This window comes from Schistocerca cancellata, chromosome 6, assembly GCF_023864275.1.
Source record: "Schistocerca cancellata isolate TAMUIC-IGC-003103 chromosome 6, iqSchCanc2.1, whole genome shotgun sequence".
NCBI lineage: Eukaryota > Metazoa > Arthropoda > Insecta > Orthoptera > Acrididae > Schistocerca > Schistocerca cancellata.
Window position 1 is genome coordinate 489,549,421 of NC_064631.1, and position 144,179 is coordinate 489,693,599.

The window sequence follows — 144,179 nt, forward strand, 5'->3', positions numbered from 1 at the left end:
CAAACCAGTCTCACGACTGAAGACCACAACAACAAACAACAACACGGTTAACTTCTCAAAAATAGTGAATCACGTATTTCTTTATTTCTGACAGAGAAACCAGATACCAAGTTTCGTAGGTCTAGCTTCTAATTGCCTTATTAGGCATTTTTTTAAAACCCTACATCCCCTATTTCACCCCCTTGAAATGGGAATTTCAAAACATTTTTTCTCACACGACGCCTTAAGTATAAGACCTACACCCTCTCCAAATGTTAAGTTTCTATCGGTAGTGGTTCGGGCTGTGCGATGATGAGACAGCCACTGGGTCAGGACACATACAGAGATTGAGAAGTGTTCCTCTTCGATCTCCTTCCGCTATAGTCCATTCTTCCTGAAGGTGAATGGAACAATGCATTGGTGATTGTATGTAGACCATTCTGAGGCTGTATTCCTGAGCCAATGGAACCCATCAGCCCAGTCGCCTGTGCGTGAGTTTAGCTGTCAGGGAAACTCCAGTACTTTGTGATCCACGTGTACTCTCGTTTAGCGTCCATAGAGAAAGTAACGAAACTTCTGGGTGCCACAGATGACTTTCATTGGTTCCATTTCCCACTCGAAATAACTCTGCTCGTGCGTTGTTGACTGGAATTGCTTTACGGATTATTTGTCCATTTTGGTCATATTCCTGAAATAACGAGACGTGAAGACCTTCCAATACACTTGGTTTGCGACAGGATTGATACTACGAGTAATGCGGGCTATAAACTGCGAAACTACTGATCTGCTACGTCATCCCAAGTAGATTGGGTACTCTTCGCTGTCAGTGTGCAGAGTATTGCGGTTGCCAGGTTTTCTATGTAAATGAATTGCTTATACAGGGTGCTCTAAAACTTCCCTTACAAACTTGTAAGACTTGCAGAGAGGAATGAGTAGATAAAATTTTCAACTGAAATCCTGTGTGGAAACGTACCTTCCTCGTGCTACAACCATTTGAAAACATGTTGGTAACTCGGCCACTTTAAAAAGTAGTTTATTGTATGTGACCCATTGCTTCACTTGGTTTACAATTCCACTCATTAATAACAAAGAAACAGATAGTAAACTTAATCAGGTATTACAGACACTGTTGTTTACAGTGCAGCCTCTTATAAATCGGGTGTGCTTCGTTTCTTTGGAGCACCACAGTCATGCCTGCTAATGTTGCAGATACCCCTTCCTGGAAGCCATTGCATAATTTTATTGGAGAGAGTATGCAATGGAGACGGACTTGTGGACAACGATCTTGTTGAAGGCGACGAGCATCTGTTCCATTGCCTTGAGTTTCACCATACAGAAGAATCATGTCAGTGTATTCTGCAAACATGTGCTTCACCATGTTGTTGTGTCTGTGAGCATGTCTCGAACTAAGTCAGAGAAATAGGATAGTGTCTAATGACATCAGCCGATCCAACCCCACTCCCATCATCATGGCTACCTTGTTGCGTATCTACCTAACGATTGTAACATGAAAAAGGGTACATTTCCGGACATGGGTCCTGGTTCAATATGTTGTCTACTCAGTCCCCTCTACAAGGCCTAGTCCGTAAGGTTAATTTTAGAGCATGCCGTATACGTTTGCAACAGCAAAAAACCCCTGACGTTACTTATGTGCGTGCAGAGCAGAAAATTCCACTATGGCATCTAGTTCTGGGTTGAGCGTTATTCCCTCTGCAGAAATAACATGGCTAAGGAAGTGGACCTCCTTAGCCCTGACACAAGGTTTATCGATATCTGCTGTGTCTTCGAGCTGTCTCAGTTTGTCTAAAAACCCATGAAGTTCCCCTGATTAGAATGTCACCCACGTAACATGATTGTTTCGTTCAGTCTGACGTTCAATATTATGCTTCAGCCTCAAATAAATGCTGCTGATGAGATATTAAGACCGAATGGTAGTCTTTCAAACTGGAAATAACTACAAACCTGCTGAAAACAATGAAGGTAATGTACTGACGACATTTAGGCTCCAATTCTATTTGCCAGAAACTGACCTGAGATCGTTCGGAGAAAAGACCGATACTCACTGAAATATTTATGAAAGATGCTCTAGCTTTCCTTGTCCTACATTTCCGCAACAGTTTTTGTGTTAATTTGTCTGGAGTCAAAGACTGCCCTGATACTGCCATCACTTTTGTGTACTACACATAGTGGACTATCGCATGTAGATGTGGCTTTCTCAATTACACCATCATGTATCATCTTATGACGCTCCAGAAAATACCTTCTTTACGTAAAACAGTAGAATTGTGTATGGCAGGGCACGGAAAGGCTTGTGAAGTTTTACATTAAACCAGTAATGGAAGTCCCTAATACAGAAAGGTTTAGAAAAGAATACTCAGGTGTTGCACTGCAGTACTCCCTCCAATTCCGCCTTCTCAGTCTCTGTGATCCCAAAATGCCAGGCTCATTTCATGTCTATTCCTGATGAATTTCTAAAAGTGCCACATTGTACCCGTCTATTGTATCTTTTTGTCCTTAACTTCGGGTGTTGTACGAGAGAATCTTTAACTGTGCTCTCGATGTACAATTTAACACAGCTCGCAGTTGTCACTCTGTAGCTTGTTCCTCAAACTGAATACTGATATCATCCTTCTAATCTAGTGTGATCTGTCTGCTTCCAATGGTGATTATTACTCTTTCCACTCACAAAGTCAATTCCTATAAGTATACTTATGGCTAATTTACGTACTACGAAGACGTGTGCTTCTAGCATGTGCCTTGGGACCTAAATTCCAGTCTGGTTTGCCTACTAATTTCAGTACACTTTCCTAAAACTGCGCCTCGTATTTTGTTTTTGGGAATCTTTAATGTGGGCGTGTTCATATTTTTCTTAGCATGTGTTACATAATTCTTCGGAGAGAGCCGACAGCTGAATGCCGATATTTAAAATTGCCGCCACTTTGATCACACGCACCAAAATTTGTGTGATCGGGTACAAGTCATGGTTGCTCTTTCTTGCAGTTTCCTCTACTAATATTTCTGAAATATCATGGCAGTCCAATATTTTCAGGTGATTGCAGCGGCATAGATTCGGTGGTTACGGGGCGATGCGGTGGTGGTCCGACACCAGCTCCTCCCCCCCCCCCCCCCCCACCCCGCAACACACACACCAACTTGGCCCTTGGCGTCACAAAAAACTTCGTGTATGTGCGTGTGTGTGTGTTTATGTGTGTGGGTGTGAACAGTTCTGTGATATGCTTTCACATAACCTTGTTATTTCTGGACGAAATTTATGTCACAGCTGCTGATTATCAACGTGCATTTTCGCAAAGCAGCGTCATTTTATTGGAGAGGGACAACATTCCCCATGTTACGATCCTCCTCAACATGAGGACAAAATTCTCCTTCCTGCTTTCTGCATGCACATTCCATTCAGGTCAACTTCACGCTGACAACTTATACCGACTATCCTCGATGCCAATGGAGCGGAACTATGGCGTCTGGCTTCACTAAAATTTGAAATAAAAGAAACATGGCTTAAACAACATAGTAGTATACGAAACACGTGAACGCTTTAAATGCTTTAGACTTTAGAATGCCCCAGAACTTCATTCATAATGGTATCACAACAGTTAAGCTGTAGGTGTCCACAAGGGTAGCCAAGAGGGTCACCTGATCTCTTTGGAATCTGGAGTACAGGACCGTTATTCATATATTGAGAAGACAACCGTCAATTCCCTGGAGCATAACAAGTGTTTTGTTCCACCTATTCACTTTAGTTCTTATGGCATGACATGTGTTGAAACTAACCAACTCCTTCAGACAAAAAATTGAAGTTTTAGAGTATTACCCCTCCCACCCTCCACCCCTGGAAAAAATTCTGTGCACCCTGATGAGTACGCCTAATACATAAATTGGATATATTTCCAATGACGTAACACTACCTAGTTTGTGTGGCGTAGGAGCACTGACCAATTACCAAGTGTGCGTTAGTTTACATGAGGATTGAACGACGAGAAGGTTATGTGGAAGTTTTAAAACGTTTTCACTCTTATAACAGCGGAGTTGCAGTACTCAGATTGTGTTGTCTGTTTCAAGTTAAATTTTTCCTAAAATAAATTATAGTCTTTCTGTTTCTAATGGCCTTTTAAATGCATTAGAAATGTGAGTAATGGTCCAGAAGACAGACCTTAGGGAAAAAAGACTGTAAGAGTGGAAATGTGACTTTGTATGTACCGAAATGAATGTATGGTAAATGGACGGAAAATATTTCAGTACTCGCTGAATTACATGCTCAGTGAGGGAGGGGGGGGGGCACGAAGCCAGCCAATCGTTTGATATACCTATGTATATGATTTTGCTTTTTGTTAAGGCCTGATGATCCCTTCCCTAATATGGCACATCTACAAATTATTCCTCAAAACACACAGTTTTTAGAGCATTTTCAAACTATGTACGCCTGAAAAACACAAAAAATGGAGAAAGGAACTGTTGAATAAGGTGACATCACGTAAACCATGCGGACCTCTTTCTTCTGCCATTAGACTAGATTACATTAATTATTCATTCCATAGACTCATAAAAGATGGAATCCTCCAGGGTGTGGAACATGTCAGATAAACACTTACAAAAATGTAATTGGAAAAACTTGGGTTTCATTAATTTTAATGATCCTTAGTCAATAAACAATAAAATTATGTACATGAATTAAATTTAATCTTCTAATATTTACAGGTTTAATACTTGCATCTGGTTTCATTAAATCCATCATTCAGACATTTGCTACTTTCTTGGCTATTACAACCAAGTATTGTCAAAAATTAAAGTAAATTATTCACTTCAGTGATCCTCAGTTAAGAACAGTCAGATTATGTGCAAGATTTAAAAATAAACTTCGACTATTTACAGACTTAAGAGTTACATCTGCTTTCCATACATCCATCATTCACACAGTAGGTAGTTACTTGGCTGTTACAACCAAGTATTGTCAAAAATTAAAGTATAATATAGTTTCATTAAAATGGTCTACTGCACTTGTTGAGAAACTCATGGATGGAATAGAAGGAGTTGACCACCAAAAATTCTTTTAAATTATGTTTAAATTTTGCCTTGTCTGAAACTAAACTCTTAATGGTTGCTGGTAACTTATTGAAAATATGCGTTGCTGAATACTGGAATCCGTTCTGGGCAAGAGTAAGTCATTTTAAATCTTAATGTATATTGTCCTTATTCCTAGTATTGATACTGTATACTAAGGAGTTATTTGGAAAAAGAGATGTATTATTTACAACAAACTTCATTAAGAAGTAAGTATACTGAGAAGCTGTGGATATTGTGCACAATTCTTTAAATAGGTTTCGACATCATGTTCTTGGATCCACACTACTCATTACTCTTATTATACGCTTCTGTACTCTAAAGATTTTTTCTCTGTTTGTGGAGTTACCCCAAAATATGATACCATATGACATAATGGAGTGAAAATAAGCAGAATATGCAAGTTTTTTTTATGTTTATATGTCCTTTGTCTGACATCGTTCGCATTGCAAACACAGACTTGTTTAGGCACTTTAGCAGTTTTTTAGTATGTTGCTCCCAACTGAATTTATTATCAAGTTATAATCCCAAGAATTATACACTCTCATCTTCTCCTATTCCCATGTCATCATATTTTATACACACACCAGAAGGAAATCTCGTGGAAGTTCTGAACTGCATGTAGTGGGTCTTTTCAACCTTTAATGACAGAGAATTGGCTATGAACCACTTATTAATGTCAGTAAAAATTTGATTAGCTGCCCTTTCTAAATCTATAGTTGATTTACTATTTATTGCAATGTTTGTATCATCTGCAAATAAGACAAACTTGGCATCTGGTAATGTAACAGATGACAGGTCATTAATATACACAAGAAACAGTAGTGGATCTAGTATGGAACCTTGGGGAACACCACATTTAATTTCTTCCGATTCAGTTGATGTCTGATTGCCTACTGCTGAAGTGTTACATAATGACATCCTTTGTTTTCTATTAGTAAGATATGACTGAAACCACTTTGTAGCACTACCAATTACGCCATAATATTTTAATTTACTAAAAGAATGCACAGTTTCAAGGTGAAGTTAATTTTTGCTCCAAGAAAAGAAATAGGTCCTGTGAGAAGTTCTTGTTGAGAAACATTGTTTCGAGTCATCTTGAAACTGTTTACTGTTTTATAAACAGTCATCCTGCATTGGTACGGCATGGCTGTGTGCACAGTGCGGCTGCCTCGAGTCGACTGAACATGTTGTTGCCTCACTAGCGTCAAGGGCTCCCGGTGGCCCCCTCCAGGGGTCCCTCGTGATAAAAGCGCCAGCGTGCCTTATCAGTCCCGATTGCGCAACCGGATGCTGAGTTTTCCAGCAACACGGGCCTAGTAATACTAGGGCCCGTGTCGTGCTGCTGCCTCGCTCAGTGGCTAAGTCCCCTTCAAGGTCACGCGCTTTATACAGCGGCATGCAATGTATGCACACAGCCTTTGACAGGTCACAGAATATTCCAGTTGCCTCTAATTTGTTGTCCAATGAATTAAGGACATTTTCGCTATAAGTGTAAATAGCTTTCTCAATATTAGAACCCTTAAGAAAGCCAAACTGTGACTTTGACAATATGTTATTTTCTCTAAGGTGCTTACGTAGACGCTTGAACATAACCTTTTCAAAGAGTTTTGAAAAAGCTGGCAAAAGTGAGATCGGTCAGTAATTTGACGGCATTTCTTTGTCCCCTTTCTTGTGGAGAGGTATAACTTTAGCATATTTAAGCCAGTCCAGGAATGTTCCTGTGACAAGTGATTGATTACAAAAATAACTTAAGATATGACTAAGCTCACATGAACACTCTTTTATTAACTTTGTTGATATGTTATCATAACCACTAGAATGCTTTGATTTCAAGGACTTTATGATGGATTCTATTTCTTTGGGTGAAGTAAGTGTTAATTCCATTTTACTGGGAATGCTTATGTGCACTGGTCTCAGATATTCCATTGCATTATTTACTGTACCTGACAACAGCATGCTATCAGTAACAGAGACAAAATACTTGTTTAAATGGTTTGCAACACAACATGCGTTTGTTACCAGGTTTTGATTTATTTTTAGAGCCATTTGTTCCTCCTCATTTCAGGTCCTACCTGTCTCTGATTAACTATATCCCACATTGTTTTTATTTTATTGCTGGATGTATTTATCTTCTTCTCATAATGCAGGCATTTAGATGTCTGGACAACTGTCTTCAAAATTTTTGCAGTAATTTTTGTAGTGAGCTATAATGCTAGTATCAAAGGTATCCCTACGTACCAGATAGAGTTTCCTTTCTGTCTCACATGATATCTTTATCCCTTGTATGATCCATGGTTTCTTATTAGTCTTCTGCTTAATTTGAGGGAAAACAATTTTCAAATAAGGTGCTAACTTTATTAATGAATGTTTTGTATTTTCCATTTGTGTCTTGGATGCTGTAAACATCCATCCAATTAATTTCTTTGAGCAATCTTCTAAATTTCTCAGTTTTTGACTGTCTTATTGGCCTTCTGTACTTAGTTCTGGTAGATGTTTTACCCTGACAATTTTCAAAAATTTAATGTTAGGTGTTGCATGTCATCGTCAGATAGCCCATTTATTACTGGTGGCTTAGTTGCCTAGAATTGTCTATAAATATATTATCAATAACAGTCTTAGAACATTTGCTTACCCTAGTTGGGAAATTTACAGTAGAAATTAAATCGAATGACAATGTAACCGATTTCAGTAACTGTTCACGGACAGTGTTTTTCAGGACATCTATATTAAAATCACCAGCAACCATTAGATCTTTGTTTTTTAATTTTAGATGAGATAGTACATCTTCAAGACCGTTCATAAACAGGTTTAAATTTCCTGAAGGTGCTCTGTATATCGCTACTAATATAAATCCAGTGGAATATTGCATGGTGGTGATGGAGGGTAGGGGGGGGGGGGGGGATCTTCCGCAGTGCTGACAACAATTGCAGCTCGCACTACGATCTGATCACTTAGTGAGATGGAAATTACACAAGGAATTAACAAGGTTTCATCAAAGCGCATTACATCATGTGGTACTTATTTGTAACCGTGAATATGAAATGAAATTAATTTAATGCCACAGCTCAAGGTCAACGACTTCACCAAGTAACGGCTTGAGCAATACCACTTGTGTCAGATGGTATATATTGAAAAACACGGTGGTAAGCGTCACGAAAGCTCCCGAATCCTGTTGACGATTTCTGAGAAGTACTATGGGACATTGCCTGAAGAAAAGTTGGACAAGGTGTATAGTAGGGTCACGTTGTGCGAATGCAGTGGCCCCTAGCGAACCAAGCTAGAAACTGCAGGGTTGCGTGATGCAAACATTTTCTTATGACGCGGGTTAATTGCTTCGATCGCGCTACATGGGTGTGAATGAAAAGGGAATGGTAACTATGTCCACAGTCCACTGCTTTGACTTGGAGAAGAAAGATATAAATTAACACTAACGCTGTTCAATTTACCCGATGCAGATAATCAATCAATGAAAAAATAATCTTCTGAGTACCAAACTAATACCTTCAAAATTAATAACAACCCCAACTTTCATAAGGAATAAAAATTGAGGTTATGTGCTTATTTTCAATGGGTCTATCTTCCGTAGTACTACCAAAATCAGTCTGTGGAACTTCAAATATTTCGTCCTGTGCAATTTCTCACTTTTGAGATAACGCGCTAGAAAACACATTCTAAAAAAAATCACCTTCCTTAGACTACTTTCATTCTTTTACAATTAGTCCAGTCAACAAAGACAAAAATTGTCGACTGGAGAAAAACATCGTGTAGCTGCAAATTTTTATACAGTAGTAGGAGGCAGTGTCATGAAAAACGTACTAAACTCGTGATCGATGGGGTGTGAGCATGGAGGTGTTTAAACGTCATTTCGTCTTTGGTTTCTCTTCAATATTTCGAAAACTCACCTTCTAACGAAACGTTTAGCCTTAAAAATTTACAAGAAATTCTTTTCCTACAAAGACGGTGCTATTCATTTTTTCTGTCTAGGTTTAATAGTTTCTGTGTTGCAAGGGATGGAAAAATGGAAATTATTAAATATTGCGTTTTACTGGTATAGCGTTAATGTTTATTATTAAACAAAGTGGGTTAAGAACAAATATTAAATATCTGTAGCACATCTAATTGCAGTAGAACTTTATGCAGGGATAAATTCTTTTCTGAGGATGTAACTTGGCGGAAAGTTTGGGGTAGAGGTTAGGAGTGTTAGGGGAGGTCGGTCTATTGCTAGAGTTTATGCACTTCCCTCTTTCGTAGGTCAGCAAAATAAAGAACGAGCAGGTGATCCCCCATTCCCTCTAACGAAATACACTACAAAAGGCAGCTGAAGTGTGTTTCACGTAGTTATACCGACCCTCCCCCAGCTCGCCTTATGAATTACTGGCGACACAGTGCACAGACAGTGCGCGTTTATCTTTCAGAAATAGTGTTAACACTGCATTGAATACACATATGGGTTGCTAACAATACAAAAGCAAGAAAAGCATATGGAGAGATTTTACGTAAATCTGTGCACACTGTTCTGGGAAAGGCGATTTTTTTCACCACTCGAACTGTTTGCTTTTCAGTTTAAGGACAGACTATATGTCCAGCATTTACGGTTCAGTTCTCTTATGTAAGCGAACAAAATACCTTCACTGATCTCGTATTTATATCATGTAGTTACTTCCAGTTAAAGGAGTATTTATTTACATTTGTTAAGTGGACTTTTATGTAAAATACATTACCACAAACAGTGTCTGAGAGGCACTTAAACTAAAAGTGTGATTTTGTCAGTGACATATGTAGTGTTAGTGGGAAAGGGAGAATTAATGAATGTTACTGCACTTCCATCGTCAGCAGATATGTTACTGGTAGACGACATAAATCTCTTCCATTCAGGAATTGATGACACTTGCGGAGTGATTTGCACTGAGTGGAACCACTTATCACAAGTCCACAGTATACCTATCAAGTTGGTTGTCAATAAGTATCGTGGAATAGTAATACAGACGTTTAAATTTAGAGCAGTAAGCTGCTGTAATGCATTGTAGCCTTTCCTTTGTGGAAAATGAGCACCCTGAGCATCTTTGCACGCTGCGGAAGAATCAGTATAACATCCTGTAGTTTACTTTTTGTGACCTAGTGTGTTGGAGAAAATGGCGAATTGCTCCCACTTACTTTAGCAGACCTATGAACAAGGGAAATGTATGACCAAAACCCGACGACCTTCCTTCTCTCCCGCTTCTAGCCTCCACCCAACCTTTCTACCCTGCCACACCACCAAAACACAATTTATTCCTTAATACGGCTCTTCTGCACTTAGACTTGGAACAAAAATTTAATATTTGGTCTTAACCCATGTTATATAACAAGGTACATTAAATTCACATCATTAAAATAGTATTTCTAATAATCTGCCATTTTCCATCCCCTGCAAAATGTTAGTCCTAGAGAAAAAAATGAATATAAAATTTTTGGAGGAGATTTAATGTAGGCTAAATTTGTACCTTTTCGCTAGATGTCACGGTTGTAGAGATATTCAAGAGAAACCAAAAAAAGTTACTTTTAATCACCACCCCTCTCCCTGCCACGCCACCACACGTTCTCACCGGTCAGGACTTTTAGTATACTATTCATTACACTCCCACTACCACTGTATAAAATTTTGAGACTACGCAGTTTTTCAACTAATTTTCCTTCGTTGACTGGACTAGTTATTTGAGCCCTACATTGTCTCAATAATTCAACACTGAACCTATCACATGTTTATTGCCGGTTTTAGAAACTATCATGGGCCCAACAGTTCAAAAACGACCTTGGCCAGGTTCAGTTAAATCATTTTTCGAGATAAAGTAGCAAAGCTGGAATCAGTCTTATGTAGTCAGTTCAGAAGATAGGTATGAATATATGGATGGCCGGTTGCGGGTTTGATCTGTCGTCCTCCCGAATGCGAGTCCAGTGTGCTAATCACTGCACCACCTCGCTCGATAGTACAGTGCTTTCATTTGTATCAGAATCTTCGTTAGATGTAGCTTGTGTTCCAAACCTGAACGTTGAAACAGTTTATGACATTTCAGCTGGCGGTGTTTTGGGATACTGATCTGAATACACATGTTGTACTTGAACGAAACTGAAGAAAAAAATTATCTACGCCCCTCGATGACTGCAACCGATTTCAGTTTCTAGTTTGTCTGCAGTACCGCTCGCTTCGCACTCTAGTGGAACTTACCCCTCCTCCCTCCCATTTGGATAGACCTCCATGATATGACCTCCGGATATGTCTCATTTTGGGAAGTCTTGTTAATCTGAAAACACGATCCATTACTTCACTGAGTCTCATTCTAGTTTCGCCCATAATCTACCTGGTTACGGAATAGCGGAGTGTTATGTTGTGGCCAACTCCCGTTACCTTGCCGGTTGTTTGACTGCTTAAATCTGCCCTGGTTCTTGTAATTTTGCGGGTGTTCAGAGTTTGCCTCACGTTGTTGTCTTTTGTTCTACACCGAGCAAAAGGTTTGCCTCGTCCAAAATTCCTCCGAATCCCTCGATGTCGCCCGACAACCGCCTATCAATACTTGTTGATATGGCACGAGCAGCTTTGTGAAGCACATGCGGATGATCTGGCTCTCGTTCCTCGGTATGTCGAGATACTGATTCTTCGTCGTATGGTCGAAAAACTTTATCGAGCTTTTAAATACAGAAAACTGCGTACCAAGAACGCCTGTTTAAACTCGTCATACGTTGTGCATGATGTAGACTGTTCCCATTTTCTTTGTAGCGCTGGAACTTTCTGTGAGCTAACGTCCGCTGTGAAACGCCAATTCAGTATCACGCCTGTTCCGTTCAATCATGGCACTTCGTTCCTTTGCCTCGCACAGATGACTGTTCCCTTGTCATACTAAATCGACATGGCGATGTGACACGCTAATGTCCATGATGTGCGCGTCCCATCTTCCTCATCGATTCTAGTTGTAGTAGTGGTACGATTCCCGATTGGAACTAATTTCTGGTGTCGGTTCAGTATCCTGTTGGCACAGCGAAACAGGACTAGCTCTTGGTGAATCAGGTTCTGGCATCTGTTGGGTTTCTGCACGCGGAACATTGCTATTGTCATGTACCGCTGGCATTTTATGTACTTCGTCTTGTGGACCCCCACGTTGTCTAAAGGTCACGCTATCATGACACCGTGACCACTCATGTCCGTTTCCTTTACGTTTGACACCGATTCCACAGAGGAGTCTTTTCTCTCAAAGAGTTGCAGGATTCTCTAAGCTTTTCTCTACTTCCCTGTATTTCGCGTCTTGATCTTCAGCCGTCGGGTGTACTGCATGTTGTTATTTCTCTTCTTCCAGGTTCTTTATTCAGTTTCGAATTCTCTACAGCACCCTTTTTTCAGCTTTGGCTCGTTTCCTCGTATGCTTCTTGTGCAGTTCACTTAGCACCCCTCGCAATAATTTTCGTATCCTTCGTCTGTTCCCTCACCTCCAAGATTTCCCTTTTTAACTCAGTATGGAGTACCATCATTTGGTTTTCCATCTGTATAATTTTATTTACAGTTTCTTTTCTGACCTTCTTTATCTTTCTGATTTGTTTCTGTGTTTATTTTCCACCTATATCAAGATTTTTCATTTGTGCCTGTAATCATTTCACATTTGCTACTCCTTCTTTCTTCATCCCTTTTCAGTAACCGAAAATGCACAATACGTTATCACTTGTCTTCCTACCCAGGGTTTCTCTGTCTTCCACTAAACTGAAGGGTGAGAGTCTCCCCTTTGGTGATCCTGCCTGTTCTCGATTAAATATTCGCGTCAGTATTTTTCTATGACGCCACCACATCCTGACGTAGACCACGGTGGCCTGCTAAAATTTCTCCTAACTAATTTCGGATCTTCGGACTCGTCTATCGGGTAGTTCCTGAACCGCACTACTGCTCTGATGTGTCTGCGTAGCTGTTCTTTGTCATCTGAGCGGTATCCCACTTCATTATCATAAACCAGATTGGCCGGCCGTGATGTCCGATCGGTTCTAGGCGCTACAGTCTGGAACCGCGTGACCGCTATGGTCACAGCTTACAATTCTGCCTCGGGCGTGGATGTGTGTGATGTCCTTAGGTTAGTTAGGTTTAAGTAGTTCAAAGTTCTAGGGGACTGATGACCTCAGAAGTTAAATCCCATAGTGCTCAGAGCCATTTGAACCAAACCGGATTGTCTGTATATTACAACACGTATTCTGGAGCTGGCTGTTCAGCCGGAATGAAACTATCTGCACCATCCAAAATAATATATTTTTGTACGCCACGTTTTTTGCGCCATTTTGTTGTTTTTTCCTAATTTACTCTGTTGACTAGCACTTTCCTTCCCCATACAAACATATAATGGAAATAAACATAAAGCTTATGAATTACTGCTCACTATCTGGACTTTTAATATGTCTGGTAATATCTATTTGGTACCGACACCTTACAGCAACCTAACTTTATTGTCATCTTGAGCTGCATGAAATTCTGTGCTAATAAAACAATAACGCAACACCTAACGCAAACAACAATAAGAACAACGTCAGAAAAAGTAATGTCTGGGTTCAGAACCCACCAAAACAAACACAAAAAAACTTCTGCAGAAAAAGATAAAATTAGCAGGCAACAGAACATATATAAGTAATGCTACCGCGTGAATTTACAATCACCAATTTCAACTGTAGCAAAACTAGTTGTAGAGCCACATAACTGAAATGAGATTTTACTGCTGCTTTAGTGGCCAGCAATGTACGCGCTGAAGGGGTAAGTCCACAAGTACTTATAAAAGCTCCGATTTTGTGAACTATCGTGGCAGGATGGCCATTATTTATGTGTGGTTGCCTGAAGTTGTCCCTCTGCAAAGGAATTCTCACGGCTAGAATGATTGAAAGTGTCCAGGCAGGGTTAAACTTGCACTTCACTCTGCACTTGTGCAGAGCCCAGGTACTGGGACAGACAGCAGGCCGTGTCCACATAGATCGACTCACCCTAAGGCTCGTACCAGAGAGCAGCATTGGGATGATGTGGAGAGCTGTGTGCCAACGCCTATGGTGGATGGGGTTTTGCTGGCCTCAGGGGCAGTGTGTCTGTTGTGTGCACTGCGTGCTGAGGGAGATGCTGGTTGCTGGGACGCTTCACCACCACCAGGACAGGGGGGCGCGGTTGATATTAAGCTTATGTATGCAGTAGCGATAATTAACTTTATACTTGGTTTAAATACCTCCTCCCATTTTACTCACCGTCATAAGTTCTGCAAATGATAATTTAAATCTTGCGTGTGTTATTTCTTCAAAACTCACGTAGCCTTCACCCACTAGCCAGATTCAACGCAAGTCTGCTCCTTTATTTATTGCTAATGGAACTTCTTTTCACATTTAACTTCCCGCAATGGAAAATATTTGTAATTTCATGGGTTTGCATACCGCTTTTTTGACCTGACAGCAATCAATGAGGGTAAGATTCATGTACCTTTTAATAGGTATGGATGTTTTTTACCTCATACCGTAAGTTATAACTATCTGAAGCAGGTCTGAGATGTTTGAATTTTCTTTTTAACTGTGGGAAACCAAGGCCTTCGTGGTAAATATGTGTATGAGATTTTAAAATTGGAAAGAGATTTCGTTAATTGCGGTTAGTGATTCCTTCATTCCTGTTTGCTCTGTAATAGGCAAAACCATGTATTAGATGTGATGAACATGTCTGAATTCAGTTGAAAGTGTGTTGTGAACGAAGTTTGTCACATCCAAACAATGCACACCTATTTTCTTCATATTTGCTAACATATAATCTGCTACACACTTGCTCATCATGTGCCGCCTTTGTCTGCAGTTTTGATTACTTTTTTTAATTATTTTTCACATTTTTTAATCAAACAGATTTTCTGTCTGAATACTATACTATGACGTCTAGAAATTTTACTCAACATGCCCATTACAAGTTTTGGTAGCCTTATGATTAGGACCAAGTTAGTTCATTGCACTCTCACTGGCTACAAAGATTAGAACAGAATCACTGTATTTGTCATTTCTCTCTAAGGGTAATGGGACCGAGGTCACAGGCGAGTCCTAATTTTGTCCGAACTTGACAGGCATTATAAAGTACCTATTACGTGATTAGATGCAGCGTAACAGGGCAGATGGTAGCATTGTCTACAGTACAGTCAGAAAACACCTGTGTGTGTACTTATATTTAAATACAATATTAATTGCATTATGTTTACATATTCATAATGGTCAGATGCGTACTAATTTATTATCAAATGTTGCATTTGCATTCATTAGTCTTATTAGGGCAAACCATAAATTATCACCCCTCCCCCTACGACATATTCGTTGAAGTACTATGCTAAGCTGGCAAGCACACAAAAACTAAGCAGTCTGAATTATTACCACCTATTGGAAAAATGTAATTAATTTTATTTTTTGGACCTACACATGATATAACGCACAATGCACCCTTAAATTAAACATTCCCATTTATAAATTTTTCTAAGATGCTTGTCAAGTATTACTATGGTTTCTCCGTATTAAAAATACATACAAAGTGCTGCATTTCAATCTGAGGTTGTGTTATTGATGGAGCAAACTGGTATTATCTGTAGTTTTTACAAGTTTTTCAGTGATGTTTTACCTTAGCAAACGCCGTTTTGGTAGAATGAAGATAAGGCACGCTATTCCAATTAGGAAACGTGATCTATATTCTTTACAGGCCTATAAATACGAACTTTTGAAGAAAGCTGCAACATTAATTGTCTGGAACTATGGTGCCAAATTTCTCTAAAAGTTTCCCGACAGAATTTGCCATAATCGACTACTAAATAATGCAAAATCTAATAAAAATACGTGATCTCTAAGGACAAGCATTGTCAAAAAACAAATGAACTGATAACACGCCGTTTTATTAAGGAAAGAAGTATATTGACGACGTTTATATCGCTGTGTAACACATGAAGGGTGTATTTTTGTAATACACAAGAAGAACTTCTGCAATGTTTACGTTTTACGCAACACAACGATATATGGTGGTGGAACAAGATAGAAATGATTCAATTCGAAAGATAATGCCAGAAAAAGAAAGCTGAGGTGTTCTATATTTTTGCCACCAAAATAAAATTCTTTATCATAATAAATAACGATTTCGAGTACAAACGTAAACACACACACAGACGGTACTTATCGTAATACCAGGGTATAATTACAGATCTCTGATCACTAACGGAAATTCAAAAGTTGCACTGAACTTCCATTGCGTTATTTGTTAGCTTTGAGGATACAACACACCTGCCACTTTTTTGTGTCGTCAGTCCTCCGATTGGTTTGATGCGGCCTGCTACGAAGTCTTCTCCTGTGTCAACCCTTTCTTCTCCGAGTAGCACTTGAAAGCTATGTCCTCAACTATTTCCTGGATGTATTCAAATGGTTCAAATGGCTCTGAGCACTATGCGACTTAACTGCTGAGGTCATCAGTCGCCTTGAACTTAGAACTAATTAAACCTAACTAACCTAAGGACATCACACACATCCATGCCCGAGGCAGGATTCGAACCTGCGACCGTAGCGGCTCCAGACTATAGCGCCTAGAACCGCACAGCCACTCCGGCCGGCGGATGTATTCAAAGCTCTGTCTTATTCTACAGTGTTTACCCTTTGCAGTTCCATCTAGTGTCACGGAACCTAATCTGTAGTGTCTTGACAAATGTCCTACGTATCCTGTCATCCCTCCTTGTCAGTGTTTTCTATATATTCTCCTATCACGTCATCACACAAGTCTTCCCCCATGATAGAGGCCTTCAATGTACTTTTTCCACCTATCTGCTCTCTCCTCTATATTTAACAGTAGAATTCTCATCGCATTCTTAATTTAACCACCTTTGCTTTTAATTTCGTCGACGGTTGTTTTTACTTTCCTATACGCTGGCTCTATTGTTATAAAACTGTTGTCTACGAGAAGGATTTCTATGGTTTCAAAGTCATCCAAACAATACTACAAATTATAGTAGCTGAATGCCAGGATAAATACTTTATTTATCTGTACAAAAAGGTTTGGCATTTTCTGCTGATAATGCCAATCAGTACAGTAACCTTCATGCAATGGCATTAAGTTTGTCTTGCAGTACAAAACCTTTATCGTATTCTGCTCATACGTCTAACATACACTGTCACACAGTGAACACTACGTAACACTTTGATGAAACGGCGTACTGGATAATAATAAGTGATTTTCATATAGTTCAGATACAGGCGTTCTTTGCTTTCACATTCACCTAAATCTTACAGAGACTCCATGTTAGCCTACTAGCTTTATCTTGCAATATAGTATCAGCTACTCGAATTGCCTCCCATGTTACAATGAATCTATAAAAAGTTGCCCCCACATTACAGCAAAAGTGTACCAAGCTACCCTTCATATTACAGCAAAACCGTAACAATTTGCTCCATGTTACACTGACTTACCTTTTAACCATTTTCCATTGTAACTCTTTTAGATGTTACTGGGTGGGGTAGTGATGTTCAGCTGATATGATTACTCTTCTTACCAAACACACGCACTTTTCTTGACTCAGCGAAATATGACATACAACAAAATTGCCTCTGTGCATGATCACAGATGGCATTAAGTCTAAATATGATGTTGACTAAGCAGGTAGAGACTTGTTCCAGCGCCGCCCGGCCCAACCCCTCCCCCCATTCCCACTGCAACAAGTTGTCCCATGTTAAACGAAAACTGTAACAAGTTGCCCTCCATGTTACAGCACAATTGTAAAAAATTTGCTCCATGTTACTATGAAACCAGAATAAGTTGCCCTCGGTGTTACAGTAGAACTTTAACAAAATGATAATGAGGATTAGTTCACATAGCGACTGCCATTATCCTGTTCATAATGACTACCGTTACTCTGGGTACATGATGACACTGCATGCACCGTAATCTGGCACTGAATGTCGGCTACTGGATGTCAGAGAGAATTCTATCAGGAGCTGACATTTTATGTGCTTTTTCCTGTCAGCAAGCTGCTAGTACTTCTGAATAGCTCTGAGTAGTGCTGACTGCTCCCAACTACTTCTGACTAATGCCAAGAAGTCACAGTGCCAAGTTACAGCAAGTGCTGAACTTGATATAGTGTATGCCATAACTTGACAGTGGGTGTCAGTTACTGGACTTAAAGTAGTATTGTAACACTAGTAGCTGACAGTGTGTAAGTGCAGTGGGTGTCAGCTACTGAGGATGTCAGCTACTGAGAATGTTAGCAACAGGGGATGTGAGCTACTGTGTATGTCAGCTCTAGGGGGTGTTAGTCACTGGGGTGTCAGCTACATCACACAAAACTGCAGCAACTTGCCCCAGACTGTAACACCTTGCCTCAAAAGTTTAACAAGTTGCCCTGAAATTGTAAGAACTTACCCTGGAACTATAACAAATTGCCCCATAAACTGTAACAACATGCCCCCAAAATGTACCAACTTGTCCTGAAACTATAGCAGGTCACCCCCAAATTTAATCATCATTTGCCTAGCCAACAGTAAGCGGAGGTTAATGATGGTAAGTTGTTGCAGTTTCAGGGCAAGTTGTTATACTCGTACTTTTGGTTGAAGTTATTATGGTATTAGTGCAAGTTGTTGCAGTTTTGTATGAAGTTGTTACAGTTGTGGTGCAAGTGTTGGCATATTTTTGTGGTATGTTACTAAATTTTAGAGGCAAATTATTACAGTTTCATGGAATAAGATTACAGTTTGTAAGGTAATTTGTTACAGTTTGTGGCCAAGCTGTTACAATTTTGTGAAGTAGTCGATACTCCTGAATTTAACACCCCCCTCCCCCATAGGCAGTTGACACTTCCAGTAGGTGATGCCCCAGAAGCTTACACCAACTGCACATTGTTACTGTCAGCTACTGGTGTTACAACACCATTTAAAGATTCAGGCAGGTGATTTCAAGCTGTTGCACGTACATTGAAAAGATTGACACTTGCTGTAATAACGCTACAACTTGTTGGGATTAGTTGGAGCTAGTCAGAAATGGTTAGAACTATTCGGAACTATTAGGAACTAGCCTTCAGGTTATGGAACAAACGCTGTCAAGTTCCGGCATCCAGTAGCTGATACTCAGTATCAGGTTGAGGCACATACACTGACACCATGCACTTAGAGTAATAGTAATTACCAGGATCATGACAACGGAAGTCTCCATGTGAACTCACACTCATCATCCTAACAGTATGTAACATCTAGCTGTAATATGAGGTACCGCTTGTACAGTTTTGCTCTAATTCAGAGGGCAACTTATTATACACTCCTGGAAATGGAAAAAGGAACACATTGACACCGGTGTGTCAGACCCACCATACTTGCTCCGGACACTGCGAGAGGGCTGTACAAGCAATGATCACACCCACGGCACAGCGGACACACCAGGAACCGCGGTGTTGGCCGTCGAATGGCGCTAGCTGCGCAGCATTTGTGCACCGCCGCCGTCAGTGTCAGCCAGTTTGCCGTGGCATACGGAGCTCCATCGCAGTCTTTAACACTGGTAGCATGCCGCGACAGCGTGGACGTGAACCGTATGTGCAGTTGACGGACTTTGAGCGAGGGCGTATAGTGGGCATGCGGGAGGCCGGGTGGACGTACCGCCGAATTGCTCAACACGTGGGGCGTGAGGTCTCCACAGTACATCGATGTTGTCGCCAGTGGTCGGCGGAAGGTGCACGTGCCCGTCGACCTGGGACCGGACCGCAGCGACGCACGGATGCACGCCAAGACCGTAGGATCCTACGCAGTGCCGTAGGGGACCGCACCGCCGCTTCCCAGCAAATTAGGGACACTGTTGCTCCTGGGGTATCGGCGAGGACCATTCGCAACCGTCTCCATGAAGCTGGGCTACGGTCCCGCACACCGTTAGGCCGTCTTCCGCTCACGCCCCAACATCGTGCAGCCCGCCTCCAGTGGTGTCGCGACAGGCGTGAATGGAGGGACGAATGGAGACGTGTCGTCTTCAGCGATGAGAGTCGCTTCTGCCTTGGTGCCAATGACGGTCGTATGCGTGTTTGGCGCCGTGCAGGTGAGCGCCACAATCAGGACTGCATACGACCGAGGCACACAGGGCCAACGACCGGCATCATGGTGTGGGGAGCGATCTCCTACACTGGCCGTACACCACTGGTGATCGTCGAGGGGACACTGAATAGTGCACGGTACATCCAAACCGTCATCGAACCCATCGTTCTACCATTCCTAGACCGGCAAGGGAACTTGCTGTTCCAACAGGACAATGCACGTCCGCATGTATCCCGTGCCACCCAACGTGCTCTAGAAGGTGTAAGTCAACTACCCTGGCCAGCAAGATCTCCGAATCTGTCCCCCATTGAGCATGTTTGGGACTGGATGATGCGTCGTCTCACGCGGTCTGCACGTCCAGCACGAACGCTGGTCCAACTGTGGCGCCAGGTGGAAATGGCATGGCAATCCGTTCCACAGGACTACATCCAGCATCTCTACGATCGTCTCAATGGGAGAATAGCAGCCTGCATTGTGCGAAAGGTGGATATACACTGTACTAGTGCCGACATTGTGCATGCTCTGTTGCCTGTGTCTATGTGCCTGTGGTTCTGTCAGTGTGATCATGTGATGTATCTGACCCCAGGAATGTGTCAATAAAGTTTCCCCTTCCTGGGACAATGAATTCACGGTGTTCTTATTTCAATTTCCAGGAGTGTAGTTTTGGCAGCTTTTAAAGTTTTGTGGCGATGTGGAGTGCAACTTGTTACATTTTTGCTGTAACATGGCCCAACACATTACAGTGGGGAATGTGGCAGAACAGGTTTGAACTGGCTCAGTTGACATCACGATTAGACTTGCTAATGTTTGCAAATGCTCATGATTGCAATCTGCAAACCTGTCACATTTGGTCGAGTAGACATAAATGCACATGCAGGCTAATGACAATCATGATGCCAAATGTCCATCATTGCTCACCCCCCTCCTCCCCCCCCCGGTCTCCCAATAGTGTTTATAGGAAAACACTTACCATAGGGTAACTTGTTATGGTTTTACTATAACTTGGAGGGTAACCTATACTTCTGCTATAACATGAGGGGGCAACTTGTTCCAGCTTTACTGCAACATTGAGGGCAAACTCAACAGCTGATATCCCCCAGAAGCTAACATCTCTGGTAACTGACACTCCAGCAGCTGACACACACTGCAAATACACACTGCTAGGTATTGGTGTTACTGTAAACTTCTCAGATCCAATTACTGAAACCCACAGTCAAGGTATGCCACATACACTAACACCTTCTGGCTTTAGAGTACCATTTCAGTTCTGAATGCTTATCTATTTGTATCAACTATTACTGCCTTATCTTCTTAGCATTGCTTGCATTAGACGACAAACAGTTGGTACTGGAAGATAAAATTAATACCCCAGCATGGAGCTGCTTCAGTGGTTTTGGATGACTTTAAAACCATATCTACTCTTGTTTCTTACCTCTATGAATGAGTATTACTGCTGTTATGCATGGTATTTTATCGTTAATGTGTTCTCCACAGTATGACAACACATCTTAGCATTATTAGCTGAAGATAGCAGAAATTTTGTACACCAAGGTAAAGTAAGTACAATAGCATGCGGGTTACAGTAATGATTGGTCTTATCAGCAAAATAGGTAAAATGACAAATTTAATACCCTAGAGTGGTGTTGCTATAATTTCTGGGTGACTGAAATTACAACAACCCTTTTTTATTGCCTATATGAACACGTGTTACTACTGTTGTCTGATATGCTATTTCATCAAAGTGTCCTTGTATTTCCACTGTGTGACAGCAGATGACAAAAATGTTTTGTACTGCAACTAGAATACCCAAGGAGGGGTTACTACTATGCTTGATGCTTGGCTGACTTTGATTTAGTTTCAGAGTTTTTGAGTAATTTACATCTGGAAATAACATTGTAGACTTTCGTAATTCTCGTATACAAGTGCACTTCAAGATGTAAGCTATATCAGAAGAAGTACTCGTGTACGTTTTGCCATCCTATAGAACCAATTTTTATGTATTTTGATAAATTTAATGTTTTAATAAGAGATACAAAGATCGAACTATTTATTTTAGTCTCCTCGTATAATTTATTTCAGTAGTGCTGATAAGCGAGCTGTATGTATTTTAATAAGTAACAAAAACAATATAGACGTCAAAAATTAAATTTGAAGTTCCATTCTGCTTGCAAAATGTGGTATAACAGTCGCAGTTTGGTTGTCAACAGGTGTTGCTTAACCTATAAGTACGTATTAACAGTAGTGCCAATGTGCGAACTATGAGTATTTTCTAAAATATTATAAAACAATTAATTGGTGACAGTAGAACAACATGTGTTTTGTACTAGATATCTGATATGTTCTGAGAAATAATTCAATTTCATTTTGGTACCAAGTTTGAATTTCCGTACATGAATATAGATCTGTAATTAAAGGTCTCTCTCTCTCTCTCTCTCTCTCTCCCTCTGTGTGTGTGTGTGTGTGTGTGTGTGTCTATGTGTGCTTGGTAAAGATTGTATTTTCGAGATATAGTCCTTTCATCTCTGTTTTCTTTTGACAAGCTTCACCATGTGGGAATAGAAGAAAGGAGTTATCATTATGTCATAAACTTGAAGATGATATCCGCCATCTTACATTGCCCAAACATTCACCACATTTATGTCTCAATGGTTCACAGCAGTAGTACTTCCCCGTGAAGTCACTCTGAAATTCGCATGCTCAGTCTCCAACGGTGGGGATGTCTACCGACTTTCGCGGCCGTATCCTTATTAAATGGCATATAGTGCTTCGACTGTGTGGAGACGTAGTCGTTTTATCAAAAGTGCCAGCATGCGACGTATACAGATGTAATCTGACCGATCGTAACTTAAGTTTAAAGGAATCATATTTCACTCTTCAGTAGAGCCGTTCAGGCAATTTTTTTTTTTTTTTTGTATATATGAATTATCTTTGCGCTGAACAAGCTTAAAATGGTATCTTTTTTTTTTACCTTTTAATTACTATTATTGGTCACACACTGAGAAATACTTTCGTAACTAAGGTTTCAAAGTCAGAAGATGTATTGACTACAGTGAGACTAATGCACTGACACGCTAATAATATTAAGAACTCTATTTTGATGTACATACTGATATACCTTGGACGGTTTTAGTCCAGGTTTTCCGAGTCCAGTGAACCCAAATGGCGGGGGGGGGGGGGGAGGGATAAGTTAATCCGGGAAGTATGCACAGCAACTTCCGAGATAATACAGTCACTGAAGTCATTTAAAGTACTAGATTCAACTGTAATTTTATCATGTCTAAAACAACATTGAAACTAAACATTTGCATCTTGAGAGTAGTAAATCTACGTGGATTACGTGGACTGATAAATAAATATACAATAGATAAACTAATTTTCTTTCTCAGCCCAAGGGGCACTGTAACATCCACGAGATAAGTTTTAGCTACAGTGCGACGAGAGGAAATTATGCCTCTAACAGTTATAAACATTATCTATTCGACATATGAAAAAACAGTGAAAATGATTATTTATATAATATTTTATGATGTAATTGGACATATCGATGTGTATCATACAAAGACAATGATAATTGTAAATTCCTTTTATGATCTGCGTCTGTCTTCTTTTGTTTTTACCTTTTGTTGGTTGGCTTTTGTAGGTTCAGGACGCAAGACGCATATCAAACTGAGGTCTGTTAAGAAATTGTAATTATTTGTTAATTATTACTTGAGAATAGAGTTCATTATTATTATAAATATTATTTCTTTCCGCTGCAAGGAGCGCAGCCATTGATGACAGCGATTTATATCGCGTATTTTTGTCTATGTTTTCCTTAGAAAAAAATCAAATGTTTGCTTGATGAAGTCTAAATAGTGCACAATGCGAAAGTAAAGTTTAATAAGCATTTTCAATACTTATCCTATTTGCTCTAACAATAGAAAGTCTCTATCAATTGTCTGCCGCCATCTTAACAATTATCTCAGCGGCCAATTCAAATTACGCAACTCTGCAAACATAAATGCCGAAGGTAATAAAAATGTGTAAAAATAAATGTGCACCGGTGGTCCCGAACTCATTTTAATGTAAATAATTCGAATTAGATTGGCTCTTTAAAAACAGTGCTCATAGCACGATCGTTATAACAAACTTTTCTAGCTGATGTATGGAGCCGAAATTAATTACGCACGAGTTGCGAAGAATATTGTTTCAGGTAACATACGTCAGTGTTGTGCGCGGCTGATATTCGGTGGTTTTAATGATCATTTTGCTGAAGGTAACTGTTTCCATCATAATCAATAGTTGTATAGAATCTGTTGTGTGATTTAGTGACACACAGCTTACAAACAACTCTTTAACACGACGTTAACTTGGAGTTCTTTAGCAAACTTGACCAAACCTTTAGCCGGGAGAAAAATTATTAAGTAATTACTCAATGTAATAAAATGAGATTGTCATTTTCATTTACAAATTAATAAAATACTAAACCACCAAATAACACAGCAAACGCCACACTGCGTCCACCAGTTCCTGCGAAATACGTTTCACTGTTCTGATTGCTGTCAGTAGTTTTCCACAGTACTTAACAGAAAATCTATATGCAAATGACACTTTTGAAGTAATGAGGTCTGGTACACTTGCACATAAGTTCACATTACAATGACTGAACAGCAAAATTTAAAATTTTACACTGTCACATAAACATGAAACAATATAAAACTTTCAGAATCTGCTACATTATCTTGACCATGAGATCATTACTGACCTGTCCAGATAACAGTACATTTCCATTTTTATTACAGATACATATATTTATATATTTCAATTTTTTATTTTTTGTATTGGGATAGTTATTTACCATGTTTTTGGGACAGATGTCCATGTTCGGTTTATCTAACCGGAATGTTGCTCATAAGATGATTTTAAATGACTTCGTATTGAAACCGTGTATGTAAATCAGAACACATTCAGATTTCGCTTAACTAGTGGTGAAAGCATTTTTTTTTCACAGTCACACAGCTCACACACCACCAACACTCGCTACGTGTGTGGGACTACATGACTCAATCTCATGAAAATATTTTTGTTATATCCATTCTTACACACGAACAAATATATTATTTAAGCATTTTAATCGTTTCTATCCTACGTATAGAAAAGTAAGGTTCCTCACATTTAATGCAATAACACTCAAGTATTTATCAAGTTATTGATCCCTTTTAGAGTAAAATACATTTGTTATTGGGATTCTCTACTCCTTATCCAAATAATTCAAGAACGTTATAGTATAATACTTGACATAAAAGCTTATTAACTAAAACATACATAATATTATCACATTATTACTGCTAATTATTTTACTATAAACATTATATTTACAGTTATGGGATAGTGCACTTGCACTTCTGATTGGTCCTTTGTATATTCACTTCGTTTTTCTTAGTCCAGGTGACCGAGTAAGATGCTCTGCAATAGGTCTTGTGCGGATGTTCTTTCATATTACTCTGGTAATCTTTTATGATTCCAGGGTGTTCAATGAATAATTCGAGGTATCCGGATAATAATTCTGTTAACTGTCTAGCCTCTGAAGCATTAATGCAAGTTACCTCTGTACTCTGTCTTCTATTGTTGTGACGATGTCACTCATGTTGCTGGGTGCATCGTTATTTCGATTTTTGCTGACAGAAAAATTCATTTTTCTCATCAGCGGAAGGTTCACACTGAAGTCCCAATGCAGCATTAATGTTATGGGTCGCTGTTGGTACTTAAGTGCACATGTCCCACGGGCGAGATCAATTACAGTTTCCCTTTCCCGAAGGAACTCAAGACCCAGAAGCACCGGTACTGACAAGTTATCCATTAGTAGGAACGTGCATAATAAGCGATCATTTCCCAAGGAAACTTCCACCTGTGTCTGGTATTTTATACTCTGTGCCTTTTTTCCCAATGCCCCTATAACCTACAATTTGCAACCGGCAAAATCGGCAATCTTCTTATCTCCGATACCTTCTTGAAAAACTGCGTGTTCATGAAAGATACATTTGCACCTGTGTCAAGCAGAATAGTAGTTGCTACACCATTTACAGCTCCGGTGACACTTGCTTGGATAGTTTCCCTTTGTGGCTTCTCAGAGACAGTAGGTTCCTGATATAGCTCATCTTCGATCCTGTTGCCATCCTGATACCGTTTCATGTTTATTTCTTGTTCCGTCGACCTATTGCCTTCATTGTTGGCCTCGGTCACCTGGCGAAGGGTAACAGGGACCGAAATTAGTTTGTTGGCTTCTGAGTGTTTTGTTTTGCCTCCGAAGGTACCTCCACTATTCTAACATTTTGTGAGTTTTCAGTCGGAGGAGGCCTGCTTGGATCCCACCACGGTGAACATTGATTGCTTGGTATAGGTATAGCTTGTACATAATTTACTGGCTGACCTGATTTGATAGAATTTCGCTGCGGCAGCCAATGCCTTGGCCCTAGCTGTTGCCAATATTCACTGTCACCCCGCATATTTTTAGGCTTGTCTTTATATGGACTGTTTGACCTGTCATCATTTCGTCTCTATCGGTTGCTATCGTTATTGTATGGGTTTTCATTGTGGTACTGCCTCTGATTACCATTTGGTTGTTGGTGTTCTTCGGCCTTTTGATAATTATTGTTATTATTATTAGGATAACCAAACTTTTGGTTGTATGGGTTCCTACTACTATTATTATTATTATTGTATTCTTCGTTACTATATGCTTTCCTTTTATTTTTCTTTGAACTACCTTCGCCCCTATTTCCATTATTTCCATTTCATGAATTTTTTCTATTAGGACTGTTGGTATTGCTGACCAAGGCAGAATTTTTTCTGGCGTCTTCTTACACTAGATCCAGAGAATCAATTACAGACAGAAGTTCTTTCAGATCGGTGTCAGAAACATGAAATAATTTTTCTCTAATATGGGTAATCTAGCTTTTAACACTCGCAATAAGTCTTTGGTGGTTACTGGCTCATCCCAGTACTGGGTCATGTTAATATATTTTCAAAGTACTTTCTTACGGATCCTGACTTCGGATTATACATTTCTGCATTGTAAACAACTTTACGGAGTCGCTCTTGAGTAGACGCTGACCAGAATTGATCAAGGAACGCCTTCTCAAAGTCGTGGAAAGTCTTACAAGTTTCTGCTGCATTTAATGCCCAGAGGGATGCATCACCAGAAATATGTGAAACCACAAACTGTATTTTCTGTTCTTCCGACCATGATTTTGGAAGAACACTTTTGAAGTTTCGGAGGAAAACTACTGGATGTATGTTTTTCTTGCTTTCTTCGTTAAATATTTGAAACTGTCTAAGCTTTCAAGGCTTTGTTCATGCATCAAAGTAGTTAAGTGCATGAAATTGCTATCATTCGCAGGTGGTGTGGTTACTTCATTACAAGTACATTCTATTTCACTATTATTGTTCCTTGGTGTCACATATTGCTCTGGTAATATCGGTTGATTACCAAAATTTGGTCTTCCTTGTGGTGCCTTAAAATTCGCCGTTAGATTATTTGCGATCTTTTGCCTGTCAGTACCAGTGTTGTCATTACTGCATACTGTCAGATTTTCAAAGTTTTGATTTTCAGAGCTCAGCACCCTGGCTACTTCTGTTCGGACTTGCTTTCGGATTTCCGAGGGAATGTCCTCCTGCATTGTTTCCACAGCGGTAGCCAAAGCTTTGAATAGAATCTCTAGTCTACCAACTTCACTTTGAAAACAATTGACCTGAACTGGAATGTTTGTTAACGGTTCAATAGTGGTTTTTACTGCCTCAATCTCCTGCTTAAAATGGGTAGTAATAGCATTATCACGATCGACCAACACTTGATTTATACTACGGACAATTTCTTTATCTCTTTCCAGAAAAATATTGTTTATATTTTTCATAAATTTCATTTCCTTTTCTTGGTCCCTGAGCTCTTGTTGTTGTTTTTCGATAAGCTTTTCCTGCCTAGGTTTTTCCTTTTCCTGCTGACGTTGTCTTTCACGCTCCTGCTTTTTAAGCTACCATGGTTTTTCACACTCCTGTTCTTTAATAGTAAACTTTTCAAATAATACTGTTAGCATATCGTGTATGGACATAGCTTGAGCATTGCTAACTTCTGACCTTAGCCCAGAATAAATATTGTCATTAATTCCAAACTGGTTGAATGCAGGAGTGTCAGTTTGTTTTGGTAACTCCTCAGTTTTACTATCACTCGGGACTACGGTTACTAAATTATCATTCAGAATTAAATTTTCTAATAATTCGACAGAAATATGGGTAGATTGTTCTACCTGAGACTCTGATGTCATCTCTGCATCAGTATGCTCATTCGGTTTAATCTGTTTCTTTTGTTTAACCATTATATCACCAATACAGCATAGCAAATATATAAAACACTGACAAGCACCAATTGACACAAAATAATCTTATAACTAACACATATACACAAATAACACTTAAAAATATTATTTTCGCAGCCATAATATTCAATTATTACTACTTACAGCTGCAGGTACTGATTTCATGTTTAAATTGCTCACACAGTGATTGTTGATCGTTTGCTGTTGTGAAACAAGTACATTTACAGTGATTAATAGTTTGTTTTGGTACCTCATACTTGTAATATATCACAATTTCAATTATTAAATGAATAAATGTGCATTGGTGGCCCCACGTTGGGCGTCAGTGTGGCGTTCGCTGTGTTATTCGGTGTTTTGGTATTTTATTAATTTATAAATGAAAATTATAATCTTATTTTATTACAAATAGTAATTACTAAATAATTTTTCTCTCGGCTAAAGATTTGGTCAAGTTGCTAAAGAACTCCAAGTTAACGTCGTGTTAAAGTGTAGTTTGTAAGCTGTGTGTCACTAAATCACACAACAGTTGTGTAAGTGTCACTAAATCACAGTTCATACAACAGATTCTAGACAACTATTGATTATGATGGAAACAGTTATCTTCGGCAACTGATCATTAAAACCACCGAATATCAGCCGCGCAAAACACTGACGTATGTTACCTGATACAATATTCTTCGCAACTCGTGCTTAATTAATTTAGGCTCCATACATCAGCTAGAAAAGTTTGTTATAACGATCTGCTATGAGCACTGTTTTTAAAGAGCCAATCTGATTCGAATTATTTTCATTAAAATGAGTTCGGGACCACCGGTGCACATTTATTTTTACACATTTTTATTACCTTCGGCATTTATGTCTGCAGAGTTGCGTAATTTGAATATGCCGCTGAGATAATTGTAAAGATGACGGCCAACAGTTGATAGAGACTTTCTATTTTTAGAGCAAATAGGATAAGTATTGAAAATGCTTATTAAACTCTACTTTCGCATTGTGCACTATTTACACTTCATCAAGCAAACATTTGATTTTTTTTTTCTAAGGAAAACACAGACAAAAAACGCGATACAAATCGCTATCATAAATGGCTAGGCTGCTTGCAACGGAAAGAAATAATTAACACCGATAATGCTTACTGAGAGAGGAATTAAAGTTACAAATAATTATTCACTCATATTTATAATAATAATGAACTCTATTCTCAAGTAATAATTAACAAATAATTACAATTTCTTAACAGACCTCAGTTTGATATGCGTCTTGCGTCCTGGACCTACAAAAGCCAACCAACAAAAAGTAAAAACAAAAGAAGACAGACGCAGATCATAAAAGGAATTTACAATTATCATTGTCTTTGTATGATACACATCGATATGTCCAATTACATCATAAAATATTATATAAATAATTAATATTTATCATCGTTTTCACTGTTTTTTCATATGTCTAATAGATAATGTTTATAACTGTTAGAGGCATAATTTCCTCTCGTCGCACTGTACCTATAATTTATCTCGTGGATGTTACAGTGTCTATGTGTGCTTGGTAAATATTGTATTTTCGAGATATAGTCCTTTCATTTCTGTTTTTTTTCCCTGTATTTTCTTTTGACAAGCTTCACCATGGAGGTAAAAGAAGATAGGAATTATGTCATAAACCTGAAGACGATATTCGCCATCTTACATAGGCCAAGCATTCACCACATTTATGTCTCCATAGTTCGCAGCAGTAGTACTTCCCCGTGAAATCACTCTGAAATTCGCATGCCCAGTCTCCAACGGTGGGGATGTCAACCGACTTTCGCGGCCGTATCCTAAATGGCATATAGTGCTTTGACTGTGTGGAGACGTAGTCGTTTTATCAAAAGTGCCAGCATGCGACGTATACAGGTGTAATCTGTCCGATCGTAACTAAAGTTTAAAGGAATCATATTTCACCCTTCAGTGGAGCCGTTCAGGATATATATATATATATATATATATATATATATATATATATATATATATATATATATATGAACAAGATTAAAATGGTATCTTTTTTCACGTATTAGTTACTATTATTGGTCACACACTGAGAAACACTTTCGTAACTAAGGTTTCAAAGTCAGAAGATGTATTAACTACAGTGAGACTAATGCACTGACACGCTAATAATATTAAGAACTCTATTTTAATGTGCATACTGATATACCTCTACGCAAATCTGTTTCTTGCACATCTCAATAATCAATCACCTGGTTGATACGCACACGATAGCATGCCTCGATTGCTTCTTTCCTCATAACACGCATTTATAGGCTAACAAAGCCCCCTTAGGAAGGTCTTTATGCAAACGGGAAAATTAAAAATATTGTGCATACAAGTTGAAAGCTGGAAATGTAACGAAGAAGAAGCAGTATCAGTAAGCAAACATGCATTAGTTTCGGAGTTCCAGCTTCATTTGCTATGGATACAAATATAGTAAAAGTGTTATAAAATGGGTTACGAAAGCATCCTTTTCACATCACATCCTTCTCTTCTTGGTTAGTATAAATATATCAACAACAAACAAGTTATATCAACGAGGCCACATATTGTGTCGTATTGCTAGAGCAAATACGCATCTACATCTACATCTACATCTATACTCCGCGAGCCACCTTACGGTGTGTGGCGGAGGGTACTTATTGTACCACTATCTGATCCCCCCTTCCCTGTTCCATTCACGAATTGTGCGTGGGAAGAACGACTGCTTGTAATTTCTCGGATCTTTTCGTTGTGATCATTACGCGAGATATATGTGGGCGGTAGTAATATGTTGCCCATCTCTTCCCGGAATGTGCTCTCTCGTAATTTCGATAATAAACCTCTCCGTATTGCGTAACGCCTTTCTTGAAGTGTCCGCCACTGGAGCTTGTTCAGCATCTCCGTAACGCTCTCGCGCTGACTAAATGTCCCCATGACGAATCGCGCTGCTTTTCGCTGGATCATGTCTATCTCTTCTATTAATCCAACCTGGTAAGGGTCCCATACTGATGAGCAATACTCAAGAATCGGACGAACAAGCGTTTTGTAAGCTACTTCTTTCGTCGATGAGTCACATTTTCTTAGAATTCTTCCTATGAATCTCAACCTGGCGCCTGCTTTTCCCACTATTTGTTTTATGTGATCATTCCACTTCAGATCGCTCCGGATAGTAACTCCTAAGTATTTTACGGTCGTTACCGCTTCCAATGATTTACCACCTATGGCATAATCGTACTGGAATGGATTTCTGCCCCTATGTATGCGCATTATATTACATTTATCTACGTTTAGGGAAAGCTGCCAGCTGTCGCACCATGCATTAATCCTCTGCAGGTCTTCCTGGAGTACGTACGAGTCTTCTGATGTTGCTACTTTCTTGTAGACAACCGTGTCATCTGCAAATAGCCTCACGGAGCTATCGATGTTGTCAACTAAGTCATTTATGTATATTGTAAACAATAAAGGTCCTATCACGCTTCCTTGCGGTACTCCCGAAATTACCTCTACATCTGCAGATTTTGAACCGTTAAGAATGACATGTTGTGTTCTTTCTTCTAGGAAATCCTGAATCCAATCACAAACCTGGTCCGATATTCCGTAAGCTCGTATTTTTTTCACTAAACGTAAGTGCGGAACCGTATCAAATGCCTTCCTGAAGTCCAGGAATACGGCATCAATCTGCTCGCCAGTGTCTACGGCACTGTGAATTTCTTGGGCAAATAGGGCGAGCTGAGTTTCACATGATCTCTGTTTGCGGAATCCATGTTGGTTATGATGAAGGAGATTTGTATTATCTAAGAACGTCATAATACGAGAACACAAAACATGTTCCATTATTCTACAACAGATTGACGTAAGCGAAATAGGCCTATAATTATTCGCATCTGATTTATGACCCTTCTTGAAAATGGGAACGACCTGCGCTTTCTTCCAGTCGCTAGGTACTTTACGTTCTTCCAGCGATCTACGATAAATTGCTGATAGAAAGGGGGCAAGTTCTTTAGCATAATCACTGTAGAATCTTAAGGGTATCTCGTCTGGTCCGGATGCTTTTCCGCTACTAAGTGATAGCAGTTGTTTTTCAATTCCGATATCGTTTATTTCAATATTTTCCATTTTGGCGTCCGTGCGACGGCTGAAGTCAGGGACCGTGTTACGATTTTCCGCAGTGAAACAGTTTCGGAACACTGAATTCAGTATTTCTGCCTTTCTTCGGTCGTCCTCTGTTTCGGTGCCATCGTGGTCAACGAGTGACTGAATAGGGGATTTAGATCCGCTTACCGATTTTACATATGACCAAAACTTTTTAGGGTTCTTGTTTAGATTGTTTGCCAATGTTTTATGTTCGAATTCGTTGAATGCTTCTCTCATTGCTCTCTTTACGCTCTTTTTCGCTTCGTTCAGCTTTTCCTTATCAGCTATGATTCGACTACTCTTAAACCTATGATGAAGCTTTCTTTGTTTCCGTAGTACCTTTCGTACATGATTGTTATACCACGGTGGATCTTTCCCCTCGCTTTGGACCTTAGTCGGTACGAACTTATCTAAGGCGTACTGGACGATGTTTCTGAATTTTTTCCATTTTTGTTCCACATCCTCTTCCTCAGAAATGAACGTTTGATGGTGGTCACTCAGATATTCTGCGATTTGTGCCCTATCACTCTTGTTAAGCAAATATATTTTCCTTCCTTTCTTGGCATTTCTTATTACACTTGTAGTCATTGATGCAACCACTGACTTATGATCACTGATACCCTCTTCTACATTCACGGAGTCGAAAAGTTCCGGTCTATTTGTTGCTATGAGGTCTAAAACGTTAGCTTCACGAGTTGGTTCTCTAACTATCTGCTCGAAGTAATTCTCGGACAAGGCAGTCAGGATAATGTCACAAGAGTCTCTGTCCCTGGCTCCAGTTCTGATTGTGTGACTATCCCATTCTATACCTGGTAGATTGAAGTCTCCCCCTATTACAATAGTATGATCACGAAACTTCTTCACGACGTTCTGCAGGTTCTCTCTGAGGCGCTCAACTACTACGGTTGCTGATGCAGGTGGTCTATAGAAGCATCCGACTATCATATCTGACCCACCTTTGATACTTAGCTTAACCCAGATTATTTCACATTCGCATTCGCTAATAACTTCACTGGATATTATTGAATTCTTTACTGCTATAAATACTCCTCCACCATTGGCGTTTATCCTATCCTTGCGGTATATATTCCATTCTGTGTCTAGGATTTCGTTACTGTTCACTTCCGGTTTTAACCAACTTTCCGTTCCTAATACTATATGCGCACTATTTCCTTCAATAAGAGATACTAATTCAGGAACCTTGCCCTGGATACTCCCGCAGTTTACCAATATTACGTTAACTTTTCCTGTTTTTGGTCTCTGAGGACGGACGTTCTTTATCAACGATGATAATGTCCTCTCTGGTAAGCCGTCAGGTATTTTATCGTTTCGACAGAGACATCTAAGAACAGAAAAAGTTCGAAATTGTCTTCCTGACACCATGTATTAATCTAAGCACCGTAATTTTTAGTATTTAAAACACCTGTTGCGCACACACGACAGAAATAAAGAACAACAAGCAATCGTAAGCAACAGTCTGCTAATGTTTTGAGGTATATATCACTAAGGGTATGACAGATAATGCGTACAGGAAAATTAAATAGACATTTGGAAAAAAGAGAACCACTTGTATGAATATCAAGAGCTCAGATGGAAACCCAATTCTAAGCAAAGAAGGGAAAGCAGAAAGTTGGAAGGAGTATATAGAGGAAGATGAAATGGGAGATATTATGCTGGGTGAAGAGTTTGACAGAGCACTGCAAGACCTAAGTCGAAACAAGGCCCCAGGAGTAAACAACACTCCATTAGAACTACTGACAAACCTCTACCATCTGGTGAGCAAGATGTATGAGACAGGCGAAATACCCTCAGATTTCAAGAAGAATATAATAATTCCAATCCCAATGAAAGCAGGTGCTGACAGACGTGAAAATTACAGAACTTTTCGGTTTAATAAGTCACAGCTGCAAAATACTAACACGAATTCTTTACAGACGAATTGAGAAACTGGTAGAAGCCAACCTCGGGGAAGATCAGTTTGGATTCCGTAGAAATATTGGAACACGTGAGGCAATACTGACCCTACGACTTATCTTAGAAGATATATGAAGGAAAGGCAAACCTACTTTTCTAGCATTTGTAGACTTAGAGAAAGCTTTAGACAATGGAATACTCTCTTACAAATGCTGAAGGTGGCAGGGGTAAAATACAGGAAGCGAAATGCTATTTACAATCTGTGCAGAAACCAGATGGCAGCTATAAGAGTCGAGAGACATGAAAGGGAAGCAGTGGTTGGGAGGGGAGTGAGACAGGGCTGTAGCCTATCCCCGATGTTATTCAATCTGCTTACTGAGGAAGCAGTAAAGGAAACGAAAGAGAAATTCGGAGTAGGAAAAAACTTTGAGATTCACCGACAACATTGCATTTCTGTCAGAGACAGCAAAGGGCTTGGAAGAGCAGCTGAACGGAATAGACAGTGTCTTGAAAGGAGGATATAAGATGAACAGCAACAAAAGCAAAACGAGGATAATGGAATATAGTCGAATTAAATCGGGTGATGCTGCAGGAATTAGATTAGGAAATGAGACGCTTAAAGTAGTGAGTTAGTTTTGCTATTTGAGGAGTGAAATAACTAATGATGGTCGAAATAGAGAGTATATAAAATGTAGACTGGCAATGGCAAGGAAAGCGTTTCTGAAGAAGAGAAATTTGTTAACATCTAGTGTAGATTTAAGTGTCAGGAAGTCGTTTCTGAAAGTATTTGTATGGATAGTAGCCATTCGTGGAAGTGATATATGGACTATAAATAGTTTGGACAAGAAGAGAATAGAAGCTTTCGAAATGTGGTGCTACAAGAAGAATGCTCAAGATTAGGTGGGTAGATCACATAACTAATGAGGAGGTATTGAATAGAATTGGGGAGAAGAGAAATTTGTGACACAACTTGACAATAAGAAGGGATCGGTTCGTAGGACATGTTTTGAGGCTTAAAGGGATCACCAATTTAGTATTTGAGGGCAGCGTATAGGATAAAAATGGTAGAGGGAGACCAAGCAGATTCAGAAGGATGTAAGTTGCAGTAGGTACTGGGAGATTAAGAAGCTTGCACAGGATGGAGTAGCATGGAGTGCTGCATCAAACCCGTCTCCGGATTGAAGACCACAACAACAACAACAAAATATGAGGGCAGGTGGCATTACGTCACAAACTTGAAACCAATGTCCGCCATCTTAACTAGCCCAAAACATTAGTTTCACCGCATTCATACCCCAATAGAAGACCGTGGCGACACTTCCCCGGGAGGTCACTCTGACTGTGTCATATTCCTAGAGCAAATGCGCATTGAAGAACAGAAGAACGTTCGAAATTGCCTACATGACTGTATGTTATTTATGTAAGCTCTATAATTTTTAGTATTTAAAACACTTATTGCCCGCAGAATACAGAAATAATGAACAAGCAGCAGTCCTAAACAGTAGTCTCCTAATGTTTTGAACTTCTGAAAGTGACGCTCACACTGGCTGCAGAACAACGTACAGTATAAGTCTGCGGCGCCACATCCATTCTTTTTTTGTTCCCCCATGAACATTCCCCTTCTTTTTTTGTCTCTGTCTTGTTTCATCACCGTATTTTGTCGTGTTGTGTAGCACGTAAACATTTCAGAGGTTCCTCTCCTGCATTATACAGTTTAAATACTACGTGGCAATATACCGCGTGATCAAAAAGTCAGTATAAATTTGAAAACTTAATAAACCACGGAATAATGTAGATAGAGAGGTAAAAATTGACACACATACTAGGAATGTCATGGGGTTTTATTAGAACAAAAAAAAAAAAAAAACAAAGTTCACAAAATGTCCGCGAGATTGCGCTGGACAGCAAAACGTCAGTGACAGCGCATGACAATCGTGTTGCAGATTCGCATCGCCCCCAGCCTGGCTGATAAACACCTTTTGGAACGTACGATGTTTATGCAGGATGGCGCTCCACCCCGTATTGCTAGGCGCGAGCAAGGTCTCTTGCGCGCGTCGTTTGGTGATGATCGTGTGCTCAGCCGCCACTTTCGTCATGCTTGGCCTCCCAGGTCCCCATACCTCAGTCAGTGCGATTATTGGCTTTGGGGTACCTGAAGTCGCAAGTGTATCGTGGTCGACCGACATCTCCAGGGATGCTGATAGACAAAATCCGACGCCAGTGCCTCACCATAAATCCGGACATGCTTTACAGTGCTGTTCACAACATTATTCCTCGACTACAGCTATTGTTGAGGAATGATGGCGCATATATTAAGCATTTCCTGTAAAGAAAATCATCTTTGCTTTGTCTTATTTTGTTATATTAATTACTGCTATTCTGATCAGATGAACGGCCATCTGTCGGACATTTTTTGAACTTTTGTATTTTTTTTGGTTGTAATAAAACCCCATGTCATTCCAAGCATGTGTGTCAATTTGTACCTCTTTATCTACATTATTCCGTGATTTATTCAGTTTTCAAATTTATACTGACTTTTTGATCACCCGGTATATTTGAAGTCCTGAATAAAGACATTCGTGGCTGTCGATTTGCTTCACTTGAAGGGTGCATGTCTGGGTACAATCATGGTTTTATAGGCAACCGCAAACATTTTTCCATGAACGGGTCGACTGGCTTGTCTCACAGTGGGATAAATGTATTAAAATTCACGTGGATTACATTTGAAGTAATAAACAGTTTACTTACTTTTTTCCATTTGTCTCGTTTTCAGTTTACTGCCCCTTGCACATAACCTTTTGTTGGCCCCTAGTTCAAATGCAAGTAAGAAGCAATATTAGCCTGCATACTATGTGGCCCGGATGGAGGATAACAGATGGCCTCGGAAGCTCCTGGATTTCACACCTACAGAAAAGAGACCGCCAGGGAGACCCAAGAAGCGTTGGAGGGATGGACTCCATGAAGATTTAAACCAAGTGTCAATAGATGTGGACGAATGGCGGATAGCAGCAATGGACAGAATACAGTGGAGGAGGAAACTTGTAGATGCGTGCGGTCCACTGGGCCTGATCACGTAGTAGTAGTAGTAGTAGTAGCAGTAGTAGTATACAATGTCAATCGTATATTTATAGTGGCGACATGGTACCTTCCTCTCCGCTAAAATTCTATTTGCTAATATAAAACGTCTCTGAAAAACTTGTACAAGCGGCAGGTGAAGATAGTTCATTCTATGAACCATAAACAACACAACATTGAACTGAAACGTCAACACCCTTTACTTAGGTTAGATGTTGGAATACAACTGTAACGCTTCACAACCATCAGACAATAATTTACATGTAAAGTGTGTAATTTGAGTATTCATTGTGCCTTACATCAAGTGTAGGCCCAAAGTACTGAATTAATTACACTCTTCTAGTAACTGATGCTAACTGAGGCTGCCTATTCTTTTGTGAGCTTACCTGGTGGCATAGTCTTTTAGCCAGCATGCGTTTTCTGCGTTATATGCTTTGTCAGGTAAGGCTTTAGTACATTGCCTCCTTCGGGCGTAACAGAAAAATACCAACTGTATTTGGCATGCTTATTGTAACTATTTAGATACGAATGTAGCACTGGAGCACTTCATGAGATTCAGAATCATGTTTTAGGCAGCAATTTGGTGGATTTAGACGTTGCATTTTTTGTACTCTTATGTATTCTGCAATGACTGTAGACAGTGAATTTATATTTTCACTCTTGACCAACGATATACAGCAATTTAGACATGGAAAAATATTTAGTTTGAGGGTTTTTTGTGCCTTGTAAGGAAGAGAAATCAAAGTTTGCACTTTCACTAGTGCTGCTTAACCTGTAGGTTCATGGAATATACATTGTGTGTGTCTGTTCATAAGTGCCCCTGACATATACTGCAATACATAATTTTTTGGTTAAATACTAATGAGAATGATGCAAATAAATCAGGTTGTATGAGTGCTTTTGAATAAGCTAGGATGTACTATGTACAAACACAAAGAGAGAACAGTAAGAATGGAAGATCAAGAAGGTAGTGTTCTGTTTAAAAGGAATGTAAGACAAATGTGTAGTATTTCGCCCTTACTGTTCAGTTTATACTGCAAAGAGGCAATGACGTAAATAAAACAAGGATTGGAGAGAACATTTAAATCCAGACTGAAAAAATGTCATGGGACACAACGCTGTACGACATTTCGGAAAGAAAAAATGCAGCTTCCGGGGTCGATTTTTATACAACTGTGTCCGTTTTAGAAGCTGCCAGTCTTTCACCATATTCAGTAACTCTCCACAGAAAAGTTATCGATTACATTTTGTCTCTTTTCGACCTACGATTGAAATGCATATTAGATAATTACATTTATGCCCACTATTTAACCGTGAAAGGTGTTATTAAAAGTCACTGAAATACAGCAGTAAATATCGAAACGGACAGACAGAAAATGCTGACATCCAAGCGCTCATATGCAGATAAACAGAATGGGCATCTGTTTAAAAACTGCAAAGAGGCTAAGAGTTTTCGTTGGTATCACATGGTAATGTGGTGAGTAATTCTGCTACGAAAAGCTGCAGCGAAATCACAGGAACCTCGATTCACTCCAGTTCGCTCGAGTGCCCTCTCATCAGTGCTATCCTACCGTAAAAATTTAACATTAACGTGGCTGCGCTGCCAACTATGCGACAAAAAAGTTTAATAATGAGGCTTTTTATTAAGCGCATCACGAATCACTCTCAGTGGAATCTGTGGAATGCTTAAACAGCAGATGAATTTGTACACTAGGTATGCGTACAGGTTATTGTGTGTGTATGTGTGTGAATGAGCGAAAGAGAGGGAGATGTGCCCCTCAACTTTATATTTAGCTTACAGTTACGATTTAAAAACTGGACTTAACAGAAAAAAGGATTTAGTGTTGTTGGTTTTATTTCAGCTAGCCTATAATATAGCGAAATTCCTTTTATACTTTTTCGAAATGAGGTTATCCGTAGTTCTGTCGACCGTGGTATGTCCCAATAATTATATATTTTACGTAGCTGTATAGTTCACTGTCGGTTACTTAAAATATAAAGGCGTTGTGGGGTGGTAATTTTTTTTTTTTTTTTTTTTTTTTTTTTTTGTCATCAGTCTACTGACTGGTTTGATGCGGCCCGCCACGAATTCCTTTCCTGTGCTAACCTCTTCATCTCAGAGTAGCACTTGAAACCTACGTCATCAATTATTTGCTTGACGTATTCCAATCTCTGTCTTCCTCTACAGTTTTTGCCCTCTACAGCTCCCTCTAGTACCATGGAAGACATTCCCTCATGTCTTAACAGATGTCCTATCATCCTGTCCCTTCTCCTTATCAGTGCTTTCCACATATTCCTTTCCTCTCCGATTCTGCGTAGAACCTCCTCATTCCTTACCTTATCAGTCTACCTAATTTTCAACATTCGTCTATAGCACCACATCTCAAATGGTTCGATTCTCTTCTGTTCCGGTTTTCCCACAGTCCATGTTTCACTACCATACAATGCTGTACTCAAGACGTACATCCTCAGAAATTTCTTCCTCAAATTAAGGCCGGTATTTGATATTAGTAGACTTCTCTTGGCCAGAAATGCCTTTTTTGCCATAGCGAGTCTGCTTTTGATGTCCTCCTTGCTCCGTCCGTCATTGGTTATTTTACTGCCTAGATAGCAGAATTCCTTAACTTCATTGACTTCGTGACCATCAATCCTGATGTTAAGTTTCTCGCTGTTCTCATTTCTACTACTTCTCATTACCTTCGTCTTTCTCCGATTTACTCTCAAACCATACTGTGTACTCATTAGACTGTTCATTCCGTTCAGCAGATCATTTAATTTTTCTTCACTTTCACTCAGGATAGCAATGTCATCAGCGAATCGTATCATTGATATCCTTTCACCTTGTATTTTAATTGCACTCCTGAACCTTTCTTTTATTTCCATCATTGCTTCCTCGATGTACAGATTGAAGAGTAGGGGCGAAAGGCTACAGCCTTGTCTTACACCCTTCTTAATACGAGCACTTCGTTCTTGATCGTCCACTCTTATTATTCCCTCTTGGTTGTTGTACATATTGTATATGACCCGTCTCTCCCTATAGCTTACCCCTGCTTTTTTCAGAATCTAGAACAGCTTGCACCATTTTATATTGTCGAACGCTTTTTCCAGGTCGACAAATCCTATGAAAGTGTCTTGATTTTTCTTTAGCCTTGCTTCCATTATTAGCCGTAACGTCAGAACTGCCTCTCTCGTCCCTCTACTTTTCCTAAAGCCAGACTGATCAGCACCTAGCGCATTCTCAATTTTCTTTTCCATTCTTCTGTATATTATTCTTGTAAGCAGCTTCGATCCATGAGCTGTTAAGCTGATTGTGCGATAATTCTCGCACTTGTCAGCTCTTGCCGTCTTCGGAATTGTGTGGATGATGCTTTTCCGAAAGTCAGATGGTATATCGCCAGACTCATATATTCTACACACCAACGTGAATAGTCGTCTTGTTGCCACTTCCCCCAATGATTTTAGAAATTCTGATGGAATGTTATCTATCCCTTCTGTTTATTTGACCATAAGTCCTCCAAAGCTCTTTTAAATTCCGATTCTAATACTGGATCCCCTATCACTTCTAAATCGACTCCTGTTTCTTCTTCTATCACATCAGACAAATCTTCACCCTCATAGAGGCTTTCAATGTATTCTTTCCACCTATCTGCTCTCTCCTCTGCATTTAACAGTGGAATTCCCGTTGCTCTCTTAAAGTTACCACCGTTGGTTTTAATGTTACCAAAGGTTGTTTTGACTTTCCTGTATGCTGAGTCTGTTCTTCCGACAATCATATCTTTTTAGATGTCTTCACATTTTTCCTGTTTTTTAAGACGATAGTCTTAGCTTCCCAGCACTTCCTATTTATTTCATTCCTGGCAGATTAATACTGTGTGCCCGACCGAGACTCGAACTCCTTTCTTTCAGGAGTGCTAGTTCTGCAAGGTTCGCAGGAGAGCTTCTGTAAAGTTTGGAAGGTAGGATACGAGATACTGGCAGAAGTAAAGCTATGAGTACCGTGCATGAGTCGTGCTTCGGTAGCTCAGTTGGTAGAGCACTTGCCTGCGAAAGGCAAAGGTCCCGAGTTCGAGTCTCGGTCGGGCACACAGTTTTAATCTGCCAGGAAGTTTCATATCAGCGCACACTCCGCTGCAGAGTGAAAATCTCATTCTGGAAACATCCCCCAGGCTGTGGCTAAGCCATTGAAACGTCCCCTTTGAACAATTGTACACGACTGTGATTAACCTGACACACAATATTATTTAGCGCAACGCAATCTGACTTTCAAAAATCCCTACAAAAGAATGGCCCTGACTAACATTAAACTATACCTTTCACAAATAACTTACCTCACAAAAATCTTCATTACTCGAACTACTGCAATACAGCGAGCGCCACTATTGCCAGCTAAATAAAAGATTCAAACTACAGAAGGCACTAACTACTGATAGGGATAGTTAGCAAATGAAAGATATTAATAGAGAACAAACAATGTATTTACCTTAATAGTCATAATATATATAGCAGTTCATGACAAATTACAAAACTCCGCCATCTCTCTCCCCACATCCACCACTGCTGGCGGCTCACCTCCAACTGTGCAACGCTACGCGCTGTTCACATACAGCTGCCGCTGCCTAACACTACAATGGCAGACAACAATGCAAACTAGCCACATACTGCACACAGCACAGCCAGTGATTTTCATACAGAGCGCTACGTGGCATTACCAATATAAAAATCTAAACAGCCTACTTACATAGCCCCCATGCTCCCCACAAAAAATTTTACAAATTTTTTTGGGCAGTGGCCAATAATGATTTGAAAAAATTTTTCATAATTACAATAACAAAGATATCAAATGCACACACTTATTTATACAATGTTGGTCAAAAGCTAAAATTTTCTCACAGTCCATAAAGACAGTCCTGATCATTCATCATAATAGTAATTACAGTTTTTTTCACAAAGTCTCATTAGTAAAAGAAATTGCACACAAAAGTAGTGGATTTCCGCGCAGTCTTGAAGAAGTAGTGTTGTCCTTCCAACGGAAAGACAGTGCTGACTCCTGACATGCTGACAGGTAATGGGCCACAACAGAGCAAACCCACAGCAGAGTCATTCGACGTTTTTGAAGAAGATTGGTAGGTAGGTCATCACAGAGTAGACCCACTGTAGTCCTGGTAGAGAGTATGGTATTGGCGGGCCACCAGAGGCGCAGAACCACTGCAGTCCTTGTAGATCTAATGGTATTGGTGAGTCATCAAAGGTGTAGACCCACTGTAGTCCTTGTAGAGATGGCTAGCAGCCATCCGTTGCGACTGTGCAGGTGCACAATCACCATTGAAAGTCTTGCGGATAATAGAGCAAGTCCATAACCACCACTGGTGCACTCACAAAGTTTTTTTGGAATTGTCCTTAGAATCAGCAATGCTGTTATCCAGTCCCTTGCTGAATTATTAACACACGTGCAAACACTAACAGTCCCTACTTCTCACATATTGTCCATATATTATGACCAACAGAAAAGTGTGCAGTGAAATGTAACTTACAAGTTACTTAATTTGATGAACTGGTGTCAAACAAAACTCCGCCATCTCTCTCCCCACATCCACCACTGCTGGTGGCTCACCTCCAACTGTGCAACGCTACGCGCTGTTCACATACAGCTGCCGCTGCCTAACACTACAATGGCAGACAACAATGCAAACTAGCCACATACTGCACACAGCACAGCCAGTGATTTTCATACAGAGCGCTACGTGGCATTACCAATATAAAAATCTAAACAGCCTAATTACACCATGTCTCCGCTATATCCTTTACTTTCAGGAATGCTTGTTCTGCAAGGTTCGCAGGAGAGCTTCTGTAAAGTTTGGAAGGTAGGAGACGAGATACTGGCAGAAGTAAAGCTGTGAGTACCGGGCGTGAGTCGTGCTGCGGTAGCTCAGTTGGTACGCCGGCACGGTAGCTCAGCGTGTTCGGTCAGAGGGTTAGCTGCCCCCTGTAATAAAAAAAAACTGAGTTAATCGATCAACAACGAACTTAAATGGATGTCTTACGACGTCCGCCCTGAGCAAATGCAACGAACGAAACCGAACAAAATGAGATTTAAAAAAAAAAAAAAAGTTGGTAGAGCACTTGCCCGCCAAAGGCAAAGGTCCCGAGTTCGAATCTCGGTCGGGCACACAGTTTTAATCTGCCAGGAAGTTTCATATCAGCGCACACTCCGCTGCAGAGTGAAAATCTCATTCTGGAAACATCCCCCAGGCTGTGGCTAAGCCATGTCTCCGCTATATCCTTTCTTTCAGGAGTGCTTGTTCTGCAAGGTTCGCAGGAGAGCTTCTATAAAGTTTGGAAAGTAGGAGACGAGATACTGGCAGAAGTAAAGCTGTGAGAACCGTGTGTGAGTCGTGCTTCGGTAGCTCAGTTGGCAGAGCACTTGCCCGCGAAAGGCAAAGGTCCCGAGTTCGAGTCTCGGTCGGGCACACAGTTTTAATCTGCCAGGAAGTTTCGATTTCTAAAGTTGTTCGGGGTACTGGTAACGAAACGGTTATTCACGTTCGTGTGTGGAATCCGTGAGATTTTCGGAAAAATATCATCCTCACAATCCTGAATACATCAAGACCGGATAAGTGTAAAAACCATCGCACAATAAATTGAAGGCCTCATGCATCCACGTTGCTGGCGCGAACAGAAGATAAAGACCCTGCAGAGGCAGTTCAGACGCTGCGATTTATACTGGATGGAAGATTTAAGGAAACATCGAGACACGTTCATTGAATTTCTGTGTGGTAAATGGTAGGTGGTAGATCGTTCAGTTATAAGTATTCACATATCACCTGAATTTAGTAACGAAAGTAATCAGCCTAGCACATCTGGTTGTGTTCCAAGATGCTACTCCAGGCGGGTCTAAAATGAATGTGCGCAACGGAAAATAATAAATACTAAAATGATGATTTGGCCCTGTCTGACTACCCCCTGAAGCAGATCTTAGGATCTCTTCATTTTCCTTTTATATATAAATTACAATCTAAACATAAATTTATGATGAAGGCAACTAATACTACTAAATGATAAACGTTCTTGTTCAGTATATATTTATTATAGATTAAAATCAACCCTTTAAGTACAATTGTCTATATTTCCTAACTAAAATTATTAATTAACTGCCCAACTCTGCCCCCCTTATTATGAGTGCGGGATCTATTATCAATAACGCGAAATTGTTGACATCATCTACATACCAAACACTAGAAGACACTACTTTCAAAGATAATCTACAGTGGTGTGGAACCTCAGTTGAAATATACTAACGTGATCACAGCTGTTTAGCTTTATAGCCCTAATACGCCCAAGCAATTTGCGATATCACCGTATGTACTGCGTCCGGTGCGTCGAAGTGATGGTTCTCGTACTCGTCTGCGACGATGGAAGAGATCCATCCACAAACACCAACACTTCCCCGCCTTTTGGAGGACGACCAAGGTCCTGATGTTCAGGAACCCGGGGAAAGACCACTCTCTCCCACAAAATTAACGACCCATCAGTCTGATGAGCGCGCTCAGCAAGATCGTTGAGAAGGTAATTCTAAAACTACTCACTAGGCACTGCATCACAAACGACACCCTGAGACCGGGGCAATTCGGTTTCAGGAATCACCACTCAACAACACAACAACTCCTCCGCGTCGTTGAATACATAACACACGGATACAACACAAACAAAGCAACTGGGGCGGTGTTCCTGGACATCGAAAAGGCTTTCGACCGTCTATGGCACAACGGCCTTATACGCAAACTCAGTGACGCAGGGTTCCCCGACGGGCTCGTACGTCCCATACACTCATTATCTCATGGTTCAACACCGACGTGCAGGGCAAACGATCGACACGACATGGTATCCAGGCAGGAGCACCCCAAGGAAGCATCCTAGGGCCCTTACTGTTTAACCTCTACATTAACGATCTTACAGCTACACAAAACACGACGGTGGCAATCTAAGCGGATGACACTGCCATCATTGCACAAGATTGGAAGCCGTCTAACATTAACTCACGACTACAGACTGCACTCAGAGCGGCAGAGCCTCTGCTGGTGAAATGGCGTGTTAGAGTAAACGTCGACAAGTGCGAAGCCGTTCTGTTTATTAGAAGACCGAAACTACTACGCATACCTCAGCACTGCAACCCAATAACACTACATGCATGCCCAATACGTTTCCGCGAGGAGGTCAAATACCTCGGTGTCTGGCTGGACCGGAAACTACTCTGGGGGCACCACATTCAACACGTGACCTTGCTTTGGCAAATGCGAGGCTCAAACAACTCTGCCCTATGCTTGATAGGCGTAGCACACTGAATAGGAGGGTGTCTAGGTCCATGTACATGACACTTGTTCGACCCCTGATGACATTCGCAGCCCCTGTCTGGGGCTACGCTGCGCCCATACGCCTGCGCCGTTTGCAGCTCATAAGGAACAAAGTACTCAGAATCATCAGCAACGCTACGCGCTAAACACGCACCGTGGACCTTCACGGGGCATATCGGCTATATACCGTCTTGCAAGTATTCCAAAAACTCTCTACACGACTGTACAATAACACGAGACATCCGCGTAAGCCGTTTATCCTTTCTCTGGCTAACTACGACCGCAACCATAGATGGAAACAAAGACACTATTGGCAAGGAACTAAACATCTATTGCCCATAGCACGCTAACATGACAATACTGGCGATCCCTTGCAACACAGCTACTACTGGTAACCCCAGATGCTCGACCCTCCGAAAAACAGGCAATCGCAGGGAAACCGTACAGTACACAGCACGCAAACCAGCCACACACACACCCTACACTGTGAGCTGACCTATGACCGATCGCCCACTGATGTAAGGCGACCTTGAACTGTCAGAGGGACGCAGCAACTGCAGCAAGCCCCACAACGAGCTTTCGCAATGACGAAGGTAATGATGCCCGGTACGTCGCACTAACATAACCACACCTTGCACGCTCTGTCGCAACTAGGAAGCCGCTACTGCCCTGACTACCCGTCCCACTGTCGCAGAGGTTTTTTTCCCTTGGCGCTTGCCTTGGCACTTTTTTTCCTCTGCCCTTACAGCCACTACCCTTCGATCGCTTTCGTCCACTTTCCATCTCCTGATGGACCATGTTAATGAGTAATCTTACCCAGAGGCATGGATAACATCACAGCCAGCATCCTGTGACTCCTGATTCAAAAACTAACATGTTATACGGAGGTGACAGTAGAACTTTTGGTTTGGTCACCACGTTGGTGTGGGCGTGGAGGGGCCCCATCCTATGGGTCCATCCACAAATAAACTCTTTCAAACACTAGGACGGCAGAAGGCCATCCCCTGACTAATATACTCTAATGGTCTTCTCCTCTCTGTGTTCTACAGATGAGAAACGCAAACTCCCAGCCACGAGGACGGAGTTCAGATAACGTCTCAACGTAAGTATAGGCAGAAGAAGTGCTTTCAATTACTGAACGCTGCGTACTCGACGACGACGTCCAACCCGGAGGTGAAGTCCAGAATCGTATAGGCTCGCAACAGTAAAGTGCCTAACCTTTGTAACTGTAAACTCTTCTAAGAGTAAAGATAGCAAGTTCGTCTATACTAACAAAGCTGCTAGCGAGCGACCGTCACACACGGGCGCTCACGACAGAAGACCTCATCTCTCTACCACTGGCTTCCCAGCAAGGCTCACCTCCCCACCCTTGTAATTCCGAAAACGAATCCTATTCCCTAAACCAAGGTATATTCTCCCTCTCTACAGATTCTTCCGAACGCCGACCAACCATATTTTAGTCTTTTGTCGTCCAGCGCAGAAAGTTTGCGAGGAAAAACCTATATTTGTACAATGGTACGCTTCTGAGTAAAAATCCTTGGAAATAACCCAACCTGCGTGGTTTCCGAGGTGCCGCTTCTTTGTTCCTCTCACCTGAGTCCAAGATTTGCAGAGTTCGGAGGTATTAACTGGTTATCCTTCCGACCCTACTACAATAACGACCGGCCGCCCCTGTATTGTGTCTTCGTGCTCAGGTGTCCAGACTGACCGTCTTGACACCTCCTGTGTGGAACTGGACCACCACACCTGTGTGGGCCTTCCACCCAGGGCTTGAATTATGCCTGCCATTTCATATCCACTGTCGTTCCAACCTCTACTAGCATAGGCAATCATTCATTACGCCATTCTGATAATAAAAACACTCCATCACCTTTCATGCAATAAGCATTAACAGTTATTTACAAGGCGTACGTGACAATGTCAGTATCCTTTATATGTTCATATATACGATGTACAACCCATCACATGATACCTAATTGTGGTTGTAGGTCAAAGTATGTGGACGAGTGCTTGTAAGGTGCGGAACTATAGCCACCCTACAGGGTTTGACAGCTGATCATTTCCAACAGAACCTGAATCGTAACTGTTTAACATCAATTGATCTCGTAGCGTCATTAAGGCATACTTATGTACGCTGTCATTTCGTGGAACTGAAATTATAAATAAATTAACGATTGGTTCACATCAGTTAATGTTATGTAACGTCTTGCACGGCATAATCAAAAAATGGTGGCAGAGTTGTTACCACACGAGCTACTGTCTTCCACTAGGTTTTGAGTTGTTACTGTAAAACAAGAAAGAACATCCTGTCGACGACAGGGTCATTAGGGACAGTATTGAAACAAAGATGGGTATGGAAATCCATCACGTCCATTCTAGCAGGAATTATCACGGAATTTTGCTTCACTGATCTAAGGAAATTAAGTATTTGAAAGCTTTTTGTCTCATATCCGAATGAGCTACGGTCTTAAGGAATAAAAGGAAAAAAAACCTGGTCCAAGCGAGACGATGGTCCGTCCTTATGATATAAATTTTGACGAGACGTTACTCTATCTAGTCTTAGATCGAAACCAGCATGGCGGTCAGCTGAGCATTGTATGAACGAAACACACTGTATACAGGAAGTATGGAAGAATTCCAGAAAAGTGACACTTTTGGCACATTGGAAACTAATTTATCTCTGCAATTTCAAGCAACGCTCTACCTGAGAAAATGTCATAGGCTGAGTGTGAAGTTTATTTTTGCTTCTACACTTACTTGAGAGGTCCATTGGCCGCACATGCACAGGGCTTCCTGTGATGCTGGATGATAGTATCAGGTTAGGCGATTCCTTTCTGGAGAATCTACCGCAGTCCGACGCTTTGAGCGGACTAATAATACTCCAATACTTATAGCTGCAAATTAACATTTTGTGAAGATATTATTGAGATTCTACTTTCTATTTTCAAGCAGAGTGTCAATATGTGTTACTATATTTCTATCTTTAAAGTATAATGACAATACTGTTGTGGGTGATTTTGGGTTAGGGACAAGACAGATATTGTTGCCAATTTATACCACATCTTAAGGGGCTTTCAGAAAAATAATTCAAATGAGAATTAAATAGGCTGTCAGGTGTAATGAATAAGCCACTCAGAAATAGGCTTGTCGGGAAACATGAAGGTGCAAAAATAAAATCGATCTAATGCGAATAGGTTTTTATACAGCTGGCATATAAACTTCGATAGATGTTGAAAAATTTCTAAACAAGCGTATACAATCATTAGAGGCATTTCACTTTCCCACTCCAAAGACGGGTCCCACGGAAAGAAAAGAAAAGAAAAACGAAAATGAAATGAATGTTAATATATACAAAGAAAACTAAATTAATTAATTAGAGAGGGTCGCACAAATGACTCGCGACAGGCGAGTGCAGTTTTACGTTCACCCCAAAGAAATTTCCAACAGGTCCACTAATCCTGTCTACCATAAGAAACAAATCTACAACCGTAGCATCCTGTTCCCACGCTTTAACAAAAAATCTGAAGGGCAAAAAAATTTCTGAAAGAAAGGCGTGTCCGATGCGATAAACAGAGGTTCTGATGAACGTCAAAAAGAGTACATAACGCATTTATAATGTGTTGAGACAAACTGTTGTAAAGGTTTCACATACTGATGCGGAAATCTGTAAGGATTTGGGGTCGACAGCTGAGGAAGAACACAAGCAGAGATCCATTAAACTGGTCGTAACAGAGATATTTCATTTGCTTCACTAAACGAAGTGAAGCTAATGTTATGATATAAGGAAAAAATCGTGAAACGTTCATCGTCTTAGAGAAATAAGCAGAAATTTCTCGCTAGTTAGGGATCACGTCAGCATAACTATCTCTTCATTCTCGTTTCCAGAATGAGTTCTTTTCTTCTCTCAACGGACCATTTGACGCCAGCTGGTTTTAGTTTTCTGAAAATCTTTGAATTTATTGACTTCTTGTCTGAATTTGACTATGCTGAATAGTCTCCTGTTCAGTGTGCATATCTTTTAAGTCCTTGCCTCACCATACATTTTCTTTACCTGTTTTATTGATTTGGAAAAATGTGTGGATGTTCTTTATTGATCTGTCTTCCTTCTTTCTCTCTATATGTCCATTCGGTGTAACATTCTCTTCCTGGTCTAATCTGTTATTTTATGACAGCATAAACATGTTTAATAATTTCGACTCAAAATTCAAGTGTTTTCTTTTTTCTTGATTGGATCTAATATTTTTCACAAGTCTTTTATCTTTCTTTTCCGAATTTTCTAATGCCGCTTTTCACACAGATTAAAGTAGTGTTTCGACCTGTAGATGATTTTTGGTTTAAGAAATATAATGCATTGCCTTAATTTAACAACTTTGGGAAAACACATTTTGCTTTTCAGATGCCTCACTTTGAGATATGTTCTTTTCATTTTTCAGTTCCTTTCCAATTTTTATGTCAATATTTGCACCCAAATACTGCGTGGTTTTAATTAAAGTGAAGCCAGTGTTGGTTGTAAACTTCGTATATACTGCAGTGCATTAATACGGGACGAATTTACGCTGGAAAAAATTAGTTCCATTGTAGGCCTCAGGTGCTCTGAAAGACGTATAGAAATGTCTGTGTATGTAATGTATTTGGAACGGGACATGCGCAGAAAAGATCAAACAAATGAGGAATGGATAATCTTGATGTTATTAATAACCGCCGTTTGCACAATATGTTCAATATGAGCAATGGAGAAATCGAGAGATGTTGTGTCGCACCAGATTTACACCTGGTGGCCACAACTGGAAATAATTTTTTTCAGTGCAACTCATTCCGCATTGACACATTAGATTATCTACCAAGTATTGCTGCCGTACGATAATTAGAGCCCGCAATGGACCTCTGTGAGTAGCTGCAATATAATTACACGGAAGCGCCAAAGAAAGTAGTATAGGTATGCATATTCAATTACAGAGATGTGTAAACAGGCAGAATACGGCGCTGCTGTCGGCAACGCCTATATAAGACAAGAAGTGTCTGACGTAGTTGTTAGATCGGTTACTGCTGCCACAATGGCAGGTCATCAAGTTTTAAGTGAGTTGGAACGTGCTGATATAGTCAGCGCACGAACGATGGACACAGTATATCCGAGGAATCTGGTAAAGCATCAAATCCCCGACATCGCTGCGGCCAGAAAAAGACCCTACAAAAAAAAATGGCTCTGAGGACTATGGGACTTAACATCTGTGGTCATCACTCCCCTAGAACTTAGAACTACTTAAACCTAACTAACCTAAGGACATCACACACATCCATGCCCGAGGCAGGATTCGAACCTGCGACCGTAGCAGTCGGGCGGTTCCGGACTGCGCGCCTAGAACCGCTAGACCACCGTGGCAGGCAAAGACCCTACAAGAACGGGATAAACGACGACTGACGAGAATCGTTAAACGTGACGGAAACGACACCCTTCGGCAAATTGATGCAGATTTCAGTGCTGTGCCATCAACGAGTGTCAGTGTGCGAGCCATTCAACGAAACATCATCGATATGGGCTTTCCGAGTCGAACGCCCACTCGTGTACCCTTGACGACTGCAGAATACAAAGCTTTGCGCCTCACCTGGGCCCGTGAACACCGACAATGGACTATTGATGACTTAAAATATGTTGCCTGGTCGGACGAGTTTCGTTTCAAACTTTATCGAGTGGATGGTCGTGTACGGGTATGGCAACAACCCCATTAATCTATGGACCCTACATGTCAGCAGGGGCTGTTCAAGCTTGTGGAGGCTCTGCTATGGTGTGGGGCGCGTGCAATTGGAGTGATGTGTGACCCCTGATACGTCTAGATACGATTCTGACGGTAACAGATACGACTGTCAGGTGACACGTACGTAACCATCCTGTCTGATCACCTGCATCCATTCATGTCCATTGTGCATTCCGACGGACTTGGACAGTCACAGCAGGATAATGTGACACCCAAAACGTTCACAATTGCTACACAGCGGCTACAGAAACACTCTTCTGAGTTTAAACACTTCAGCTGGCCACAGAACTCTCCAGACATGAACATTATTGAGCATATCTGTGATGCCTCGCAACTTGCTGTTTGGAAGAATCTCCACCCTCTCTACTCTTATGGATTTATGGACAGCCCTGCAAGTTTCATGGTGTCAATTCCCTCCAGCACTACTTCAGACATTAGTCGAGTCCATGCCACGTCGTGTTGTGGCACTTCTGCGTGCTCGCGGGGGCCCTACAATATATTAGGCAGGTGTACCAGTTTCTTTGGCTCTTCAGTGTATAACGACGCGGTATTTAAAGTAGCGTGTTTATTTGATATAGTCATATTTAGTTTTTAAAATTCTTGATGAGTTACTTTCATTGGTGACGTAATCAGTCGGTTCGAAAGATATTTGCAGACTGTCTTTCTAACTATTTCCCTTAGACGTTGTCGTCTTTGTTTTGAATTTTTTATGACAGACATAAAACTCTGTCACAGATAATTACGAATGTGTATTTCCACACAGAACTAAGTACTTTTAACAGGAATACTGATGTAATGGGAAGTCTTACGATAGGTGATGACAAAATGAAAGTTGTTTGCAGCCGGAAAGACGTCAGCAGCAAGGTGCGGATTTTTTTTATGCGTTCAGGTCAAAGTAGGGTCTTCTCTCTAGTTCAAGTAACTTCTTTACCAAGTTTACAAATAAAAACATTTCAGACAGAACTGATGGTAACGCACAATGACGTTTCAGTGATAATTTCTGCCATATATAAAAACGCTCATGCCACCAACTTGCAAGACGTGGTAAGCCAGGCTCGATGGATTAATGATCGTTGGTTTGCTACAGTGGCCAGCCAGATCATGGTTTTTAGGCGGTTTTCCACGCTCGTTTAGGTAAGTGGTTGGGTAATCCAAATGTACGCGTGTACACGGTAACATAGGAAAGTTTACCACGATTAACAGGCGAATAGTTTTTCTATATAAAAATTCGTTTTTATTCCTACTGTACGACCTGTTGTCCCGCGAGAAACGCCGGAATTCCGCAGTTATTCCTATAACGCCAAGTCACCGCCTCCTTCCATGCCTTCCTTTGCAACCCTATCACCTCCGTTTAGATTTGTACCGAGCTCTGCAGACAGTAAATGACGAAACGGGATTCCACTACTGTTACTTGAACCAGAAAGGAGTCCTCTTAGTCTATCGTAATGGAAAATTTAATCACAACTCTAAATGAGCGAAGGATTAAGTTCGTCATTTATGTCGTACTCCATCAAGCTGGATTCTGCAGCAAAAACGTCAGCTGTAATTAAATTTCTTTTATCAGCGTCACATGGATATCAAATGTCTTACAGCAGCGTTCATTTACTAGAAAATGTGAATTATTTCTCCTTCAGCTACGTCGCGTCAATAGAGATTGCTTTATTAAAATTGTGAATAAACAGCTTGAGAATGTACACACAAGTCTATTTCCGCGACCGTTTAGTTGTTTTCAGTAGATCTAATACTATTCTATTTTCACATCGCCACGTTTCAATACAAGTGTACTGTTACGTGTCTTATTTTTTACCCATAATAGGTTATTTTTTTCTCATCTGATTAATTTTTAAAGAATTCTTTAGGACGTAGTAAATATTAGCTACTAACTTAACCTTGCCCCTAACTCAAAGCTGTTCATGCCATTAGCTATAACTACATTTTAACGAGAGAGACAAGGCAAAATATATTACCAAATTAGAAGAATATATAAAATTAGACTAAAATAATTCTTAATATAATATTTATTTTCAGCCCTAATCAAGTGATTAACGATATTACTCCTGTAAACTTATACAGAAAATTAAGAAAAATGCATTAAAGGCTTAGTTGTGAGCTTACAAAGCAGCTCTGGAATACAGCGTAACAATTGTATGTGGAACTTGATCTATGTGTGTACCTGTCAGTAATTTTTTAGTAAATAATGTCCACTTTGCTAAATCATTCTTTTACTAGACGCACCCGTACGACACATAATGGTTCTTAGTCTTGCATCTTCTACAATGTCCACGTCACTCGTTGCCATTCTTGCACATCTCTACATTTTGTGAGAGACTGTTATGGTTAACATTGTTACAGAGACAACTATGAATTGCAGCACAAATTTGAGCGCAGGACGATGACAGAATGACACAGTGCTTGATGATTACAAAGCACAGCACAGCAAAAGAGCATAATGAGATGTAAGTTATCCAACCAAAAAAGGTTGGTGAACCACTACGTACCCTGGAAGTGAAAGCTGACACCGTTCTGTAGCGGGGAGTTACGCTGCTCCCCCACATCATGTTCAATATATCAGTGATAGTCTTGAGCTTTTAGCGGTGTTTATTGGAATACAGTCTACGAAAATCTGAAGGGAGCAGTGGTAAAATACAGGCAGCGAAAGATTATTTATGAGTTGTACTGAAAGTTAAGCTGTAAGAGGGAAGGAGACGATGAGAAGGTAATGAGACGGAGTTGTGGCATACTACCGATGTTATTCAATTTGTACACTGAGAAAGCAATGAAGGAAATCAGCGAAATTTGGAAAGGAATTTCATGTTCACATAGAAGAAATAACAACTTCGAAGTTTTCCAGTGACTGCAATTCTGTCAAAGACAGTAAAAGTCTTGGGAGAAAAACTGAACGGAATGGTTAGTGTCTTAAAAAGTCCCATCTATAAAAAAACCAGGGTAATGTCTGCCTGCTTAGCTCAATAGCTGGCACGGTAGTTCAGCGTGTTCGGTCAGAGGGTTAGCTGTCCTCTGTAATAAAAAAAAAAACTGAGTTAATCGATCAACAACGAACTTAAACGGATGTCTTACGACATCCGCCCCCAGCACATGCAACGAACAAGAGCGAACAAAATAGCTGGCACGGTAGCTCAGCGTGTTATGTCAGAGAGCCGATTGTCCTCTGTAATAAAACAACTGAGTGGAAGGATCATCAAAGGAACTTGAACGGATGTTATTGTGACGTCTGCAACGGTCAAACACAACGATAAAAAAAAAGTAACGTGCTTGCCTCCCATGAAGCGGGCCCGGGTTCGATTCCCGGCCGAACTGCAAATTTTGTTTGCTCGTGGACTGGGTATTGTGTTGTCCTCATCATCATTTTGTCCTCATGACCGGCACACGAGCCGCCCATTGTGGCGTCGACTGAAATAAGACTCGCATTCGGCGGCCGATCACCCCGTCCCAGCGGATGGGGCCTCCCGGCCAGCAATGTCATACGATCATTTCTTTTTTTTTCTTTGGCAGGGTAGTGAAATGCAGTTCGTTTAAATCAGGCAAAGCGGACGGAATTACGTTAGAAAATAAGACACAAAAAGTTGTTAATAAGTTTTGCTATTTGGGAAGCAACGTAACTGATGATAGGCAAAATGAAATGATTGTAAAATGAAGACTGGCAATAGTAAGAAAAGTGTTTCTGAAAAAGTGTTATTGGGTAACATTTGGTCCAGTTTTAAGTGATGAATAGTTTTGCTACGATACGTACTGAAAAATTTCTCTTGAGCTTCAGGCCGCGTCAAATGGTTTAAAATCTAAGAACGTTCGACTGAGTACTCCTCGACCATTGTAAGTGATGCCGGCTGCCGTTCTTGTTCATTTTCGCTACTGTGAAACACACCACTGCTACTGATCAAGTTCTTAATGTATGGATTTTAGAATTCTTGTTTGCTGAACATATTTTTCTTGGTTTGGTCCATACTAGTGGTGTACAAATACCCCTTGCAGCCTGCTTGTCCCTAGTTCCTCTGCAACCATTCATGCAGGCCAGCCTGCCGCAATGTAAACACAAGAGTGCGCGTGTACTGAGGCATAGTGGGTAATGCGGCCGACTTGGGCTCCCGCAAGCCCGGGCTACCTGGGTTCCCGCAGGCCTGCCAAGCTTCACGGGACCCGCTCAGCTTGCTGCGCCTGACAACAGGTTGCGCAGTCAAGTTACCGTGACTAGAGTAGCCAGGTAGTTAGCCCGCAGTTCATTTATCGCAACGCTGGGGACAGCACAATGAATAGGTCGCACTTTAGTGAGATTGAAAAAAATTGACAACTGGCGAAGACATGCTGGTAACGAAACAGAGAGCCGGCCGGAGTGGCCGTGGGGTTCTAGGCGCTACAGTCCGGAACCGAGCGACCGCTACGGTCGCAGGTTCGAATCGTGCCTCGGGCATGGCTGTGTGTGATGTCCTTAGGTTAGTTAGGTTTAATTAGTTCTAAGTTCTAGGCGACTGATGACCTCAGAAGTTAAGTCGCATAGTGCTCAGAGCCATTTGAACCATTTGAACGAAACAGAGCTGAAGTGCCGCATGGGAAACGTTTTCGTGTGTTTATGAGGCCGCAAACGATGTCAAAATCTTTTTTAAGGTACTCTATTCCATGCACTGTCCGAAATATTATGTAGACAGTGATATTCCTCTTGATGGTCAAGTGTGCAAAATTTCTTCAAGATCCGAATAAACCTGTAGGTTGGTGGAGAAGTGTGTAAGTAAAGTACCCTCCGCCATGCACCATTCAGAATTTTAAGCAGACAGCCCCCTTCATCATGCTTTCAATATCAAGTGTGAGAAATTTCATCAAGATAGGAATAAAAACGTACAATTTGTCGAATTCCGTTAGGTAAAGTAACCTCTGGCATGCACCCTACGAAATTTTATGTAGACTGTGACCTACCTCTTGGTTTCAAGGTATAGTGTGCAAAATTTCGTCAAGATTGTATGCAATACAAACACACGGACACAATGAAAACGCACTTTCAGTTTTTCTCAAATTTTCCAATTTTTCGGTCGATTTTCCAAAATTTTATTTCATAAAAACCTTGTCCTGAGAATTACGAATACAAAAAAAAAAAATAGCCGCATTGGTCCAGGCGTTCTCGAGTTTTACGTTTATCAACACATTTGGCTATTCATTTTTATTTATATAGATAATAAGCCCGAAATATGCTCGTAAAGGAAGAATGTACAAATAAAACCCAATATTTTTTGACCTGAAATTAATATATATAATTATATAATGTTGGGGTTTGTCTTTTGGTGCTCAGGTAAAATAAAAACTTTTAATTAACGTTCATAATACGACAATGACGCGCGCAGACTAAACGGCTGCGTAGCGCAGCTCAGCAGTAATATGGGCAGGCAAGCAAGTTTCCCGCAGCCTGCCCGGGTTGGGTTCTGCTTGGCTTGGCTGGGAGTGGAGCAGCCTGCCCGTTCTGTTGATAACGCGCGGCGGCCTGCCCGCCTGGCCACTGGGCAAGCATGGGCGGGTTAAAAGCGGAACATGTACACCACTGGTCCATACCACTTCCTCCAACAGTATGGGAAACAATGAGTTTGCTGTAGAAGACACATGTTTGAAAGTATCAAAATGAGCAAGTGCTCACAGTTCTTAAGGTATGCATTCTACACTCGACGTCAGCTACGTATTTTTTCTTGTTTTGATGTCATCCCTGAGAGTTTGACAGTAGTGTTCTGGCACCCTATGCAAAGGCGCTACCGCCTGTGACGTCACTGATACCCAGTCCATCGCCATATTAACTAAACTTTTGGTTTCAAGTCCTCCGCAACCACTTCAACCTCCTGATGGCCAGATCTGAGCATGTGCATCTATACCTACAACTGTATCTTCCTGTATGTGTATGCACAGGGCATGTGACCTATAATTTAAAAAGTGTCATGATGAGCTCTCTATTGATAAGAGATTCCGGACTAGTCCCTCACTCCGATCTCTGGGTCGAGACTGCCAACAGGGAGGTGATCGGAAGAAAAAGATTGAATGACCAACGCAAAGGTAACGTTCTACGAGGCAGGAAGTGGAATGTATAATGGTAATAGGATTCGGTATGAATGGGTAGCTAGGGCAGAGAGTGGGTTACTATGAGCTGTTCAGTGATAGGGTAGTTCTTATCGGAATCGGCAGCAAACCACTGCCGACAACAGATATGCATGCTGACGTTGCTGTTGGAGATGTAGGAAAGTTTTACCTCCATTCTTTTTGAAGGAATAAACCGCTATTTGACTGTATATCGCTGTATTTATCTTCTGCACTATCTAGATTTCGGCTTTTATGCCATTATCGAGTATAGTGCAAGACGTTATTAGAATTAACGCATCATATCCGAGAAAGTGAATCTAACGCAGAGTAACAACACTTGTTTTTGAACTAACTTTACTAGATATGACATGCTAATGGTCTAAGAGCCATTAGTGTTGTAAGCGATTATGACACAAAGCCGAAATATAGATAGTGTAGAAGATAAATACAACAATATAGTCAAATGGTGGTTTATTCATTCAAAAACAATATTGCGTGCCTGGCTCAGCACCATCGAAAACGTTTTACCTCAGTGGTGTCCATTGTTCTCTTAAGTAAACAAACCCACCAGTGGTCTTAGCCTGATTTAATGACCCTTATCTAAACAAACTGCTCGTTTGCACAAATGTTTTCTTTATTTAGGACATAATGAATGCGAAATAACTATTGTGATAAATACGTTAATGTATAGGTAAAATGTCAGCTGAGTGGGGAACTTGGGTTCATGTTTACCCAGGTGTTTGTCTAATACTTCTATAGTCTGATTTAAAGTAATTGTCACTTTACTTTTGCGCTGCGTAGTTGCGGCGTTGTCACGTCAAGCACTGGCTGGAGGCAGCCGCCTCAGCGCATCGCTACCCGCGGCGATAGAAAATCGTTTTAAAGCCTGTATCTTCTACAAAAAGTAAATAAAAAATTTCAAACCCACATATTACTGAAAAACAATGGTGTCACAGCAAAATATTTTTTTTCATTCATTGCCAAAATAGTGCACTCGCCAAAGAATCCTTAGAAGTTTTCGTAGTGCATTATGTTTCCTGTATATAAATTTCTGAAAACAGCGTTTTTAAGCAACCCTATCAGTACTGAACTCGAAACAAGTATGATGTTTAAAATCTCTATCTCCTATAAATATTATGTAAACATTTTGAAATTCACCTACAGTATCGGTCTCAGTGGTATCTATAAGCATATCAAATATCTTTTCTTAATTTTAATTAGGGCCATTGTTACATTAACTATTGAAGTGTGAGAAATTTTCGCGTCCGGAAAAGTTTTCTTCTTTAGATTGCAAATCTCGAAAACTATTACACACATTGCTGAAATACAAAATGAAATAGAATTACAATTCAGTCTAAGTTACTGTAAGGAGATGACGAGAGGTGACCAAACAGTATTTCTTAGTCTCACAACAAGACTAAGAATTAATCGAAATAAATTCACAAATACAATATTTAATGGCAGTAAGTACACTACACACTAATCAGACAATGCGAAAACACCGCTTAATTCAGAGTCGAGTCAGTGGAACTATCCGTGCCGCTGCTCGTATTGACAGATATAATCAAGTCTTCGACACTTTGTTGTAAGATACCTTCATTGTTCCATGCGTCCTGTATCACTCCTTTCACGTGATGCACTACCTTCTGCCAGTCTTCCGATGTCAGTATTTCAACTGCCTCTTTCAAAAGGCGTTCCACTTCGGTTAATGTGAATTTCTTATTTTCTGCAGCAATATGCCCTTTAACCTGAGCCCAAATCAGCTTATTGCGTTGAAGTGGCAATGGTAAGGAGGAAATCTGAGCACTTTATGCCCGTATTTTTTTGCTACTTCATCCACAATGTAAATCGGGTTCTTTGGCTTGTGTTGCGATACAAGTTCTAGTAATTCTGCCCTTGTCAAATTACTGTTGAACTGTACCTTATGTTTCTGTAACCAGCTAACAATGTCGTTTTTCCGCGTTGCCTTTGTGGGTGCTTTATCTTGTATTACTGAGTGATAAGGAGCGTTATCCATAACAATGATAGAGTTTTTTGTTAAGTTCTGGAGCATACAGTCTTCAAACCATTTCACAAAAGTATTGTGGTTCATCTCTTCGTGGTAGTTGGAGGTCTTATTTGAACTGAATAGCAGCAGACAATTTGGAATGAAACCTTTTGAATTTCCGGCATGTGCTACAATTATCCTTTTTCCTCTGCCGATCGGAGCTGCCATACTACCGCTGATGGTACCGTCTGTCCAGCCTTTTTTTAAACTGTGTCCTGCATCCACTCACGTTTCATCAAGCCAAACGATATCATCAAAATTTGTCCCCACTAACTCTTTAAGTAAGCGGCACCGCCAGGCTGCATTATCTTGGCGTTCCATAAGTAACTTTCTGCCAAAGATGGATTTATAGCGGAATCCTAACATTTTCACGACTCTTAACAAAGTCGAATTACTACCCCGAAACAGGTCAGCCACTGTGAGGGTAGCATGTAGTTTTTTGAGTGCTGGATACTCCTTCGTCGAATAAAATGCATATATTTGACGACGAATGGTATCTTCAAGTTTTGGGACCCTCTTCTCTAGTCGCCTCTTTTTCCCAGGTGTCTCCAATTTAGATGTTTTACTTGAGCCTTCTTTCGTGAAATTCTCCTTACAGATTCTTATTACTGATCGTTCGCTAACTTGCAGAGCAGCTGCAGTTCGCCCCTCCATCTTATCCAAAGGAACGACAGGCCCTCCTGCATCCCTCTCTCTCTCTCAAAATACTCCCTTAAGGAACACACGTATTCACGCGCCTGACTGTGCATAACGACGCCATGTCCGCCACTTTTTGGAGGTTTCCGAGGAGCGTGCGCCTCGGCCTCCCTCTCTGGCGACTGCTTTCATCAGACACGCGAAGCTACACGCGAAGCTACAAGTCACTCGAATCTCTCACCCGCACGTCTACAACGGCTCACTGAGGACTGGCTGGCTGGCACAGTGCCTTGGTCAGCGAAGTGGCAACGCAGTGGCAGCCGACAGCGCCGGCTACCATTGGTTTATTGGTGACGGGAGCCCTGCAGCCCGTTGCCTGTCAAGTGACAACTACTTTAAATCAGACTATAGTGTTATGTGATAACTGTCATTTTAACGACTGTAATTTATGGCCCAAAAAATGGTGTCTTCCTCACTGTGGTCCTATTGGTCCTTTCCTCTCCAACCTCCGTCACTATGTTCCTACTGGTCGTTCCCCCAGCACTTGCCCCACCGCTCCTTAGTGTCCTAACCATCCCGAAACTGACATTCGTAATCTGCACCTTTACCAGACGATGTAGAAGAACTGTTGTTCTATGATCGTGAATTACCATTATTACCTACGTCTGCACCACTATTCTTGCTGTTATAGTGTTTCTGTTCACTCTTACGTACAGTCAAAGTGTGAGCGATATCAGACCTGTAGGTGTTTGCATGTCCTCCTGTCACGAGTTTAATAGTGTTTGAAAATCCTCAGTTTAGCGGCAAGAATGTTGTGCTTTAATCGTACAAGTGGTGACAGTTACGTGAGAATTTCTCAAACGTAACTTGTCTATTCAGTGATCAAACTGCATCCCTTGTGTTACTGGGTTGTGACACAGCGTGTGTCGGTGACTGTTGGAAAGCTATTAAAATCATCAATGATGAGGATATATTAGAGTACACAGATTTATAGGAAGCGACATTCAGAATGATGGAGTGTGCCAGTTCAGCAATTCAGTGGTCTGTAAATGGCCATGTGGGCTGATGAGATTATATTTACAGATTGTCTGGCAACGTTCGGTATGCTCATTCAAAACTGGCTAATGAGAACACTTCTGGGAATGTATTTACAAAAAACTTTGGTATGTATTGTGAGGCTGTGTGGAGCATGTATGGTAAGTCACTACTACCTGATGTCGATATAGAAATACGTGCATACTTGCAAATTTTTATCTTCCCATAATATTATCCGCAATGAAAATGGAAAATAAATGAGTTGTAAAAATATTATTTGTTCTTTATTTCTAGTAAAGAGTCAGAGATATTGTACCTCGCTCATCAGTGTGTGTATCTGCGTTAAGAAAAACGAGAAAGCCTCGATTACCAGCTGACCCTAGCTGTATAATGGCTATGCAGTTTTACGTGCATTGAAATTACCAACTATATAACGGGTGTTTCTGCCATGTTGTTCAAGAGCATTATTGTCGAGGGGAGATATGAGGGAGTGTTCGTTGGTAAGACAGCAGAAAAGACAGCTACCTTGGCTGTGTTTGTCTCCACGTAGCTAAGGTAGCTGTGCATTTGATGGTGAACTGTGGTTAAAGAGTCGAAAGTCACAGATATAGCGAACACAGGCATTCATAAGAAAATTCCAGGCGCCATGAGCTTTCCTGAGAAAGGCACTGCGGCGTAACATAGCTGTAACCAATAATAGGAAGTAGATGTTTGTACACATTTTCTTCAGGTCAAGAGAAAGAGTCGAAAGTCACAGATATAGCGAACACAGGCATTCATAAGAAAATTCCAGGCGCCATGAGCTTTCCTGAGAAAGGCACTGCGGCGTAACATAGCTGTAACCAATAATTGGAAGTAGATGTTTGTACACATTTTCTTCAGGTCAAGAGGGTGGAGCGTTTCATATTTTTGTAGGTCAGGGAGATATGCTAATGCTTTCTTGCACATTGCAATTACACACATAGTCTAGTTTAAATTACCTTCTGTTATTACTCCCATACACTTTGCTTAAGTGGAGTAGTTGATATTTGTCCCTTTTAGGGTTAAAAGTGGTAGTGATTCCCGATATTTTGGGTTAATGAGCCTGGAATGACCAACCAGTACCGCTCGGGTATTGGGTTGATTGAGCTATAACTCTATATATCTTGCGCCGGTTTTGAAGGTGCATGCAGCCGTCTTCACGTTTTTTGGTTTTTCAGTTTGATGAAAGTGGAGATCATCAGCTTACATATGGTATTTGGGGTAGGAAAAAACTGATTACACATTATTTACGTGCAATGTAAAGAGTCTATGACCAAATGCCGAACCCACGGGGACGCCTGCCTACCTACCTGCCTCTATAGTGACAGGGAGCATATTTGTCGTAAATTAATTATATGGTCGTATGTCGATTCGAGACTCCAAAGAGCGGTTTGGAAGCAGGCAAATCAGCCTACCTTAGAGTGTTTGTAGAGAACGCATATCAGACACTTTCTGTTAAGGGACTTGATCTCCACCAACATTCATTCCACTTGTTTATCTCCACTATTGTTGGATGTGTATAGCACAGAATATTATAAATCAGATTATAAACTCCCTCTCGTGGGTTACATTTGTCGTGTCTTAAAAAGATGTAGCTGTCTAGAATTTGAGAGAATATTTCCTTTGAGCCAGGTCTCTGATAGAAATACTGCAAAGAAATACGCCTTGTGAGGTCGCCTCAGCAGCAGGAATTTTCCGAAGACACTCTGAACAACTAAGGCCCGGTATGCTGAAGTGCTTAAACTGTTTGGATGACGTTTGGGTGATAGATGCTACTAGGGAAAAGCACTTACGAAACTTACAAACACCATTTCAGTGTCTGCTGGAGAACGAGCTCCATTGTAACCCTTTATGCAGTAGCGGTCATTCTCTCGCATAAGAATGCTGACGGTACAGAGCAACCAACTGCTTTTGTGTCCATGACGCTCGCAGGTACAGCAAAACTATTCACAAACGGAGAAGGAGGCGTTGGCCATTGTATATGATGGTAAACATTCCACCATATTCTAGATGGGAGTAAGTTCCAGTAACTTACAGACCACAAACCCCTCGCCTCTCATTTTGGGCCACCTTCCAGCCAAAACGGTACTGCGTTTGCAACGTTAGGCTCTGTTGTTGACCAATTACCATTGTGACATTTCGTTTTAGACCCACTGCTCCGTATGCAGACACTAGTGCATTTGAACGCCTCCCCATTAGCCCTGATGTTGCATTTGACTTCATGGATGCAATGTATTTTGCCCTAGATGAGCATAAGCACCGCACCACGCAAGATTTTTACGTCACCACTCATGGAATAGCGATGGCTACTAGTAAGGTCCCCCTACTGCATAGATTCATATTGACAGTACAGAGTGGTTGGGCAGAGAGTCTCCCGAAAGGATCAACCCAGTGCAGCGAAATTAATTGGCTCTAGTACATCAGCTTGATGTTGTCCAGGGAGTAGTGTTGTTGTCTACCGACGATGCTGAATGACACGTCGTTATTCCACCTCCGCTCCGTGGTCTCATACCACTGGGGGATTTTGACGATGAAAGCCTTAGTCAGCTCCATGTTTACTGGTCAGTTATAGAGGGTGCAACAGAGCATGCAGTGCATACTTGGCAGGCTTACGCTCTCAGCTAAGCCTCCTGAGCAGAAGGTTTTTGCTTTTGGCCCCAGCCTAAACACTCTCGGGATTGAGTGCACATAGACTGTGCGACCCTTATCAAGTGTGATGTGCTTACTGGGGATGAATGTGCTCTCTGATTTCCCCTATGCAGTACAAGACTTTACTACGAGCACATACAGAACAGTAAGAGCACTTGCTATCATTTTCACCACAGAGGGACCTCCCTACAACTTAGTATCTGACATGGACCACAGTTTGTTTCACCATAACTTGAGGTTCTCTGCCAACGCAGTGGAATACAGCACCTGATCAGCATCTTTTCCACCCGGCCTCGAAATATGTAGTGGAGAGGTTGGTCAGAACTTCAAGGTACAAATAAGGAAGGCCCTGGCGTCGATGATCACTGGCGAAGCTTGTTACATACCGGTCCACCCCAGTCAACCAACGAAGCCCAGCTAGTGTGCTTCATGCGTGCAGGCTGCCCATGCTCCTGGTCCTACTGCATCAGGCCCTGCAGACCCCAAGCACACGTTCCATACCTCACTACAAGCAAGGTCCATGGTATGGCTCACACATTCAGCCAGAAGCTGGGTTGGGTATTGGGCGTTGCTCTCGGCCATAAAAACGCCAAATCTCTCTCGTCGTAGCAGGACAGGAGCACTTGATCATTCGCTGCCACCAAGTGTGGCTGCGACATTCGCAACGTCACTTCTAGTTCCTCAAACAAGCACTGGGAACTTCCGACCTCACCATTCTCAGCGACGACGCTTTCTGACCGTCCCCGCCGACTCCCAGTGCTCCTATTACCGCACCGTGGACGCACCCACAGCGCCATTAGGAGCCGAGTTCACGCCATCATTACCAGCGGTGGAGAACAAACCAATGCAGGACTGGCAACACATGGCGGTTGAGTTACTTTCTACAGCACTGCAATACCCGAAAGTCTCAATGTCTAGCAGCAGTCACAGTCTCAAGTAGACCAGAGAGTGGGTTAAAATGACGTTACGCGGATGGAAACTCCAGAAATTGAGTTGGATTTGATATCACTGACAGGGACACCCTCACAACCCACCCTATTGCCTCAGTAGGCGAAATAAAGGTCTTGTGATTTTCAGACCTAGGCGCCTGTTAAAGGGAGGAGAGTTTTAATATCGTTTGATTCAGATAACGGTACTGGGATGAACGCACCAGTGTTGGCCGTCCATACATTTGATTTCACGGCTGCACCGCGAGCGGCTCGGACATCACGTTATTGGGCAAGACACTCTGGGAGCATAGACTAGGAGACAAAACAGCGCGCGATCCTTGGCCAGTAGAGTTTATGTTCATATCTGAACCTTTCTGGCACCCGATGTTACTATTGCACATAGAGTGACAAGCTTGTGCCAGCTCATTCTCTTGGTTTGTGATTCAGGTTTCAGGCTACCGATGATTCTTTTGGGTTTGCCTTTGTTTTTCCTCTCGGTCTGCATTTTCAGTTCAGTGTCCGATTTGCTGTCGTCCACCTTGTTCTTTTCGGCTATTTACCGTTTTCTCTGAAATCGCCATGAAACACTCCCCACCTGGGTAGTGCGTTACTACGACTACGATGAAAGGATCATTGTGGATCTCGCGAAGGCCATTATGCTCAGCTTTTATCACGTACGATGCTGGCAGTTTGAGTGAGAATAGGTCTATTGAAACGTCCCCTTAGAACAATTTATACAAGACTGTGCTTAAACTGACACACAATATTTTTTAGATTTCAGAAATCCCTACAAAGGAATGGCCCTAACTAACATTAACCTGTACCTTTCACAAATCACTTACCTCACCAAAAATCTTCGTTACTCGAACTACTGCAATACAGCGAGCGCCACTACTGCCAGCTAAATAAAAGATTCAAACTACGGAAGTCACTAACTACTGATAGGGATAGTTAGCAAATGAAAGATTTTAATAGAGAACAAACAATGTATTTACCTTAATAGTCATAATATATATATATATCAGTTCATAATATCCAGTATAACAAATTTCAAAACTCCGCCATCTCTCTCCCCACATCCACCACTGCTGGCGGCTCACCTCCAACTGCGCAACGCTACGCGCTGTTCACATCCAGCTGCCCAACGCTACAATGGCTGACAACAATGCAAACTGGACACAGACTGCACACAGCACAGCCAGTGATTTTCATACCTAGAGCGCTACGTGGCAGCGGCGTTACCAATATAAGAATCTAAACAGCCTACTTACACGATGGTTAGTTTTTCGACGGATTTCTTCTGCCGTTTCATTGGGAATTTTTGCGAACTGCTTGTTCCGCTTCACTTGCTATATTAGCGAAAGAGATACTCCGTGGCAATGGGTTAAAATAAATCACTTCTTAATTTCCAACGTGGCATGCTATTCGATGTTTCTCGCTGTCGTGTTGATAACGGTGTCTTCCGTAATACGTTCTGCCTATGCTGTTGTTGAACCCGGCTCAATTTCCTTTGCTACACCATCATGGTTTTCTTATGTGACGTCTGCAGTGTCTATATGCTGGCTCATGACGGCAAAATGATAAATGGTCTTCTCTTCACGGCAGCGTGGTTGTAATAGTAGAGAGGTTAATAAATTAGCCTTCCGAATGAGCAGCTTCCATAGGCGTTTAATGCTGTGCCACGTTTCCTCCCTGTAGAGATACGTAATATGCGAATGCATGGTTTCGCAGCGATATACATTGATAAAATTATCTCGAGCTTCCAGGTATTCCAAGTGGTTTCAATTCCATGAGCTTTCGACACAGTATCTTCGGCTATTGTCAAGTGTTGATTTCCGTGTGGTTGCTATTGCCTTATTTTATAAAGGCATTACCTCCTGCGAAGTCACTGGTTCCCAGTATAGCGCCAAGCAAGGTAATGGTTTGGTTGCAAGACTGCTGCGTCCGCTTCAACCTAACGATGGCCTTATTTAGAAGAATCTTTGTAACGAAATGTAACGCTATGCAAGGAAGGAAGGACATGGCTAAGAACCCATGTGATGAATTCACTAGAAAAGGTGCTCATATTGCAAAAGGGTGTGAATGGAAGCCTTCCTTCACCTTTTCGGAAGAACAATCCTTGCTTTCCCTTGAAGTGATTCGGGGAAACCAGGGGAAAACGAAATTTGGATGGCCATACTGGTTTTAATCTGATCAGTCCTGTATTGACTCCTGGATTGGCACTTCACATGTCTTTTAGTAATTGGCTGCCAGTGTGATTGCAGCAAACAAAACGAGTATGCAACTGAATTCATGCGGTACTATTTCTCAGTCGTAACCCTTCTTCAACAGTGTAACAATTACCGAGCAGTTCGACACCAGGTTGGCCTTGACGGTTGCAACACTAGTTACTCTCAAGGAGACAGTGCAGCCATCACATACCATTATTTGAGAGAGATAAGTGCTTCACAGAGAGGTCTTTAGAGATCATTTCTTCCCTCCCCCGCCCCCCCCCCCCTGCGTTGTATCAACACTGAATGGAAATAATAGGGTAGGTGGCGCCATCTCTGCTTGCGGATTCGAGTCCAGTCACGGTTGCCACCTTTATAGTATTTCTTCTTTCTGTTTGATGACACTAGCGATTAATACCAAAAATGAGTTCAAATGTTCAAATGTGTGTGAAATCTTATGGGAGTTAACTGCTAAGATCATCAGTCCCTAAGCTTACACACTACTTAACCTAAATTATCCTAAGGACAAACACACACACCCATGCCCGAGGGAGGACTCGAACCTCCGCCGGAACCAGACACACAATCCAGAAATGAGTCTTACCTCTTATTTTGGCTTCAGAAGAATGAAAAAAGAAATTGGGTATCTCTTAAACGACGATCGTTTTGGCTTTAGGAAACGTGAAGACACTAGGGAAACTTGATAATCGAAGTAAAACTCACCAAAAATGAAGACACATTCATTGAGTTTGTTAACTCAAGAAAAGGATTAGAGAATATAAAGTGATGCAAGACGTTGAAATCGTGACAAAAACAGGAGTAAGATAAAGGGACAGACAGGTAAAATAAAATATGTTCAAGAAGTTGGCTTAAGACAAGTTGTAAATAAAAAAGAAACAACAATATCTGTGAAAGAAAGGTTACAGAGTGGTATTAAAACTCGTGGTCAAAAGATATCAGTAGTAAGATCCGCTGATGACATTACTATCCTCAGTGAAAGTGAAGAAGAGGTACGGTTTATGCTGAGCGGAATGTACAGAATAGTGAGCACAAAATATGGATTGAGAGTAAGCTGAAGAAAGACAGAAGTAATGAATAGTAGCAGAAATGGTATTGAAAACAAATTTGACATTAAAATTGGAAGTAGACGAACTTAAAACCCTCTGCTCCCTATGAAGTCAAATAACAAATGATGAGCAAGACAAGGACGATATAAAAAGCAGATTAGCCCAGGGAAGGAGGGTATTCATGCTCAAAAGAAGTCTACTGGTATCAAGGAACGTTTGTTTCGAGTGTATAATAGTATGGCAATGAATCATAGACTGTGAGGAAGCCGGAAAAGGAGAGAATGGAAGTGTTAGACGTGTGGTATTGAAGGACGATGCTGCAGAATGAGCAAAGAAATGAACACATGGAAAACACCGTAAAGAAGAAGAAGGAGAGTGACAGGTCTTGGATTAAGACATCACAGAGAAAATTTTGTGGTGCTATAGGGAACTGTACAGGGTAAAAGTATTGGAAGAAAACAGAGTGCAATACGTCCAACAAATAGTTGAGGATGTACGGTGGAAACGCCACTGATAACTGCGAAAAAAAGTAAGTTCTTTAGTTTCGTTAAATATTCTAGACCTGTGTTTATGCACTTAGAATCTAGAATTAGTAAACCTGAAATGGAAAATTTTGCCATGAAATAACAGAGTCTAGAGGATTCAGTATCTCCTAGAGATTGTAGAGACGTTGTAGTGTATCTAGTCACATTTCTAACCGGAGACAGAGAGAGAGAGAGAGAGAGAGAGAGAGAGAGATAGACAGGATAGAGATTGCAGGTAGCATACTTTTTGGATGTTTTATCTAAGTGAGACGTCACTCTGAAAGCATTTTATGTTGAGGTGGAAGCAAATAGGCGCGACCTGGTCGCGTAGGCAAGCAGGAGAGCTCACTCCCCGGAAGGAAAGAGGAAGCAGCCGCATAGGTCGTGCCTCCTTTGAAGAGACACAGCATGCCGCCAGTCACTTAAGTCACAATAGCATTTCCCGTGAGGCAACCAGCAGAGACTCCTTTAAACTCGAATGTGGGAGGATGAGGTACGTCGTTTTGAGCAAGTCCTGGATAGGACGCCTCTTTTATGCGTAAAACGTAGAAAACAGGCTTTCTTCGAAACACACAGTTCCCGGAGGTAAGATTGGAACGTGGAGTGAGAATCCCCTGTCAGGCCACCGTTGTCAGTGTTAATCACCACCACGGACCAGACACTGAAAAACCCCAATGTTTAACAATGTAAGAGCTGCCAGGACTGGCTAACGTAAATAAATTAGCAGTTAGAGGGAGGAACACGACTGTGTTATCGGGGAGACACCTCACTAGTGACAGAGAGAGAGGGAGTGTGTGTGTGTGTGTGTGTGTGTGTGTGTGTGTGAGAGAGAGAGAGAGAGAGAGAGAGAGCAGGACGCTGTTTTCCACCATCAAATATTAAGGAAGGCTTGACTGGCTAACCACCTGAATTCAGTCAGAGAAGGGAGCAGCTTCTTGTAAGACATCTTGTTACTGGTCGGCGCTTGGAATATCTATAACTCAGTCAACTAAAATGATTAACGAACAATATGCGAGAAGTCGAGTTCAAAAATGGTTCAAATGGCTCTGAGCACTATGGGACTTAACATCTGTGGTCATCAGTCCCCTAGAACTTAGAACTACTTAAACCTAACGAACCTAAGGACATCACACACATCCATGCCCGAGGCAGGATTCGAACCTGCGACCGTAGCAGTCGCGCGGTTCCGGACTGAGCGCCTAGAACAGCTAGACCACCGCGGCCGGCAGAAGTCGAGTCTTCCTTCTCAGCGGCAGATGGAACAAAATCCCCTCAGCTTTATCTTCATCGCCTGACGCCTTTGCCAACATTCAGTGCGACCCGGCAGCCGAATAGATAAGCGCCTCTTGAAGGCCTCTTAGAAATATTTCGGACTGGGATGCATTTAGCGGCAAACACGCACTAGCGGAAAACCTACTACTAATTTTGTAGCAACTTCAGCTTCTACCTGCAAATTAACATTTTGAGACCCAGAAATGACAGTCAGGTGGTTTGTAGGAACAGTCAAATCATTTCATTAGTTTTCAAACATTATTCTGAAGACTTGCTTGCAGATTTTTACAATCAATATGCTTTCAACTCTGTCCGTTGATGCAAACACATATCCTTCCATAGCAATATCTACCTTTTAACCTTAAAATTTCAGCATCGCGGTATGTCTTATGAATATTATTCTCTTATACTGTGGCAGAATTATTAGAAAAAGATCCCCAACTCTTCATCCAGATGTGCCAAGGTAATAGTTTGCTATTGGCGATGTTTGTCAGATGAATTTGTTGTAATTCTTGTTTAATTTCAAAGATAGCAAGTTCTCTAATCATCATTTTAAGGGTCTATGATTTGCTGATGTCAGATTGCAGGGGCAATTATATAAAACATACACACATACTCTCCTTCTGCCCCTATAGATAGCTAAGTAAAATTTGACTGCAGGATTATAGATGCTGAAGTGAGCTCGTAATTAGGAGCAAAAGAACTCAGGACGAAAAAAATACACGGAGACCCAGGGGGAATGGTTAATATTCAGGGATCTGACAGCAACGACCATTAGAATTTAAAAAGTCTTGTAAACATCGGTTCTCAGCTGCATACCTATAAAGGATGTTCATCTCTGCTGTTGTGAAACAAATCCCCTCTACTGAACAAGTGCTCATTGCTCTCAAGATTTGGACTTTAGAGTATTAAACAATTTTTTTCTTTTTTTTCCTCCATACTACCTCCTACAAAAATATGGAAAGGAAATAGCTTACAGTAGAAGTGGTTCATTCCATAGTATCGAAGTCGAAGAAGTGCTCATAGTTTGTAATGTATGCCTTGTAGATCCCATTTTTACGAGACTATTTTGCTTCAGATGGTCGTTCCCGTCATACGCGTGAATACTGATAATTCCTTCTGGGACACCCTGTATAAATGTTACTGTAAATCACAAAACAAACATATCAATTTATGTCAGACCCGGGGAAGGTGTAATATGATAGCATACTGTACTGCTATAACACTCCATTACATCAAAAGAAAGATTCATTGTGTCTACGGAGAACTGAATGCTTTATAAGGAAAGACTGCGGAGATTGGTTCTTGCACTCTGGATTGAAACGTCGCGTCCTGCCAAAGCAGAACAGAAACGACAGGTCAGGTGACGCCCGTGCCGCCCCTTCTGGCCCCGCCTTATATCGAAATTCCATCTTTGAAGCAACCGCCGTCGCCCCACGCAGCGCGCAGCATTCTATATAGGCTGCGGCACATGCCTGACAAAGTGAGCATCGCTTCCGGGAAGTGTTCGCCACGGTTGTGTGCAGTTTCCTGTCTCCGCGTTCGATAGTGATAGGAAGACCTACCGAAATATGAAGTCTTTTTGGCGTCACACTCACGGTGCACTGTGTTTTAACGTCCTTTGATTTGTATGCTGATAGAAGGGACGCCTTTGGTCTACCGAGAGACTTACTCGCCATTTTAAGCATGACGAAACAATGGCACTACAATGGTTGACATTTTGTGTCGTGCCAGGACCCTTGCCCAGTTTAACTAGACGGAGATTTTAATGTGTTTTTAGTCTTTATTTACTTGAAACACTGTTTATAGTGAATATTCACATTCATAGCTACGCTCATCATCTGTTTGGTATCGATTCGTTTTGAAATTGCGTACACACGTTATCACAAAATGATTAACTGTGGAAATGAATTTAATCTGAAAAGCACTTGGACTTCTTTTACAAAATTCTGCAGGTCCTATTCCGGAAATGCTAAGAAATCGAAGATAGAGCAAACTTTCTCTCAACAATGACTCAGTTAGAATTACGAATCGGTTCCGTTAATGAATGATGTCTACATTTACATTTATTCAAAAACATCATTGAATTTACGTGGAGCGTAACTTTAAATCAGTAACATGACACACATTTAAACCAACTCTATTATTACTTCGATGATAATAATCACCTACTCAAAGAATGACACCCGAGACAATACAAAAGTTTGATCAGCTTCACAGTGAGAGTCATAGAGAGCCCAACATGGATAACATTAACCAGTTTATAAACCAAAAGCAATTTTCGTGGTGTAATTGCTTTGCTATTCTGTTGTCTCTTTAGGTATATTACGTTGATTACTATCGTATGATACTTATATCATAAAATACGTGTTAGATATGAAAAATGGACGCTACACAAAGGATTTCGGGGTGACTGTCATTGTTGAGAGACATTTTGCCCTCTTTTCGATTCACAGTGCCTACGGACTCATAGTTGGTCATTCTAACTGTGCAACGATTCAGTTTTTAGTCAGCACATACGTACAATGGAGATCACAGTGGATTGGTAGCATTGGGGAGATTTAGAAGAAAAATTGTATGTCCTGAGCTTGGCCACAAATTTCAATTAAATGTGAACAAAAAATATTAAATCACGTAATTATATACCTCAGAATCTGTGAAGAACTTATGTAAAATAAAATACAAGCAGAAATGTGGCACAGTACACCACAAAGAAGGAAGACAGGCTAGTGTGGGTGAACACTGATCGTTCCATAAAATATCTCTTTCTTGTCACTCCTGAACAGTGAAAGAAAGCAGACTTTAAGTTTTCTCTGCACCGGTTTTTGCAAAATATGAAGGCCCACAGCTTATTCCAGAATATTCAACGGTCACATACAATTTTTCATTAAGAAAAAATAATGCATTTTAATGTTCAGTATGTCGTATAACTAAATACATTTTACAAAATAAATTTCAAATACATTTTCCAGTCGACGAAAAGTAAATGTTATTTATATTTCTAATATCATTTAGTCCTGTTCTCTAGATGCAGCCCGCCGTGGTGGCCGAGCGGTTCTAGGCGTTACAGTCTGGAACCGCGCGACCGCTACGGTCGCAGGTTCGAATCCTGCCTCGGGCATGGATGTGTGTGATGTCCTTAGGTTAGTTAGGTTTAAGTAGTTCTAAGTTCTAGGGACTGATGACCTCAGCAGTCAAGTCCCATAGTGCTCAGAGCCATTTGAATCATTTAGATGCAACACAAACTATGCAATAAGCAGACAACATCGTTAGCAGTGCACTGAGTCAATAGGTGCTCTTTGCACCAAATAAATATTTTGTAGATATTTACATTTACCATAAATCCCCCTCCCCTCCCATGAAACACGGACCTTGCCGTTGGTGGGGAGGCTTGCGTGACTCAGCGATACAGATGGCCGTACCGTAGGTGTAACCACAACAGAGGGGTATCTGTTGAGAGGCCAGACTAACGTGTGGTTCCTGAAGAGGGGCAGCAGCCTTTTCAGTAGTTGCAGGGGCGGCAACAGTCTGGATGATTGACTGATCTGGCCTTGTAACACTAACCAAAACGACCTTGCTGTGCTGGTACTGCGAACGGCTGAAAGCAAGGAACCGCGTGACCGCTACGGTCGCAGGTTCGAATCCTGCCTCGGGCATGGATGTGTGTGATGTCCTTAGGTTAGTTAGGTTTAAGTAGTTCTAAGTTCTAGGGGACTGATGACCTCAGTAGTTAAGTCCCATAGTGCTCAGAGCCATTTGAACCATTTTGAAAGCAATGGGAAACTACAGCCTTAATTTTTCCCAAGTGCATGCAGCCTTACTGTATGGTTAAATGATGATGGCGTCCTCTTGAGTAAAATATTCTGGAGGTAAAATAGTCCCCCATTCGGATCTGCGGGCGGGGACTACTCAGGAGGTCGTTGTTATCAGGAGAAAGAAAACCGGCGTTCTACGGATCGGAGCGTGCAAAGTCAGATCCCTTAATCGGGCAGGTAGGTTAGAAAATTTAAAAAAGGGAAATGGATAGGTTAAAGTTAGATCTAATAGGAATTAGTGAGGTTAGGTGCCGGCCAGTGTGGCCCAGCGGTTATAGGCGCTTCAACCTGGAACCGCGCGACCGCTACGGTCGCAGTTTCGAATCCTGCCTCGGGCTTGGATGTGTGTGATGTCCTTAGGTTAGTTAGGTTTAAGTAGTTCTAAGTTCTAGGGGACTGATGACCTGAGATGTTAAGTCCCATAGTGCTCAGAGCAATTTGAACCATTTGAAGTTAGGTGGCAGGATGAATAAAACATCTGGTCAGTTCAATACAGGGTTATAAATACAAAATCAAATAGGGTTAATGCAGGAGTAGGTTTAATAATGAATAAAAAAAAGAATGCGGGTAAGCTACTACAAACAGCATAGTGAACGCATTATTGTCGCCAAGATAGATACGAAGCCAACGCCTACCACAGTAGTACAAGTTTATATGCCAACTACATCCGCATATGACGAAGATATTTTGATGAAATGTATGATGAGATAAAAGAAATTATTCAGATAGTGAAGGGAGGCAATAATTTAATAGTCATGGGTGACTGGAATTCGATAATAGGAGAAGGGAAAGAAGGAAACGTAGTAGGTGAATATGGATTGGAGCTAAGAAATGAAAGAGGAAGCCGCCTGGTAGAATTTTGCACAGAGCATAGTTTAAACATAGCTAACACTTGGTTCAAGAATCATGAAAGAAAGTTGTATACATGGAAGAACCCTGGAGATACTACAAGGTATCAGATAGATTATATAATGGTAAGACAGAGATTCAGGAACCAAGTTTTAAATAGTAAGACTTTTCCAGGGGCAGATATGGACTCTGACCACAATCTATTGGTTATGAACTGTAGATTAAAACTGAAGAAACTGCAAAAAGGTGGGAATTTGAGGAGATGGGACCTGGATAAATTGAAAGAACCAGAGGTTGTAGAGAGCTTCAGGGAAAGCATTAGGGAACGATTGACAAGAAGGGGGGAAAGAAATACAGTAGAAGAAGAACGGGTAGCTGTGAGAGTAAAAATAGTGAAGGTAGCAGAGGATCAAGTAGGTAAAAAGATGAGGGCTAATAGAAATCCTTGAAGAAAATACAAAATGCAGTAAATGAATCAGGCAAAAAGGAATACAAACGTCTCAAAAATGAGATCGACAGAAAGTGCAAAATGGCTAAGCAGGGATGGCTAGAAGACAAATGTAAGGATGTAGAGGCACATACCACTAGGGGTAAGATAGATACTGCCTGCAGGAAAATTAAAGAGACCTTTGGAGAAAAGAGATCCACTTTTATGAATATCAAGAGCTCAGATGGAAACCCAGTTCTAACCAAAGAAGGGAAAGCAGAAAGGTGGAAGGAGTTCAAATGGTTCAAATGGCTCTGAGCACTATGTGACTTAACATCTGTGGTCATCAGTCCCCTAGAACTTAGAACTAATTAAACCTAACTAACCTAAGGACATCACACACATCCAAGCCCGAGGCAGGATTCGAACCTGCGACCGTAGCAGTCGCGCGGTTCCGGACTGAGCGCCTAGAACCGCTAGACCACCGCGGCCGGCGGTGGAAGGAGTATATAGAGGGTCTATACAAGGGCGATGTTCTTGAGGACAATATTATGGAAGCGGAAGAGAATGTAGATGAAGATGAAATAGGAGCTATGATACTGCGTGAAGAGTTTGACAGAGCACTGAAAGACCTAAGTCGAAACAAGGCCCGAGGAGTAGACAACATTCCATTAGAACTACTGACAGCCTTGGGAGAGCCAGGCCTCACAAAACTCTACCATCTACTGAGCAAGATGTATGAGATAGGCGAAATACCCTCAGACTTCAAGAAGAATATAGTAATTCCAATCCCAAAGAAAGCAGGTGCTGACAAATGTGAAATTTACAGAACTATCAGTTTAATAAGCTATGTCTGCAAAATACTAACTCGAATTCTTTACAGACGAATGGAAAAACTGGTTGAAGCCGACCTCGGGGAAGATCAGTTTGGATTCCGTAGAAATGTTGGAACACGTAAGGCAATACTGACCCTACGACTTATCTTAGAAAATAAAGGAGAGGCAAACCTACGTTTCTAGCATTCGTAGACTTAGAGAAAGCTTTTGACAATAATGACTGGAATACTCTTTCAGATTATGAAGGTGGGAGGGGTAAAATACAGGGAGCGAAAGGCTATTTCCAATTTGTACAGAAACCTTATGTCAGTTATAAGAGTCGAGGGCACGAAAGGGAAGCAGTGGTTGGGATAGAGTGAGGCAGGGTTGCAGCCTATCCCCGATGTTATTCAATCTGTATACTGAGCAAGCAGTGAAGGATACGAAACAAAAATTCGGAGTAGGAAAAAACTTTGAGGTTCGCCGACAACATTGTAATTCTGTCAGAGACAGCAAAGGACTTGGAAGAGCAGCTGAACGGAATGGACAGTGTCTTGAAAGGAGGATATAAGATGAACATTAACAAAAGCAAAACGAGGATAATGGAATGTAGTCGAGTTAAATCGTGTGATGCTGAGGGAATTAGATTAGGAAATGAGACGCTTAAAGTAGTAAAGGAGTTTTGCTATTTGGGGAGCAAAATAACTGATGACGGTCGAAGTAGAGAGGATATAAAATGTAGACTGGCTATAGCAAGGAAAGCGTTTCTGAAGAAGAGAAATTTGTTAACATCGAGTATAGATTTAAGTGTCACGAAGTCTCTTCTGAAAGTATTTGTATGGAGTGTAGCCATGTATGGAAATGAAACGTGGACGATAAATAGTTTAGACAAGAAGAGAATAGAAGCTTTCGAAATGTGGTGCTACAGAAGAATGCTGAAGTTTAGATGGGTAGATCTCATAACTAATGAGGAGGTATTGAATAGAATTGGGAAGAAGAGGAGTTTGTTTCACAACTTGACTAGAAGAATTGCTCGGTTGGTAGGGCATATTCTGAGGCATCAAGGGATCACCAATATAGTATTGGAGGGCAGCGTGGAGGCTAAAAATGGTAGAGGGAGATCAAGAGAGGAATACACTAAACAGATTCAGAAGGATGTAGGTTGCAGTAGGTACTGGGAGATGAAGAAGCTTGTACAGGATAGAGTAGCATGGAGAGCTGCATCAAACCAGTCTCTGGACTGAAGACCACACCAACAACAACCATAAATTTGGATATTTTATTTATTTATAAATAAATTTTTCAAGACATTTGTAAACAGTGGTGTATACTTAGCTTATTCCTGTAGAAAATGAACAACGCTCTTTAATTCGATTAAGGCTGCACAGTGTTCTATAGCAGACTGCGCAACTATCAATAAGCAATTTACTTTAGGATAGCAGAAATTCTCCAGCATTTTAACACTAAATTATGTGTATGATAACATTTTAGATCTATCAACTGGCAATATAAAATCTCGCACGATGTTTCTTTAAGTTGACTTGCAGAACTATTAAATGGACGTATTCCTGTCGGATAGAACACTATTTGTTACCCCGGGCTAATAGTTTTCAAACAATGGTAATGTTAGTCGTGTCTCAAAGAAGCATGTTTGGATTAGACATGTTGTCTTTACATAAAATGGCGTTGTTAGAGATTACATACACTGATGAGGTAGGACAGTAAGACCATTGACCTACTATCGATATTAATCTGTCGAGGCGATAGCAGTGCCACCTGTCGCTGAACCACTGCTAGTCAGACACACGCACGGTGCATGTACTCGTAGTATCAGCGAGCGTGCTGTCCGTGCGTAGAATATGGAAGGCGCGCGATCTGTCTGAGTTTGACTGAGGGCGAATTGTGATGGCCCGGAGGCCTCGGCACGAGCATTTGGGAAACTGCACGATCTGTAGAGCGTTCGAGGAGTGTCTCCAACAAGTGTCGAAATCCAGGTGAAACCACGTCCAAACGTCGTGGAGGTAGACAGACAACCCTCGTTACAGATGTCGGACGTCGTAGGCTGGACAGATTAGCGGCAAATTGTGGTAGGGAATTAACATCAGAATTTAATGCTGGGCGGACTACAAGTGTACCTAAACACACAGAGCACCGAACACCCCTAGCGGTGGGCCCCCGCAGCCGATGACCCATGCGTGAACCAATGTTATCACCACCATATCTGCAACTCTGACACTGGACGTTGGCGTAGTGGCAGAGCGTTGCATGATCTGATGAATCCCGATACCTTCTCCATCATGCCGATGGCAATGTGCGAATCTTTCGTCTCCCAGTAAAACAACTCCTTGACACCTGTACTGTGGGACAGAGACAAATTGCTAGTGTCTCCATTATGCTCTGAAGAACATTCAGTTGGGCGTCCGCGGTTTCAGTGGAAGTCATGCAAGGCAAGATTACGGTGAACGAGTATCGTACACTGGTACAGCCCTTCATGTCGATCATGTTTCTCGAACGGCAGTGGCATTTTCCAACAAGATAATGCGCCATGACACAAGGCCAGGAGTGTGATGGAGTGGTTCGAGGAAACAGTGGCGAGTCCCGATTGATGCGCTGGGTCCATAACTGGCCAAATCGGAACGCGATCGGTCACATCTGGGATGTGATTTAACGTGGCGTCAGATCTCATACCCCCTCCCCAGAATTTACGGTGATTAGATGTCTTGGGTGTGCAGATGTGGTGCCAACTCCCTCCAAAGACCTACCAAGGTCTCACTGCGTTTATGCCACGACGCGTCACCGCTGTTATCCGTGCCAAAGGTGAACATACCGACTATTAGGTGGGCAATGATAATGGTCTACTTAACCAGTTTATGTATTATTCGTTAATTGAATAAGATGATGCCTCCTCTAGGTAATAAAAATATCTCCAAAAAAGTTTAGGAAAAGTTGCGCTCTGAGCAAGCATTCTAAATCCTCTTGAGTATTTATGTAATAAGAAGCCCATCAGGTAAAATTAATAACATATGCAGATCATTCGCTGATAATGACGTTTTCCCTCATAGTCTTTCGCGGTAGAATGCCTGAAAGAAATCTAGACGCATCATTGGCAGTGATGTTGCCACAGGAAACTGCCTTCAGGAATAACTGTAAACAAAGCCAAAATGATGAAATGCTCATCTTTTGTCCTAAAATATCGGCTCACAACTGAACAGGAGAAAATTATGATGAACCTACAAAACGCACACAGTCATGTATCAACTGTCTGGGCAACTTTGTGAAGCTGCAAACCGACAGGAAGCTGCAGAGACAGTAGGTTAGGCTGTAGGGAGGGAACATGTGAAATAAAGTGGTATTCAAAGCTCTAGCGGATATCTTGTCAGGCACTGCTCTAGCAAATGAAGAAAGACGTCGAAATGGGCTTAAGAAGTGAAAGTGGTCATCTTTGGATACACTTAATTTTTTTCTGTGGGGATATCAAAGTCAAATGAGGATCTTTGGAAGATTCACGGTATCTCTGTCGTCTCGCGAAACGCGACTGTGTGAATTCTGATAATGGACAACACTGTATAGGAAATGTACTGCTTCCGCCGACTGAATTGTTATTCTTCTACTTCGCGGATGGATCACTTAGGACTAAGCGTAATCAACAACTGTTGGCCTTCCTTTTCGCCCAGTATTCCTTCATAAGCAACGAATGGGCTAGCTTTCGTTGCATAGATCACTTATGTCGGTTAGTTTTTCTTTTTCCTTTCTCTAAACCCCGTGTGTTTGTGATTTTTCTGGCTTCTTTTCTGTCATGTAGATTTGGAGACCCTAATTTTCTCAGGTCTTTTTCCGTCTGTTTGTATCAGTTCGGTCTTGTAGTTTTGTTCTTTAAAAATGTATGGATTTTGTGCGTCAATCTGTTTGAGTCTGTTCTTTCTAAATACCCAAAGAATTGGATTCTTCTCATGCGCATTGTGTCTTTTATTTTGGAGATATTTTTATATATTTCTATATTGGGTTTTGGATAATGCACACCATCTTTAGTTCTTGGTCCTAGGATTTTCCTCATTATTGTACGTTCTTTCACTTTTAATTCCCCTTTTAGTGTTCCGTGTTGAAGGTTTAGTGTCTCAGATGCGTAGAGAGCTTCGGGTTTAATTACTATTGTGTAGTGTCGTATTTTGCAGTTCCACGAGAGACTCTTTTTTTTTGTAAAAGTTTCTTGTTAACTGAAACGCCGTCTCCATTTTCTGGACTCTTGATCTGATACATTTCATTTCATTACAATTTTCTGCAAACCATTCACCTAAATATTTAAATTCTTTTAGTCGAGAGATGTAGTTACTACCAGTTTTCAGATCAGAAGCTGCATCTTTAATGTCAGTCATAAATTTTGCTTTTTCAAATGAAATTTGTAATCCTATTTTTGCTGCCTGCTCTTGTAATAATTCTAGCTTTTTCTGTGCATCGGTAATGTCTTGGACGATCAGTGCCGTGTTGTCAGCAAATGCTAAACAGTCTAATTCTACCCCCTTACGGTTTTTGTCCCAGTCTGTGTGCTGGTGCACCTGCTTTTTTCCATTCTCGAACAGCTTTTTCAAGAGCACAATTGAGGGGCACTGGGGACAGTCCATCCCCTTGTGGTACTCCTGTGTGTATTTCAAATTTTGTGCTCAATTCTCCCATAAATTTTGCTTTGGATTTGGTCTCCGTGAGGGTTTCTTTTACGATGTTTGTTGTCTTTTGAACTAGTCAAAATTCTGCTAACATTTCAAAAAGGGATTCTCGGTCTGTACTGTCATATGCTTTTGTAAAGTCGACAAACGTGATGACATAACTTTTGTATGAAGTACTCTACAAAATTTTTATATTGACCATGATACCTAGAAAAATGTGACGTCATGTTTCCTTCGCTTGTTACGGCTTAGCTTCATTTTGAGATAGTTTTCTACAAACGTTATCAAGTGAGGTGCTATACTGTTGAAGGGAATGCAGACGGACGCCTTCGAGTCTTCTGTGCATTAAACAGGGAGATGGGGGTGAGAGCGACACAAAGGTCAGAGAAGAAGACCACCACTGATGGAAATCTTGAGAGGGAAACTTAAAGAGGAACATCTTATGTTATCATACAAACTGTTACATTGTCATTTTAATTACTGATTAAAATTGCAGTGTTTTGTTTTGGACAAAATTAATACATACAAAACATTTTACCTTCTTGAGCTACGAAAGATTACAAAATATTAACGCACAAAAGCAGGGCAAAGGGCGAAAAATCAGAGCTTGATATGAGGGCAGCGGAGTGGTGGAAATTATACGAGAGTGGGTCCTCTGTGAATACTGCCAGACGCCGATGCTAACCACTGTGAGTGGGCGAGACACGGGACGGCAGGAGGGGCCGGCAGGGGGTTTTGGGTGCGGTCTGGCGAAGAACGGGCGGCACCCACCTCCAGTAGAAGTTGCCATCGTAGGTGGTGCATCCGCAGCCACTTTTGAGATTCCTTTCAAAATTACGGGCTAATTCAGCTCCTAACTCGTAGGCTGCATGGGTTAGATGTTTACTAGTATCAAATGGCTGCCGTTTGCAGTATCACAGCCGGCCGTTGTGGCCGAGCGGTTCTAGGCGCTTCAGTCTGGAACCGCGCGACCGCTAAGGTCTAGGGGACTGATGACCTCAGATGTTAAGTCCCATAGTGCTCAGACCCATTTGAACCATTTTACAAAATCACATACAGGGAGGAACCATCAATACCTTGCGAAGCGACCCCTGTACCTTCATAGACTTACTAGAAGGACATTTTATTAAATAAATATGCCATAAAAGCTTTGTGAGACCTGCTGATCATATTTTACACCTATAATAAACGTTCTTTTTTACCCCCAATTCTTTAATTTCTACCGTTAGTCCTATATGATTAATGAAATTTGGTAAAGAATTTTGGTAAAGACAAAAGTGTTACCGTAAATAGTTTTATTACCTCATCTTAACGTTGTAGCGATGATTCGGAACTGTATTTAAATAAGCCACCATATTTTCTGCGAATACATCATTCATAAAAGGTATGTGAACCAATGATCTATAATCTGTTAAGTCATTGTAAATTAGTGCCTTTGCCCAAGGTGCAAAAATTATTCAACAAAATTTAGCGTGGGACGGTATCATAGCAGGTTGGGAGCTGCGTGGCATCTTCTTGTCAAAATCAGTCTCATGACGATCTTGAAAATGGTACTGGATCAGCATTACTTGTAGTGGTCCAAATTTTAAAGCCATTACAACATATATAAAATTACACTTCAGTCCGGCATTATCATCCGTACATATGAGAAAAATGGATGTACACGTATGTATGTACACTTAGGTGACGAAAGTTATGTGACAGTGATATACACATGGTGGCAGTATTGCGTAAACAATGCATCAAAGGACAGCGCATTGGCTGAGCTATGGTGTGAACTCAGCTGATTCATGTGAAACGGTTTTCGGCGTGAAACTTCTTGGCAGATTAGAACTGTGTGCCAGACAGAGAGTCGAACTCAGGACCTTTGCCTTGGTTCTTTGCAAAGGTCCCGAGTTCGAGTTTCGATCCGGCACACAGTTTTAATCTGCCAGAAAGTTTCATATCAACGCACACTACGCTGCAGAGTGAAAATTTCATTCCGGTTTTCGACATGATGTTGCCTGCACGGTAGGAATTAACAGACTTTGAATACGGAATGGTAGTTGGAGCTAGACGCAGGGAACATTCCATTTCGGAAACGCTTGTGGAATTCAATGTTTCGAGATCTTCAGTGTCAAGAGCATTCCTAGAATATCAAATTTCAGCAATTAGCTCTCATCGCAGACAACGCAGTGGCCGAAGGCATTCACTTAATGACCGAGAACAGCGGCGTTTACCTAGAGTTGTCAGTCCTAACAGACAAGAAACTCTGTGTGAAATAATCGCACGGATCAATTTCCGTTTGGGCACTGCGGTGAAATTTGGCGTTAATGGGATATGGCAGCAGACGACCGACGTGAGTACCTTTGATAACAGTGGGATGTCACCTGAAGCGCCTCTCCTGGGCTAGTGACCTTATCGGCCAGACCCTAGACGACTGGAATACCGCGGCCTGGTCAGATGAGACCCGATTCAAGTTAGTTAGAGCTGATGGCATGGTTCGAATGTGTCGTAGACACCACGAAGACAAGAACTCAAGTTGTTAACAATGCACTATGTAAGCTGGTGGTGACTCCATAATGGTGGGGGCTGTGTTTAGACGGATTGGAATGGATGCTCTGGTCTAAGTGAACCGATAATTGACTGGAAATGGTTATGTTCAGCTACTATTTGCAGCCATTCATTCACTTCGCGTTCGCTAACAACAATAGAATTGTTACGTGGCCACAGTGGTTCACGATTGGTTTGAAGAACATTCTAGACAGTTGGAGAGAATGATTTGGCCTCCCAGATCGCCCCACATGAATCTCATAGAACATTTATGGGCCATAATCGAGAGGTCAGTTCGTGCACAAAATCCTGCACCACAAATATTTCGAAATTATGGACGGCTATATAGACAGCATGGCTCAATATTTCTGCAGGGGACTTCCAACTACTTGTGGAGTCCATGTCACGTCGAGCTGCTGCACTACGCCGGGCAACAGGAGGTCCGACTCGATATTAGCAGTGCCTGTGTGTGTGTGTGTGTGTGTGTGTGTGTGTGTGTGTGTCTGTGTGTGTGTGTGTGTGTGTGTGTGTGTGTGTGTGTGTGTGTGTGTGTATTCCACATCTCCTCCTAAACCACTGGAAAAAATTCCTCAAAACTGGTAAACATATTCCTTTCTCTCAGACGACAACTACTGTAGGGTTAGAACCGCCCACCTATCGTATTTCAGGAGATATGACGTCGTAAGGACTGAGATCCGTGAAAAACTGCACGACGTATTAATTTATTACCTCATTGGTACTGACTCTATGAGCACCATGTTTCGCAGTGTGAGCGTACAAGCTGTGGCGGGAGGTTAGAGAGGCAGTTCCCCGCCGCAGGGCACGTGGCTGGCGGTTGCTAAGGGGTCGTGGCGAGCGGCTAGCGCCTACGCGGCCTTGGAAAAATCCGAGCAGGAGCTAGTCAGGGGCACGCATGGCAGTGTTTTCGCTCTTGGAGAATTTTATGTGCCTCAGAAAAATTGATAAATGCAAGACTAAGAGTGAAACTGAGGTGCGAGAAAAAAATGTGAAGCTAAATTATCTAGACGCGCCACAATCATATATAATAGTTCAAAAGTTGTTGTCTTAAAAATTGTAAATTAATGAAAGTTCAAAAGCTACCATCTCGGCAGTGCTTTGGCCGATTAATATGAAAAAGTGGTTACGGATGAGGGTAGTAGAGCTCCATCGAGCAATCATAGCCGATTCAGCAGACTATGTACCGTTTTTGAATGAGATGTCGGAATATGGGATTCGATTGAGAGAAACTGTCTTTTTGGTAATAAATAAATTTAAAGAAACGAAGCTAGCAGTAGAATTCTGAAGTTTAAAGAGGTAGGTGAGTAATTAAGTATGTATTTTTGTTAGTTTATTTATGTTTAGTATAAAAAATCCGGGAAAAACGAAATCACGCCACAAGAACATTATTTGTGAAACAACGGTGTCAGATACAAAAAAACTGGACTTGAGATTATTGTTTCCCGGAAAATTTCCAAATTTTTCAATGTATGATATGTGTTTTTGTGTTTAGTTTTAGAATATTCGTAATGATTTTTCGAACATTGTTTTTTGTTAAGTAGTCGTTTCGAGGGTGCATATGGCGGCCATCTTTCAATAGGAGAGTTGAGTTTGATCGAAGCTAAGAGCCGGACGTGCTGGTAGCCACGATCGGAGACAAGTATATATGTAGCGACGCTTAAAAACGATGAAGTTGAGTGCTATGTAGTAGTTTAGGGCAGTAGACAACAGTGCATTTTGTGAACTGTGAACAGACTGTCGAGTGCCGTGATCGCGTCATAGGAATTTTACAGTGAAGTGTTGTAGCATCAGTTATTAACGGATTACGTATTACGTAAAAGCCCCTAAGACTGCATTTTAAATGTTTAGTCAATATATTGAAGACTATTCGTGGAAAAATAGAAATAAACTACTTGTTCAAATTATAAATCAACGTAAGTGGCTCAATATTTTTAAATTTCACCGCAATACCTGCGTGCATCGTATTTTTTTTTATATATATATATTTTGTTCCAGCATGAAAAATAAGTTTACAACATGTGTGAATTGGCACCCTACGACGAAAAACGTAGCCAAACATTCAGACCAGCCACATCTCTGTGTCGCTCAATTAAGCTGAGTGTTGAGTGTACCAAATATACAGGGTGGTCCATTGATCGTGACCGGGCCAAATATCTCACGAAATAAACGTTAAACGAGAAAACTACAACGGACGAAACTCGTCTAGCTTGAAGGGGAAAACCAGATGGCGCTATGGTTGACCCGCTAGATGGCGCTGCCATAGGTCAAACGGATATCAATTGCGTTTTTTAAATAGGAACCCCCATTTTTAATTACATATTCGTGTAGTACGTAAAGAAATATGGATGTTTTAGTTGGACCGCTTTTTTCGCTTTGTGATAGATGGCGCCGTAATAGTCACAAACATATGGCTCACAATTTTAGACGAACAGTTGGTAACAGGTAGGTTTTTCAACTTAAAATACAGAACGTAGGTGCATTTGAACATTTTACTTCGGTTGTTTTAATGTTATACATGTACCTTTGTGAACTTATCATTTCTGAGAACGCATACTGATACAGCGTGATTACCTGTAAATACACATTAATGCAATAAATGCTCAAAATGATGTCCATCAACCTCAATGCATTTCGCAATACGTGTAACGACATTCCTCTCAACAGCGAGTAGTTCACCTTCCGTAATGTTCGCACATGCAATGACAATGCGCTGAAGCATATTGTCAGGCGTTGTCGGTGGATCACTATAGCAAATATGCTTCAACTTTCCCCACAGAAAGAAATCCGGGGACGTCAGATCCGGCGAACGTGCGGGCCATGGTATGATGCAGGGACGACCAATCCACCTGTCACGAAATATGCTATTGAATACCGCTTCAAACGCACACGAGCTATGTGCCGGACATCCATCATGTTGGAAGTACATTGCCATTCTGTCATGCAGTGAAGCATCTTGTAGTAACATCGGTAGAACATTACGTAGGAAATCAACATACACTGCACCATTTAGATTGCCATCAATAAAATGGGGGCCAGTTATCCTTCGTCCCATAATGCCGCACCATACATTAACCCGCCAGGGTTGCTGATGTTCCACTTGTCGCAGCCATCGTGGATTTTCCGTTGCCCAAATAGCGCATATTATGCCGGTTTACGTTATCGCTGTCGGTGAATGACTCTTCGTCGCTAAATACACTCCTGGAAATTGAAATAAGAACACCGTGAATTCATTGTCCCAGGAAGGGGAAACTTTATTGACACATTCCTGGGGTCAGATACATCACATGATCACACTGACAGAACCACAGGCACATAGACACAGGCAACAGAGCATGCACAATGTCGGCACTAGTACAGTGTATATCCACTTTTCGCAGCAATGCAGGCAGCTATTCTCCCATGGAGACGATCGTAGAGATGCTGGATGTAGTCCTGTGGAACGGCTTGCCATGCCATTTCCACCTGGCGCCTCAGTTGGACCAGCGTTCGTGCTGGACGTGCAGACCGCGTGAGACGACGCTTCATCCAGTCCCAAACATGCTCAATGGGGGACAGATCCGGAGATCTTGCTGGCCAGGGTAGTTGACTTACACCTTCTAGAGCACGTTGGGTGGCACGGGATACATGCGGACGTGCATTGTCCTGTTGGAACAGCAAGTTCCCTTGCCGGTCTAGGAATGGTAGAACGATGGGTTCGATGACGGTTTGGATGTACCGTGCACTATTCAGTGTCCCCTCGACGAACACCAGCGGTGTACGGCCAGTGTAGGAGATCGCTCCCCACACCATGAAGCCGGGTGTTGGCCCTGTGTGCCTCGGTCGTATGCAGTCCTGATTGTGGCGCTCACCTGCACGGCGCCAAACACGCATACGACCATCATTGGCACCAAGGCAGAAGCGACTCTCATCGCTGAAGACGACACGTGTCCATTCGTCCCTCCATTCACGCCTGTCGCGACACCACTGGAGGCGGGCTGCACGATGTTGGGGCGTGAGCGGAAGACGGCCTAACGGTGTGCGGGACCGTAGCCCAGCTTCATGGAGACGGTTGCGAATGGTCCTCGCCGATACCCCAGGAGCAACAGTGTCCCTAATTTGCTGGGAAGAGGCGGTGCGGTCCCCTACGGCACTGCGTAGGATCCTACGGTCTTGGCGTGCATCCGTGCGTCGCTGCGGTCCGGTCCCAGGTCGACGGGCACGTGCACCTTCCGCCGACCACTGGCGACAACATCGATGTACTGTGGAGACCTCACGCCCCACGTGTTGAGCAATTCGGCGGTACGTCCACCCGGCCTCCCGCATGCCCACTATATGCCCTCGCTCAAAGTCCGTCAACTGCACATACGGTTCACGTCCACGCTGTCGCGGCATGCTACCAGTGTTAAAGACTGCGATGGAGCTCCGTATGCCACGGCAAACTGGCTGACACTGACGGCGGCGGTGCACAAATGCTGCGCAGCTAGCGCCATTCGACGGCCAACACCGCGGTTCCTGGTGTGTCCGCTGTGCCGTGCGTGTGATCATTGCTTGTACAGCCCTCTCGCAGTGTCCGGAGCAAGTATGGTGGGTCTGACACACCGGTGTCAATGTGTTCTTTTTTCCATTTCCAGGAGTGTACGTATGCAAATATGTCATTGTACCAAACATAGTTCAAGCGATATGATACCGTGAACATTGAGATACGGAAAAAATGTGGCATCCCGCATGTATGTTTAATAAATTAATTATTTACTACTACAGCACTCTTACAGTCGTCGACTTAAGGAAATCCCTGACACCTGGTAGCACTTTTGACAGCTTTCAGCAGCGAAGTGCAAACCTCTGTAGGTGAAATCAATAGTCTTCTAAGGGGCTATGAAGAGGTGTTCCCATAGAGTTATTTAGAAATTCACGTGAAACAACTGCACCCAGCGTACAGAAACTGTGTGGAATCATCTCACACCGAGTCTACTGCCGGCGCACATATAAGATTTCGTTTTTAATAGAAAATTAGCAAAATGAGTACTTGGGCATTTCCGGGTTTTGTCAGCTAGTACTCAATAAAGGTAACTAGGAGCACCAGCAGGAAGTTTCTAAAGAGATAAATAAATACTTATGTGTAAAAGCAAAATGCCTTTGGACCACTATTATTCAAATAAATTTGCTAAATATATTGATTCTTAAGAAAAGTAACTAATAATTGGCCCATTACCAATTACAAAATCATCGTTGCTGTGTAACAGCCACGCACCGTGTGGTGGATTGCGGAGTATGTATGTAGATGTAGATGTAGACAGACGGAGGTGGCAGGCAGACCGAGGTAAGGAGAGAGCTGTAGTCCACTTTTAGCAGGCGATGGTTGTTCTGTAGTCGGCGAAGCTGACTGTTACGCGGCGTCTCGTAGCAGCGTGAACGCAGCGGGCGGGCGTTCTGTAATCGGACGCTCTCACCTCTCGTGGGCTGGCGGCGCGACTGCGACAGTAAGTGCCTCTTTTGGGAGGGCGTGTACCATATGTCCAAGTTTTGAAAAGATTGTAATCTAGGCAGTTACTTTATATTTTGAAATTTTTAAAAACTTAGTTATTGTTTTTAATGAATTCTTCTACCGGATTCAATATATGTTTTCAAATATTCATTTAAATTTAACCCAAAAATTTAAGTCTCAGTAGCAGATGCAGCTTCCACAATGAATCTCTTATTCAATATACCACGGCTCAGTTGCTTTATTACTCATCAGTATCTCTTTAAAAATTATGTTGAGATTAAAAGACCTCAACAATGAACGAAATATGTATGAAGTCGGTAGTACGCATCATTGAATGTGTGTTGATATTGCTAAGAGTGTGCTAAAAGATATTTTCAGGTTGTGCACCCTATTTACACATCGGTACCTCTACAAAGGATTGTTGTTAATACAATTAACTAATTTTGTTTCTTTCTCAATTTTTGTGTTGGGTGGGAATAAGTACTTCTTCCCCGCCACCCTCCATAATTGATAATGCGCCTTGTGGGAAATATATTGGCATTGCTTGGGTTAACCACTTTGACTGCCCATCCAGGCCTCCTGGATCTACCCAAACTTTTATGAGTCACACTGTCTACATCCCTATACCATAAACCGGTACGTTCATCAGTTAATGCTTGCAGACCTTGTTCTGTATTTCAGCACCACTCAGACCGATGATATTACACTCTTGTGCCCACCTTAGCATGTAATATTTACTTGCGCGTCCATGCCTAACACAGCTGATGCCTACATATTTGGTCAGCAAATTTATTTCAAACGCCTGTGAATTTTCATTAATGTCTGTTAATTCAGACGTGCAGCTAAATATTATAGGCAGAGGCGGGGATAAGACGATAATATAATGGGTCTCAATTCCATATAGTCATGTTCTCAATGGTGCGGGAATACAGAGTAAAGCTGCGAGCAGTAGGTGATGAATGCAGGGGGCTATGATAAAGGGCTATAGACATTGTGACATATAATTTTAGGTTAGACTGGAAAGTGTGCACAGATAGCCGAAGAGGTTAACATGACCGCTAGTCCCAATCCGACACAAATTTTCATAGCTCACTGACAGATAGTATATCTATGCCCAACACAGCTCATCCCTAAATAATCGAAGACAGTTAATTTATTTCGATTAATTTCGGATGGCAGTCAATAGTCATTTAAGTATGTTCATCTAAATGCAAGTAAATAAGACATAAATTTATAGATAATAACTCGACTCTCATAACAAAGATTAATTTGAAAAGTATTTAACACTGACGGACAAAAGAAGATTTACGCTCTTCGTTTATTAGTTTTATTAATAGTGATCTTTCGTTGTTCTCATGTCTTGGTGATAAGACATGCTGTGTAATTACTAGTAAAATTATGATAAATAATGAAAGCAACTTCTGAAACAAGAAGATTTTCTCATTTTCGATACCATGAATCCCAGCTCCTGTAACTCTGGAGGACTATTGTTATTTTTTAATTTTGTATGGAGAATTTAGATGGAGGCGACGATCTTCACGACGGCGCTGCTCAACAATAGAGGTACGTGAAGGTGTTCATCTCTTTCCCTTCGTGGCCACCAATGTTAATTTCAGTACTTAGGTCATATCTGCCGAGACATTCAGAACCTACAATCTTTCTTTTCATTTAATTACGAAGTCCGATTATTTTCTTTCTTACAAGAATAAACGCAGTTTAGCTACAATTCTTTTTACCTAGGCCACGGGGAATGATAGTACTTAGAACGTACGTGCCTCTATCCCGATTGTACACTGTATTGTAACAGTATTGTAACACATCGTACACTATCAAGGGTGACAGTCCATAGCCGTTCATTGCGCCCTGGGTTACGTGCGCGTCGTCCACTTCTTAGCCTACCTTTGACGAATGTGCAGATTAATGCCATACGGGAGGGGTCTGGTCACTGGGGACAGGAGGAGCATCAGATAGTGCTTTCTGGCGAATCCAGGTTCTGTTTGTTTGGATATAATGGCCGCATTTTGATTTTTCGCAGACACGGGGAGAGGAATCACAGTGACAGCATTCGCACAATCGCAGCGCCAACTCAAGGCCTTGTAGTGTGGGTACAACCACAAATCACAGTTGTGGCGTATCCAGAACACTAAGTGTGACCTACATAAATGACATTCTGTAACACTTGGTCATACTCTTTCTGCACAACACCCTAGACGTCATTTTTCAGCAAGACAATGCACGATAATATGTTGCTGCACGAACATGTGCCTTCTTGGTGTTACTGGATGTCTGTCCCACCAGTTCATCAGACTTGTCGCCTATCGAAAATGTGTTGGATATGGTGAAATAACAGGCGCAACGAAGCGACACAATGCCAACTACCACAAATAAAATTCGAAAGGAGGAGAAAGCGGCATGGATGGCTATACCATATGACGCCATTCGCACATTATACGCGTCGATGCCACGACGCATGGAACAAGTTATCAGGGTCCATTGCGTACCCCGTGCCAGCAGGCAACAATACACACACTGAATCGAGGTGACTGCAATGCTAATCATTTTTGCAGAACATACTAATGTACATGTCCGTTAATATGAACGTCCCATTTCTAGTAATTCAAGGTGTTCTTTCTTCCTGAACATGAGTGTATTACGAAGGCAGAAAAAATTAAAAATAAAAATGAAAATGTGACAAGGCCCAACAAAACTGTTATTCAACGCGACAGTTGTGGTTGCTGCCAGAATAATTATAGCAATGTTAGGCTGATCCCTCCTTTTGTCCCACCCACATTGTGCTGTTGTGACATCCTTTGTACCGGAAACTCCATTCTTAAATACTACGAAAATTACTAGTAGAACATTGTCATTCAATTGTGTAGTGCATAGTATCCATTTTTAGTATGATGTAGTGAGAAACTAAACGTTTTACTTCTAATCGCTAGGTAACACTCCATCATTGTCTCATAACATCATTCAATTTCATTGTTATTCACTGGAAGCCCTTGATATGTTGCTTAATTTGTTGATCGTTGTGGGTACTTAAGTTCTTGATACACTGGACGACATCAGTAACAATTATGAAACAATAACACTAGAAAATGAGCCTGGAACCAGAAGTTTTGTTTAAGTCGTTAGTCTCGAGACTGTTTTGATGCGGCTCGCCACGAATTCCTGTCCTGTACCAATCTTTTCATCTCAGAGTACCACTTGCAACCTAAGTCGTCAGTTATTTGCTGAATGTATTCCAGTCTCTCTCTCCTTCGACAGCTTTTGCCCTTCTCTGCTGGCTCTAGCACCATGATAATTATTCTATGGCATCTTAACAGATGTCATATCGTCCCGTCCCTTCTTCTTGGCAGTGTTTTCCATTTATTCCTTACCTCGTCGATTCTGCAGAGACCCACTCATTTCTTACCTCATCACTCCATCTAAGTTTCAACATTCTTCTACAGTACCACAACTCAAATGCTTCGATTCTCTTCAGTTCTGGTTTCCCCACTGTCCATGTTGTGCTTCAAACATACATTCCCATAAATTTCTTCTTCAAATTATGTTCTGTGTGCGATACTAGCAGCCTTTTCTTGCTCTGGAACGCCATTTTTGCCAGTGCTTCTTACGACCTCCTCGTCAGCCCATCATGGTTTATTTTGGTGCGTAGGTAGTAGGATTCCATAACTTTGTCTGCTTCGTGATCCCCAATTCTGATATTAAATTTCTCGCTGTTCTCATTTCTGCTACGTCTCATTACTGTCGTTTGTTTGGGACTTCCCCTTAACCATATTGTGTGCTCATAATACAGTAATGTTCATTCTATTCAATAGGTCCTGTAATTCTTCTTCACTTTCACTGAGGATAGAAATGTCATCAGCAAATATTACCATTGACGTCCGTTCAACTTGTATTTTAATCCCACTTTTGGATCTTTTGTTTATTTCTGTCATTGGTTCTTTGATGTGTAGATGAAGCAGTTAGGGTGAAAGACTAAATCCCTGCCTTAAACCCTGTTTATTTCGAGCACACCGTTCTTAATGTTCCCTCCCGGTTCTTGTGTATATTGTATATTACCTGTCTTCCTCTACAGCTTATTCCTATTGTTCTCATAAATTAAAACATCTTGCACAATTTTATATTGACGAACGCTTTTCCCAGACCAACAAATGCTACGAAAGTGTCTTGGTTTTTCTTCAATCGTGCTTCCGTTATCAACTGCAACGTCAGAAATGCCTCTCTGGTGCCTTTAACCTTTCTGAAGCCAAACTGAGCGTCATTTTACACAACCTCTTTATTCTTTTCCATTCTTCTGTATATTATCCTTGTCAGTAACTTGGTCACATGAGCTGTTGAGCTAAGTGGGCATAATTCTCGCACTTGTCGGCTCTTGCTATCTTCTAAATTGTGTGGTTGATGGTTTCCCGAAAGTCTGATGGTATATCGCCAGTCTCGTACACTTTACAAACCAACGTGAGCAGTCGTTTTTTTTCACTTCTCCTAATGATTTTAGAAATTCCGATGGAGTGTTATCTGTTCTTTTCGCCTTATTTGCTCTTAATTTGTCCAAAGTTATTTTAAATACTGATTCTTTTCCTACTCGAATACTGTTTCTTCTTCTATCATGCCATCAGGAGAGTCTTCTCTCTCACAGAAGCCTTCTGTAATCTTTCCACCTATCCGCTCTCTTCTCTAGATTTGACAGTGGAATTTCTATTGCATCCTCAATGTTACCGCCCTTGATTACAATTTCACGAAAAGTTATTTTGACTTTTCTATTTGCTGAGTCGGTCCTTCCGACAATCATTTCGTTTTAGATTTCTTCACATTCTTCGTGCAACCATTTTGCTTTAGGTTCACTACACTTCCTACTGACTTGCATTTCTGTATTCCTGAATTCCATTATCATTCTACTCGTTCGTACTACCAAGCCCAAATTCTCCGGCAACGCTTTCTTCTACCCCTTCCTCTACAACCGCATTCCAGTCCCCATGACTATTATATTTTCATCTTCCTTTACGTACTGAATATCCGTTCAGTATCCTCATATAATTCATTCCTCTCTTCATCTTCCACTTCCGAGTTGTACATAAATACCCGAACTACTGTTGTCGGTTTTGGCTGCTGTTGATTATGATGAGAACACCCGTATCATTGAACTGTTCATAGTAACTTACTTTCTGGAATTAGATTTTCACTCTGCAGCGGAGTGTGCGCTGATATGAAACTTCCTGGCAGATTAAAACTGTGTGCCCGACCGAGACTCGAACTCGGGACCTTTGCCTTTTGCGGGCAAGTGCTCTACCATCTGAGCTACCGAAGCACGACTCACGACTGCTACTCACAGCTTTACTTCTGCCAGTACCTCGTCTCCTACCTTCCAAACTTTACAGAAGCTCTCCTGCGAACCTTGCAGAACTAGCACTCCTGAAAGAAAGAATATTGCGGGGACATGGCTTATCCACTGCATGGGGGAAAATCTTATTCTGGAAACATCCTCCAGGCTGTGGCTAAGCCATGTCTCCGCAATATCCTTTCATTCAGGAGTGCTAGTTCTGCAAGATTCGCAGGAGAGCTTCTGTAAAGTTTGGAAGGTAGGAGACGAGATACTGGCAGAAGTAAAGCTGTGAGTACCGGGCGTGAGTCGTGCTTCGGTAGCTCAGATGGTAGAGCACTTGCCCGCGAAAGGCAAAGGTCTCGAGTTCGAGTCTCGGTCGGGCACACAGTTTTAACTTACTTTCTGCCCTACCTTTCTATTCGTTAAGAATTCTACTTCCACTGTACCATTTTCTGCTGCTATATATGTTACCCTATACTCGTCTGGCCAGAAATCCTTGTCTTCTTCGCCGGCCGCGGTGGCCGTGCGGTTCTAGGCGCTCCAGTCCGGAACCGCGCTGCTGCTAGGGTCGCAGGTTCGAATCCGGCCTCGGGCATGGGTGTGTGTGATGTCCTTAGGTTAGTTAGGTTTAAGTAGTTCTAAGTCCTAGGGGACTGATGACCACAGCAGTTGAGTCCCATAGTGCTCAGAGCCATTTGAACCATTTGAACCTTGTCTTCTTCCCGTTACGGTTCACTGCGCCCCCACTACATCTGGATTGAGCCTGTGCTTTTCCCTTTTCAGATGTTCTAGCTTCCCTACCACGTTCAACTCGTAAAACGTTATCCTTTCGTTGGTTATTCAATGTTTTGCTCTCGATCACTTCTCCTTGGAATTCATATACCGGAGATCGGACAAGGGCTACTGCAGAATCTTTTGCCTATAGAAAATTCGGCAAGATATTTTTCCAATTACAGGCCACATGTCGTGCGGATATACATAATGTATAGATGCCGTTGATCACTGCTGATTCTTCCGCATTTTAGGGGCAGTTTCACACCTTGAGGGCAAGAAAGTGCCCTGAACTTACGTCCGCTCTCCTGTCCTATTTCACAAGACCGTTGGCAGAACGTGGGTGATTTCTTATGATGGAAGTCTTCGGCTGCCACTGCTGATGATTTTAATTCACATTTTAAGCAGTGAGTGGGTTAGAACCCGGTACCCAGGACTGTTGCCAAGAGACAAACTCAAGTGGCAGGTGGTCTGTGATGGCAGTGTTGTAGTACACGTCACCTACTAGGTGCACACAAATTGGTTCAATAAGTGCTAGGGTGGGCTAGAATCATATACCGGTGGCTGCTTTGGTAGGGTGGGAAGTGCGAGTCTTTCATGCTATGAACGTGTCTTGATTTTCCTGCCCTGTTTTCATTATCAACCGTAACGTCAGAGCTGCCTCTCTGGTTCCCTTACACCTCCACACCCCAACTGACTTTCCTCTAACAGATCCTCAGTTTTCTTTTCCATTCCTCTGTAAATTATTTTTACCAGCAACTTGGATGAATGGGATGTTAAGCTGGAAGGAGAGCTGTGATCTGGCATCTCCATGGTTTGTGGTCTGTGACACCGTACATTGCTGTGTGTACCAGAATCTTAAGCAAATTATAGGGCGTGGTTGCCATTTGTTCTGGTAATTGGGTGTAAATTATCAACTAGTGCCGGTGCTCTTCTGCATGTTCCTTGCTAACTCGTGAAGAAGCAATAGAAAGCAGACCAGTATGGCGACCCATAGTCTGATTTCTTGTGTTTTCTCCATATCTATCTCCTTAGCCAAACGCCCAAGTCATTCTGTCTTGTCTCCCATTAATTTGATCCTGTCTCTGCTTCACTTCTGTAAGCAACCGCTCGTGTTCTGAGAAAAGGATGACCAAAATTCCCACTTCACCTGTGGTCTGAGCGTGATCTTCTAAATCAAGTATGTAGCGACCCACGTACTTTTATGACATGTAAAACTGGTGTCAGATGTGGGGTCCAGGCTTCGATTCCTGGTTGAGTAAATTTACTAAGAACTAAAGTCCCTTAGAGTAGGAAACACAGGATTCTCTCTTAGGAGAACTAGTAAGTCCCGTCGTAGGACGAACCGAATTGGGCTTTCGAGGTATACTGCGCACAGTGACCAGGCAGAGAAGTTCTCCTTAGTGTAAAACAGGAGAGAAGCTAGAAAGAAGGAAGAAGAAACATTCGCCGTTCCGTGTCGAAGAATTACCAGACCACAGCGAGCAGCCCCGCAGTAGAAAACAAGACAGGTCACTCTCGCAACATTTACGTCGGGTCCACCGACACTTGAATCAGCGACACGTGTGTGTTGACCGCACCGAAATCCAACCTTACGCCTGCACGAGACGTCAACACAGCAGCCCGCACGACAGACAAACGGGGTGAGTGGATCAGATCAAAGTATTGAACGAGGTGTACAGCTGCGAAAAAGGAAGAAAAAGACATCTAATTTCAACCTGGAAGGTGGTGAAGTGTCTTGTCTGAAGCATTAGGAAATTTCTAGTCAATTGAGACCTAGCAGCCATAGTCATAAAAATCTATTAAAATTTGTTAAAATTAGGATTATGGGCGCAGCTCGACGTAAACTACTAGTACGTGAATTGACAGCAATATGGGCGGATGTGAAATGTGTTTTGTTGGAGAATTATAAGCCAAAATGGATTTTGGTTTACCTTGCTTGTTTATTATCCACTAGCAGACGGAAAAAGGCCGGAAGAACGACCGAATGTAAGAGTCGCGTTGACACATTACAATACCAAGTTCAAGAAGTTGTCTAGGGAGTCGTGTTGGCACCAGACATTCTGGGTAGACACGATCTGACTGGGAAATAGGAGCAACCAGCGTTCATACAGATGAGAGGATTAAAACAGTCGTGAGAGCAATAAGAGAGGATTTAACGTTTGCACAAGCAGTATATCTAGCACTGACAGAAGAAGCATCAATCGTGTCTTGTAAAGAAACGTTCGGTGAATCCAATCACCCGAGAGATTACTGTTTTAAGTTTAGGAAAGCAGCCCATCATGCGAAGAACTATACTATGGTAAAACACTCTAGGAAAATAGACGCCATGCAGATGAGTAGTAGTAGAACAGATAAACGAGCCCACGATTCTCCCTCACCGAGGAGAAGGATATAGGAAACACTATGCAGAGGTCATCACAGGGAAATCTGCAGTAAGCGGCTGACGATATGTCGTCCATGCGATCTTCAGAGGTATCCTGGGCCATGTGGTCAGGCGAAACCCGTGATATGTTACCTTTGTAAAGAACCAGGTCACTTAGCCCGACAGTGTAATGCCGATGCTAGGCTAGCGAATACGAAGACTCAGAAACGGGGAAACGAAAGAATGGCAAGAGTAAACAGTCGACCCATGCAACAAAGTTGTGCTCACTAAACTGCAAGGTCAGGAAAGATTTTGTAACTATAAGATGAGCGCAGGGAAAAGGGAGAACCACAAGTTTCATAGTAGACGGTGCCGCTCTGGTGAGCGTAATAAAGAAATCAGTATTGAAGAGTACGGTTGGCAGTAACTCCATCGAAATAATAAAACTTAAAGGGATCACTAAAGAAGTAACCGAGATGCACAGAACCGCAGTGTTAACGCTGAGGACAGATGACGGTGTGTGGGTGTGGAACACAAGTTTCAGGTAGTGGGGGACGAGTTAGATGTCCCGTATGACGGAATTTTAGGCAAAGACTTCTGTGAGAGTTAAAGTGTAATCGTAGATTACGCAGAGAAGACACTATGGATCAAGGGAAGTCTGGCCCGGTTACGAACACAAGAGGAGCCGGACCGTGGAATCTTGTAGACCGGGAGACAACCGCACCAAGAGAAACGGGTCGCGAGGGCAAATGCGACGTCAGAGATACAAGTGGGAATTCAGGCTTAGCGCTGAGAGAGAAGAGATACATCCAAAGCGAGGAACAAGATGAGACAAAAAGCGATATTACGCCACATCTAAAGGGAACAAGGAACAAAGATGAGCAGCAGACAGAAAGAAAAGGTAGTGTGTGGGACTTTATAAGAATATGCGCACAAACAGTAAATACACTCCTGGAAATGGAAAAAAGAACACATTGAAACAGGTGTGTCAGACCCACCATACTTGCTCCGGACACTGCGAGAGGGCTGTACAAGCAATGATCACACGCACGGCACAGCGGACACACCAGGAACCGCGGTGTTGGCCGTCGAATGGCGCTAGCTGCGCAGCATTTGTGCACCGCCGCCGTCAGTGCCAGCCAGTTTGCCGTGGCATACGGAGCTCCATCGCAGTCTTTAACACTGGTAGCATGCCGCGACAGCGTGGACGTGAACCGTATGTGCAGTTGACGGACTTTGAGCGAGGGCGTATAGTGGGCATGCGGGAGGCCGGGTGGACGTACCGCCGAATTGCTCAACACGTGGGGCGTGAGGTCTCCACAGTACATCGATGTTGTCGCCAGTGGTCGGCGGAAGGCGCACGTGCCCGTCGACCAGGGACCGGACCGCAGCGACGCACGGATGCACGCCAAGACGTAGGATCCTACGCAGTGCCATAGGGGACCGCACCGCCACTTCCCAGCAAATTAGGGACACTGTTGCTCCTGGGGTATCGGCGAGGACCATTCGCAACCGTCTCCATGAAGCTGGGCTACGGTCCCGCACACCGTTTGGCCGTCTTCCGCTCACGCCCCAACATCGTGCAGCCCACCTCCAGTGGTGTCGCGACAGGCGTGAATGGAGGGACGAATGGACACGTGTCGTCTTCAGCGATGAGAGTCGCTTCTGCCTTGGTGCCAATGATGGTCGTATGCGTGTTTGGCGCCGTGCAGGTGAGCGCCACAATCAGGACTGCATACGACCGAGGCACACAGGGCCAACACCCGGCATCATGGTGTGGGGAGCGATCTCCTACACTGGCCGTACACCGCTGGTGTTCGTCGAGGGGACACTGAATAGTGCACGGTACATCCAAACCGTCATCGAACCCATCGTTCTACCATTCCTAGACCGGCAAGGGAACTTGCTGTTCCAACAGGACAATGCACGTCCGCATGTATCCCGTGCCACCCAACGTGCTCTAGAAGGTGTAAGTCAACTACCCTGGCCAGCAAGATCTCCGGATCTGTCCCCCATTGAGCATGTTTGGGACTGGATGAAGCGTCGTCTCACGCGGTCTGCACGTCCAGCACGAACGCTGGTCCAACTGAGGCGCCAGGTGGAAATGGCATGGCAAGCCGTTCCACAGGACTACATCCAGCATCTCTACGATCGTCTCCATGGGAGAATAGCTGCCTGCATTGCTGCGAAAAGTGGATATACACTGTACTAGTGCCGACATTGTGCATGCTCTGTTGCCTGTGTCTATGTGCCTGTGGTTCTGTCAGTGTGATCATGTGATGTATCTGACCCCAGGAATGTGTCAATAAAGTTTCCCCTTCCTGGGACAATGAATTCACGGTGTTCTTATTTCAATTTCCAGGAGTGTATTTTAAGGGTAAAAGTACATAACGCAGATCTGACGGAAAGAATGGTGGAGAAGCAGCAGTTGCAAACGGTGGTGTACTTACCTGCAGCCTTAGTGACTGTGCAGGGAGGCACTTGTGTCGCGTGTCCTTTGAACACCACAGAAAAGGAGGTAATGTTCGAATGTCCCAAAGAGAAGATAGAAGCAGTGACAGAATTGGGAGAAGGCGAGGAACGCCACATACGTAGAACAGTTGCAGTGGACTAAGAGACGAAGTCACAAATTAGCAGATTAAAGGAAATTGTCTGAGTCGACCACTTAAACAAAGAACAAAATATTTCGATTATTGAATTCTGTATTGCATATCATGATGTATTTCACTTGCCTCGAGGTACATTAAGGAGACGATGAAGTATGAAATTAACTTGAAACCAGGTACTCAAGGAAAAGTAGTAAATATTCGACTATATGGGCTACCTACCAGAGCCACAACAAGAAACCCGACGAAGCGAGATAGATGCGCTGTTACGAGAGGCTGCCATTACACCGAGTACAAGTGGGTGAAATTTGCCGTCGTTAATCATTCTCAAGAAGATAGACGTTTCAGGGAAACGAAATAGGAGAATAGTTCCGGAATATCAGGTACTGAGTTACATTTGAGGTTTTAGAAAGCTAAGAAAAAGCCAAGTACTTCAGCAGATTAGGCAATGCAAATGGTTACTACCAGATACTGTGCGTCCGCAGCTTGTGGTCTGGAGGCTAGCGTTGCTATCTCTAGATCACGGGATCCCGGGTTCGATTCTCGGCCGTGGTGGGATTTCTCTCTGCCCAGGGACTGGGTGTTTGTGTTGTGCTCAGCACGAAATCATCATCCTAATCCTTTGTGACAGTGACTACATTGGACTGTGAAAAAAATTGGATTGTCAAAAAACTGGGACTTTGTACGGGCGCTGATGACCGCGCAGTTGAGTGCCTCACAAACCAAACATCATCATCATCATCATCACCAGATACTGTTGAATGAGGATAACAGAGAGAAAAGAGCTTGTCTGCTGCCGAAGAACATTACAAATATATAAGGTTACAAATGGGAATAATAGATAGTGGAGGCACTTTTCGGAGACTGATGAACATTTCATTAACTGGACTTGAGAACACAAAATATTTGTGTATTTAAATGGCGTGGTCACGTTCAGAAGTTCGTTAGAAGAGCATAATGCAAGACTTGGAGAAGCGTTCGAGAGGTTCTGAGTGCGCTACTTAAGACTGAAAGTTGACAAGTGTGAGTTCCTACGGAAAGACGTGCTTACTTAGGGCACATACTATCTATAGAAGGATTAAAACACGGCCCAGAAAGTTACACATTATTAAAGAGTATCCAAGAACCAGCACAACGAAGTAACTAAAAGGCTTTGTAGGGATTGTCCATTTTATCGCTGTTATGTCAAGAACTTCTATCAGATAGCGAAACTGTTACATTAATTACTGAAAAAGGATTAAACTACGAGCGGTTAATCAAAGAGGAAGTAGCTTTCCAGAAGTTAAAAGAGGAAATAGTAAGTCCCAATCTTACAGTATCTTGATTTTACAAAAAGGTTCATAACAATAACGGACGCTGGCAACCAATCTATCGGTGCCTTATTGAGCCAAGGACAATTAGAACAGGATTTGCCATCAACTCTTTGCATCCAGAACGCTGAACATCGCCAAGATAGGATAGAGTACAATCGAGCGAGAGCATTTACCCATAGTGTGGGCAGTGAAGCACTACCAATCTGATGTGCACGGAAGATGATTCAGTTTATTTACCGATCACAAACCCTTGGACTGGTTGATACACATAGGTGATCTGTCATCAAGCTTAATAAAATTTAGGATTAAAGTGGCAAAATACGACTTTGAAATAATCTACAAAAATAGATCGCAAAACAGAGAAGGAGATAGGTTTCACTCATACCAAAAGACCCAGATGCAGTCATTGGGAATGTGGAAGAGTTCAACGAGGAAGAATAAGACAAACAGAAAGCAGTGACTAGTGAAGAGGAGAAGTGAGCTATTCTGAATCAGTTTCACGATTCGCCAATAGGTGGGCTCCCTTAGTCCTAGCCGAAATTACTCTGTCGGCTACTGTGGGAGTCAGCACCGATACAAACAAGGAAGGAGAGAAGTTAGATTGGCCGGTGGCGGGAATCCTAAATCATCTGTACAAAACGCTTTCAAATTAATTGAAAACTTTATTTCTGTTAAGAGGAGGAAGAAAACTTCCCGTACTTCCTACATGCAATTACTCTGTCAATCTATTACTACTCTCAGAATGCAGGCTAAGTAACGGCTTCCTATTACTCAGTATTGATGCTCTCGAAGTCTGCGAGCAACTGTGGCCGACCAGCAATGGGCGGCTGATTAAATCTGCGTTGACGGGGCGGTACTGAACTGGAGGTGTGGTGCTATCCCCTCTTCCATAGGCGTGCGGGACAGCCCCTTCTTGATACCATTTCGCGGCGCTGCGTTGGTCGGCGTGCAGTCAGTGGTTTAGGGCTGCACATTCGTCATGTAGGGAGTCATCTTACGACAAAGAGGGGGGGGGGGTATGAGGGTATGGAGGGAGAGGCAGGAAGCTGGGTGGCGTGAGGTACCAGGAGCCGCAAGTGGAACCGAGCCCCCGGCAGCGCCCAGACATCCCTCCTGCGCTCTAAGGGGAACGTTGGTCGGAAAACCCTGGAAAGGCACCCACCCTCTTCCTGAATGAAAAACGGAGAGGGTGGCGGCGATGACGACGATGACGACGGCGCCGGGTCCTTGGCGGGCGCCGGGACGGCCTCCGAGGAAGTTGAGTTGCTGCGGCGACGAAGACGAGGAGGTGCAGCTTCATCGGTTCCGCAGGTGGTACCGTTGAGGCACTAGGGGGCGGCAGCGTCCACAACAATAAGCCATCGAGTGTTCCGAAAGGGACCAGTAAAGTCAATATGCACTCGTTTCCACGGCGATTGAGACTTTGGCCAAGCAGAAAACGGTTAGTGGCCGGGCCGATATATTCTCAGCAAAAGCGTGACACTGTGACGTCATCTGCACAATGTAGGCATCCATGTCCGGCCACGTACCGTGCCGACGCGCTGTTTTGTGTGTAAAATTCCCTAATGCCCTTGGTGCAGCAATCGCTACACATTTTTTGCAACACTTTAGAAATAAGCACACGTGAATGTCCAGAGTCATTTTGCAATAAAATCACACTTTTCTGGACGGAGAGGCTATGCCGACGAGTAAAATATGACCACACAAAAAAATGCTGAACGTGTTTCACTAAACGAGGATGTAGTGCAAAAAAAGGTTCAGGTCAAAGTATGCTTCAAAAAGGTTCAGGTCAGGGTATGCTTCCGTGGCATGTGCTATTTTCCTGTGGTGTAGTGGAAAAGTCTGTAAAAGTTCAGTGTCCTGCGCATCGATCTGACAACAAGATACGACAGTATCATCGAATTCAGAATCAGGACCAACATGAAATCGACAACGAACATTAGCGTTTGAATGCTTCGACGTGGGCCGGTGCAGTAATAGTTACTGATACTGTGACAGTAATAGAGCCCAACGTTGCAGCTTCCGAGCCGTGCTTGGCGGAAGGATGAAACGAAGGCTGAAGTTTCTTACAGTCCGTTGTTATGAAAACTTCCGACCAAACAGACAATGGTGAAACTTTTTCACACCATAGACAATAGAGAGCGCTTCCTTCTAGATTTGGGAATAGTTACATAGAGTCTTGGTCAATAACTTGGAAGCGAAACCAACCGGCCTGTCCTCTGAACGAAATCTGTGCGAGAGCACAGCTCCGATTTCCGTACGAAGAAGCGTCCACTGCCAAATCCACAGGCTTAGCGGCATCGAAATGAACAAGGCATCTGTCACTCAAAAAGGCATTTATTAGTTTCTGGTATGCTTCCTGACACTCTATGGCCCACACAAAAGGCACATTCCTCCTGCGCAAACGATGTAACAGAGCCGCGATTTGGGATGCGTTGTGTATTAACCGGACATAGTATGTCGTTTTCCCGTGAACTGATAGCAATTCCGACACATTCCACAGGGCAGAGAGGTTCTGGATGGCCAGCAATTGTAAGTGAAGAGGATGGGAGGTTCCGGATGGCCAGCAATTGTAAGTGAAGTGGATGAACACCCTGGCTATTAAGAACATGTTCTAAGTACTAAATGGTTCAAATGGCTCTGAGCACTATGGGACTTAATTGCTGAGGTCATCAGTCCCCTAGAACTTAGAACTACTTCAACCTAACTAACCTAAGGACATCACACACATCCATGCCCGAGGCAGGATTCGAACCTGCGACCGTGGGGGTCCCGCGGTTCCAGACTGTAGCCCATCGAACCGCCCGGCTACACCGGGCGGCTCTAACTGAAACTGGAAAAACCACATTTGTCCAGGCGACACTTCAAACCTCCAGCTGAAAGCAGTTGAAAAAGTAGAAGAACGTCACTGATATGTTCCTCTGGTGTACATCCTGACACCACAATATCGTCCAAGTAATGCGAACAGAATGGAAATTTTGTAGTAATATGCTCTAAGTAGCGTTGGAAAGGGTAAGCGCAAAAATCTGAACAACCCTAAATGTGTGTCGTGTAACGCAGGTTTTGAAAAATAGCGGCCTGCGCCATGCTTGTCATTATTTCTTCAGGGTGAGGCAACGGATAAGTATCAATTATTGTTTGTGGATTCACAGTGCATTTTAAGTCACCACAAAGACGAAGTCATCCAGATGGCTTTAGTAAGATTACTAAAGGAGAATCTCATTGACTAGCCTGGATAGGAGTAATAACACCATTTTCCTGCCATTCTTTAAAGTCACTTGCAACTTTGTCTCTAAGTACAGGACGAAACCGAAAAGACTTAAGTTGCTCATTGTCCTTTACAGCAATGTGCACCACACAATTATTTGCTCTGCCAAGTCCATCAGAAAATAAATCAGGAACTCTGCAGTCAATTGAGTAACACTGTATTTTGGATTAAAAGCAGCAAGTACATTGTCCTGAATAAGAAGGCCAAACAAGTCAAAGTCTCGCAAACGCAAAGTTGTAAATGTCACAGTTCTGGTGTGAGACTGGAATATGGCAGGGAAGCAACATGTACCAAGCACTGGAATCTTCTGATCGTTATACACAGTAAGTTGCATGCAAAATGTCATCTGTAGCGATCTCAGCTGTTCATAAGTGGCACGATTAAGCAATATAACGGAAGCACCAGTGTCTAACTGAACTCGCACACAATGTCCAGTAATGACTATCATCACAAACTGTTTGTTTGACTGTCGTTGCACAGCACTTGCGGCGATGAAGGCACATCCTGGATTTGGTCATTACTAGTGCTGGTAGTCGGTGTGGAAAAAACTACATTCACTGAGCGAGAAGGTGCTCTGTGCTTACGTGAGCGAACGTGGGTAGAATTCTTTTTCTGTTCCAAGCACGCAGACTATACATGACTTACCTTCCCACAAAAAAAGCAAGTAGCATTCCGCGAAAGGCAGTTTTGTCTTTTATGGATGGAAAAGCAGCGGGTGCTTGATATCACAGCAGACATATGCTTTGACACTATTTACTCTGGCAACAGCGCGGTGACCCGTTTGTGAGCAGTAGTCGGTCACAAGGCCCTACCTGTTCGTCCCTTTGCGTTGCACTGCAGACGGGATCTGCCTCAAAGTCTTCCACAGCACCATCACATGAGTCCTGAAGTTCAATAATTCGTTACACTTGTTTCAAAGTAGGTTCAGAATGTTTGAGAATTTGTAGACGAATCCATCTGTCTGGCTCATTGTATGAAATTGCATCACGAACCATTACGTCACTATAGTACTGTCCATAGCTACACCGAAAGCGGCACTGTCGTGTCAAACCACGAAATTCAGCGACCTACTGACAATATGTCTGTCATGGCTTTTTCCGCAATCGAAAGAATTTGTAACGAACTGGAGCAACCTCTACTACATTCTCGTATTGCACTACTGGCCATTAAAATTGCTACACCAAGAAGAAATGTAGATGATATACGGGTATTCATTGGACAAATATATTATACTAGAACTGACATGTGATTACATTTTTACGCAATTTGGGTCCATAGATCCTGAGAAATCAGTACCCAGAACAACCAACTCTTGCCGTAATAACGGCCTTGATAGGCCTGGGCATTGAGTCAAACAGAGCTTGAATGGCGTGTACAGGTACAACTGCCCATGTAGCTTCAACACGATATCACAGTTCATAAAGAGTAGTGACTGGCGTATTGTGACGAGCCAGATGCTCGGCCACCATTGACCACACGTTTTCCATTGGTGAGAGATGTGGAGAATGTGCTGGCCAGGGCAGTAGTCGAACATGCGGTCGTCCATTATCCTGCTGAAATGTAGGGTTTCGCAGGGATCGAATGAAGGGTAGACCCACGGGTCGTAACACATCTGAAATGTAATGTCCATTGTTCAAAGTGCCGTCAATGCGAATAAGAAGTGACCGAGAAGTGTAACCAATGGCACCCCGCACCATCACGCCGGGTGATACGCGTGTATGGCGATGACGAATACACGCTTCCAATGAGCGTTCACCGCGATGTCGCCAAACACGGATGCGACCATTATGATGCTGTAACCAGAACCTGGATTCATCCGAAAAAATGACGTTTTGCCATTCGTGCACCCAAGTTCGTCGTTGAGTACACCACTGCAGGCGCTCCTGTCTGTGATGGAGCGTAAAGGCTAAACGCAGCCATGGTCTCCGCACTGATATTCCATGCTGCTGCAAACGTCATCGAACTGTTCGAGCAGATGGTTGTTGCAAACGTCCCCATCTGTTGACTCAAGGATTGAGACGTGCCTGCACGATCCGTTACAGCCATGCGGATAAGATGCCTGTCATCTCGACTGCTAGTGAGACGAGGCCGTCGGGATCCAGGACGGCGTTCCGTATTACCCTCCTGAACCCACCGATTCCATATTCTGCTAACAGTCATTGGATCTCGACCAACGCGAGCAGCAATGTCGCGATACGATAAACCGCAATCGCTATAGGCTACTATCTGACCTTTATCAAAGTCGGAAGCGTGATGGTACGCGTTTCGTCTCCTTACACGAGGCATCACAACAACGTTTCACCAGGCAGCGCCGGTCAACTGCTGTTTGTGTATGAGAAATCGGTTGGAAACTTTCCTCATGTCAGCATGTTGCAGGTGTCTCTACCGGCGCCAACCTTCTGTGAATGCTCTGAAATGCTAATTATTTGCATATCAAAGCATCTTCTTCCTGTCGGTTAAATTTCGCGTCTGTAGCACGTCATCTTCGTGGTGTAGCAATTTTAATGGCCAGTAGTGTACTTAGAGAGTACTATAGACTCCGGCCAACTGGTCGGGAATAACTTCTGACCGAGCCGGTAAACTCCTGTGCCAGCCGTTGGCAATAAATAAGTAAGTTTCACAGTACCTTACACTTGTGTAGCAAAGTTATCGTTGAACTGAGCTTAGCATTTGTTCCCTTGCTCTCGGTGTTCATTGAAAGCTCGGAACGGTGAAATGCACAGAGGCGATGCCGTGCGTGTGTCTTGAGTGTTGTGGCGGAGCTGATGCCTGTGCATTAATGAGTTGCTGGACTGCCATCATCAACTGCGGCATTTGTTGGTTCTGAAACTGAATAGACTGCATTTGGTCGAAGCCAGCAGCAACCAGAGGAGTAGAAGGCAAGTTAGAGGCCATTTTAATGAGAGGAGCGCCACAATAAAGTAATTATACACAAAAAGCTAAAAAGCCTTGCGGCTAGTCTGCAGTGCGGCTCTGAAAGAAAGGAAATATTAGTGACGCGCTCTGACGGGGCGGTGAAGAGCGAAGGGAGGGTTGGTTCTATAATCCTCGTCGCCAGATATTGTGTTTGGTACTGTGGTAGTTAGCACCGACGCAAACACGGCAGATGAGAAATCAGGATGGCCGGTAGCACGAATCCCAAATGAACTGTGCAAAAACTTCCAAATTAATGGAAAACTTTTTTTCTACTAAGGGAAGAAACAATACTTAAATTCCTGTGCTTCCTGTACCTCCTACATGCAATTACATTGATAATGTATTACTACTCGCAGAACGCTGGGTAAGTATCGGCTTCCTATTACTCAGTACTGATGCTCTCGAAGTCTGCGACCGAACTGTGGCCGACCAGCGGTGGACAGCTGGCTAAATCAACGTTGACAGGGGGAGCTGAACTCTGTCTTCCTGGAGGTGTGGCGTACGGCCCTCTCTCCATTGACGCGTGGGTCAGCGCCTTCTTGATGCCGTTTCGCGGCACTGCACTGGTCCATGTGCAGTCGATGCTTTAGGACTGCACAGAAATACCTAAGCAGGTAGTCGCTCATTGTGGTGTTGACGTATCCGGACCAATTCAGGTAACATTCAGGATGCCTCCACGACATTTCTTGTAGCAAAGCGTATAGTATAACAGAATGCCAACACAATAGGGCGGGTCTTAGTGCCGAGAATAATTTGCAATTGTGGAATACCATCAGTATTATTGAATGACCAAGGGATAAACTTCGTAAGTGGGATCTTAAAGAGGGTTCGACGTGTACTGAAGGTCCAGAAGATTCAATCTTGTGCATACCGTATTCAAACGAAAGGAGCATTCGAAGGACCCATCGAACACTAACAGAATATCTAAGCTATTACGTGGGGACGAAGCAGGAAAATTGGGGTGAATGGGTATATTTTGCCATTTTTGTGTGTAACGCTACACGGCTGTCATCAACTGGTTTCACTCCATTGGAGTTATATTTGGAGGGAATATGCAACGTACCCAGGATCCTATAGTGGGGTCTAGCCAAAGTACACTTACAGCGGTTACGTAAGGGGGCTAAAGGAAGTGATGGGCCAGATGCATTAGATGCCAGAGAATTTTAATAAGGAATTTAAGGAGAGGAATAAGGAGTATTATGATCGCACTCAAAATCCAAATTCAACGCAGGAGACAAAGTATTATTAAATGACGCAAAATGTGAGAAAATGGCGGTAACAGAAGTTAAGAAGTCCATAGAGAGGACGTCGTATGGACTTGTTCGCCAAATGTAGTACTCCAACTAACGAATAAGAAGTTCATAACAGTAGGCCTACACATGAACTGGTTAAAGAAGCTCATTTAAATTTATACATGTGAGGTTATGCTAAGTCGAGTTGATGTAATCTGGAATATAAATGACGATAAATAGGCCAAAATCTACTTAAAATTGATTGAAGAGAAATTTTCCGGTCATAATTTTCATCGTCCCGCCACCCCGTCCACACTCTATTTTATTTTATTTATTTATTTATTTATATATATATATATAATTCGTTTTTTTTGACACGATGATGTTACATCTAGGATCAGTCTCATAACACGTAACACCAATTTTATTTCGTGAACGTTAGTATGTGCTGAAACGAGATTTTCGGCAAATGATAGTCCGCTAAGGGGCATGTACTTCGCTAAAGTGTCACAACCCTTATATCGATTGAGATACTGAAGCATGACTTTTTTAAACAAAATTATATAACTTTTCCAACGGGGTCAGATAGCACTTGAAAAGAAGAGTGGTGTGATATATTGCTTGTTAATGTTGACGTTGAAACTCCTCTCAAAAGAATGCCAGAAATGTCGAAAATTTGAAATCAATGTGGCCAGAGGGAAATACTGCGCTGTAAACACCGCCCAACAGAGCTCTCATCCGAGGCTACGTCATTGTATGCAGCAAAGACAGGCCTACTCTCCTGAAATCTCCTTTCATATACGATACAGGATCAACTGCAATTTTTATATACGGAACTACGGTATATGCTAGTTCTGGCTCATCAGATGGGTCTTAGGTAAACTGTTTCAAATGTGCGCACGTTTCCAGAAACAACAACAGTGTCGACAGGCAATTTTTCATTTTAACTCTCACCGTTGCTGCTTACTGCTCAACGCCGAAACAGAAATGATGGTCATTCATACTTTATAATAATGAAGAGCCCTATCCATCGAAAAAGAAACGAAACTACTGTACTAAGTTTCTTAGATTCGGAAAAAAAAGTGCCTTAGATGTCTTTGCCTGGAAACGCTTGAATACTTCTTGTAGGTAAAACACCCTTATTGGGTAAATGTGGCTATAGATACTACATGAAACTGAAATTAGACTGGATACTCTTAAAATAAACTAAACATTTTGTTCAGAATGACTGAAGAGTTGTCACTCACAAAACAAATATTTTTCTTAACGAAAAATAGCTGTACACTTTACTTAATCATGTCCTCAGATTCTATCATTCACTGAAAGTCTCATTTGCAATCGCCATTCTAGAGACTGAGGGACGTATGGAAACAAAATGGATGATATTCCATTCCTTGCTGCGGCGATTCAATGGCGCATGTCGTCTGGCTTAATTGGGGCTTCATGATAAAGTGCATCTTTCAGTGCTCACCATAGAAATAAATGAAGAGGAGTCAAATCAAGAGATCTGGCTAGCTATTTTACAGTACCACTCTGTCCTATCCAAAGGTCAGGAAACTTTTGGTTCAGTATCTGCGATGCAACACAGGTTGTTTGAGTTGGGCAGCCGTCGTGTTTAAACCACATACACTGTCGCTATGCACTGGTACCTCGTCTAGAAGGACAAATAGAATGTTCGTAAGAAAGCGTGCATACGTATTTCCTTTTAACATTCCTGGTATGAAGGATTTCGCTTCAGTGTCGTTGTTATTGTACCTAACGAAGTCAGCGTGGATTCTTCATTGCTCAGTTGTGTATGTTACGTAAGTTTACATTACCGTGGTTCCGAAACTTTGCTTCGTAGATAAAGTACACACGTTGGATAATCGTAATATTGACTTCCAAGTGATATAGAGCAAACCAAGTAAATTCTAAACAACTTTAGACGCACAGGATAGCCGAGTGGTCTAAGGCGCCTTGTCACGGTTTGCGTGGCTCCCCCCGTCGGCTCAAAAAATGGTTCAAATGGCTCTGAGCACTATGGGACTCAACATCTTAGGTCATAAGTCCCCTAGAACTTAGAACTACATAAACCTAACTAACCTAAGGACATCACACACACCCATGACCGAGGCAGGATTCGAACCTGCGACCGTAGCAGTCCCGCGGTTCCGGACTGCAGCGCCAGAACCGCTAGACCACCGCGGCCGGCCCCCCCGTCGGAGGTCCGAGTCCTCCCTCGGGCATGGGTGTGTGTGCTGTCCTTAGTGTGAGTTAGTTTAAGTTAGATTAAGTAGTGTGTAAGCTAAGGGACCGATGACCTCAGCAGCTTGGTCCCATTAGACCTCACCACAAATTTCTAAACGACTTTCGAAATCACGTACTCCGAGTACCTGATGTAGTGACAGATGATAAGGAAGAATTTATGTCGATGCAAGATGCATGTGGCACTCCTCTGGGTGATCCCATATTCCTTGCCTGCCACTAACAGCAGTATGAAAGTAGTAAGTCTGAATTCTCCTCGTTGGTGCACGTGTTTGCATGCAACAAATTTTGCAGTAGAAATAACCTACCGATAGACGATACAGTTCCTGCTAGTTCTACAGTGCATACACGTAAACAGCCGACAGACTTGATACAATGACGTAGAGTAGCAAGTGCGTGTTTACAATGCAGCAGCCGATTAGAATATTTCTCGGATTCTTTTGTGAAGAGTTTCAACCTTTAGCAATATTTATATCACTGTTCACGTCTTTTGAGGCACTTTCAGATGCCAAAAAATTATATCATTTGATATGAGTAATCATACTTCCTTCAATATCCTGATCGACATACGAGTAAAGCCACTTTATCACGTATCCTTAGAGTACTATCATTTATCGAAAACCTCGTTTCGATTCTGGAACAGCTCACGAAATAAAATGTGTGTTACGCCTTGCTTGACTGACCCTGTATAATGTAATGTGAGTATTTTGATCCTCAAGCTACAAAGTTACAATTACAAAGAATAAGTAAATTTATATATATTTCGCAACAGAAATCCCCCAACCTGACAAAACCAGAATCGGTGGCTCTCTACTGTTCTGTCTTATGCGTAACACGTGAAAATACTGCCGTAGGTCTCCCAATTACCGAAGAAGTAATCTTCATTGAATGAATTTGATAGTGTTCAGCAACCAGCCAAAAATGGTTTTAGGTTAATTTGTTTCTAAAAGTACCGTTATCGGTTTCAAATTTATTCAGTTCATTACGCACGATTTTTTCGTGCTTCGTCAAAACAAATTATAGGTTGTCTTCTGTGAGTTGATCTGGGTTAAACTACAATTCACAATTACAAGCCGGCCGCTGTGGGTGAGCGCTTCTAGGCGCTTCAGTCTGGAACCGAGCGGCCGCTACGGTCGCAGGTTCGAATCCTGCCTCGGGCATGGGTGCGTGTGATGTCCTCAGATTAGTTAGGTTTAAGTAGTTCTAAGTTCTAAGGGACTGATGACCTCAGATGCTAAGTTCCTTAGTGCTCAGAACCATTTGCCATTTTTGAACCACAATTACACTACTGGCCATTAAAATTGCTACACCACGTAGATGACGTGCTACAGACGCGAAATTTAACAGACAGGGAGAAGATGCTGTCATATGCAAATGATTAGCATTTCAGAGCATTCACACAAGGCTGGAGCCGGTGGTGACACCTAGAACGTGCTGACATGAGGAAATTTTCCAACCGATTTCTCATACACAAACAGCAGTTGACCGACGTTGCCTGGTGAAACGTTGTTGTGATGCCTCGTGTAAGGAAGAAAAATGCGTTCAATCACGTTTCCGACTTTGATAAAGATTGGATTGTAGCCTCCCGCGATTGCGGTTTATCGTATCGCGACATTGCTGCTCTCGTTGGTCGGGAGCCAACGACTGTTAGCAGAATATGGGATCGGTGGGTTCAGCAGGGTAATACGGAACGCCGTGCTTGATCCCAACGGCGTCTTATCACTAGCAGTCGAGATGACAGACATCTTATCCGCATGGCTGTAATGGATCGTGCAGCCACGTCTCGATCCCTCAGTCAACAGATGGGGACGCTTGCGAGACAACAACCATCTGCTCGAACAGTTCGACGACGTTTGCAGCAGCATGGACTATCAGCTCCGAAACCATGGCTGCGGTTACCCTTGACGCTGCATCACAGACAGGAGCGCCTGCGATGGTGTACTCAACGACGAACCTGGGTGCACGAATGGCAAAACGACACTTTTTCGGATGAATCCAGGTTCTGTTTACAACATCATGATGGTCGCATCCGTCTTTGGCGACATAGCTGTGAACGCACATTGGAAGCGTGTATTCGTCATCGCCATACTGGCGTATCACCCGGCGTGATGGTATGGGATGCCATTGGTTACAAGTTTCGGTCACTTCTTGTACGCACTGGCGGCACTTTGAGCAGTGGACGTTACATTTCAGATGTGTTTCGACCCATGGCTGTACCCTTCATTCGATCCCTGCGTAACCCTACATTTCAGCAGGATAATGCACGACCGCATGTTGGAGGTCCTGTACGGGCCTTTCTGGATACAGAAAATGTTCGACTGCTGCCCTGTCTAGCACATTCTCCACATCTCTCACCAACTGAAAACGTCTGGTTAATGGTGGCCGAGCAACTGGCTCGTCACAATACGCCAGTCACTACTCTTGATGAACTGTGGTATCGTATTGAAGCTGCATGGGCAGCTGTACCTATACACGCCATCCAACCTCTGTTTGACTCAATGCCCAGGCGTATCAAGGCAGTTATTTCGGCCAGAGGTGGCTCTTCTGGGTACAGATTTCTCAGGATCTATGCACCCAAATTCCGTGAAAATGTAATCAAATGTCAGTTCTAGTATAATATATTTATCCAATGAATACCCGTTTATCATCAGCATACCTTCTTGGTGTAGCAATTTTAATGGCCTGTAGTGTACAAACGTGTAACGAAAATAGTAGCGCTACATACTTGCATTGGATTTCAGCTTACGTGAAATATCCATCTGGCGCATTTATTTTTCTTGCAATGAAATACATTCTCAAGGATGTGACTTTTCACACTTTGCCGACGGATCTGTTATAATTTCACTTCTCGGGCTTGCCGCTGGGTCGCATATTGTAAATCGCACAATATTTCATGGATGCAACTGGTCGGCATCATCAGCTGCTTCTGTCACTGCTGCAAGAGGCGACTGATTCTCAGGGTGTTTCTATTTTCACAGCCATTTTTCAGTCTAAAATAACAGTAAATTACGCTTCCTTTCTCAAAAAATGCCAAATCTTTGTACCATAGCAATGCAGTTCTTTTTACACTAATGTAGTTTGTAAACTGCCTATTTGTTTTAGTATGTTGTAAATCAAAACATGTATGTGCATTGAAAATTCGTTTTGTCACCAAACGAAAGTGCTTTCCAATACAGTGCAACTTTTGTGACTGTGATAATACAAACATCCTTGAGAATGTCTTTCATTGCAAGAAAACTGCAAAAGCAAATGCGTGAGATGGACATTTCACATAAGTGGCACTGCAACACAAATATGTAATGCAACCAATGTGGTTAACTCATTAGAAATCAACATATGATGTGTTTTGATGAAAGCACTAAAAAACAGTCTGGTGATGAATTGTGAAAAATTCGGAACCCATGATACTTTTTGAATAAAGTGACATAAAACCAATTTGTGGCTTGTTGCTGTACACCATCAATAATGAATTTCTTATACCAGCTACGGTCTCCAGCCAAGTCTTCATTTGACAAAATTGCATCAGTCTTCACAGACTGCACAACAAGAAGCGAAGTCAAAATGTTCTTTAGTAATAAAGCGTTCTTTGAATTTTGAGGAGGATGGATTGCTGAGTTTTCTACACCGAAAACATGCATATCGCATACATTACCACTTTCAACATCGTACAGTTGCGAAACAGACTTTCTGGGCTGGCTGCTTTGAAAAGAAAATATACTGCTAAATCTCAGCTAAAGACAGAACAAAGCCTCAGAGTGTCTACTTCTGATATTAAAACCTCATTCGAAATATACTGCTACGCAAGACAGATCTGAGGGAGTCGTTCAAAATTACAATTTATCTTAATATTGAAAAGTTCATTAATAATAGTTTGTACAGTTGCCATAAAGCTCCATTTATAGGCGCACTATAACAGTGTCAAAATGAATTTTAATTTTTATTGTGTCATAATATATTTTGCTTTGCTTTTCTTTCAGAAAACTAATCGCTTTTTGAATTCCTATGTGTTTTTTTTCTATATGGTCACGTCTTCATTTGGGGTTATCACTTGTTCCCAGGTGGGCGGGCTCCATAAGTTGATAATCTCTGCACTAGCGGACGTAATTCCGCAGCTGATTTGGGTGGCCTGTCCACTACAAATATGTTACGCTTCGCTAAACAAAAAAGGATATTTTTAGTCTTTTGCTTATAAAACATTCAATTTGACATAAATCCTCTGAAACACAAAGAATACTTCCAGTGTAATAAATTATACAGTCATTATATCCTTGACACTATGTTTCTCATGATATCTTGGGGCATATAACATTTTAAATCCATCTCGCTTGTATTTTCATCTGTTGTATGTTGTTCCTCTATAGCATAATGTAAGTTCGGTACTCTGTCAGCACTTATATTATGGTTAAAGTATACGGTACATGACAAAGTGACACTATGCAAAACCGGCTACTGTCTGGCACCAAAGGCCACATACGACAGAGGTGAATGACTGCTACGGAGATGCGTACGGGCGAATAGACGTGCTGCACCTGAGCAACTGACCACCCAGAAGAACCCAGAGGCTACCATCAGTGTCTTCTCACCTACCGTTCAGCGAACGTTGCTGAATTATGGGCTTCCGCAACAGGCGCCTGGCCCATGCATCCATGTAGACTGCTATTCATCGGTGGTGAAAGCTCGAGTTTGCAAGACAATACACAAGCGGACGTCCACTGAGTGGCGACACGTTATGTGCTCCATAGTATCCATGTAGAGTACATGCTGTTCATTTTTCCTCGCCACCATGAAATCTACCAGCAGAATAGTGCAACGTGTTGTACAGCTCGCAGTGGACGTGTGTGGTTCGTAGAGCGCCATGACGAATGTACCGGACTCCCGCGGCCACCAAACTCGTTTGATTGAAATCCAATCCAGAATCTGCGGCTCCACATCGAACGGGCTCTTCTCGCCCTGAAACCTCAAACGAGAAACCTGGGCGCAGCTCCCTAGGACAGTGGAGTTGGACCCGCTCCACATCCCTGTCGGTACCTTCCAGAACCTCACTGGCTCATTTCCTGCACGTCTCGTAGCGGTCCGCGCTGTAAAAGGTGGACTGGAAAGTGCGTAAGCGACCTGAGCGGAGTGACTACACTGGCAGCTTGAACTAACAACTGTAAGCAACTGATGTGAACTGGACCAGTCAGCTGTGAGCAGGCAGTGTTCAGTAGTGGGCGTGCGATGGTGTCGTGTCAGAAATAGCATTTGAGTAACAGGTGTAAAGCAAGTGCTCATGATAGTCTCCAGAATATTTTGAAGAAGAGATGAAATGAAATGAGCGTTTGGCGTCATTGGCCGGGAGGCCCCTTATGGGGCAGGTCCGGCCGCCTTGGTGCAGGTCTTATTACATTCGACGCCACATTGGACGACCTGCGCGCCCGATGGGGATGAAGACAACACAACACTCAGTCCCTGAGCGGAGAAAGTCCCCGATGCAGCCGGGAATCGAACACGGGCCCGTAGAACGGCAATCCGTCACACTCACCACTCAGGTATCGGGGTGGACTGAATAAGAGATACGTATGTGCAACGATTGTGCCGCACACTTCGACTTCCTCACAAAAGCAACGATGTGTGGGCGCCTGCCACGCCTTGATTGAAATGCAAAATGTAGACGATTATATCCCGGAAAAAATCATCGCAGGTGACAAGACCATGTTTCATCCAATATGAACATAACATACCACAAAACAGCAAAATGCAGAAATTTGCATGAAAAGTCAACGCTTTGATGACGTACCGGCAGCCAAGTCAGTATGACGCACAAGTCGACCGACGTTCGAAAGAAGGACTTTTACTACACTTCTACATGGTTACATGAACGTTCTGTGTGATTTACGCACGTGGGAGCAGGCTATGTAAAGCATCTGAAGCATGATTACTAGCATGAACGTACGCCCGAAACTTTATGGGCTAGTAGATATGTACCAATTGTAACAGCTGGTATTTTCTTCCGCATATGGAACTATGTTGTCCTATGATGGCAAGTTCTGCTGCTGAATATTTCCCATAATGTATGCCCTATGAGGTGCGTAGAAAGTAAAAGGTTTCAGAATTCATGTTCGTGTAACATTTACCTCAATTATGCGTGAAGAATATTTCCTGAAATGTTGGTTGTATATATTTTTGTAATATGTTGTGTGTGTGTGTGTGTGTGTGTGTGTGAGTAGGTGGGCGGGTGGGTGGGTGTCTGAGTGTCTGCGTATGGTTATTCTTTTCTTTTTCACTAATAATTTCCTTACGATGTTGTTTTTCCCCTCAGCACCGTATACTCGTATCTCATCATCTTCACCGCGTGTGGTTGATTTCCTTCTATTCCCTTAGACATGTGTTGCACGCATTTCATTCCACCTGGCTTCCTAGCTTCGCTTCGTAAACAGTCGCTTCTGAGCCGTGTAGCCGGCTAGTGATTAATTAGGCCGCTAATGGCCAGCCGCAGTGCGCACGTATCTCTCATCTGCGCGCCACCGTGAGAGACCACTCAGGCCGGCCACGCATACATCTATCTGCCACGTGTTTACAGCCTGGCAGTTTTCCTGGAACAGCGCGTCCATAACTCCATCTGCCGTGAAAGGGTAGCGTCCACTCCCTTTACGTGTCGAAGCACACTCCATTTTGAGGCTCTAAGTCAAGTGTCGCATTCATAATCCATACCGAACACTTTCTCTGTCAACGACACAACCAACTGATATTTGTGTTTCCAAACCTCAGAACGAACTGACATTTGTGTCTTCAAATTAAAGCCTAATGTCATGTGTTAGATATTTTATTAACATATTCTGTGACCTGCAACACAAGTATTGGCTATTGCTAAAAATATTTGTTACGCGAGATTTATTTTCTTTGGAGTCTCTTTTGCGATTGCATTAGAATCTATTTGTATTTGACTGAAGAAAGTCTCTCCGGATTGTGATACCCCTCGTCTTGGCGGAGGTTCGAGTCCTTCCTCGGGCATGGGTGTGTGTGTTTGTCCTTAGGATAATTTAGGTTAAATAGTGTGTAAACTTAGGGACTGATGACCTTAGCAGTTAACTCCCATAAGATTTCACACACATTTGAACATTTTTTGTGATATCCCGTAGTCTGCAGTTGCAGTGTGTATGAACATGTTTCACTGCGAAAGTGCGTTTTGTCACCAACGTTGACTTCTGCTGATGACTGTGCAACTCATTTGCAGGGGATGTAACGCTTAATTTTGATCTGAATCGCAGCAGTACGTTTACTCCCAAAATAGCACACTCTTGAGGAGAAACAGTATTATGATAGCGTGCACTCCGTCAAGACTTCATTGTTGTTTGCTCTGAATCCCATAAAACATAATTTCCTTATTCCGTTTCTAGCAAACAAAGTGCACAAAGACAATCGAATTTTATTCAATATTTTCATCAATTCCCATGTTTATACACACCTTCCAATTCAGGATGTCAGTTAGTTCCACATGATGGATTAAAGGCCTTGTGGGTGGCATAACGGCAAGATCTGTTGTGCTTTATGGCTGTCCTTTATTTCGTCTAACGATGCAGTGCCCATTCATTAGTCATCTTGTCCCAACAACCTATGTCTGTTCTGCGTTTCATTGTGTTAGTCACCAAGTACTTGTCGGCGCTGTTAACTACATGTTTCCTTAATAGTGTATAGTGGTCGAATTTTTAGCATCAGATAATTACATTAATTTAATTGTACGCTGCTGTTACATTTCCAAACGGCGTAAAAGTTTTCGAAGCGTCAGCTGCAAAAACGTAAAGACATTTTTCACAAAAGTCTATTTTTAGAGACAAAAGTGCTTTTGGACGACGGTTTTACAAATATAGTTTACAAATTACAGTTGTTAGTGCAATTAAGCAGCAATTTGCCCATTGTCAGTAACAAATTTGCAGTGACCACGGACGAAACTCGTAGTTGTTAAAAGAGTGAAGGATCTGACAGGTGGACTTGGATGAGAGGCTTGTAGTGCGTTTGACTGGCCGATGGCTGGACTGCTGGTATCGCGGCGGAAGGCTCCCTTCATGCTGGCTGGCCGTATCTACCTCCGGTGGCCACAGAGTCGGCAAGGCGCAATACGAGTCTCTGGCAGTTGCAGTAAACGTGGCTGAACCATTAGAACAAGACCAATCCCTGTATTCTACATCTACATCTACATATGTACTCTGCAAGCCGCAGTACTGTGCTTGGCGAAGGGTACCCTGTACCACTAATAGATGTTTCCTTTCCTGTTACACTTGCAGATAGAGCGAGGGAATAACGACTATCTACACTCAGGCTCATAAAATAAGGATAATAGCAGAATGTGGTGCCACACAACGTGGCACTACACAAAACTGGCACTAATAGCATAGGCACATAGGGAACACACACGACACAGATCTGTAAGTCCACGGCATTGGTGATAAGTTTAGAAAACCGTCCCGAAACACATGTGCTACAAAACGCCACTGTTTCCTGCGCATGTACCCCTACATCAGTATGGGATATGATCACCATGTACACGTACACAGGCCGCTCAACGGGGTGGCATACTTTGGATTAGGTGGTCGAGCAGCTGCTGGAGTATAGCCTCCCATTCTAGGCACCAGTGCCTGTCGGAGCTCCTGAAGTGTTGTAGGGGTTTAAAGATGTGCAGCGATACGTCGACCGAGAGCATCCCAGACGTGCTCGAATGGGTTTAGGTCTGGCGAACACGCAGGCCACTCCATTCGCCTGATATCTTCTGTTTCAAGGTACTCCTCCATGATGGCAGCTTGGTGGGTCCATGAATTATCATCCATCAGGAGGAAGGTGGGACCCACTGCATCCCTGAAGAGGATGACATATTGGTGCAAAATGACGTCCCGATACAACTGACCTGTTCCAGTTCCTCTGTCAAAGACATTCAGGGGTGTACGTGCACCAATCATAATCCCACCCCACACCATCAAACCAAGACCTCCATACAGGTCCCTTTCAAGGACATTAAGGGGTTGGTATCTGGCTCCTGTTTCAGGCCAAATGAAAACCCGGTGAGAATCACTGTTCAGACTATACCTGGACCCGTCCGTGAACAAAACCTGGGACCACTGTTCCAACGACCATGTACAATGTTCCTGGCACCAGACTTTACGGGCTGTCCTGTAACCAGGGGTCAGTGGAATGCACCTTTCAGGTCTCCGGACGAATAACGCATGTCTGTTCAGTCATCTGTAGACTGTGTGTCTAGAGACAACTGTTCCAGTGGCTGCGGTAAGGCCCCGAGCAAGGCTACCTGCAGTACTCTGTGGCCGTCTGCGGCCACTGATGGTGAGATATGGGTCTTCTTGTGGTATTGTACACTGTGGACGTTCCGTACTGTAGCGCCTGGACACGTTTCCTATCCGCTGGAATCGTTGCCAAAATCTTGAGATCACACATTGTGGCACACGGAGGTGCTACGACCTGCTGTATTTGACCAGCCTCCAGTCGCCATAGAATTCTAACCCTCATAACGTCATCAATACGTTTTCTTTGAGCCATTTTCAACACACAGTCACCATTAGCACATCTGGAAACGTCTGCACACTTACTCGTTGCACCGTACTCTGACATGTACCAACACACTTCTGCGTATGTGGACTGCTGCCAGCGCCACCTTGCGACGATCGCAGGTCAAATGCACCACATGGTCATACCCCGAGGTGCTTTAAACCAGCAAACCGCTCACCAGAGCGTTGTTTCACCATGTATTAGCATTACCCTTAATTTATGAGCATGAGTGTATATGCGTCCGTAGCGGCCATAATTTCTCGTATCTTGTCTTCGTGGTCCTTACGCGAACTCTATGTCGGTGGCAGTAGGATCGTAATTCAGTCAGCTTCAAATGGCGATTACCTAAGTTTCCTCAATAGAGCTCCTCAAGACGAACTACGCCTTCCCTCCAGAAATTCCCACTGGAGTTCCTGAAGCATTTCCGTAACTCTTGTGTGTTGTTCATGCCTCTCGGTAACGGATATAGCAGCCCGCCTCTGCACTGCTTCGATGTCTACCTTTAATACGACCCAGTGCAGATCCCAAACACTCGAGCAATACTCAACAATAGGTCACACTAGCGTTCTATATGCGGTCTACTTTACAGCTGAAACACGCTTTCCCCAAATTCTTCTGATAAACCGAAGTCAGCCATTCTCCCTCTCTACCACAATCGTCATATTCTCGCTCCTTTTCATATAACTTTGCAACGTTACGTCCAGACATTTAAACGACGTGACTGTGTCAAGCAGGACACTACTAATGATGCATCCAAGCACTATGGCTTTGTTTTTTCTACTCATCCACATTAAAGAAAATTTATCTGCATTTAGAGCCAGCTGCCATCCATCACGGCAACCAAAAATTTTGTATAAGTCGTATACTCCTTCAGTCACTCATCTTCGACGCCTTCCCATATACCACAGTGTTATCAGTAAACGATCCCAGGTTGCTGCCCACCCTGTCCACCAGATCATTAATATTGAAAATATCAGAACTCCTACCACACTTCCCTTGGGATCTCCTGGCGATGCCCTTGTCTCTGATGAACACTACCCGTCGAAAACAAGATACTGTGTTATGTTACTTGAGAAGTCTTCCACCACTAACATCTCTGGGAACCTATTCCGTATTCTTTAACCTTCGTTAACAGTATGCAGAGCGGTACAGTGTCACATGCTTTTACGATATCTAGAAATATAAATTTATTTGTTGCACTGCATCCATAGTTCGCAGAACATCATGTGAGGAAAGGGCAAGTTGAGTTTCACACGAGTAATGCTTTCAAAAACGAGCTGATTCGTTGGCGCAAGCGTTTCGCTCTCTACGAAAGTATTGTATTTCACCTGAGAATATGTTAAAGAATTCGGCAACAAACCGTTTTCAACGATAATGATGTGTAATTTTACGAATCCGTTCTTTTACCCTTCTTACATTTTGGAGTCACCTCTACTTTTCTCCAGTCGCTTGTCACTTTGCGCTGGGCGAGAAATGCTGCATAAGTAAACCAACAATCCCGTAGGACACTCTTTACAAAACCGAATTGGGAATCAATCCGCACCTGTCGACATGTTTGTTTGTAATGTTGCCGGATCTCCTCCCCTCTCTCTGACCCTATGCTCTCCCTATCTCTCTAAGCCAATTTCCTTAATATGATGAGCTATTATCCTATGGGTTGTGGGCTGGATGGCGTAGTTGACATATTTCCGGTCACCCTTATGGGGAAAATCACTCAAGGATTCTTATCAATATAATTTGTTCACAATTTTCTATCCGTATTGCTATAATTTACTACCCAGTTATGGCACCCTTCTCTTTATCACTGTAATTGATTATACAGTTAGTACCACACTCTTCTTTTTCACGATAACGTATTACCCTGTTTATAATCACTATCACTAATATGTATACTGAAGAGCCAAAGAAACTAATATCGTGTAGGGCTCCCGCGATCACGGATAAGTGCTACATCCGGACGGAGTGGCCGAGCGGTTCTAGGCGCTACAGTCTGAAACTGCGCGACTGCTACGGTCGCAGGTTCGAATCCTGCCTCGGGCATGGATATGTGTGATGTCCCTAGGTTAGTTGGGTTTAAGTAGTTCTAAGTTCTAGGGGACTGATGACCTCAGATGTTAAGTACCATAGTGCTCAGAGCCATTTGAACCATTTTCTTAAGTGCCACAACACGTCGAGGCATGGACTCGACTAATGTCCGAAGTAATGCTGGAGGGAACTGACACCACGAATTCTGCAGGGATGTCCATAAATACGTAAGAGTACGAGGGGGTGGAGATCTCTTACGAACAACACGTTGCAAGACATCCCAAATATGCTTAATAATGTTTATGTCTGGCGAGTTTGATGGCCAGCGGAAGTATTTAAATTCAGAAGAGCGTTCCTGGGGCCACTATGTAGAAATTATGGACGTGTGGGGTGTCACATTTTCGTGCTGGAACTGCCCAAGTTTGTCGGAATGCACAATGGACATGAATGGATGCAGGTGATCACAAGGGTTCTTACATACGTGTCACTTGTGAGAGTGGTATGTAAACGTATCAGGGGTCCCATATCACTCCAACTGCAAACGCCCTACATCATTACAGAGCCTTCACCATCTGGAACAGTCCCCTGTGGACATGCAGGGTCCATGGATTCATGAGCCTGTTTTCATACCATTACGCGTCCATCTGCTCGACTGGTAGAAGCCGACCTCGGGGAAGATCAGTTTGGATTCCGTAGAAATGTTGGAACACGTGAGGCAATACTGACCTTACGACTTATCTTAGAAGAAAGATTAAGAAAAGGGAAACCTACGTTTCTAGCATTTGTAGACTTAGAGAAAGCATCTGACAATGTTAACTGGAATACTCTCTTTCAAATTCTGAAGGTGTCAGGGGTAAAATACAGGGAGCGAAAGGCTATTTACAGTTTGTACAGAAACCAGATGGCAGTTATAAGAGTCGAGGGGCATGAAAGGGAAGCAGTGGTTGGGAAAGGAGTAAGACAGGGTTGTAGCCTCTCCCCGATGTTATTCAATCTGTATATTGAGCAAGCAGTAAAGGAAACAAAAGAAAAATTCGGAGTAGGTATTAAAATTCATGGAGAAGAAATAAAAACTTTGAGGTTCGCCGGTGACATTGTAATTCTGTCAGAGACAGCAAAGGACTTGGAAGAGCAGTTGAACGGAATAGACAGTGTCTTGAAAGGAGGATATAAGATGAACATCAACAAAAGCAAAACGAGGATAATGGAATGTAGTCAAATTAAGTCGGGTGATGCTGAGGGAATTAGATTAGGAAATGAGACACTTAAAGTAGTAAAGGAGTTTTGCTATTTAGGGAGTAAAATAACCGATGATGGTCGAAGTAGAGAGGATATAAAATGTAGACTGGCAATGGCAAGGAAAGCGTTTCTCAAGAAGTGGAATTTGTTAACATCGAGTATAGATTTAAGTGTCAGGAAGTCGTTTCTGAAAGTATTTGTATGGAGTGTAGCCATGTATGGAAGTGAAACATGGACGATAACTAGTTTGGACAAGAAGAGAATAGAAGCTTTCGAAATGTGGTGCTACAGAAGAATGCTGAAGATAAGGTGGGTAGATCACGTAACTAATGAGGAGGTATTGAATAGGATTGGGGAGAAGAGAAGTTTATGGCACAACTTGACTAGAAGAAGGGATCGGTTGGTTGGACATGTTTTGAGGCATCAAGGGATCACAAATTTAGCATTGGAGGGCAGTGTGGAGGGTAAAAATCGTAGAGGGAGACCAAGAGATGAATACACTAAGCAGATTCAGAAGGATGTAGGTTGCAGTAGATACTGGGAGATGAAGAAGCTTGCACAGGATAGAGTAGCATGGAGAGCTGCATCAAACCAGTCTCAGGACTGAAGATCACAACAACAACAACCGCTCGACACAACTTGAAACGAGGCTCCTCCGACCACGTAACGTATTTCCTCTCAACATCAGTCCAATGTCGGTGTTTACGGTCCCAGGTGAGGCGTAAGGCTTCGTTTCGTGCAGTCATCAGGGGTACACGAGTGGGCCTCTGGCTCCGAAAGCCCATGTCATTGATGTTTCGTTGAATAGTTCGTACACCGACACTTGTTGACGGCCCATCATTGAAATCTGCAGCAATTTGCGGAAGGATTGCACTTATGTCACGTTGAACGATTCTCTTCAGACGTCGTTGGTTCCTCTCTTGCAGGATCTTTTTCTGGCCACAGTGATGTTGGAGATTTGATGTTTCACTGTATTCCTGACATTCACGATACACGTATGAAATGGTTGTACTGTAAAATCTCCATTTCATCGCTACCTCGGAGATACTGCGTCCAATAGCTCAAACTCACTTAAATCTTAATAACCTGCCATTGTATCAGCAGTAACCAATACAAGAACTGCGTCAGACATTTGTTTTCTTATATAGGCGTTGACTACCACAGCGCCGTATTCTGCCTGTTTACATACCTCTGTATTTGAATACGTATTTATATATCAGTTTCTTTGGCGCTTCAGTGTATGATGCAAGAAGGCTGCCTCAATCGAACATGGTTGATCCAAGATGGCAGAAAGTCAAATCCTTACCAAGCTGTCGGACATGAACATTACCAAGCTGTTGGACATGAAATGTGTCATTTAAGTTCACGTTCAAGGAATTATTCCATCACCAACCCCCGCCCAAAATGGCTGTCACTATTTCTGTAGCGCTACGGTCACCTAGCGTCACCATTCATTCGTAGTGTCCGGGCATGCTAGCCATCAGATGGGCTCGCCACTAATAATTTGCACACGATAGTGACAGTGACTAAGTGTCTCCAGAAATCTGCCACTTCCACACAGAACAAAAACTAACTCTCTCAGTCTAATGTATTAACGCCTTCCTGTTGCCACTGTTCATATAATTATTCATTGTGTATATATGTGTTGTCATTTATTATTTCTCCCTCAGCACAAGGGTTCCACGATGCATTAGAGTTAGACCAATACATAAAGGGCATTCAAATGAAAACGAGGCATATGGGAAAAAGTAAGTAACTCGCTTATTATTTCAAAAGTAATCATCATAACTGTATGCAAATGTATCCCATTGTGAGTCAAGACAGTGAATACATTCAAGGAGAAATGATTGCAGTTGCCTACTGAAATATGATCGGACCCAGGCGTGCACCTTTTCGTCCGAGGTAAGTCGAAGCACACGAATGTCTTTCTTCGTGGCTGCAAAAATGTCGAAATTGCTTGGGGAGCCGTCGGGACTGTATGGAAGATTTCTCTTCGAAAATTCTGCCCACATGTTGCAAATACTGCTTAAGCTGAGTGAGTTTCGCTGAGAAGCACTTACAAATCCTGCATTGACGCACGACCTCTCCCCATGCGAATTCCGTGTTTCTGTAGCCCTGCAGAAAGACATTCGATGTCTTCGACTTTCTTCAGTCGAAGAGATGCCTAGGTACAATCATGGTTCCGCAGGCAACTGCGTACAATTTTCCAACAAGTCACAGACCGTCTCGTCTTACAATGGGGTAATTGCTTTAACAGTTATGGCGATTACTTCTGAAATAATAAACTGTTTACTTCCTTTTTTTCGTTTTCATTTGACTGTCCCTTATTTCAATAGTCCGCCCCGATAGCTGAGTGGTCAGCGCGGCGGAATGTCACCCCAAAGGGGCCCGGGTTCGATTCCCGCCTGGGTCAGAGATTTTCTCCGCTCAGGGACTGTGTGTTGTGTTTTCCTCATTATCATTTCATCATCATCAGTGGAAGGCAACGGGAAACAGCCATTGGAATCACTTCCCTAGACGCTCATGCAGTGACGAGGCTTCCCCATGACAAGACCTGCCGTAACGCAGAACACAAAATTTAGTTATTTCAGTACATGTATTCATGCAATACTGAAGTCTGCTAATATTACTCCCATTGGTATTAAATATATATCAGCTGAATTTATAGACATACCTGAGTACATCGTTGACCCTATTAACTGGAACGGAATACAGGGTGAATTTAAGGCATATAAAAACCAATTATTCGCAAAATATTGGTACGGATGAAAAGTATGTATTAATAATAACTGCATAAAAATATATAATAAAATAAAACAAATATGCTACAAAATTTTTATATTTACCCCTCAGTCTCGTGAGCTTTTACTTCTAGTTCCGTTTAAAAATTTATAAAGTAGCACAGTAATCGTAGCTCAGTCAGCAGTGTAACTGCAGATGTTTATACAAAATATACTCTCATTATCAACCTAATCCCAGCTGGCTAAGCTGTGCTGACTGCTTATTTCTAAAAGTATTTTAAGGAAGTATACCACATTTTACGAAAGAACAACAATACAATGAAAAAATTATTTTACTTGTTCCTTTTTGAAACCCTCACAAGCACAATTACGCGGCATAATGTCCATCACTTTGACATTTTCAATTCAAATCTTAGATGTTATAACAGTAATCATACTTAAAAAACAACATCATCATCATCATGAACGTATAACTTTGAAATTCTGGGGGTAAATTGTGAAAGCTATGTGGTATGTTACGTAAAAAGGGAACAAATGACTGTCGGCTGTATTCAAATTGTGACATTCTTCTGTAAGATTTCTATAAATTTCAAAAAGCAGCTTACATAATTTTTAGATTTGAGCCATTCAAACAAGTAACAATCGTTAACACTCTCTTTCTCTTAGAATCCATAATCTTCCAATTGAATCATCGTGACATGGTTCGGAATGATTTGTTCCAGAACATACAGGATGACAAGGACTAGTACATTTCGTGAAAATGACAATATCTTGCAGTCATTATTCCCTTTTAGCAGTGACTTACCGGATGAATTCAATGTACTGAAATGTGCTTCAGTGTTTAGAACCTGTAGTATTCATTCGTTGCTGTCACTTAAATTAACAGACAAACCTATCACTATGCACCTATGACATTTCGTAAATATCATAATATCAATCATTTCCAACAGTATCCGTTATGGTGGTGGTAACGAACTGGCTGTAGAACCGTGTGTATGTTTCTTTTATACCCAAAGCAAAGATAATATAGCTGTACATTTTTTGCGTTGTTAAGTTGCGTACACTGTTGCGAAGCATGTATGTTAACAGTAGCTGAAAAATCGTTTCTCTGGGTGCATAAAAACTTTCAGATAGTGAACACGTCGAAACGTGCAGCAGCAGCGGCACCAACAGCAGTGCTACATCCCTCCTCAACGCAGCTGTCATGTAAGTATTAACGACTATGACGACAGCAGTAGAATGAAATTGTATGTACATGGTGTTATGGATATAATTGTAGATATTAAGATCACAGGTACGTTAAAATGTACCCACTTCGTGTGTTAGTTGTTTTTTCTCTATGTCTAAAAGTCGTCCACCAAACACGTGACCAATTTACCACCTGATGTTTGTTGCATGGCTGTAACTCAAAAACGTTCAAATTTCTGTAAAATCTTAAGGGACTTAACTGCTAAGGTCATCAGTCCCTAAGCTTACACACTACTTAACCTGTATTACCCCAAGGACAACACACACACCCATGCCCGAGGGAGGACTCCAACCTCCGCCGGGACCAGCCGCACAGTCTATGACTGCAGCGGCCCTGACCGCTCGGCTAATCCCGCGCGGCTTACTTTTTCTTTCATCCTACTCATATTTTGTATGTAGGAACTGTTTGCGAAATAACTCAGTATACGATGCACCTGTGCTTTTACTTTAAATTTACCCATTCACGTTAGTGTATCGAGTCAGAAAGCCCCATAATTAATCGCTGGACTAATTTCATTCATCTGATATTTTTGAACTTCATACGATTTGTTATGTCTTGTGAGTGTTTTCTTTCGTTGTCTCACTCTCGTACGGTACGGACGCCATTCTGCTGTGCTCATTGCAAATATTATTAGATAGTTGATAATAAGCTTTTCGTAATATAATTTGCACTTAGTTATTCTGCCTTTTATTCTTAATAAGAACCATGTCACTTTTACGTGATTTTTAGTTTGTATGATATGTTTTCAGGGGATAGCGGCTGGAACAGAGGTGTTAGTGGACGTTAATGACCGAACACTTTTAGTGTTCAGTCATTAATTTTCATTGTGCCTTACGCTACTCGTCCCTGAGGAATCGGGACCAGTCATTTTACTTTTATCTTACAGAATTTTCACGAAAGCTGCGCAAAGAATGATTCGGTCATTCGTCTACGAGCAATGACGGCGTTGTACGGCCTACACTAATCGGACACAGACCACACGAACAATTAAAGCTTGTTGACAGTGATTAATTTTTGTTACATACAGCATTCTTGGCTTAATTCCACACTCGGAGTGAAGCACAGCGTGTATTGCCGCGCTGAGCAGCACACAATGCGGACGACAATATGCGCAACCGCCATCTGGTGACGTTTAACGTTTTTATAGGCTTTATATTAAATCATTGAAAATACTGTTTTTTGAATCTAGTTTAGGGTACTAACATGTCAACCCCTAATACTCTGTCTGTGAAACGCGTTATCGGCATCTTTTCATTTTTGCGTCCAGGTGAGATGAAGTCATCCGATCTACCTGATGTGAAAGTAATGTTGTTGAATTCAACATGCAGCTGAAACAGCAGTGACAGAAGATGCGAAAGTAATGTTATTGAATTCAACATATAGCTTAAACAGCAGTGACAGAAAATATAGTAGTATTGCATGCATATTGCATGAAACAGATGAAATCTGTCGATAGTGAGCATATTAGATAGTGAAATGAGACGCCGAAAACAGAGACGAATTTTCCTATTGGGCAGGCAAAATATGTGATGAAGAATATATAGGTATAGGAAAGAAGATGATATAGAATGTAGACAGGTGGTGGTAAGGTATGTTTCCATGAAAAAGAGAAATATGTTAACATGGAATTCAAACCAGAAGTATTAGGAAGTCACTTATGACAGTATTGTTTTGTAGTGTAATTTGACGTGGAAGTAGAGAATGGACGATAAATACAGGAAAGGGCAGAATCTTTGTAAATGCAACGCTACAGAAGAGAGCCGAACATTAGATGAGTACGTCGACTAGCCTATGATGAGGCGCTGTACTGAATTGGGGAGAAAAGAGGTATATGGCGTAACTTGACCAAAAGAAGGGATAGGTTGATAAAACACATTCTAAGGCGTCAAGGAACTTAACTGAAAGAAGGGGCACATTGACAAGATACACCCTGAAACATCCCCTTGAAAAAATTTTATAACTATGTGGGTAAACTTCTACGTTATTTGGTTTCCAAACAGCTGAGCAAAACTCAACGTACTCAAACAGTTTTCTCTTTACTTATTCTGATCATCACTAAACTGACACACAATATTTTAACGCAACGCAATTTGACTTTCAATTATCCATACAAAAGAATGACCCTGACTAACAATAACCTATACTTTCATGAATCACTTACCCCACAAAAACCTTCGTTACTCGTACTACTGCAATACAGCGAGCACCACTACTGCCAGCTGAATAAAAGATTATAACTACTGAAGGCACTAAATAGTGATAGGCATAGTTAGCAAACGAAAGATTTTGATAGAGAACAAACAATGTATTTATCTTTATAATGTTCAAAAGTCATCATATATATGTCAATTCATGACATCCATCTTCACAAATTTCCTTTTTCTGGCGGACACATGTCTAGATCGTCCGCTTATGGTAACCTCTCAAAACTCTGGCATCTCTCTCTCCACATCCACATCCACCACTGCTGGCGGCTCACCTCCAACTGCACAGCCCTACGTGCTGTTCACATCAAACTGCCCAACACTGCACTAGTGAATATTTCAGCAATGAATCCAACCAGCCACAGGCTGCACACAGCGCAGTCAGTGATTTTCATACAGAGCGCTATGTGGCGTTACCAACATAAAAACCTAAACAGCCTACTTACAACCCTAAGGCGTCAAAGTATGAATAATAAGTCGATGCACGATATGTATTTGTGTGTGTGTAGTCCTGGGAGGGGGCAGCAAAATAGGAAAGCAAGGAGGCAGGGGGTCGTCTTCATGTTCTGTTCTTATTTAGTTAACATAAATATTGCTGGTACAGAGCATACAATTTACATACCGTCTGATTCTAAGTAATGAGGGTAGCTTAAGTTTTAATGAAAGGTCCATTGTCTGTGTTATTAATAGAATTTGAATAGTACCGTACAAATGGTGAATAGGTCACTTAGTAAGAAGTTGTCAGCTGGTGCAATAATGACTCTCATATAACGCATTTCGGTATAACCAGTTATCAGTTGTCTATGAAATAGAGGATACATAGTCATAATAAAACAACAGAACTGCCATATCGTATCACAAGAATATCCACAGTTTACAAGTACAGGGAACATACCAGATACATCGAATTGTACAAATGAACTGAAGTTGTATGATACATTCATAACTGCCAATGGCAGACCGACGGTTGCACCGTGATAGACGCATCACAAAACACAAAACTGCCGATAGGCGGCGATTGTGTACCTGAGGTGGCTCCACACAGCTTCAAGTGACAAACAAATATTAATGTGCGACAGCTATTCTTTTGAAGAATTACATAAAGTCGTATAGAACAGCAAGATCCACCTGTCAATATAGAATATACACATAACTGAGTTGGTGGCTTGTAGCATCATTATGGCAGGTAACAATTTTAAACTAATTTTGCATAGGTAAAATAAGATAACTTTTTAGAAACTGTACAAATGTTCGGAATGGCCTCCTTCCACGATGCCCAGAACTATAACTGGTGATCCAGATAACATCCTGAGAAATTAAACACAAAATTGCTGTTGGCTTAAGAGAGCCAGTGCAACCAACATAGAAACTGGCTCACCTTTACTTTTCATGAGCAAAATAATGAATTTCGCTTTAAAAAATACACACATATGTAAGATAATCATTTACTTATAACATTATAAAAAGATGGGACATGAAAAATTAAAAGGACGACCTAATCTACTATTTACACCTGTTATTTTGGTGCCCATATATGTGTGTTGTGGAAAGACTGACAGACATCATATAGTAAAATCACTACAATAAAGCTGTACATCAGATAAACTGAAGATCGTAACATCGTGAGATAAGCGTAATCATTCAGTTTTAAATACATAAAAATAGAAAGCAAGGTGACTAGAAAGGGACTGCAGAGTGTCAAAACTTACGTAGCCTATGCGCCAATCAACATGATTCGCAATGCTGAATGAACAGTTACACACAGTTGCCAATAGTTTTTTGATATTTTTAACGATATACTGATTACGTAAATTTTGACATACCGCAGCTCCTATCTAACCATTACAAACATCTGTACAGTTTATAAAAAAATTCTTGTTTTACTATGTAAAATTATTTTACAATTTTATCTGCCATGTTGGCGCTATAAGCCACCATTAATTTTTGTGTATATATTGACTACTGAATATTTCTGTCTATATGATTTCATGTATTTATTCAAAAACTTCATAGCACATTAACAGTTGTTTGTCACTTGTGCTGCGCCATTCAGGGTACATTATCACCGATTATCAGTAGAATTTTGTTTCATGATGAACGTTTGTCAGTCTGCTTTTGACAGTTGCGTATGTATCATATTATTTCAGCTGATCTGTGCAACTCGATGTATCTGGTATGTATACAAAATGGAGGAGAGAAAAGATAGAGATAATTAAATGAGGCGTTAATAGTTCAGCGGGAAAGTTTGAATCTCTAAATTCAAAAGATGGTGTTCGATAACTAAATAGTCGTAATACACTGAAGAGGCAACGAAACTGGTACACCTGCCTAATATCGTGTAGTGTCCCGGAGAGCACGCAGAAGTGCCGCAACACGACGTGGTCTGAAGTAGTACTGGAGTGAAGGGACACCATGAATCCTCCGGGGTTGTCCGCAATCCTTAACAGTACGGGGGGGGGGGGGGGGGAGGGAGTGGAGATCTCTTGATCTCTTCTGAACAGCACGTTGCAAGGCATCCCAGATATGCTAAATAAGGTTTATGTCTGGGGAGTATGGCGGTGAGCGGAAGTGTTTAAACTCAGAAGAGCATTCCTGGAGCCACTCTGTAGCAATTCTGGACGTGTGGGGTGTGGCATTGTCCTGCTGGAATTGCTCAAGTCGGTCGGAATGCACAATGGACATGAATGGATGCAGGTGATCAGACAGGATGCTTATTTAAGTGTTACCTGTCAAAATCGTATCTAGACGTATCAGGGATCCGATATCACTCCAACTGCACACGTTCCACACCATTACAGAGCCTCTATCAGCTTGAATAGTTCCCTGCTGACATGCATGGTCAATGGATTCATGAGGTTGTATTCATACTTGTACACGTCCATCCGCTCGACATAATTTGAAACGAGACTCGTCCGACCAGGTAACATATTTCCAGTCATCAACAGTCCAATGCCGGTGCTGACGTTCCAAGGCGAGGCGTAAAGCTTTGCGTCGTGCAGTCATCAAAGGCACGCGAGCGAGCCTTCGGCTCCGATAGCACATATCGATGATGTTTCGTTGAATGGTTCGCACGCTGACACTTGTTGTTGGCAAAGCAGTGAAATCTGCAGAAATTTGCGGAAGGGCCCCGTTGAACGATTGCCTTCAGTTGTCTTTGGTCCCTTTCTTGCAGTTTTCTCCGGCCGCTGCGATGTCGGAGATTTGACGTTATATCGGATTCCTGATATCCACGGTACACTCGTGAAATGGTCGTACGGGGAAATCCCAACTTCATCACTAACTCGGAGATGCTGTGTCCTATCGCTTGTGCGCCGACTATAACACCACGTTATAACTCACTGAAATCTTGATAACCTGTCATTGTAGCAGCAATAACCGATCTAACAACTGCGTCAGGCAGTTGTTGTCTTATATAGGCATTGCCGACCACAGCGCCGTATTCTGCCTGTATCTGAATACACATGCCTATCCCAGTTTCTTTGGAGCGTCAGTGTATATTTAACTCTGAGAATTCCTTCTGTTAAAGGGATGTACAAATTGCACCATGGCTCGCTTTAAATGTAATGGCATGCAGCTGGCATACAGCTTTTTTGCTGGATGCATTCTCTCGTGAGTTAATAAACAAATTGAGGAGTTATTTCCCTGTGACTCTGCTACGTTTCGAGACAAGCCTTCCACTTTCGTGAATTCCACTGGCCGTGCGACACAGCAGTACAGTGCAGACGACGCTGAGTCGGCTGTCTTCCGGAATGTTATCCAATCTGTCCGGCCTCGCATCTGCTACCCTACCGTAGACACGTGTGGCGGTGCCCTTAGTGCTCTGGCAGGCAATAAGATTGGATGGACCGCAGACAGTCGTAAAAGACGGCACCGAGCCGTTACGCCTGCTTGCCGCGGACTGCTCGGCCGAGCCAACTGCTGCCGGCGAAACTAGCTGAGTACGCGAGCTGCTGGCACTCTGCTCCGATAAATTTTACAGTAACTGATATTTTTAGATAATTCTCCAAACTATTTTAATTCGATTACATGTTTCGATCACTCTGGATAATCTTCACACCAAAAACAAAGTATGACCAAATTTGTACAATCTAATATCTTACAGTAGTAGAAAAGAAACGAACTGCACCTAAAGGTAGAACTTACCCAAGTAATTGTATCAGCAACGCGTCTTGTCTACTCAGAACAACATATCAGGGCACTGTATTTTTCAACCATGGTAAATGTTTTAAATAGATAGATGTTGGAGATGGGAAATAAGGTAGCGAAAACTGAATTGGCGTCTGAAGATATTCAAATTTCACAATGTGAATATCTTCAGATGCTTATTCAGTTTTCGATATTTTATTTACAGTTTCTAAAATCCACTCTTTTGTATCCCTTTAGTAGTTTTACGTTTCGACTCATATCTTAACAAATTTTTACGTTACTGACTTTATGGAACTTTAGTGTAAGACCCTCTCTTACTGACACCATAGCATCGCTGTTACTAGACATCCTTGTGAGTGAAATCTTACGGGACTTAACTGATAAGGTCACCAGTCCCTAAGCTTATACACTACGTAACCTAAATTATCCTAAGGACGAACACACACAACCATGCCCGAGGGAGGACTTCAACATCCGCCGGGACCAGCCGCACAGTCCATGACTGCAGCGCCTTAGACCGCTAGGCTAATCCCGCGACGCCTAGCCATCCTTCCCTCTTCCCCCTCCAGGCCTTCTTTGCCCGCTCTAAATCCCCCCCCCCCCCCAGTTCGTTCCATACCGCCCACATTTTACTTAGCATTGTTCTAAGCTATTAGTGTCTCAACGAGATTTTTACGTAATTATACGTTCTATAATTTTAACACGACCTCTCTTATTAAACTCATGACATCCTCGCCACTCCCTCCCCGTTTTCTTTCGGTTGCTCCGAGCAGCCTCACTCCATTTACCCTTTCTCCTCCTACCGCCTACCTCCAACATCTGCTTATTTAAAACACTGACCGCAGCTGCCAAATTTTTCTTCTTCTCTTCTTCTCCTCAGCGATCACAGGCCCTGTAGACCACGCACTGCAACTATCTACTTCCACCGCCTTCTATCTCTCGCAGTCTCTCTCCACCATGCGGAAATTCCTAATTCTGCGATGTCCTTCTCTATGTTATCTTTCCACCTTTTACGAGGTCAGCCCAATGGTCTTGTTGCCTAGAGAGTTCCTTCAAATTCTTTTATGGTAATTCTGTTGTTCTCCATTCTAGCCACATGTCCAGCCCATTGCATGTTCGGAGCAGAAAAGACGGTTTGCTTATGCAATTACTTGGGTAAATTCTACTTTCATGTACAATCTTTCTTTTCCTACTGTTGTAAAATATTGTATGGCATATATTTAGTTTTACTTTGTTTTAGATCTGAAGATGATCCGGAGTGTTCGAACCACACAACTGAATTAAAGGAGTATCAACTGAGACGAAACAATAAATGTGAATTATCTTAATTATCTACTCGTATACAATTGCTGAATTACCTCTAGACGATTATGTTGCTATTGTCTAGAGGAACTGTTGAAAGTGTTTGCTTGTTGCAGATGGTTCAAATGGCTCTGAGCACTATGCGACTTAACTTCTGAGGTCATCAGTCCACTAGAACTTAGAACTACTTAAACCTAACTAATCTAAGGACATCACACACATCCATGCCCGAGGCACGATTCGAACCTGCGACCGTAGCGGTCGCGCGGTTCCGGACTGTACCGCCTAGAACCGTTCGGCCACTCCGGCCGGCGCTTGTTGCAGATCTCGTGTTACTTACTACTATTGCGTCTGGGCTGTGAGCGCGTCTTTTGTTTCCCTGGTGACATTTCGCAAAATAAACATCAAATGCTTTGATGTTAACCGACGCTGATGAATGCTCATAAATACAGTAAAAACATAAATGTTTGTAATAATTGTACTATCTCTTTTGTGCGGGATACCTGCTAATAAATATTCCTCTGGAAATGTACGAGTGAATGCTATTCTGAGAACATGGCTACGTATGACCCTTAAGCTCCATTTTATTGGGATAGATGTACTTCTCATTTATTTGTGTGAGGTGACATGTGAAACGCATTCAGAGAGTTTTGTTATGGATTTTACACCCACATTCAGATACTTAGATATAATGGAGTTCGTGAACCCCTAACCAGTCTTTAGCTAATAAAATTCGCTAAAATGTAGGAATCGCATTGATTCATTAGCGGGGCACAGAGTCGGAATGTCGTTTGTTACTAGAATGAGAATCTACCTTAAAAATACGATCACGGTTAGACGTTTTGTTTTAAATTATGTGTTATTAATGAATGGAAAACTTGACATGAGAATATGTTTAGGATTTAGTTTCAGCATGGTTTAACTTTTTTCCAGAACACATTTAATTCTGTCCATTAGGTCGCGGTCGGAAACATCAGTCTAGGGATTAAAATCTGCCTTTTTATCTCGGAGGTCCATTACTCAAGAAATGACATCATTAGTTCTAGAAAAGTTAATTTAACGATTTCGGTATGATGTTAAAACTACTTGCGGTAAGAATTACAATAAAATCCAGTGAAACTTTGTTTTTTCGTAATACACTCGATGTACATGTAGAGACGAACAAATGATTACGACTTCGAAAAAACAGGATGATTTATTCAAGAGAAGGGGCTTCGTAAGCTGAGCAACTAAGTAACGAGGTGGTCCAACTCTGTCCCTAATGCAAGCACTTACTAGGCCTGGAATTGATTAACAGAGTCGTTGGATGTCCTGCTGATGGATATCTTGAGAAATTATGTCCAACTGGCGCGTTAGATCGTGAGAATCCCGAGCTGTTGGATGGCTCTGCTCATAATGCTCCAGACGTTCTCAATTCTGGAGCGATTGGCTGACCTTACTGGCAAAGGTTAGGGTTTTACAAGCACGAAGACAAGCATCAGCGTGTGTGGGTGGTCATTATATTGTTCAAATGTGAGTCCAGGATTACTTTCCATAAAGGGTAACAAAACGGGGGGAGGGGGGGAGGGGGTTGAACATCGTCGAATTAACGTTGTGCTGTAAGGGTGCTGCGGATGTTAACCAAAGGGGTCCTGCTATGAACGGAAATGGCACCGCAAACCATCACTCCTAGTTGTCGGGTCGTAGGGCGGGCGACAGTCAAGTCGGAACCCCAAAAGGTTCAAATGTCTCTGAGTTCTAGGGGACTGATGACCTGTCTCTTGTGACAGGTAGAACAGCCACCCGGGTGTGTTAGTGTTGTTTCTATCTAATTTTGTTACCAGGCGCGGTAGAGTATACAAGGGATCTGAACGAAGTAAGATGTTGAGTGGTCACTAACCTCTGAGGTCATCAGTCCCCTAGAACTTAGAACTACTTCAACCTAACTAACCTAGGGACATCACACACAGCCATACCCGAGGCAGGATTCGAACCTGCGACTGTAGCGGTCGCGCGGTTCCAGACTGTAGGGCCTAGAGCCGCTCGGCCAATACGGCCGGCTCGGAATCCCACTGCTGTCCAGGGCATATCTAGTGCCAGTCTTAGATCTGGACTACCATTAACTGGAGTCCAACTGACTTGAATAATGAGTCTGACGTAGAACTAAATCTCGATGTTTGTCTGTACATGTGCATCACATCTATCGACTTCCTTCCTATTCGGATAATTGGTTCGTGGTGCCTAGTTCGTAATCTCAGCTCTTGACTAGAGCCGTATGAAGAGGAAGGCGAGCTATGCCACTGCCAAGGGCGCATGGTAGCGCAGAAACGTGTCGAGAAAACAACTAGAAAGGACGTCAGTTTAAAAATAGGAGAGGTAAAAGAGTTCTCTTTTCCCTCGTGTTTCTACTGCCTCATGCGTACGAGAAGAAGCCTTTTCCTCGCCCACCACTGTAGACACACGCTCTGTTGTTACAGTACCATTTCTACGGTGTAGACTACTGATGGTGTGCGCGTATGTGAAGACAGTGTTTGTGGAGCAATTGCCGACATAGTATAACTGAGGCGGAATAAGGGGAAGCAGCCCGCATCCTCCGAGGCAGATGGAAAACCGCCTTAAAAACCATCTACAGGCTTGCCGACACACTAGACCTCTACACTAATCGTGCCACTAATTCGTGCCAGGGACCGGCACGCCTTCCCACTCAGGAAGCAGCGCTTTACACTGCGCGGCTAGCAGGGCAGGCTGAAGCATATATACTACACTGCCGAACAAAAAAAGTGAAGGAACCAGAAGACATGGTAGGAAGTCAATATAACTTCTTACATGTACACACCATCGGCGGGTATATAAATCATTAAAGTTGTATTTCCTTGTGACAGGTAGAACAGCCACCCGGGTGTGTTAGTGTTGTTTCTATTTAATTTTGTTACCAGGCGCGGTAGATTATACAAGGGATCTGAACGAAGTAAGATGTTGAGTGGTCACTATGACGGGCACGGAGGTGCGGGAGAGCGTTATTGGCACCTGACGCAGTTTGAAAGGGGCCTCACACTGGGTCTGGCTGACTAAATCGTGCAGTATCCACTTTTGTGTGGCATTCGAACGGCACGATGTTGGACTGCAGGGGAAGTGAGACACTCGTATTACACATCAAGTCTCTTGCAGATCACATCTGTCGATCACAAAGCAACATCTCCGTATCATGTACCGATCACATGGTAGCCCCTTCACATTTGCGCCTGTCATCCGAAACCAAGTAATGGGCTCCCCACAACATCCTGTGTCATGTCGCACCGTTGGTCAGAGACTGGCAGCACCCAGACTAGGGAATTACCATCCCATACTTAGGCCGCCGATAACATCACAACGCAGACGACTAGGTATGCACTGTCGCCGTGAATGGGATACGTGCACTGCTAATGAATGGCGTCGCAGTGTGCTCAGCGACCAGGCGCGGTTCTGCACTACCACAGACGACCATTGTCGACTGGTATAGTGGCGACCTGGGAAGAGGTCCCATTTTTCAGTGTTTTGCATGGGCTCAAGTTGTGGCTGATAATGACTGAGGGATCTCTGACAGCATAACAGTACATCATCAACATCCACTGTCCACTTGCGACAGTATCGAGGTAGCATTTGTCAGTTCCCGTCCACACATGACACTTATCTCTATGAAGAGTCTCGTGATACTGAGTTACTCACGAAGAAATATCCCTAGCTCAGAACATACGTGATCCCACCTCAGACGTCAAGTCCGTCCAGTGCTAGTATCGAGAAAGTCAAGGACTACTTACAAAATTTGTGGGCCAGCTTGCCTTAGAAGAGAAAACAACGGCTTTATGACACCCTTACCAGGCGAATCAGCGCAACGTCGTACTGACAAGCATGCTCATGTAAATTTAACCCCCCTTTGTCAACACTACAATAACATATGGCGCAGGAATTGGGTGCGAATGGAGTTTCGCTGGCGCTTGTGCAAGATTGGGTTTTTAATCAATCTTTTTTTGCTAAACAGAATATTAAAATACTCTTGTACTTAATTTTCTGCAGTAATTAACTTCAAATAAGAAATGACACAGCAAAAAAATAAAACAATAGTAATAAAATTATCTGATCTCCAAAGTAGGCAACAATAATATACAATAAAAAAATGGTTCAAATGGCTCTGAGCACTATGGGACTCAACTTCTGAGGTCATTATTCCCCTAGAAATTAGAACTACTTAAACCTAACTAACCTAAGGACATCACACACATCCATGCCCGAGGAAGGATTCGAAGCTGCGACCGTAGCGGTCTCGCGGTTCCAGACTGCAGCGCCTAGAACCGCACGGCCACTTCGGCCGGCCAATATACAATAAAAATTTATCTTAAATTAGGCACACGTTATACAGATAAAACAAACATTTTACAAGAGGGCATCGAAATAAAACACGCAGAAGCAAATTGGCTCACTAGAACGATTTACAGGCCACCACCCCCACCACCAAGATCTCAGCTGCATGCCAGACAAAAAACAGGCAGCCAGGCCACACAGTCCAGACAGATGTACCATGTATTATAGAATTGATAAGAAAATGCATAAACTAGCAAAATGAATAATGACTTATTGCTAATACACAGAGACCCCACAACGGTCATCCCGTGTTTTCAACTTCAAAATAATAAAGGTCCATTGAGATGACACGACAGACACAATGTGAAAGTTCAGTTTAATATACTCTTGGCACAATCAGATTCCTCACTACCTCACAGTGCTTCTTCACAACAGCAAAGAATACCAGGTCACCCTTACCGTTCCCAACACACACTACCATATTCTACATAGTTTGGTTAGTCATAACTCCTACAACTATCGATGCCCACCAACAACAGTTCTGACGCCACAAAGCACACGTCACCTCATTCTCTGCTTTCTACTGCCATAATTAAAAGTCTCCAGCATCCTTCCTTCCTGCCTATAAGCTGCCGTCTTCTTCTGGACGCCAGAAGATAGGCAATATCTGCTACTATAAGTCGACAGTATTTGCGTTACACCTGAATGTTGTTCATGCTGACTGTTGCAGTCAACTGCTGCTGCTTATTCCATAATGTTCCCGCTCCATGGCACTCTGCTTTCCAAGGGCCTGGTTAATGTAAAGAAACTCTAACGAACTACTACGCCAGACTCTGTCCCTGCGCAGCTTCTTGGGCCATCCACGTCTAAACAAAACAAGTCCGTAATCAAAGACCTCAGTGCTGCTTCGTGACTTGTCCACCGTTGCCAAAAGGGGCATCCGGCACTAACTGAAGTTGATGTGTCTGTTTCAGCTAGACTGTTATAACCGACCGCAGTGTCGCACCACCACATGAAGGCGTGGTTCCTCTGCCATCTTTCTTCCACATGTACTTTGGCAAACTATAGAATGAGTCTACGCTGTTGCAACCAGCTGGGAAGGTGGGTAGACAAACGTGCCACATAATGTCAGACACAAACATTATGTACCCCCTCAACTCACAAAATTTCATTTCACTTCCTTTTCTCCTTACGAGTGCTTCCCCTTTTTTTTGTGAGACCGTGTATTTCACTATACGCTTCCGGTTTTTGTCGTTCAGCCGACTGACTTTAGCGAAACATGACCGTGGGAAGCAAGCAGAAAATGTCCAAGGGATATGTCTTTTAATCGCCCCTCCATCAGTACTTTTGCTGCTCCTTAGTTTCGGTTCTTAAATAAAAAAGAACTGTAGAATAAACCCTCAGCAGCTGATTGTTACTACTACAGAGGTTGTTAGTCGTTATACCCACACATATTATACCCTTTCATGTAACTTGAAAGAAGCGGAAGTGCCACACTCAGCTGTCTTGCACACAGAATAGCAAAAAGTAAGTAAACTTGATTTCAGTGACACACTCAATGAGTCTGCTTCGCTGAGAGCAAAGAAATGTAAACTAACAATATAAGTAAATAAATAAATATAAAATGGAAACAACAATTCGGCAGAACTTCCAGAAGCACTCTATTAATAGCTATAGTGCTCGTCTTCGTGCTTCCCAAATCCTGCCTTTGCCAGCGAAGTCGCCGGATTTCTCCCCAACGGAAAATGTTTGGAGCACTATGGGCAGGACCTTACAACCAGTTCGGAATTTTCACGATCTAATGCCCCAATTGGACAGAATTTGCGTGTTGTCCTCATGAGGGCATGCAACAACCCTGTCAATCAATCCCAAGCCATATAACTGCTTGTATAAGGACCAGAGGTGGCCCCACGTATTACTGACTAGCTCAGTTTGTGGAGCTCTTCCTCTTGAATAAATCACCCAAATGTCTCTGAAGTTATCATTATTTGTTTGTATTTACATGTGCATCGCAGCCACTGATTTCCATCCCATTCGAATAATTTCTTCGTGAGGCGTCCTTTCTTCTGTTGGTTTCGTCTGTATTTAACGCTACACTTTATGGGCATATGGGCTAACATGTAGATTGAAATTAAAAATACATGACGCAAGACAGATCTAGAAGGGGCGCTCAATACGTAATGAAACTTTTTTTTCTTTGCCAGTTTGAGTTGGAAAAATGCCGAATTTATTGTGAGACATCATGGAATAATCTCGCTGTAGTTCCTACAGTTACATAAAGTCCCAATGATCGCGGCGCTATACGTAGCCGTCTGTATCGGAGGTGATGTCATTATGTTCCTTTCGGTGGAAAACCGGGGCATGCAGATATAAATAGGTGTTTGCAGAATGTCTACGGAGACGTGGCAGTGAGCAAAAGCTCGGTGAATCGTTGGGCGAGGCGTCTGTCACCATCGCAATAAGGTCAGGCAAACCTGTCCGATATCCTGCGAGCCGGCCGTCGTCACATACATGTGATCGAAAGTATCCGGACACCCCCAAAAACATACGTTTTTCATATTAGGTGCATTGTGCTGCGACCTACTGCCAGGTACTCCATATCAGTAACCGCAGTAGTCATCAGACATCGTGAGAGAGCAGAATGGGACACGCCGCGGAACTCGCGGACTTCGAATGCGGTCATTTGTGTCACATGTCTGTACGCGAGATTTCCACATTCCTCAACATCCCTAGGTCCACTGTTTCCGATGTGACAGTGAAGTGGAAACGTGAAGGGACACGTACAGCACAAAAGCGTGCAGGCCGACCTCGTCTGTTGACAGACAGAGACCGCCGACAGTTGAAGAGGGTCGTAATGTGTAAGAGGCGGACATCTATCTAGACCATCATACGGGAATTCCAGACTGCATCCGGATCCACCGCAAGTACTACGACTGTTATACGGGAGGTTAGAAAACTTGGATTTCATGATCGAGAGGCTGCTTATAAGCCACACATCAAACCGGTAAATGCCAAACGACGCCTCGCTTGGTGTAAGGAGGGTAAACATTGGAGGACTGAACAGAGGAAGAACGTTCTGAGGAGTAACGAATCACTGTACACAATGTGGCGATCCGATGACAAGGTGTGGGGATGGTGAATGCCCAGTGAACGTCATCTGTCAGCGACTGTAGTGTTGTTATGGTGCGGTCGTGTTTTTCAAGGAGGGGGCTTTCAACCCTTATTGTTTTACGTGACACTATCACAACTCAGGCCCACACTGATGTTTTAAGAACCTGCTTGCTTCCCACCGTTGAAGAGCAATTCGGTGATGGCTAGTGCATCTTTCCACCAGATCGACCACCTGTCCATAATTCACAGCCTGCGGCGGAGTGGTTATACGACAATAACATCCTGTAACGGACTAGACTGCGCAGATTCCTGACCTGAATCCTATAGAACACCTTTGGGTTGTTTTGGAACGCCGATTTCTCGCCAGGCCTCACCGACCGACATCGATACCTCCTCTCAGTGTAGCACTCCGTGAAGAATGGGCTGCAATTCCCCAAGAAACCTCCCAGCACTTGATTGAACGTATGCCTGCGAGAGTGTAAGCTGTCATCAACGCTAAGGGTGGACCAAAACCATACTGAATTCCAGCATTACCTATGGTGGGCCCCACGAACGTGTAAGTCATTTTCAGCCAGGTGTTCGGATACTTTTGATCACATATTGTAGCTGTGGCTTCTACAGTGTTGGAAAGTGCGGCCTTTCTCATTCGAAGTGATCGACGGATCAGGATCAGTTACCTCGCTGATCAACTGCATGTCTCTGTTGGTAGTGTTGAGACTCTCGTCCACCAGTTAGTGTGCCTCCACTGGGGTCTTTGCCGCCAAGTAGAAGACGATAAATAGCAACGAAGGACCATCTGTACGAAACTGCTTGCATGTTACGCGGCTGATCATGACGGCTCTTTGTGGAACATCGTCAGAGCCGATGAAATAAACTTTCATCACTTGTATCCGGAAATAAAACGGCAAACTCTAGAGTGGCGCCTCACCACCTCTCCAATGGAGGATGAACTTTTGTAGGAAGCAGTCCGTGGATGATGGGGAGGTTACTGATCAGCAAGACGTTGATCCGATATCAGCCACTACAGTGGCCCCCCGCGGGCATACAGGCCGTCCAAGAAAGGTAGCGTAATGCCGTCACATTGAACAGAGATTTTGCTGAAAAGTATTCTTTTGTAGCCATAAGAATGGAGAATTTTACGGCGTAATATCACCAATCTACTTTCAGAAAAAACGCATTGTATTACTTTTTAAAAGCTCCTCGTAAAATAGCTCCACTTTTTCCACCATTAATCAAAGTGATAACCAAAACTGGTCGAGTTAGAGAAACCTTTGTTGTTTGTGGGTGTCCTCTGCTAGAAGGCTAGCCCCCCATGCTAGTTTGTCTTTTGCAAATCTCTCCGTCTGTGCATAACTACCGCACGTTACGTGCATTTGAAACTGCTTACTGTATCCAAGCGTTATGGTCTTCCTTTAAAATTTTATTGTCCTCAATTCCCTCAACGATAAAATCGTCGATACCTTGCTCATCAGGATGTGTACTATCAACAAATTCCTTCTTTAGTCAAGTTTTGTCATAAATTTATTTTTTACCCAGTTAGATACAGAACCTTC